General features: G+C 43.1%; 1 protein-coding gene across 1 annotated transcript; it reads right to left on the minus strand.

Annotated features, from left to right (window-relative positions):
* Nucleotides 1–1,989: 1,989 nt before the first annotated feature.
* LOC124545523 (putative fatty acyl-CoA reductase CG5065) lies at nucleotides 1,990–102,811 on the minus strand. Its single transcript, XM_047124471.1, has 7 exons — nucleotides 102,586–102,811; nucleotides 91,412–91,689; nucleotides 69,982–70,091; nucleotides 54,486–54,678; nucleotides 38,398–38,637; nucleotides 14,489–14,746; nucleotides 1,990–2,985 (listed from the first exon to the last, which is right to left on the minus strand). The coding sequence occupies exons 1-7, from the start codon at nucleotides 102,805–102,807 to the stop codon at nucleotides 2,832–2,834; spliced, it is 1,455 nt and encodes a 484-aa protein (XP_046980427.1). The 5' UTR covers nucleotides 102,808–102,811; the 3' UTR covers nucleotides 1,990–2,831.
* Between the last annotated feature and the right edge of the window lie 41,368 nt (nucleotides 102,812–144,179).

Consider the following 144,179-nt stretch of genomic DNA (forward strand, 5'->3'; position numbering starts at 1 on the left):
GGAACAGAATTATGTTATGGGCGACATTTACCTTGACTTGCACAAGATCTGTAGCAGTAATCGAAGGCAACATGATAGCTGTGGACCATATCAACGTTATTGCTGACCACATGCTTCCTTTCATGTTTGATTTCTTCTCCAACAGCGGTGGCATCTTCCAGGAGGATAACTGTCTTTGCTCCGAAGGAACAGGCACTGCGGCGATTAGAGCCGCCACCAAGTACACGAAATGTATTCTCACTTGCGAAGTTGGACAACCAGCACATGTATAATAGCATGACGACAGTGAAAATTGGTGCCCGACTGGGATTCGAACCGAGATTTCCCGCTTATTGCTAGCGGTCGCCTTACCATCAGGCTATTGGATCACGTTCCACAACCACACCCAGACTTCCATATGTCGTCAGCCATGTGTCTACAGGAGGAACTCATAAATTCATTATGTATATTCCCATAAAGAGGAGACATTTCAACTGAAAGTCCTCTGACCAATGTGAGCTACTAAATACGGTGCTGCAGTGTGTGTGTTGTCTGGAAGTACGACGCTGTGTTAGTTCGGACATGCAGGAACTTCCGAAGGAACATGACATCTTACTCATTAACATCACAGGCATTGTGATATCGTATTTATCCGCCGATACCAGGATACCTATGTGCGTTGAAATTTTATCTTTGAAATATTGAGAAGATTAATTTTCGAGGCATGTAAAATGTGTGTATGTGTATATGTTTTCCTCATATCGCTGCAAGAATGTTTCGTGCGACTTGATGTGGCGAACCCCAGATCCAAAACGATGATGATGTCAGTACTATAAGGTCCCTCATCATTGGAAATTGTTGTACCCAGTATTTCAAGCAGCGTCAGTTTCTCAAAATCTTCCAGTTTCTTATGTGATCTTAAAGAGTGCTATGCGCTGTTCTAGGTGATTTTGGTATGTATTAAGAGCCACACTCTGTTGGATTCCAGCCGGTCAGGGGAGGGGCTAGTGGAAAAAGTTCCCCTCGTGCCCCTTTGTGACCCTCCTGCCCTCACTCCCTACCCCTGTCGTCCTTGCAGACACCCTTTCGTTCATTGGGGAGAGTTTGTCTTGGTGATTAAACAAAATTTTGCCTATTGTCTCTGTGGCAATGTAGGTCGCTGAATATTTAATTTTCTTCAGAACATTGGGTCACCACAGAAGATGGAAGCTGAAGGAAATTTACTCCACCTTTGTGCAGCATTGTCTGGAAGCCAGGTACAGTTACGTAGCAGACGTAGACATACTGCACTCTGTGCACAATGGACAGCTTGAAATAGTGGGCATCAAGAAAGACTACAAGAACAATCCTGAAAACTACAGTATGAGCAGAGTTTATTTACTCTACACTTCTTGATGCCGTTAAACCTGACTGGTTACCTGTTAAAGTTTTGTTAAATTGTGTTCGTCTACAAATGGATGCACAGGGTATTTTGCCTCATGATAATGAATTTATTGGTTCTGTATTTAGTATTAACACTAAATGTCTTTAATGGTTGTAAATTCTTTGCTGTTGACGTTAGTCCCTTTAGCACAAAAACATCTTTTCCACTATTGCAATACGTGGGCTAATAACACGAAATCTAGATTTTTTTCACAATCTACTGTTTCATTCTACTGAATAAATCAGTTTGACTTTACTTAAATTACAAAAATAATGGATGTGTTACAATTTCTTAATTTTAAGCCCGCCAGCGAATGTTGTATTATAGAGATAATATTCTATATAATTATTAAATAACTTTAGAAATGAACAGCACTTAGGATATTACAATCTCAGCTGTTTTGTGCATAGGTATTACGTAGTTTTATTTTTCTGTGATGTTCCGCAACCCCAAGGGTCTCCCCATCACGGATTACGGATGTTTTGATGTAATCAGAATACGTAAGTGCTTTCACAATATCACCAATTACCACACACATATGTAAAGCAGAACACATGTCTCTAAGTACAACAAAATGGTGAGATACACAACAGATTAAACAAACAGTGTAAGTACATTTTCTGTCAGAACTGAAGACCTTTTTGCATTGAAAGAAAGTAAGAAAAAACCTGATGTGGATCAGTAAATTTATTCAGAAGTTTCGACAGTGTTTTTATGTAAAATAAAATTGAATACTAATGTGTAGAAACAAATTTTTCATGTAAGTGTAATATGAGCAGATAATTTTTTCTTCTGTTCTACTTATTAAAAGATGCCTTCGATGAGAAAGTGATAGTCTGTAGCACAATGCACTTTAATAGTTTATAGTGGCCATATAAAAGGAAACACCACTGAGTGATTTACAAGTGTTTACATAAAGGTGGATATACCAGAAAGCTGTAGAAACTCATAAAATCATCCTCTTAGGTGTGACCATATAAAAAAACCACAGTTGAGAGTGGGAAATTACTTTGCCAGACTGCGTCGTGTGCAAGGTAAATAAAATAAATTAAAATGGTAACCGAGCTAATGTTCTGTGATATTATAAATGAACAAAATTTCTCTCCACTCTAATAGTTCCACATTCTAATTTATACATACTGCATCTGACGAGAATGGGCTTTTGTCAGCTGTTAAATATCCTCAGAACAAGTATGTTCTGGGAATCTCTAGGTATTTGATAATTTTGATTTATGGGTATGGATTATTAGAAGTAAGTGGTATAACTGTATAAACAAAAAATTGATGGAAAGGAGTATGAAGATGTGTGTAATGCACATGTAGCTGAGACTTCTTCTCGATTGCTGGTGTTCTCATGACTAGCGGCGTGGACCCTTCACCGACACTGGCGGTCTTCCGCGGTGACAGCGGGATGGACGCGGGCGTGCCCTTACAATGACGTGGCGCCTGTTGACAGGGATCTGAAGCCAGGACCCCCGGAGACGACGGCAGCCGCCCGCAGCAGCGGCCCGGACCACGAGTATAGCAACCAGAGGACACAGGCGTAGAACACGGCCTGAGCCGCGCAGTGCAGCCAGTACATCCTGGAACAAGCCGAGCAGATGTTTCCAGTCGCGTGTCGACTCCGTCAGAATCGTACAGGCGTTGCAAAAATTATACCATCTTCCGAACGACTGCGTGCCCTATTGCCGAACACTGTGCTTCTGAGAGGGCAATAAGCTTTTATGGCAGCAGGTATAAGTCCATCTAAAACGGTACTGCGAGCGCCTAAAAAAATGCTGACAACTATACTAAGTTTACGCGACTGTAACAAAAAATTTCAACTCTTAGTAGACTGAAAATTATAGAAAAATAGCATTTTTCTTGACGAACTCATTAGTATGCGATTAACGACATTAATTATCATACTGGCTTTACTACGTTTTTTCTGAAGATCCGTAATTTAGATTCTTTATTTGCTGGTCCGTACTTGGAATCTACGCACTATTTTACTTCTATGCTTGAAGCCTTAACTACATATTAACAACATGAACAAGTGTAAAGCCTAGAGTACAGGTGCACTACTGGCCATTAAACTTGCTACACCACGAAGACGACGTGCTACAGACGCGAAATTTAACCGACAGGAAGAAGATGCTGTGATATGCAAATGATTAGCTTTTTAGAGCATTCACACAAGGGTGGCGCCAGTGGCGACGCCTACAACGTGCTGGCATGAGGAAAGTTTCCAACTGACTTCTCATATACAAACAGCAGTTGACAGGCGTTGCCTGGTGAAACGCTGTTGTGATGCCTCGTGTAAGGAGGAGAAATGCGTACCATCACGTTTCCGACTTTGATAAAGGTCGGATTGTAGCCTATCGAGATTGCGGTTTATCGTATCGCGACATTGCTGCTCGCGTTGGTCGAGATCCAATAACTGTTAGCAGAATATGGAATCGGTGGGTTCAGGAGGTTAATACGGAACGCCGTGCTGGATCCCAGCGGCCACGTATCACTAGCAGTGGAGATGATAGGCATCTTATCTGCATGGCTGTAACGGATCGTGCAGCCACGTCTCGATCCGTGAGTCAACAGATGGGGACGTTTGCAAGACAACAACCATTTGCACGAACAGTTCGACGACGTTTGCAGCAGCATGGACTATCAGCTTCGAGACCATGGCTGCAGTTACCCTTGACGCTGCATCACAGACAGGAGCGCCTGCGATGGTGTACTCAACGACGAAGTTGGGTGCACAAATGGCGAAACGTCATTTTTTTGGATGAATCCAGGTTCTGTTTATAGCATCGTGATGGTCGCATCCGTGTTTGGCGACATCGCGGTGAACGCACATTAAAAGCGTGTATTCGTGCTGGCCGCGGTGGTCTAGCGGTTCTAGGCGCGCAGTCCGGAACCGCGCGACTGCTACGGTCGCAGGTTCGAATCCTGCCTCGGGCATGGATGTGCGTGATGTCCTTAGGTTAGTTAGGTTTAAGTAGTTCTAAGTTCTAGGGGACTGATGACCACAGTAGTTAAGTCCCATAGTGCTCAGAGCCATTTGAACCATTTTTTTCGTGTATTCGTCGTCGCCATACTGGTTACACGTCTCGATCACCTCTTGTTCGCATTGACGGCATTTTGAACAGTGGACGTTACATTTCAGATCTGTTACGATCCGCGGCTGTACCTTTCATTCGATCCCTGAGAAGCCCTACATTTCAGCAAGATAATGCACGACTGCAGTTTGCAGGTCTTGTACGGGCCTTTCTGGATAAAGAAAATGTTCGACTGCTGCCCTGGCCAGCACATGCTAAAGATCTCTCACCAATTGAAAACGTCTGGTCAATGACGGCCGAGCAACTGGCTCGTCACAATACGCCAATACTCTTGATGAACTGTGGTATCGTGTTGAAGGTGCATGGGCAGCTGTACACGCCATCCAAGCTCTGTTTGACTCAATGCCCAGGCGTATCAAGGCCGTTATTACAGCCAGAGGTGGTTGTTCTGGGTACTGATTCCTCAGGATCTATGTACTCAAATTGCGTGAAAATGTAATCACATGGCAGTTCTAGTATAATATATTTGTCCAATGAATACCTGTTTATAATCTGCATTCCTTCTTGGTGTAGCAATTTTAATGGCCAATAGTATATATCATTTCACTGAGAAGTTTTTATTCTATAAATGTTTATATCTGATAATCAAAATTTAGGTAACTTTTTGGTAATCAATCGGTACGTATTTTTCTTCCTGTTGATAGTGCGTTAGTCTCTGTTGTCTACATTCCTTAAAACAGTATGCTGCAACATCTCAAAACATTTCAGACTCTAGACTTTTTCTGTGTAAAATAAAAAAAAGTCAGAAAATTTCCTTCTCAGGAAATTCAGTTCAGGGATATGTTTGTTCTTTGCGAATGAAAATACACAAAACACTGGTGTATTTCTTTCACAAACAGGTTTTCGGATGTTACGCTATCGTGAGGTACAAAGATAAGTATGCGGACAGTGAAATTTAGTCAGATCAAAGATTTTAAACTGCAGTGTATCCCCATTTCCAGAGATGGGACTTGTTAACGTTAGATTTAGGAACAAAACATGAAGGATTATCTCATTGTAAACGCTATGTAAGACTATTTAACTAATGACCTATTTAACTAATGACCTATTTCCAATTACAAAACTTGTTCATTGCAGAAACTACATTGCAAAATTAACACAGGTAACGTGTTCCAAACGTGTCCTAAAGTACGAACAGATAATATAAACTAGTGCGATTAAGCATGTAAGTGAAGCGGCTGTGATTATACAAAGTAATTTTTTTTAACCCTTAACTCGCGAGGTGACTTTTCTGTAAAGAGTACTACTAGGTGGGGTCTCTGGGACCCCTCTGTTTAAACCGAGATTTAAGGCAAAAATCATTTGAAATTTTTAATTTATGCTATATGACACTTATTTTTACAATTATTCAAGTGTTGTTTAAATGCTTCTAGTTTATTTTATTACACTCAAGAAAGCCTACAGCATTTTACTATTTATCACACAGAAGTACAAAATTCTGTGTGGTTCTTTTAAATAGTACACATGAATAGACGTGAGAGAACTGAAATTTACATTCTGAAAAATTATACAATCTTTGTAGCAGATAAATTTCCAAATCAAACTGAGTTCCAGGGATTAAATTTGCGCATAAAAATTCCACCCGATAGGTACAAAAAGAAAGTATGTCAAATTGATATTCATTGCTGGGATCAACGTTTTTATTAGCACTTCTCTTGAACAAATTCGATTTTAACACGCACTTTAAGTATTTCATTGAAGAGACAGACAGATCACCATTACAACTTTCCTGACGTTCTTTCTCTGAATGATACTGTTGTTCGATAGCAGTGCTGTGATCACTGCATAATGTAAAATCGTCGTCTTTCTCGTTTATCTCTTGACAGATTCCTTCATAGACTAACAGTTTCATCAAACTCGGGAAAGTCATTAAAAATAACGCTTTCGTACCTACACATTTTAAGCGATACGGTACTGTACTGAAAAAAAAAACAGGTACGCAGTTCACGAGGCGCCGTCTTGGAGAGTCCAACACCTGTCAGTAACACATCTAAACAATAAACACAGAAGGCGATAACGCAACCGACAACGAAACATCGTAGGCTTGGCAATTTAAGGAGAGTAGGGGGAGTATAGAAGCATTCCACCATTTCGTGCGGTCTGAGAGACCACGCCTTGTGAGTTAACGGTTAACATAACAAGAGATCTTATACTAACTGAAACAAAGGAAAATGAGGCATGTTGAGTAAGAGAGATAGTTTACCACATGGCCCGGATGGAATTATACGTCGTATTTAGTTAGAAGCGGCGAGTAAGGAAACTGTGTCTGCTCATTCAGTACCAAGCTTGGGGTGATGGACATACGTTTATTAATTGCTATTATGTGAAGACAGTCACCTCCCTTCCTTTATGGATCTAATTTATGATGCACCTCTACTGCTTCTAATATACTCTACGACAAAAAAAAGATGCATCACGAAGGAGCTATGCAAATTGGTCACACACAGCTATTCATACAAGTATCGACGGAAAATACAAAACTGTAAACTTCGGCGGGCGATGGATGAATGTGTGACGCTACGGCGCAATGTTACCGCGAATTGTATAACGTCCTTACGAATTGCATTCCGTGTACTCATTTGGACAGTAACTATGCCCCATATAACAAGCGCGTGAATGATATACGCAGATGTCAGTATTTGAGAGACGACTGTAGTTGGGCTCAAAGAAACTGGTTAGAGTAATCAGCGAATCGCTTGACATTTGAATAGGAGCGATGCATCTGTTGGACGGTGTTGGCAGGAATGAGTGAACCACGGCCGAACACAGAGTCGAGAAGGAAGCGGACGACCTAGAGAGACGACGGAACTTGAGTAGCGAGCAGTCGTTAGAAGAGCACTCAGAGCACCTGGTTTACCGTTGTCATCGATCCGATGTGCAACTGGTGCTGCAGTAATCACAAGCATCACAGAAAGGGAGCCGAGCTGACAGCGCTCGTCGTGCCGACTACATTGATCTCTGTACTCCAATAAGCTCGTCTGGAGTGGTGTCTTCAGTGATGAGTGCCACTTGGTTCAAATGGCTCTGAGCACTATGGGACTCAACTGCTGTGGTCATTAGTCCCCTAGAACTTAGAACCACTTAAACCTAACTAACCTAAGGACGTCACACACGTCCATGCCCGAGGCAGGATTCGAACCTGCGACCGTAGCGGTCGCACGGTTCCGGACTGCGCGCCTAGAACCGCGAGACCACCGCGGCCGGCAGTGCCACTTGGAACTCAGCCCCGACCATCAGTGAAGACGCGTCTGCAGACACTATGGAGAACGGTGGCATACCAAACTGACTGTTGACCGTCATACAGTCCAACTACCACGAGTGGTGGTCTGGAATGCCACTTCACTTCCCAGCAAGGTCCCCTTGGTTGTTAACTGCGGCAGGCCCAGAGCACAGTGGTGCCTCGACGATATTCTACGCCCCGTTTTGTTCCACTCCATGGCAAGTCATAATAGAGTCGCGGCTTGTCGGCCTATTCCATAGTGAGACGTCTGCGACCACCCACGGATTAGCCAGCACTGAACTTTTCCTTTCATGTACTTTATTAGTTTTCGCAAACGTGTTTCCAGCATTTTTTGCTTTTCAATTTTTACAGTATTCTCATACGGTATACTTTACAACACATTTACAAATCCTTTCGAGTCTCCATATCCAGGGAACTTCACATAACTTACACCCCAATTCTCTTTTGACCTTAGAAAGCTTCTGAGAACTACCTCAGGTTCCATTCCAACATTGTAGCCATAAAAATTCAGAAGACAAACATGATCCTGGTTGCTTCATTTGCAACCATGGCAATATTTTGTCAAACTTTGGATGCCCATCAGCGTTCTCTTTTCTATGGATGTTGCTGTGTCAGTGACGTGATCCCGGTTCTGCCCCGTCCCCTCAAAATTCGCACTTGTGTTAGTGCCACCTTCGGTCCCTTTCTGCGCTGTTTCTTTTTGTATCATATATTTCGAATACTATAAATAGGTTTAATAACGTTACGTCAAGCAAGACCTGTGCTCCAACGATAATGTATGTAAACAGCTGAAGAGACAGGAGCTCTTTGCGTTGCGACGGCATTATTCGGCAAACTTATCATAATACGAAAAGAACAAAGGGTAAAAAGCTCTTGTTCGGGACATGGGGGAGAACGGTTGGGAGTAATTTTTATCCAGCAACTAGCATTGTTGTAGTCGCCAGTAAATGTAAAACCTATGTGGACCAGATTTCAGTAGCAACTGACGTCAAGGGACAGGGAAAGCGTAGAAATACAGGGTGTCCTAAAGTCTGGGAACACTTTCAATTATTTATTGCACAAGAACTAAACATTGTGCAGATGTCGTACATATTGCATTTTCAAGAGAAACTCTGAAAGTTTTTTTTTTTTACAAACATTCGATATGCGAACCATGAGTGACCCGGCAGACGTCAATAAGGTAATCGATTTCTTCCTATAAGCGTTCCAGCATGGCATCGTCGACTGTGGTAGTCGCTTCCCGTATTCTCTCCCAGAGATCTGCTACATCACGTGCTAGAGGTCCTTACACCAGATCTTTAATGTATCCCCACAGAAAAAAGTCACGCGGAGTGAGATCTGGCGATCGGGGAGGCCATTCCATGAAACAGGTCCCCCTCTGTAGCACTGCCGATCCATCGATGAAACAACTGCGTGTTCAGGTACCCAGGAACTTCACGATGAAAATGGGGTGGAGCCCCTTCCTGCTGAAATATGAACGGAGAATCCGATTGCATTTGAGGCATCAGCCGTTGCTGCAACATGTTTAAGTCTCTCGTGCGCGCTCCACATTCACTTCACTCATACTGGGACGTCCGCTTCTCTTTGCCGGGCACAAGCTACCCGTCGTAACAAATTTGTTGTGCCAGTGGTAAATGGCCTTCCTTGTTGGTGGCTTTTTACTGTACTTGGTTCTAAACATCCGTTGAACAGCTGTAGCACACTTGTTTTTGTCGAACTCCAACACACCGAAAGCTCGCTCCACACATAAACTTGCCATGTTTGCGACTAGCGCTGACTATCGGCAAATTATCAAAGTACACTGTGGTGGTATACATGAAAAAAAATTTTTTTTTCAGGGTTCCACTTCAAAATAACATATGTATGATATCCGTACAATATTTGGTTCTTGTGCAATAAATAATTGAAAGTGTTCCCGGACTTTATGTACACCCTGTATTATTGGAGAATATAATTATAATTTCAAGGTATGAGAGTGAGCATCATTCTAGTAATTTTTCTCTTCATGTCACCATGTATTATTATCGGCAGTTTGTGGACCGTAGTGATAGGTGTAGGATGGATGAGTAGCACGAACCCGCGTCACGGCCATTGCTTTATTTGAGGAAATTATTATTTCACTGATATTAGATTTTCCCACAATACGGCAGCTAATCTCCACCTTCCACTTAACGCGATGGGGGCTCCTGTTGTCCAAATATGTGGGAACGATGCGAAAACAAATTTTCTAGGTCAAAGAAATAATATTGTCTAAATCATTTCAGACACCTCGTCGGTAACAGACTGGAGTTCAGTAATAGCTACGCCAAGGAGAGGTACTGCATTATTTTCCTCTTACGCAAAGACGTGGTCTTGATTTTGGTGTGCAAATATTTTAAATAAGAGTATCAATATTAAATAGATACTTCCAATTGCACACCAAGTGTCTTCCGATGGTTACTTCATAGAAGTGGTACTTACTAGACTATGGCCTTCAAGTGGTAACGGTGTTTCTCATGTCTTGGAGGTGGTGGTCAATCTACGATAGCACAAAATGCTTGAGCTGCTGTTTTAACCTTCTCCTTCCATAAGCTAGTCTAATATTTGAGTTATAAGCTCTTCCTTTGCACAGTCCTGGAGAATAACCAGTTTTAGTTACTCTACATAAATCACAAAACATCTTAAGCATACTGGCCGCACATTTGCTGCCGTCAGGATCTTTTCCAATTTCAGTGCCACCTTTTCCACAGAGCGCACAGACAGCAACATCCTTTAGAAACCAACACAAAGCACTCAGTTCAGCAATTGCGGAACTACATTCGGCTATAATGTCTTCATCAGTTTTCTTAGAAGTGTCACTCTGGGTCTCCAAACTTTTGAGCTTCTCTCTCGAGGCACTTGATGACGTCGACCTATCTCTAGTCGGTTTCTAGATGTACTTGCACAGTCCCTACTCTCTAGCGAAATAACCCGATTACCAAAAAACTTGTTTTTTCCAGTACCAAAATACTTTTTTTGGGACATAATAACTTTCTAGAATGTCAAAACAGCAACAAATGAAAAAACGAAAAATTTTGCAGTGAGGTGACAAGCGTCATGGGATACATCGGAGTGTCGTGTCGGACCCTCCTTCACCCTGTCGTAGTGCACCAGCTCGACGTGACATGGACTCCACTAGTCGTTGGAAGTCCCACGCAAAAATGCAGAGTGTTGCAGGTGCAGGATTTTGCGCACAAACTGACCTCTTGATTACGTCCCACGGTGGGCGATCTGGGTGACCAAATCATTGTCCAGAATGTTCTTCAAACCAGTCGCTAACAATTGTGGTATGGTGACAGGGCACACTGTCATCCCTAAAAATTTCATCGGTTTTTGGCGAACATGAAGGCCATGAATGACTACAAATGGTCTCCAGGTAGCCGAACACAACCATTTCCAGTTAATGATCGGTTCAATTGGACCGGAGGACCCAGTGCATTCCATCTAAACACAGCCATACTATCACAGAGCCACCACAAGCTTGTACAGTGCCCTGTTAACAGGTTGTCAACCTGGGTCCATGGCTTCATGGGGTCTGTGCCATACTCAAACCCTCCCGTCATTTCTTACCAACTGAAACTGGGACTCATCTGGCGAGACCATGGTTTTCCAGCCGTCTGTGGTCGAAGCCATAAGGTCACGTGCCCAGGAGAGGCGCTGCAGGCAATGTCGTGCTGTTAGCAATGCCACACGCGTCGGACGTCTGCTGCCATTGTTTCATTAACGCCAAATTTCACCGCTCTGTCCTAACGGCTAGGTTCGTCGTACGTTCCATATTGGTTTTTGCGGTTATTTCAAGCAGTGTTGCGTGTATGTTAACACTGACAACACTACGCAAACACCGCTGCGCTGCTCGTTACATGAAGGCCATCGGCCAATGCGTTGTCTATGGTGAGAGGTAATACGCGAATTTCGGTTTCCGAAATGCAATGTCCCATGCGTCTAGCTCCAATTACCAATCCCCGTTCAAACTGTGTTAATTCCCGTCGTACGGTCACAATCGCGTCGGAAACCTTTTCGCATGAATCACCTGAGTACATGCGGCATCTCCACCAATGCACTCCCCTTTATACCTTGTGTACCCGATACCACTGCCATCTGTGTAAGTGCATATCACTGTTCAAAATGGTCCAAATGGCTCTGAGCACTATGGGACTTAACTTCTGAGGTCATCAGTCCCCTAGAACTACTTAAACCTAACTAACCTAAGGACACCACACATATCCATGCTCGAGGCAGGAGTCGAACCTGCGATCGTAGCGGTCGCGCGGTTCCAGACTGAAGGGCCTAGAACCGCTCGGTCACACCGGCCGGCCATATCACTGTCCCATGACGTTTGTCACCTCAGTGCACAAGCAAACCAACGCTCTAAACTCAACAGAAAACATAAGAGCAGAGAAAAGCGTATCTTCTGACATGGCTTCCAAATCGAAAAACAATGGTATAGCGTACGAGGTGTGTCTAAAAAGTTCTGTGAATCGTGCCATATCTGAACGGCAACTTGGATCATGTGTGCATGGGCATGGGTCTACAGAGACTTGAGGAAATCCGAAACACGGCATGCACTGCAAGTGACAGGCTGTGTAAACAGACTGCGACCAGTTGAACGTAATCAGTGAGGAAGTGTCCAGCGGAATGGAGCAACGTGTAAACATCGAGCTCTGTTACAAATTTGGAAAGACTGCAACGGAGACACATGGAATGTTGGTGCAGGTGTACGGGAGGGGTGCCATGAGCAGAAAAGGTGTTTACGAATGGGTTAACCGATTTCGTGAAGGAAAGGAAACAACTGAATATGAACCACGTTCAGGTCGGGCATTGACAAGCAGAACACCAGAAAAGATCGAGAAAGTGCGACAAATGCTGGCACAAGATCGACGACGAGCTCTTTGATTGCGGGAGAATCGGGAATTAGCGGAAGATCTGCCCCCGATTTGTGCCGCACAAGCTCACAGACGGGAGTAGAAAGCAAAGCGGATGGAAACTACTGGTGATTTCATTTCCTTGTGTGACCAGGATCCAGTGCTTCTCAACACCATCATCACGGAAGATGAGAACTGGCGCTACCAGTTCGATTCGGAATCAAAACGGCAATCGATGTCACGCTTTTGACCGTCTACCCCGCGACCAAAAAAGAAGCCGTCTGCAAACATCCAAGGTGAAAACACTGTTGATCGCCTTCTTCGACAAGAACGGCATCATCCACTAGGAATTTGTTCCTTCAGGTCAAGCCATTAACACTGCATTTTACCAGTCGGTTTTGAACAGATTGCCACAGCGTATCGGGCGGGTTCGGCCAGAGTTGCACAGGACTGGGAAATGGATGCAGCTCCATGAGAATGCCCCTGCACACTGTGCGATCCGTGCGCCAGTTCCTGGCGCAGAAGGTGTAACTGTCCTCCAGCACCGTCCGTACTCCCTTGAGCTGGCAGCTGAGGACTTCTTCCTGTTTCCCCGTTTGAAGGGGGCCATGAAAGGTGAACGTGAGTGCCATCAAAGATTGTGTGACAACCGTTCTGCAATCGATTCTACAGGAGGCCTTTGCTGATAGCTTTCCAGAAGCTGTACGAACGCTGTCATAAGGTGTTGTAGCGGTTGGTGACTATTTCGAAGGGAAACAAAGAACACTTGTTTGTATCTTGCGTTCTGTTTGTTGTCTGATAGTATTCACCGAACTTTTTAGACACACACGTATTTCTCTAGAAAGGGAGACTAATGGCAACATCTGATGTTGAATTCAACGGAAACATGGGCGCGGCCGCACGTGGAGAGTTCTTTAGGTTGCATTTTATCGTTCCATACCTCAGTGGGTGAAAACGGAACCCTTACTGTATGGCTCTGTTGTCCGCCAGTTTGTCTGTCTATGTATCCCCTTTTCTCAGCAACGGGTAGACGTATCAATTTATGTCACATTGTATGGACTACGATCTTTTGGTGAGATAAGAAATGTAAGCTTCAACTCAATCCAATCAGAAGATACGGCTATTTAGTCACATATTTTGATATTCGCAGACTTACTCATTAAAACCCACACTGTACGTCCGTTGGGTATAAAGATGAAATTTGGCAAACACCAAGGTTTCACAGTACAAGTGAAGGAAAAAATTCGAAGATGGTTAATTTCAACTTATATCACACGAAAAGTCTCTTTTTCTTTTTAGTTATTTATTTGCCGACTTTCACTCTTTCCTTCTATTATGTTTGTTCTGTTTGCCAGGCACTAAATAAAAACCTATTAATTATTGATATAAATAATTAACAAGATTGAACATAATTAATTACAAATAATGAATGCTAACATTAATTATATTATTACTATTAATGTAATATTAACACCACTTATTAAATATTAATAATCAAAAATAACTAAAATTAACAACGGTTATTATATGACTAGTTTGTTTTGTGTATGGGTTCAGAGCATACGGTGGGTAATTCATAAGGTAACGAGGTATGTGGCCAGTCAGCTGTGGCTGCGGCCTGGTGCGAACAGTACATGGCTGGCACCTGTGGGTCGTTATAGGAAACGTTTTTCTAGCAACAGAAATTGCTGGTCAGACAGGCAATCCCTCCCACCCTCTCTCCTTCGACAACAGGGAGACTTTTCGAACAACCAGTGTAACCCTGTGAACATACCCTCACTGCATATTAAAAGACTATTTCTGCTGCATTTTCAGTGTATTTCATTAAATTTACGTTTCTAAAAGTAAATGGGAATAAAGTGCTTACCTGTTGAGTCGTTTGCGAGCTCCAGATATATTTGCCATATCCTCATGTAGCAAGTATGTTTTTGCTCCAATTACAGTGTTCCTCATGTAGTCGTACCTATCAATCTCCGAGGTATCAAAGTAAAACGTTTCCTGGTCCTGTGGTGACATGTATTCGAGTAGCGAAAAGAGCTTCTTATTGATAAAAAGCCACTCCTGGAACTTGTAGTAATTTAACATTAACTGGCCCGTTTGCAGGCGCTTCTGGATGTGCACCAAGCTAAATCAGTACAAAAGATTATATAAGTTTCGCATTGAACAGAAAATAAATAGTCCAACACAGAATTTCAGCTGATGACACAACAGAACTAACTGTATCGGAGTTTGACTGTACAAGGACACACAACATGATGAACAGAATAAACTCTTTGCTCAAGAGCCTATATCTACACTTACATCTACATATAAATCGAAATCCATAGTTGCACACCACAGTGAAGCGATTGGCGGAAGGTGCTTCTAACCATAATGTGTCCCATCAATACAATTATCAAACTTTCGAATGTTGTTTCCACCGTCATCTTCAGGAATACAACTGTGGACTTCTGGGAATAACACGGTGATCGGTTTCCATTCACGATGATCTGAAAAGCTGCATACAGCCGGGCACTTTGGTTGTGCACAGCTGTTAATAGCAGTGTAGGATAGTCCATGTGCGTGGAACCACCCTTCTCAAACAGAAACAGGAGAAGAAATACAAATATAGTCAAGAAGTGTGAGAAGGAAAGGGAGAGGAGGGGGGGACAGCATGTGAGGTTTTGTAGCCAACAAAGGGGCGGCCATTTTGGAGGCCTCTACCATGGATGCAACTCGTGATTTTCCAACGGTGTCATGTGACGTAGCCTACATATAGACAGCCACGAGAAAATAACAATTATATCTTTCATATGAGCATTGATTCGTTCAGTCATGAATTGTGATTCGTATTTCTTGTTTAGATGCCAAGTGAAAGCTTTATGTAAGGGATGGTCTGTCTCGATGACGTTGTAATGTTACAGCCTATTCAGTTTGTATCACATGCATCCTTTCAGTTTTTCTTGCATGTCTGTTTTTCTGCTGTTTATTATTGATGCTATATGGTTGTTGCTTAATTGGAAAAATCATGCACATGAAAGGTTCAATTTCAAAGGTAGGATAAACTGACAAGAGCCAATATTGATGTTACATTTTTTCCCTTTTTACGTCCGAGAACATAAGCAAACAGACGTCGGCGCATTCTTGGGGAGGTACAAGAAACCAACCAGTACGTTTTTATGACATCAAATGTCAGATGTGTCACGTAGACATAATACTGAAAAAGGCAAAATACCAGCAAAGCACAGCAAAATCTACGATTAATTAATTATCAATCTCTGTAGAGATATATCTGTGAGATGTGTATTAAAAGAGCAGACTTCTTGTAATTAAGTCTCTCTTGCTAGAGACGAAGGACGAAAAATACCACTTGTAATGACTGTAATGATTTATTGCACTAACTGAATTAACATACTGGTGTTAGTAAACATTTTTAAGAGAGAAGATAATTAAAATGGGTTTGTAATGAATAATAGAGTAGCAAGTGAAAAGAAGGAACTGTATTATAATTAAAAATTTTTTTGTTGTTGCTTCGGATGTAAAATCATTTACTTTTTAAATCATTAACACTGTAGCAATAAGTCTTTGGTAAATCGACTCTACCAAAGGGCAGTTCTGAGCTTTTTCATAAAAAAAACTGGTGTGGCCGATGTGACGAAAGCCTGTTCTGCAGGAATTTTCCATTGACTTTATTAACATTTCATCAAAAACTAAACTGGCGGAATATCACAGGAAGTAAGCTGAGATTTTCTTTTAACTCTCTTACCATTATGATCTACAAACTTCTTCCCAAGACACAGCAAGATCGGTTGGAATGAGCTACACACATTAGGCGCTTACCTGTTATTAGTACATCATTTTTAGGCAATTCCAAATATCTTCGTCACAATGCATTAACACTTAATAAGTTAGTCGCAATGGCAAATACTATCAACAGAGATATTTGTCTTAATCGCTTTATCAAATCTGACGCACCACCTTGAGACCACAAGCTATTTATTGAGGATTGAATTTTCTGTGACAACACAGGTTCTCATCTCTCCTGATACCGGTAGATCTCAAGCAGACAAGGAACAAAGAACTCTGAAACAAAGGAGAGTGCAAAGTATTCTTTTCTATTGATGGGATACCAGATGTCTATGATTCCGATCCTTGCATTATGACAAAATGAAGCAAAATTAATAGGAAGTCAAGACAAGGTTATTGTAATTAACATCTTTATATCGTTTTACAAGGATGAAAATCTACGAAAATTGTTTAGTTGCAGGATAGAAACAGTTAAATAACACCTCCGGGAGAAACCGTGATGTGCAGCTTGCTCATTATTTCAAAACAATTTATGTTTAGCAGATTTTTTTAAATCTCATAACGCCTGAGTCATTTATTCAATGGTCAACACCTGCAAATAGCTGTAATTTATACCTTCATTTGATTACAGCTAGTTTGCACAAGGTGCAGTGCAATTGTGTATATACACACATTATCAAGAAGACAGGTGTAATGTAACGTTTGCTAATTTGGCTGGCAAGTGTAAGTCAAAATTGAAAGTGTTCTCTAGAGCACTATTGTTTAGTAGAAATGGAAATTGTGTAAATAACTGTGTTCTTTGTAAAATTGCTAATTTTCTGTGATCCACCAACACTCACCCTGGAATTTATAATTATGTGTAACAATGGTGATGTATGGGGTAATTTTTGCTGTTACATAGCGATGTATTGTTAGAATTTCGTTTGTCAATAGCAATGCGCAACCCAATTTTTTTAGAATATTGCTGTTTAATGGGGGCTAAGTTTTACAAATTTGCTGTAACATGTCAATGTGTGCTGTAATTTGTTACAATTTTTGTTGCAACATAGCGATATAGAGGGATAATTTGTTAGAATTTTTGCTATAACCGGAGTACTTCATTACAATTTCATGTAACACTGGCGGTGTATGTGACAATTTCTTTGATGCTTATCTGTAACTGATTAAGCAACTAACACCCCTACTATCTGGCATCCCCAGCAGCTGATTCACCACCAACAGCTGGCATTCCCATATACCTGACACCCAACCAAGTTACGGCACATATGCTGACAGCTTCTTGTGGTAGAATAATATGCTTATCTGTCTGTGTCTGATTAGTATTGTAGTTTCCACTATGTGATAGCATTATTAGGCATTATCAGCACAAAATGGCAAACATTTTTGTATTGCAAGTTCATATACCACCATGGAGTCACTATAATGCTTGGCTGATTTTGAAAGTTGGTGGGTGAAAGCGTACTACATTTCTCGCATATACAGATGTTTGTTATTACTGTTCAGTATGCTGTTTTACCGGAATGTCATGTAGTTACTACTGTGTGACAGTGTAAGTCAGCATTATAAGAAGAATATCAAAATCCTAGCCTTCGGATTACTTTAATGTTTTGGGCAACTTTGATATCAGTTTTAGTCGAACTAACTAAAGAGTTTTTGACAAATTTGGATGTGGTAATAACAGTGTTTACGTTGGCGCGAAGATCAAACTCTTATCGTCGATAACTGCACATTAAGCTGTAAGCTGGATCAGCAGTAGTGTGTTTTGTGATGTTGTAGAATGAATATATGTGGATCTTGGTTTCTGTAATACATGGTGCGAAGTTGGAACTATAGTCATTGACTAATTTGTTAGTTGTATCATTAATGCCAACATGTGAGGCATATGTATCTTGATAAATATTATAAAGAAAAAGAAAGAAAGATTATGATTTAATGTTCTGTTAACAACAAGGCCATTAGAGATGTGGCATAAGCTCAGAAATTTTTTTTTAAGGATGGTGAGGCGCCACTACTGTTTTTAGGGTACATCTGTGGGAGTATAGTGGTAAGGCATTGCAGCAGCCGTTGGCAGCTGGTAAGCTTGAGATGTTGGCATTCAAATTACAATAACAAGGCTGTTTATCAGTTTCAAGATGGACTAAGCTTGGCTTTGCAAAACCTGCCAGCATTGTGGGAAGATACGGTTCTTGCAGCACAGGCAACGGGGGAGGGGGGGTGGGGGTTCTTCTCCTGCAGGCTTCACTGGTGTTGTTAAGAATGTAACAAGAAGCAACACATTAGAATGACAGGTGCGTTGCTGATCATTGCAAATAATGTCATTTTGTAGCAGAATTATTTACTCCCCATCAGTACTAATAGGGCACAGACACTGCACCAGACTAGGGGGACATATGTGGACATCAGTAGCAGTGAAAAGTTTGGTTCTGTCTCTCTCCATACCTGCCTCCTTCACTAAGTCCACCTTCCAGACTTGGTGCCATGGTATGATAAGTCTATCTCAGGTCCACTCCATCAGCAATCCTGACTCCTGACGAAGGTTGCACGAGTCCAAGTCACAGTACCCACTGTCTCCAGTGGGCACCACCACGCATCCCACCATCACCTGCTGTGTTGCAGCCATCCAATCAGGAGTTGGCTACTACTGCAATAATTCCGGCTGTACCCAAGCGCTGCTGACACTGTGTACTTTTAGTGTGAATCACATAACTGGGTCACATGCCTCATACCAGGCACTGGCAGCAGTTCTGGGCAGGTGTGTTGCAGCCAGCTAGCAGGGCAGTTGCTTTCACATCACTGGTCATATGACCCACACCAGTTACTGAGATGGGCTTGATCACTCTCCCTCACAGACGGAGTGCAAATGCCTGAGTAAAATAAAGTGAGAGTTGAGCTTCCCTGTGCCAATACCGATGTGCAAACCCACCACAGTTCACCATCTACCATCCTGAACTGAAGCCAACCCACTACCTACCACCCAACCACCCCCTCCTTTGGCTTTAGTCGGGGTCAGAAGTGTGGGATCTTCGAAGCCCTCACAACATCACTTGGTGACAGCAGGAGGAGCATCATAGCCTATAATCGCTACCTGTGGATGAAGAAGATGACTAGACTTCTGTGGGATGCAGTTTCGTCTACATACGGTGCAGTGAGTGCAGCCTGTCTGTTTTGTTTTAGTTTGACTGTGAGTATCATGGCAAGCGATTGGTTCTTATGTAATAGTATTAATGTGCTCAGTATGTGGCAGGAAAACACAGACAAGGTTGTGTAGATATTAATTTTAATTTAAAAAACCAACAGCCTCATTTGCAAAGTTTACTTAGATTTACCTAGGTTTCAGTCGGGATAACCCAACCTTCTTCAGACTAAAAGTTATTACCGTTTGCCCGTAGTGGACATCGTCAAGCTAAAACTAAAAATCCGTAAATTATCGTCAGACTGTAAAAACGTATCTGAAACAGCCTAGGTCCCATTTCGCGAGCGCGATGCGGCAGCCACGAGTGCTGTACTGGAACTGACCGAGGCGTCATGAGGCCCGCCTAGGAAGACGCAATATCTTGCGCCTGCGTATAAACTTTGTGATGGGTACTTGTTGGGACAAGACGCGAACCTAATTCCTGACCTTGAATTTACTAGTAAAGTGAAATAAAAAAAATTGGACCCATCTATGAAGGTGTCTATTAGTTATATAGGAATACTCAGTTACCTAATCAATATTTCACTATTATATAGGGTATCAGCGTAAATCCCGACTGAAACCTTTGTAAATGGAGATAAACTTTGCAACTGAGGCTGTTGGTTTTTAAAATTAAAATTAATATTTATACAGTTGCCGACAGGGCCGCGACATGTTGAAAACTGTGTGGATATGGTAATGAGAAAGTTGGTTCTGCAGTGGATATTATGAGAAGCAAGAGATGTGCCTCACTACTCACTTACTAATATATAAGGTGTAACTATGGTTAGTTATTGTTATGGTGAGTAAATAATAAATATGAACAGCCACTCAATTATAATAGGAAATAATGTAATAGTGTTCTCGTAAATTGATTTCGTTTTAATGTTTTGTTCTATTTACTGAATGGAGTTCTCATGATGTCAGAATCTGAGAATCATAGGGAACGGATTGTAATGTGTACCGTTTGCAGTCGGCAGTAGTTTATAACAAGGAATGTGGCTCGGTATGTAAGCAGCTGAAGTAGTGAGAAATACGAAATAGTAGTTCGTTTAGGCGTCCTTGTCGTTTGTGTGTGTAATTGATAAAAATTATTCATGTTGTCATTATCATTGGAAATGAATTTTTCGATAACTCAGAGGGTTATCAGAGAGGAGTTTTTAAAAATTGTAGGGGATAAGTTACAAGTGGACAATTCAGAGCTGTATATGAGACCAGAAGGCCTTCGGAACAACGAGAATGAATTTGTTTGTCATAAAACTCTGGAGTATGCAGATGACAGGCAGAGAATATTTGACGACCATTGGATCAAAAACGGGACTTGGGACATGAGAATAGAAATATTTTTGAGATGGTGGAAATAGGGGATGAGAGGAAACAGAGAGGAGGGAGAAGAAGAAAATGGAAAGTGAGAGTAAGAAGCCGACAGATAGTTTGCCTGTTCCCCCAATACATACCTGTCAATCTGGTAAGGGGTACAACAGAATTTGACGACTGCCAGAATATGTTGTTCAGTTGGAATATGAAGATAATTAGCGTGGTGATGCTATGCGAATTCCTGAAAGTGTTTATAATAATAACGTTTTTAAACTCATGGAGAGCAACACAGAAGTACGAGCTCCAATATTATGTGGAAATGTGCAGTCCAGGATAGCAGGAATGAGTGTGTGGGTGTGTGGATAACAACATGGGTGCTGCAAGGGCAGCAGCATCTGCCGCGTTGGGGGATAGTGAGAGGTTTAGAGGCCGTGGCGCCTCGGCCAGGTGCACAGGGAAGTACATGTGCCAATGATTTGCGCGGGTGCGGAGTTGAACTGCTGACGATGTTATTATTTTCGATACTACGCGAAAGGCGCAAGAAGGTATTGATAGTTATGATGTGACCGATATGGAAGTGGTGCACCTATCTCCTCAGAATTAGGCAGAATAGAGGAAAAGGAACAACAGAAGAGTCTGTAAAGCTAGTGGTGAAGCAGACAAGGTGGAAACCGCTGGTTTGCCAGAGAAGTGGAAGGAAATGATAACACAAGTAGTAACTCACAGCCTTGCAGAGCAAGCTGCTAACATGTACTGCAAGCTGTTTACAACGAAGCTACATTCAGATATGCACGGCGACTTTAATGCAGGTGGAGGATGCGAGATAAATATGAGAGCAGATTTTCTGACTGAACACCATTCCTGAATCAATCTTCAGAGCTGGTAGACTGTTGCAAGTGAGCAGCTGTCGCGATGTGCGTTTGTCACATGGGACAAACCAGTTAAACTGCGTATGAACACGCAAAGGCTTAATTCGTTTGATGTAATGCCACTAGGCACCAGGATGTTGCTTTGGATAAGCAGAAGTACCAGGAAGCCTAGTATTTTGGATGGAAGACAGTCTGCGATGAGACCTACAGAAGGAGAAATAAGTGGCACTACTAAGTATAGTGAGCAGTGGTATCATATGTCATTCATGTATGGGGATAGATTTAGGAAGATGGTTTCTAGGAAAGCATAAGGGCAACTATTGTCACAGGGACTAGTTCCGAATGATGTTCCAAGGCAAAGGGTTAAAAACCTCCGGATAGACAAACGATGTGCCAAACACAAGAGTTTAATGGAACCAGACCATGTATTGCTAAGGTTAATTTAGTGAGAGAGAAAGAATTCTCCAGTGTTTTTTTAGTTTGTGAGTACGGGATGGATAGCTAGAAGATGTTTGTACATATACATGGCAAGTTGCCTAGTAATGAAACATGTTTAACAAAATGAGCACAGAGCGTGGTGCCCTTGAGAGATGTTGTAAGAGATGGACTCCAGGGCGATGACAGAAATAGTGAGTGTGTGTGTGACATTGTAGTGTGAGTAGAGAAACGTATTCCATACAGTTTAGGAGGATACGAAGCCTCGGATCGCAGTGTGAGGACATGGAGAGTGAGTATCCAAGGCCACATCACTAGCACGATAAAAAATAAAGATACAACGTCATACGTTTCTCAAGATAAATAATAGGCTATTAAGTGGAGTGGTAAATTAGCAGCCTAGCAGTGTAAGAAGAAGTCTAGTGAATGACCTTAGTAGGTTAAATGCAGTCTCAGAGCCGTAAGATTTAAGCTGCAAGACACTATCGTTGTGGAAGCGTGTTCTGTGAAATGTGGTACGATATTCACTGACATTGGAAACCTCTGATGTAGACTGGCGCTATGTGCGGGCATTGAGGGGCTGGAGGAGAGGGACAAGGTCTTCGTAGAAAGTGATAGTGACCTGTCACTACTATTTTGTGGGCAAATATGTGGCAGTACAGTGGTAAAGCATTGCAGCAGCCGCTTGCATCTAGGAACTATGAGGTGTTGGCATTCCCCCAACAGTAACAGGGCTGTTTATCCATTGCGAGATGGACCAGGCCCAACTCTGCAAAACCTGCTAGAACAGTGGAGAGACACAGTTCTTGCAATACATGCAAGGCTGCCTACCGACTGGCTTCAGTGGTGCTGTCAACAACGTGACTGGGGGCGGCGCATTGGCATAACAGACGCGCTGCTGTCTGATAAAAGCAGCTATCATTTTGTAGCAGAATCATTCACAGTCCAGCAGTATGACTAGGACGTGAACGAATGAGGGGTTGACACGAGCCTCCACTGCCATGCCTCACGCACTACCTTGAGACTTGATGCCATAGCGCAAAAGGGATATCTCAGCCCCACTTCATCAGTAAGCGTGACTGCTACCCAGGGGAACAGTAGATCGAATCCCAGACATAGCAGCTACCTTCTGCCACCACCAGAGCAGGCGGTGGCATGCCTCCATCATCACCTGCCAGTACACAGCCAACCAACAACATGATGGTTACTACACGATTTTTGACTGTCCCCTAGTGCTGCTGACGCCGTGTGTTTGTTGCAGGACTCCTATATCCAGGTCACGCGCCACATACTTGGAAAAGGCTGTGTCCTGACACGTAATGGAGGGAGGGCTGTGGCATCTACTCCGTTGTGCGAGAAGGCAGATGCTGTGCCTTTGACTCGACCTACTGACCCCTGTGGCAGGAGTCAAGCTTGGTGATGTTGTGGACAAGGATGCCCCTGCCGCACCGTGGCACAAGTTCTGGGGGGTGGTGGTAGAGTGATGGTGATACCTCGTGGCTGCATCTGGTACCTCCTTGTAGTCACGTCATCTGGCAAAGCCCCCATGTTCTTCTAGCAGCACTGCTGGGTCGCGAATGATTATGCGCAAAAGGACAGCTTTTTTATAGCGAGTAGCGGCAACCCTGTTATGCTGATAAGCCGATTTTAAATGGTTCAAATGGCTCTGAGCACTATGCGACTTAACTTCTGAGGTCATCAGTCACCCAGAACTTAGAACTAATTAAACCTAACTAACCTAAGGACATCACACACATCCATACCCGAGGCAGGATTCGAACCTGCGACCGTAGCGGTAGCTCGGCTCCAGACTGTAGCGACTAGAACCGCACGGCCACTCCGGCCGGCAGACGATTTTAACCATGTTATTAATAACACCATTGAAACCCATCGGTGCAGAAATCCTCTTGCCTGTACTGCAAGAAATGTGTCTCACCATTGTACTGACAAGTTTTGCAGAGCCAAATCTGGCCATTCCCAAAATTATAAACTGTGCTGTTGCTCTAATTGTAACGGAGCACCTGATGCTTGCCAGCTGCCAGCTACTGCTGCAACGCTTTACCTCTATTGTCCCACAGATTTGCCACAAAATAGATGTGGCGCTTCAGGGAGAAGAACATCAGTCACACTTTCAAATTAACCACCCTGGAATTTTCCCGAAGCGATTTAGCAAAATCGTGGAACACAGATGTGGATAGTCAGATACAGATTCGAATTGTTGTTCCTCTGAATGTGAGTCACTGTACCACCTTGCTCAGTGATACGTACGTAATACAGGCAATTTGGAGGTGCAAATATTTACTCCGAGAGCCCACTGAGAATTGTTAAGCGCGGTACAGTAATGGAACTTTGATCGTTGCCAGTGTCCTTTAGTCTGCCAGTTTTATCAGTTGTGGAGGTCAGGTGTATTTTTTATGTTACAGAACAATGAAAATAAAACTGCAGTGTCACGTGTGTTTTGTACTCATAATACTAGGTATTTTCAGAAATATAACGATTTTATTTGGTATAAAGTTCAAATTTTCTTCTAAAAACACAGATCTGTAACCATAGTTAGGTTTTACATGAGCAACCTGTTTGTGGTTTGTCCTCAAAAACGTTTTCAAATAATTTTACTTTGGTCCAAGGTTGAATGTTCGCTGGTGAACAGAAATCTGTGGTGGAAAGATGGTATTTCTGAGTTACCAAAATTTCACCTTTGTATGTGGAATCTTGTCCACCATAGTCTTTGGTCATGTGAAAATTCGTATTCCACGAAATATGAAGGTCCCCTTGCTTATTATGAATATCAGCAGTTACAGTGATACAACATAATAAAGATCTCATCAAAACGCCTTCTTCCCCTCCTAAAATGGTGATTAGCCATTTCGTTTGTCTTTGGCTATGTTGTCTTGTTCATATTTCGTATTTTGAAGCATTTCGATTAGAAGCTGGTGTTATTTAGTAATTGGTTGTGGAAATATAGTATGTAAGCGATTGGAGGGTCGGGTATTTTGACTGGTAGCTGGCAGATGTCTCAGTCTTCCTTGAAACTTGATTTTTGTACATCGCCCGGTTTACACCTAAAAACAAGTTTTAACTGCGTACATAGCATATTATTTTAACAGAATACATGCGTTTTACAACTTGTCATACTTAGACATGGAAATAGCATGATGGCACTTAATGTAAGAGTTCATCATACATGTGTGTGTGTGTGTGTGTGTGTGTGTGTGTGTGTGTGTGTGTGAGTGTGTGCCATGTTTTGCAGAGCCAAGTCTGACCATTCCCACAATGGTAAACAGTCCTATTGCTCTAATTGGAATGGAGCACCTTATGCTTGTGTGTTGTAAATATCTTTTTGACACTTGTTATTTTTTTCTGGGCAATGAGAATGTGTTTTATAGAACAACTCAGATGTAGGAATGTTTAATTTTGGGGGTCCATTTTCCCTTACACCCTCTACAGTTAAGAGAAATAACTATGGAAGGTCACGAGTGGTGGCATCTGTTGGAGATTACAAGCAACAGTAGCATAACACAACAGTTGTTTTTATTTCTTATTTTGAAGATTGGTAATTGAAGTAAACCTGATCTTTGGCAACAACGAATGTCTAATTCATTAATTACAGGGCATGAACCAATGTTCGTTGTTAACTATTTATGGTGAGTAAGTATAATGCTCATTCTCATATTCCTTAGGAATGCTATACGATTTTCAATAAAATTTTCAGAGGTGGGATGGAATTTACTGATGATAGAGTACAGTATGTGGTACAAACAATTTTTTTGGTGAAATATGAATACGAAGAGAGAGAGAGAGAGAGAGAGAGAGAGAGAGAGAGAGAGAGAGAGAGATGGACAGCTTGATCCTCTTCAATATGACCAAAATTTACACTGTTTACGTGCTTATCTGCTTTCATAATTAATATAAGTCGTTTGGATACTTGTGTGTGACTGTGTGTGTTACTGAACGAAAGATACGTATTTTAGACACGGAAATACTGCAGCATTTTCAATGTCTTTACATACTGTTGATAAATAATTAACATTTTTGAGATTAAAAAGCGGCTGTCAGGCTACATTGTAATTGGTTGTTACATAACGTGCTACTGACTAAAAGGCTGTTTCATTTTAGACAAAAATACTGCACTGTGATTGGCTGTTTCATTTTAATAGATGCTAAACAATTTTCTTAAATTTTCCATCAGTATTATTTTATATTTTTAAAAAATTTCCCACCATTGCCATCTTGCCTATTTTTAAATCTCCCGTCTGCACCCTGCTGCACTTTGCAATTCCCAGCCACCGTCAACTTAATGATGTTCTGGTCTCTGGCATTCAGGCAGCCTGAACTAGCATTCGCACTTTTCAGCATCATGTAAGTGTAAAGTTAGCTGGATAGTTGGTAGCCATCCTGCTAATATCCTTTCAGACTGCGCTTTCATCCTGTTCCTGAATGTTTCTCCTATTTCTGTCATTATTTCTTCGGTATATAATGGAATAGCACAGGCGACAGATTACATCCTTGTCTTGCGAGAAGGTCTTTCTGATCTGAGCACTTCGATCTTGGTCTTGCATTCTTTTTTCCCCCTCTTGGTCCTAGTCTGTACTACCCGCTTCAACTACACCTCAAACCTATTTCCCTGAGAATGTCGAGCGTCTTGCACCACTTTACGTGGCCGAATTCTGTTTGCAGGTCGACAGATCGTATACAAGTGTCTTTTGTGAGTCCTGGTTCCATTATCAAGCGCAAAGTCAGATTTGCCTTTCTGGTGACTTTACCCCTACTAAAGCCAAATAGATCGACATCTGCACATTCTCTATTTCCTTTTCCAATTCGCTGTATATTATTTTTGTCTGTAACTTGGATGCTCGAGCTGTTTACCTGATAGTGCTGCAGTTCTCTCACTTATCTGCTATCGCTGTTTTCGGTATTGCGTGGACGATAGTTGTCCGAAAGTGTAATAGTATGTTCCCAGACTGAATGGTACAAAACCTAGTGATAACTGCTGAACATTCTTCGGGAAGAATGGAAACGAACGCTGCATACACTGTCACAATTCACAACAGAATCTCGACGACTGTTCTGCCCTCTTCGATTATCTTCATACTCACAGAATTTGTTGGTACGTAACGAAACGTCAGTTTCCTAAACCTGTGCGACACGTTTGTAAAAGAGAACAAATCTCGGAAAGAAATCACCTTTGAAGATTAGAATTTTTCTGAGCAGATTTAAGGATAAAAATTATCGAAAGTTAAGAGCTTCGCTAGTAACTGAATATGCAGCGTGTGAGTCGTACACTTAAGCACCAAAGAAACTGATATAGGCATGCGTATTCAAATACAGAGATATGGAAACAGGCAGAATACGGCGCTGCGGTCGACAATGCCTATATAAGACAAGTGTCTGGCACAGTCGGCTACTGCTGCTACAATGGGAGGTTAACAAGAATTAGTGAGTTTCAACGTGGTGTGGTTGTCGGCGCACGAGCGATCGGACTCAGCATCTCCAAGGTAGTGATGAAGTGGGGAGTTTCCAGTACTAGAATTTCACGAGTGTACTGCGAATATCAGGAATCCGGTAAAACAGCAAATCCCCGACATCGCTGCGGTCGGATAAAGATCCTGCAATAACGTTACCAACGACGACTGAAGAGAATCGTTCAGCGCGATAGACGTGCCTCCCTTCCGCAAATTGCTGCAGATTTCACTGCTGTGCCGTCAACAAGTGTCAGCCTGTGAATCATTCAACGAAACATAATCGATATGGCCTTTTGGAGCCGAAACCCCTCTCATGTACCCTTGACGATTGCACGACGTAAAGCTTTATGCTTCGCCTGGGCCTGTTAACACCGAAATTGGACTGTAGATAACTGTAAACATGTTGCCTGGACGGACGTCTCGTTTCAAATTGTATCGAGCGGATAGACGTTTACGGGTATGGAGATAACCTCATGAATCCATGGACCCTTCATGTCAGCAGGGGACTGTTGAAGCTGATGGAGGCTCTTCAATGGTGCGGGGCATGTGCAGTTGGAGTGATGCGGGACTCCTGACACGTGTAGATACGACTCTGAACGGTGACACATACGTAAGCATCCTGTCTGATCACCTGCATCCATTCATGTCCGTTGTGCATTCCGACGGACATTGGCAGTTCCAACAGGACAATGTGGCACGCCACACGTCCAGAATTTCTACGGAGTGGCTCCAGGAATGTTGCTCTTCTATCTGCAGACTGGCATATGCTTACAAAGCAATGGGAAGAAAGCTCATCCTAAACCTTCGAGCGATTCCAGCCACATCTGGTACACATATTAGTTATGGTTTGTAAAGAAGTACTGTGGGGTAAGAACCACTAGTTTCCTGTCCGGGTGAGCATAATAACGTGGAGAGAGAAGAGGGGGAGGAGGAAATGGACAGATAGTAAGTGGGAAGGAGCAGATGGGCAAAGATAGGGAAACCATGGGATGGACACAGAGAGAAGGTTTGGGGATGTGGGCAGAGAGAAAGTGGAAGAGGAAAATTGACAGAAAGAGGGGAGAGGAGAAGATGGACAGGGTCACGGACCGAGACAGAGTGAGGAAGAAATGGGCGGAGAGAGTGGGGAAGCAGGAGACGACAGAGAAAGAGAGGGAGGAGGGAATGGACAGAGAAAGGGAAGAGTGGGACATGAAGGAGAGAGAGAGTTGGGACAGAAGAAGTTGGACAGAGAAAGGAAGAAGAGGAGGTGGACAGAGTGGGTGGAGGAAATCGACAAAGAATGGGTGAAGGAGATCAATGCCAGGTGTTCAGCTAGTTAAAAATTAAAATCTATTGTACTTTTTAAAATATTATTCAATACCTGTTATTTAACATATCTATTTGGTAAAAAAATGTAGAATTTAAATTAAAGTTAAATGAATACCTCAAAGCGAGAACAGAACCGAGGACCTTGTATTAATTAGGTCCAAACTCTACGCACTCAACTGCTTAAAATGTTTTGTACCTCACACTGCTCTGAAACCATCTAATCTTCAAAGGTGATGTTACGAGTTTTTGTGGTGATTGCTTCGTATTGCTTTAGAAAGTTGATGCGCAGGCACAGACTTTCAAATTTTATGAGTAAGGAAATATTTAAAGAGAGCAAAGCACTCCATGTGGTCATCTTTTTACTGGAGAGCCTTCACAGAAGACTCAAAGCTGTAATAACGGCTGCCTGAGCTGCTATATGTTGCTTGTTCCTGGTTGACATTTCGGGAGTATGTGAGAAGTCATTTGGCCACGCAGTCACTGGTAAATAACATATGCCGTACACACTCTTGACGTATACCTATTCATAGATAATTTGTGGCATTTAAAGCTAAAGCGAAAAATACTTGTTTCCGGAAAAGCTGTAAAATCTAAATCCATATAATAATGACCTACAGTAAGATGCGTGGTGGAAGCAGTAATCACGTATCATTCTGCTGACTGCACAACGTACTCGACCACTGAGTGGATGACGAGACATGTGGGTGAGCAATGACAAGTCTCTCCGGGCGGCGAGCGTGACGCGTGTTTTTAAATTTTACCATCTGCCTGTGTGTGTGTGTGTGTGTGTGTGTTTGTAGGGCTGTATTTAGGATCTGTTCACCTCTCCACTGAACTTGAGCTGTCGTGCCCACCTACGGAAACATTTTTGTAACTAATCTGCAAAAATATTGTTTTACAACAATGATACGATCAAAGATTTATGTCAATTGTTTGATTCTATAAAATTTACTACACAATTTACGCTTTAATGAATTTATGAGATTAAGAAATGGAAAGAACACGAATCATAAAGGTATTCAACTTCACTTAGTAATACTGCTACAAAAAATTATAGATTGAAGTAAAACATCAAAAAGTTGATATTCATATCCAAGAAGAATCAATATTCAAGATAACGCAAGGAATGTAACGAATCAATTTTTTTAACTTTATTTCAACTATAAAGCTTTCCCAGTCAATCAGACTTCAAATGAATTTATCTCATTTCCTATTAACTTGTGCCTAGACATAATAATGAAACTACGTATAATATCTTCAGAAATTACTCGTCTTAAAAGACAGCTTTTGAAAGTGAGTGAAACCAGGAATGTTAACTGTTATCATTTCACGTTGCTATAACGTCTTGAGTTAATAACCAATCTCTCAGACACAGTTCATCTTCATAAATCTTTTCGATTCCTACGGTGTCCCTTTAATGAATAAAGTTTTCTAAACATTGGAAGAAATCGCCTTTTTGCGAAATCTAACTCATCTGCAACTTCCAGAATTATATCACATATTCATTTAAAATGTTTGTGGTTTTGCCGGCTCATGTGCCAAACATTTGACTGCGTACTTCAGGGATTTTGAAGCGATGGGTTGCTGCGTTTGAGAGGTGAGTAAATTCGTATCATCTGACCATCGAACTTTTCAGCCGAATAAGGCTGTACAAAACAATTACATCTACGTCGATTACACCAATCAGCCAAAACGTTGTGACCACCTATCTAATAGTCAGTATGTCCACCTTTGGCACAGATAACACTGACGATTCGTCGTGGCAAGGAAGCAATGAGGCCTTGGTAGATCGATGGAGGGCATTGGCACCACATTTGCACAAATATGTCACCTAATTCCAGCAAATGCCGGAGAGGGAGTGATGAGCTCTGATGCCACATTCAGTCACATCCCGTATGTGTTCGACTGGGTTCAGATCTGGCTAGTTGGGAGGCCAGAACATTAGTTGGAACTGCCCACTGTGTTTCTCGAACGTCACCATCACACTCCCGGCGTTGTGACACGGCGCATTTTCTTGTTGAAAAATGCCACTACCGTTGGGAAACATTATCGTCATGGAAGGGTGTACGTGGTCTGCAACCAGTGGTCGATGCTCCCTGGCAATTATAGTGCGTTTCACGAGCTCCACTGGGCCCATGTACGCCCACGCAAACGTTTCCCAGAGCACAATGGAACCATCAGCAGCTCGTTTCAGTTCTGCAGTACATGTGTCAGGGAGCCGTACCACTGGAAGACAATGGATTCGCGCCCTTCCACGATGAAGAAGGTTTCAGGTTTTATCGGATCATGAAACGCTCTGCCACTGGGCCAATGTTGTGTGACGTTGGTCACGTGCCCATTTCAGTCGTAGTTGCCGATGTCGTGGCGTTAACATTGGCACATACATGGGCTGTGCGGAGGCACGTCTTTAGAAATGTTTGGTGCACTGCGTATTGAGACAAACTTGTACGCTGCCCAGCACTAGAGTCTGATGTCTCCTAGTTCCCCCACAGTTCGCCACCAGTCCGCCCAGCCTACGACGTCCGACATCTACAATGAGGGATCGCCACCCAACCCCACGACATCTGGATGTGGTTTCACCACAGTTTCGATATGTGTTGAAGACAGTCATCACAGCACTACTAGAGCACCCGACGATTCGTGCAGTTTCCAAAACGCTCGTGCCGAATCATCACAATCTAACACTGGTCAAACTCAGACAGACCGCACGCCTTCCCCATTCTACACACGGATAGTACGCTCACTAGTACCACATGCACCGTGTGTGTGTCTGACTAGCATTCATTCCTCTGCAGGAGAAGCTGCTATCACATGGACTGGTTTATATCGCTAGTAAGTCGGTTGAGCCGTGGTAAAATTTGCTGCTTTGAAGAGCGCGCCGCAGCGCGTAGTGTAAAGCAGTCGCCTTCCGTTTCTGGCGGTGGCGCCGCTGTGGCAATCGCAGCTTTGGTGTCTCCCTCTGTTGGGAAAGGGGAAAAGTTGCCTGTTCACGTGCATTTAAGGGGCGCTATGAGCTCGGCAGGGAGGCACTCTGTCAGTTTCGGCGAGTCTGATCAGTTGGTCAGCCGGGTAAGTGTGGGGCAGTCAGTGTCTGTCTGCCGTCGGGAGTGCTAGTATGTGTTAGGCTGCCTGTCTGCTCGAGTTTGCTCAGGCAACGGTCATTGGCGGTTGGATCGATCGGTTGGTCGGTAGCGCACTGAGACACCAGATGACTTGTCCGCCTTGAGCGTCGGCGCATGTGAGGTCGCCACGTGAGTCCAGTGGGCCGCGTCGTATAGCGACGGGTAGTGGCTTCGCGGTCGACACGAGAGCAACAGGAGTCAACCCACGACGTCGGTCTGGCCGTTACGAGCTGTGACGCCGTGAGACGGGAGATCGGCGCACCTTCCTGCGTCCGTTGAAGCGGCTGGCAGCGGACGGTTCGGGAGAGCGTTTTGGGGGTGCTGCGCCAGGTCTTCGCCAGACATCGCAGTTTGTTAGAAGTTAAGTCATTCGTGATATGTTGTTTCATTTACTTGTTAAATTCTACTGATTTTCATCGTCAGTCTCTCGTCCCCAGCTTGCTCGTCTGTCACTCGTCCGCATTTATTAGGCAGTTAGTGTCTGTCTGTCGGTCTGCCGTACGTCAATATCTGTCTGTGTCATGTTTGTCGGATCCGGTGTTAACGAATTTATTGCTTAAGGTGCAAAGGCCGAATTCCTGAAATATGTTTTTATCTTGCCTATCATCTTGAGAGGCGGTATATGTGTAATGTAGAGCATGTTTGTATATTTTACGCAAGACTGCATTTCATGGGTTTTTATTTAAATGGTCATTTTAGTATATAAAGTTGCCACCCTTCCACCGTAAGAGTTTTCTTTTAAAAACAAAAAAACAAGTTGCACTTTCGGTGGCAAGTAATTTTTTTTTTAAATGTGAGTGTTTTGTACAATTTTCATCCCTCGTATGGGGTGTACAGTTCATGTGTTTGTATGAGTTAAGATTTTTAGTTTAAAGTAATCTGGTGTGTTGCAGTTTTGCACCAGTGGAGTCTTTCAGAGGTTGTTGTGAGCGGTCGTGACAACGGCCACGTTAAAAGGGAGCGGCAAGCTTCTCAGCCCGAAAGCTCATTCAGCCAAAAAATAAAAAAATAAAAAATAAAAAAAATTGTTATTTCTGCCTCTGAATAAATTGTAGCTTGATATTTAGTGGGTGCTTTCTGATTGTAATTTTTAAATCTGTTTCTTTTTTTTTTTTTTTAAAAAAAAGAAAGTGTTTTTAGGAATAAAATTTCCGTTTGTTGAAAGAAATTTGTTTTCATCAGTTACCCTCTGGCAACAGTTCCACGATCACATAGTGTGATTAAATGTGTTTATGTTCTTGATAAATCACTAGTAAATAAAGTAAATTCTTTAAGAAAAGATTTTGGAAGTAAATCCAATGTTCATCGGTGTTCATAATGTTCTGGCTGATCAGTGTACGAGAAGTCCCATACTACAATTTTCTTTTAAAACGAAAACATTTTTTTTATTTTAAATTTTCGTGGTGTGGATTATTTTGTGGTGCAGGCTCCTATACCAGATGTCGTGGGGTAGGGTGCCGATCCCTCATTGCAGATGTCGGACTCGTAGGCTGGGAAGGAGAAGGTATGTGACAGAAGCAGTACACTTGGTGCGGCTGCTTACCGCGTCTACCTGAACCATCGCATAACGCAAATTTTGTACGTGCCCCTATGGTCAAGCCTCAGCGTAGTCGCAGCTCTGTAGAGGACTGTTGTTTTCGCCTGCAGTATTTGCGGTTTTCAGGTGAGTTCTGGCAACAGCGCGGCCACTTGTCAAGGATCTTCTTTCGCTGACTCCCCTGTAGAATCCAGGCTAGACACCCTGCTCGTAAATGCGTCCTTGTGTGTATCTCCTAAACGGTAAGTAATACGACTGTTAGAACGGGTAATGAACGTCTGTGATGTGTTGATGATATCAAAAGAACTTTAACTAAAGTTCCTTGGAGCCCACTTAAAACAGTACATTTTTTTACGATGGTGAAATATGTTCAAAAAGTGGAAGTTCACAGCAAAACCAGTTCCAAGAGTCGCGATCTTTGCAGTATATTCTAATTGTAATCTCTGTTTGACACAATCCATGGTAGGGGTGATATAGTAGTCCTTTGTCAATGGGGCCATTAGAATGCACCTACTCTTCTAGACCACATCATAACATAGTGTAAGTATCTAAATCCACAGTCTGATTAAAATTCTATAAGCAGTGGAAAAATATGGATTGTATGCTTGTAACTTCACTTAGATTCTTTTTTCAATGAATGTTTCACTGCACAAAGTAAGACACTGTTCACTACTACTGTATCACCCCTACCACGGATTGTGTCAAACAGAGATTACAATTAGAATATGCTGTAAAGATCGCGACTCTTGGAACTGGTTTTGCTGTGAACTTCCACTTTTTGAACATATTTCACCATCTTACGCATAGCTATCTTGGATTTGTGCAAACAAACGTAAACATTCACACACATCTTGTCTATCCTACCATCTTATCAGCATATACGGTCCTCATATCTATCCTCAACCTTAATACTATTGTCTGAACAACACAGCACGAACACACGCTCTCATTGGAGCAAAATGCTTTCTGTCCCACTATATCGTCCAGCCTCATTCTCCAAGTCCTTTTCAGTAGGAGAAACCCAGCTGTGGAATGACCTCCCTTACTCTACCAGAGAACTGCGTAACATATCCAGCTTCGAAAGACAGTTGACTATGTATCTATTAAGACAACAATAACGACTGACCTCGTTCCTGTACACACCCGTTACTCTGTCACAATAAGTAACATTCTTTCCAACCAGATATCGATTGAAGCGTCTTAGCAGATTAAAAATGTGTGCTGGACTGAAACTCGAACTCGGGATCTTTGCCTCTTTCGGGCTATTTCTCTACCATCTTAGCCACCCAAGCGCGACCCACGACCGGTCCTCACAGCTTCAATTCCGGCAGTCCCTCGTCTCCTACCTTCCAAACTTCACAGAAGAACTCCTGCAGACCTTGCAGAAGTAACACAGCCTGGGCGATGCTTCCAAAATGTAATTTTCCCTCTGCTGCGGAGTGTGCCCTGATATGAAACTTCCTGGCAAATTAAAAGTGTGTGCCGGACCGAGACTCGAACTCAGGATCTTGGTCTTTCGCGAGCAAGTGCTCTCGGTCCGGCACACAGCTTTAATCTGCCAGGAAGTTTCATATCAGCGCACACTCCGCTACAGAGTGAAAATTTCATTCTGATAGATCTTCATTTCAAAAGTCCACAACTATTAATACGCTTTCTAAATCTCTCTCCTTCAGAATACATTGCACTTGCTATCACCACCATTGTTATTGCTATTATTATGATTATTCTTCCTGCTATTATTTTTAATAGTAAACTGTGCAAACGAGATCACCGTGCTTGACATCGTATTTTATCACTGGCCTGATAATTCCTAAGCGTCTAGAACTGTGTGATGTGCAAACTTCAGTTAAGCTACTTTTTGAAATCGGCAGACGTATACGTGTAAGTCGCTATAGTTCGATTTTCAATTTCTCGTATTTGCAGATGTTTCTCACCGTTTCTGCCATCACCGGATACGGCGATGTCAGTTATCACACCTTTTTTCTCCATAGTCGTGTTATCTGGTGTATTGTGTTCCAGAATTCGATGTGTCTGTAGTTGTACGTCCCACGGTAATTTGGCACATTCGTTTTCGACAGTTTTTTGGGGTTTGTGTTGCCACTAGTTTCTTGTCACTGGCAGATGGTAATTGTGGCACAAATTTCAATGGATGATTTGTGAGCCTGCCGGTGTGGCCGAGCGGTTCTAGGCGCATCAGAGGTTCTAATCCTGCCTCGGGCATGGATGTGTGTGATGTCTTTAGGTTAGTTAAGTTTAAGTAGTTTTAAGTTCTAGGGGACTGATGACCTTAGAAGTTAAGTCCCATAGTGCTCAGAGCCATTTGAACCATTTTTTTCTCATACCTGTACACGTCCATCGGCTCGATACAATTTGAAACGAGACTCATCCGACCAGGCAACATGTTTTCAGTCATCTACAGTCCAATATTGATGCTGACATACCCAGGCGAAGCATAAAGCTTTATGTCGTGCATTCATCAAGGGTACACGAGAGGGCCTTCAGCTCCAAAAGGCCATATCGATGAATGTTTCACAGGCTGACACTTGTTGACAGTGCAGCATTGAAATCTGCAGCAATTTGCGGAACGGTTGCACTTTTATCGCGCTGAACGATTCTCTTCAGTCGTCGTTAGTAACGTTATTGCAGGATCTTTATCCGGCCGCAGCGATGTCGGTGATTTGATGTTTCACCGGGTTCCTGATATTCGCGGTACACTCGTGAAACGGTCGTACGGGAAAAACCCCACTTCATCACCACGTCGGAAAATCCGTGTCCCTTCACTTGTACGCCGACTATAATATCACGTTCAAACCCACTTAAATCTTGATAACGTGCCATTGTAGCCGCACTAATCGATCTAACAACTGCTCCGGACACTTGTTGTCTGGCATAGGCGTTGCCAACCGGAGCGCCACATTCTGGCAGTTTACATATCTCTGGATTTGAATACGCACGCCTATACGTTTCTCTGGCGCTTCAGTGTATTAGGCAGATAGAAATCTTAGGAAGCTACATGCTCAGCCGCTCCTTTGAGGCGCCGATAGGTCAGAGCCAAAACTTCCTTTCTTTAGCTGTAGGCCTCTGGGCGCTAAAATGCGCAAATTTCATTGGTCAACCAGGTCTGACGTAGCAGTTTTGGAAAATTATTGAGAAGTGGAAAGACGCTCCAGGACAATGGCACTTGTCATTGGATGACTGCTCGTGAGGGACTAGGACTGGCTCTCAAAGAAGAAACGAATGTTACGGGGAAAGACAGGAGGCGCCAAGGCGACACTTCGTCCGCTGCTAGTGAGAGAATTACTTAGAGTTCTGCTGTCAGGATTCAGAGTGAGAAGCAGTCATTTCTCTTTGTAGCTCCAACTGGAGCACGATGCAGGGTTTGCGGTAGGTAGCTTTTCGGGATTCATAGCCGTCTCCTGACACAGCGGCCGTCGACAGCAGCTCTGACGGACAACAAAACGACGCTGTTAAGAAAAATGGTAAGATCCGCAATCGATCTCGGCGTGTACAGGTCTCAATGTACGTTAGAGTGTTAATGAGCAGGAGGAAGACGCCCTTCTGACATGAATAATATTACGAACTCAGATTTTTGGCAATCACTGTCGTTAGATCGCGGAACCGATCAGTGTGCTGCACATGTAGTAACCTACCTATCGGCTCCTTGTCTTGAATCTCAGCCATCGTTAGTTGCTTGCAACTGTTTCATGTTCTTGTAATAGTTTTTAAGTGAACAGGATGTTATTAAACGTGTTCGTGTTATACTTCAGTGCAACTACTGCATTTGTTTTGTGTTAGGATTTATAATAGACAATAGAACTTACGGTATCTTTCACCTTTATTATATACGTATCTCACCTGATTAGAAAATTAAATTACAGTGTCTGCCATCCCATAAAGTCTGTAGGGCCATAATTTTGGGTTAATAAAAAATTCTTCCGCAACAAATGATAGTTTGCAGTCTTCTTGGGCATCTACGTACGTACCGTAATAAGTTACCTAAGGGCACAGGAGGTGGGTTAGTACAATTCAAGAAGCTTTCTGTTTTTGACTTACATCTTAGCCGATTCTTGGCCTTCATTTACATAGCCTGTGAATGCATTCTTTTGGTGTTCCACTGTCTGCCTCACTATCAAGAGTGCTCTATAGCCTCCTTTTGTGGGCAAGGACAGCCTGTCGATGTCACAGCGAGGGTGGAATCTGTGGTGAATTGGCACCTTTTCTGTTGTTTTCCGTCCAGATTATGCGGCTCTGGCTGTGGCCAGTTCACAACGCCGTGCAGTGTATCTGACGACAGGTATGGCCTAGGTGTTGACTGCCTTGATGACACTGCAGCCATCCAGTTTTCTTTGTAAATTTTTTTCGTCCCTCTGGGTGTAGTCTTTGTTGACCAGACACTTTACGTATCCAAGCTTGAAACTGTCCAACTGCGAAATGCCTAGGTTTATGTAGACTTCTGGTTGATGGCACTTCATGACTTGTCCAGTTGGCTTGTATTCACTGTCTACTTCTCATTATTGCTATTAGCAGTTGCAGTTGCAGTAGTACTGGTTGTATTAATGTTATTAGTTCTTAAGCAATACTGTTATCCACTCTGTTATTGGACATATTCAATTCGCGTGTAATTCTATTAATACTATTATAATACTATTCATCATATTAAAGAGCAGTTATTTCTTCTATATAATTATTAGGTAAAAATACTATATGTGTAAAGTCTTGGTTAAATACACAAAGAAAAGATCTATAAATAAATGTCCATACGTACAAAGGTCTCCTCCCAGAAAGCATGATTAAGAAGTCAAGCAAGCAGGCAGGTAATAGCTCTAAGAAAATGTGGATCAGCTTGTGCAGCACAACGCTCTTGGTGAAGTGCCCTGCAGGGTACCAGACGCCTGGCTCCAGTGGAACTTCGTTCAGTGTATTCTTGTAATCCTCCAGGACTTGGCCCCAGGTGACGCGATGCCTCTCCCCGCTGGCCACATTGCAGACGTAGGGGCTCTGTGGTCTGTGGGAAAAAAATTCAATTCAGAGCGAAGTAGGAACACTTTTCAAAAGAATTAGGGGAGTACGCGTATCGACGTCTTGTATGTTAAATCCATTCTGAGTCTGTGGTCTTACTGCAAGACTTGAGATCTTCACTTTTAATGTAGGCCACAATTATTATCATTCGCCGACTATTGCCTGTGTTACGCATTACAGAGTCAGATCATCTCTCAGAAGGAAATGAGTACCGGAGTTCGAAAGTTTTATAGTGACGTACACAAATGGCAGTTGTCATTTGTGGGCCATGAATTCAACCAAGTTCATGCAATGTGACATCAAAATGCAGTGTAAGACGCAGGGACGATCTGTTTGATCCAAAAAGGATGGTCTTTCGGTCGTGTTACTGCGGATTCCAATGCCTCTCCATGTGTCATCCATAGACTGTGGGCACGCTGCAAGGAGACCAGTACACTAGGCGAGTTGGGAAGGTCACCGACGCATTACAGCCCCACGTGATGATCGAGATAAGCGACTTTGACAAAGAGCAGATTATTATTACAGTGAGCCTGTGAATAAGTATCTCGCAAAGGGTGATGCTGATCGAATGTTCATATGCTACGGGAAGAGGTAGGACAGTGAAACTACCACTATTCGTTAAATGATTGGACGTCCGTAACTCTTCGCCGAACAAGGGGTTTGGAGGCTTGTCTGTTCTGTAAAGCAAGATAAATGGTGATCTGTGACATCTCTGCCGAAAGAGCACAATGCTGGTGCTTGCGCAAATGTTTTGGAGCACATCTTTCATCATTCATTGTTGAAGATAGAGACCACATGTTGACCAAACGATATCGTCAGTTACGATTGCACTGGTTCCGGGACCATCGGGATTCTGCTGTCTATCAATGGAAACGTATCGGCTTTTTGTGTGAATTACAGTTTTGCAACACTAGGTCGATGGACGTTTCCACAAGGTGAGCTCGAGACGGGCAAGCTGGAGGGAGCAGTATTATGCTATGGGGGATATTCTCCTGCCTTTGTGTGGGACCTGCGGTAGTAATCGAAGACACGCTGACAGCTGCGAACCACCTGTATCCCTTCATGATTGGCGTCTTCCCCGACGGCGATGTCATTTTTCAGCGGTATCACTGTTCACGTCTCAGAGCCAGTAACGGGCTAAAGTGGTTTGAGGAACGCTGTAGCGAACTCACATCGATGTCTCGGCAACCAAATTCGCCTATGGAACACATCGGGGGCCATCACCGCGTACGCAAACCAGCGGCCCGTGATTTACGCGAATTACGTGACCTGTGTGTAGACATCTAATGCCACATACATAATGGTTGAGAACCATGCACTCAACAACATTACATGAATTTTACTTCATTTGCAGACTAATTATTATAATTATTAAGAGTAGTACGAGGGGAAATGGAAACCACAGTGAAAATCACAACTGGTTTTCCTGCAACTGTTAGCTACAACTTCCAGCTACTTCTCTACATAGTCGCCGTATGACTTAAACATCTGTCGTAGCTTTGTACCGACTTTCCAATACCCTCGTCATAGAAGGCAGCTTTCTGTGCTTTTCGACAATTTTCTGTGTTGTGTCTAGACAAGACAGCCTAGACACAATGAGAGGAAGCCGGAAGGCACGCGCTAATTGACGTGAGGTCTGAAACAGGGTACGTAATAAATGCTATAAAGAAAAGTACGTAGCTTCTGGAATACTTAACTTTAATCCATCCTTTTGGTACATCTGGAGATTGTGGCGATACAAGTGAGACTCTTTAGATACATGCAATGTTACGAATGGCGCCTGGCTAGGTCGTAGCCATTGACTTAGCTGAAGGCTATTCTAACTATTGGCTCGGCTAATGAGCGATGCTTCGTCCGTGTAGTCGCTAGCAAAGTCGTCCGTACAACTGGGGCGAGTGCTAGTCCGTATCTCGAGACCTGCCTTGTGGTGGCGCTCGGTCTGCGATCCCTGACAGTGGCGACACGCGGGTCCGACATGTACTAATGGACCGCGGCCGATTTAAAGCTACCACCTAGCAAGTGTGGTGTCTGGCGGTGACACCACATTCTGTAGTGCAGCTCATTGTCTGTGTCAAAACGTTGTCTTCACAGCCAGAGTTTCATTTAAACACTTCCCATCGAAAATGCTGTACGTGCGTCCTCAATGACCAGGCGGTGTGCGGCTGAGAACTGTCGTGCAGAAGGAATCGAATGACAGCTACGTTATGTGTGGTTGCACGAAGTCAGGCAAAATCTCTCGGCAGGCATCCATACTTGGCGTTAGACACTGTTCTAGGCATGTTAATGTGCTTCCTTTGCGTTCAGATTTGAGAAGAGCGACGTGACGCCATCTAAGGTCATACTAGAGATGCTGCCGAACACATCCAAGCAAAGCTTTTAGCTGTGGTTTCCATTTCGCGAACGATCGTTCCTTAATTTCCGAATAGCACTCGTATGTTGCTAGACTGGTTAGTACCTCCAACTACCTCTGCTAAGAGCAAGCCATTAATGCTCATTTTCCCGCAGGCAGCAGGTCAGGTGGTGAACAGTGGACATATTGACGCAGAACTATTAGTCCTTTCTGAAAGGTGTTATCCAGTTACTGGCTCGTTTACGATCGTGCAAGAAACATCATGTAGTACATTATGTGACGAGTTTATGGGAAGAATGTTAGACGCAGAGAATGAACAGCTAACAAATTGGAGCAGAGGCGCGCGTAGTGGCCGCGCGGTTTGAGGCGCCATGTCACGGATTGCGCGGTCCCTCCCGCCTGAGGTTCGAGTCCCCCTTGGGCATGGGTGTGTATGTTGTTCTTAGCATAATTTAGTTTAAGTAGCGTGTAAGTCTTGGGATCGATGACCTCAGCAGTTTGGTCCCTTAGGGATTCATACACGTTTGAACATTTCTGAACTGGAGCGGCTGCGTATTGAGGTAACAATAATCAAAATATCGGCATTTATACCTCCAACCCTCTGCATTTTCTGGTGCTGCAGTGGTCTGAGGGGCATGAGAGTGAACTCGCCTGGATGTCTTGCCCACCACATGCGTCTGATCTGAATCTTATGGAGCGCGTTTGGGACCTTATCACGCACCAGCCCTGGGCCCACAGACCACCGTCCCCTAACTGCCTGATTTATGCGTAGGCATCTGGTGACGCATACTCTTGAAGACCACCAAGAATTGTCAGATCCATGCTAAGTAGTATCGCTGCTGTAATGCATTCCACAGGTGGACGAACACGGTGTTAGCGTTCTGGATCCTAAATCTACATCTACACATACATGGAAAGTCTGCAAATCACACTTAAGTGCCTGGCAGACGGTTCATCGAACGACCTTCACAATAGTTCATTGCTATTCCACTCTCGAACAGTCTGCAGCGAAAACGAACACCTATCTTTTTCTGTGCGAGCTCTGATTTCCCTTATTTTATTATCATGATTGTTTCTCCCTATGTAGGTCGGTGCCAACAAAATATTTTCGCATTCAGAGGAGAAAGTCGGAGATTGAAACTTCGTGAGAAGCTCCCACTGCAACGAAAAGCGCCTTTAATTGTGCCCATCCCAAACCTGTATCATGTTCATAACACTCTCTTCCCTATTTCTCAATAATACAAAATGTGCTGTCCTTCTTTGACCTTTATCGACGTACTCTGTTAATCCTTTGTGGTAAGGATCCCACACCACGCACCAGTACTCCAGGAGTGGGTGGACAAGCGTAATCCCGGCAGTCTCTTTCATAGATCTGTTGCATCTACATCTACGTCTTCGTACAGTAGATACTCCGCAAGCGACCGTACGGTGCGTGGCACAGGATACCCTGTACCACTACTTGTCATTTCCTTTCCTGTTCCACTCACAGATAGGGCGAGGGAAAAACGACTCTCTGTACGCCTCTGCATGAGCCTTTATTTATCGTATTTTATCGTTGTGGTCCTTACGCGCAATATTTGTTGGCGGCAATAGAATCGTTCGGCACTCAGCTTCAAATGCCGGTCTCTAAATTATCTCAATAGTGTTTTTCGAAGAGAACGTCGCCTTCCCTCCACCGATTCCGCTTCGATGACTGCCTTCAATTCGATCTGGTACGGATACCAAACTGTGGAGCATTACTCAAGAACAGGTCGCACCAGCGTCCTGCATGCGGTCTCTTTTACAGGGGAACCACTCTTACCTAAAAATCTCCCAATACGCCGAAGTCGACCACTAGCCTTCCCTGTCACAGTTCTCATATGCTCGTTCCGTTTCATATTGCTTTGCAACGTTACGCCCAACGGTAAGATTTAACTGTGTCAAGCAGGACATACTGTATCCGAACATTACTGATTTGATCTTCCTACTCATCAGCATTAACTCATATTTTGCCACATTTACGGCTAGCTCACCCCAACTGGAAATTTTTTCTAGGTCGTGATGTACGACGGTAAGTCAATTATTATCCGCAAAGTAGTTATAAAATTTTATTGTGATCAAATAGGAAGCTTACATGAACATCATTTTTCGACATAGTCTCCTTGCGTTTCAACGCACTTCGTCCATCGTTGTACGAGTACAAGCTTCTTGATGTCCTCATAAAATAAGGTTGAGCTGCGAGCCAGGAATGGACCACTTCTTTCACTGCTTCGTCCGACGAAAATCGACGGCCCCCTTAAGGCCTGTTTGAGTGGACCAAACAAGTGATAGTCAGAAGGGGCAAGATCGGGACTATATGGAGGACGATACACTACTTCAAATTTGAGTTTCTGGAGTGTTTCAGCAGTGTGGACAGCAGTATGTGGACGGGCATTGTCGTGCAACAACACAACACCTTTTGACAGCAATCTTCGGCGTTTGCTTTGAATTGCAGGCTTTAGCCTGGCAGTAAGCATCTCGCTGTAACGTACACTGTTTATTGCTGTGCCCCTTTCCCCATAATGTTCCAGTACTGGACCTTGTGCGTCCCAAAAAACTGCAAGCATTAGTTTTCCTGCGGACGGTTAGGTCTTGAACTTTTTCTTGCACGGCTGTTTACTCTCCGGCTCGTAATGATGGATCCATGTTTCGTTACCAGTACTGATCCTGTCTACGAAGCGATCCTGTCTTACCATAGCGATCCAAATGTTATTTGCAGATGCCCAAGCGCGTTTGATTATGCAATTGTGTGAGTTGTTTTGGGACCCATCATGTACAAACTTTATGAAACCCAACTCTGTTGTGGATGATTTCGTAGGCAGAACCGTGACTAATTTGCAGACGATGTGCCACTTCGTCAATAGTTAATCGTCTGTCTAAGAAGATCATTTCACGAGAACGCTCAATGGTTTCCTCACTTGTGGCAGTAAACGGTCGTCTGGCTGCTTAATCGTGCGTAATACTTGTGTGACCATTTCGGAATTTTTAAATCCATTCGTAGACACTCCGTTGTGGCAAAACACTGTTCCCGTACTGTACCAAAAGTCTTCGATGAATTTCTGCCCCTGATACGCCTTCCGATCACAAAAAACGGACCACTGAAAATTGCTCTTCTTCGGTGTAAATAGACTGCGGAACAGCCATGACTACAGCACGGCAGCGATAACGAAAATAACCTAGCAGCTTGAAAATTTCAAAGATATAACAACAAATAAACAGAGTATGCGTCATCAACGTAAAACGACAGTACCATCAAAATAAATAAAAAATAACTAAATTGCGGATAATAATTGACTTACCCTCGTATATTCCTAGAGTCACTCAACTTCGACACCTAACCATACTCCACGGCAGCATCAGAAACAACCGCAGATTGCTGCCAACCCTGTCCGCCAAATCATTTATGTATACAGAGAACAACAGCGGTGCTACCACACTTCCCTGTGACACTCCTTACGATAGCTCTGTCTGTGTTGAACATTCGCCGTCGAGGATCACATATTGGGTTCAATTGCTTACGAAGTCTTCGAGCCAGTCACACACATATTTTATTCCATACGCTCGTACCTTCATTGACAGCCTGCAACCTCAATGCACGAGCCATGTTGGTATCACCCTAAACCTGATATGCGCCGCCTCCGCTGTTCACTTTGTGGTATGGGTAACGAGCAGAGAGACCAGTACTGGTAGTTGCCGATCTCCAGGAAGACAGATGTGTATCGTCTGTTGACATAAGTGATGAACTGCTCGTCTTTGTATCATCTCGCCTTCCGTCAAGTTGTGCCCTATAGTTCTTTTCCCCTTGGCTTTAATTCCATTTCCTCTTATAAATGTTAGTGAATTTTCTTCAATGTACAGACTAAATAACAAGGGAGTTATGTAACAACACTATCTGTTTCCCTACCACGTCTTTCAGCTTTCGTAATGGCAACATGGTTTCTGAACAAGCTATAGATAATATATCGCTCCCTACATTTTATCCCTGTTACCTTCTGAATTTCAAAGACAGTCTACCGTTGTATAATACAAGCACTCTTGAATACTGACTGAAACTTCCTGAGAGATTGAGAAATTAAATCTGTGTACAAGACAGGGACTGAAATCCGGAGCCTTGGTGTTGGAAGTCACAGCTGTTACTGACTGAGCTAGCCAGGTATGGCTGGCTAAACCCTCTCTTTCACCCCTCCCACCGCTCCCATCCTCCCCCCCCTCCCTCTGCCCCCCCCCCCCCCCCGCAAATCCCACACAGTTGTAGTTCCGCCATCACGTATATTCTTGCTTCCACTTTGGACTGGACTTCTCCTGTACACCTTGTGCGACCACCAGCGCTGCTGGAAGAAAGGGGGACATGACTTAGCCATAGCCTGAGAGACTACTTCCGAAATGAATGTTTCACGCTGTAGTGGAGTGTGCACTGTTGTGAAACTTCCTAGCAGACTAAAACTACGATGCGGACAGGGACTCGAACCCGGTAGGTGCCAGGAAGTTTTATATCAGAGTAGCCCATTTGTAGACTGGAATTATCATTCTAGAAACTACCGCGTAGGACTGCACTAATAGGGGAATAATACACTCCAATGGGTCACCAATTTTGCTCATCTTTCGCACGACCACAGTACATACTTACGTGTAATGAAAGCTCACCTAGTAAGTAGCGCCTCTCAAGCGTTTTCGAGATACTGAGATTCAAAGTTTTATGAGGCTATTGAATACTATAATAGAGCGCCAAATCTGGAGAAGCAGCGGTAGCGTAACTGGCTAAGACTGGAAGTGTCCGTACTGCGCCCCAGTCTTGTCATTCGTTTTTCCTAATCTGCCACTAACCACTTGTACAGTTAGAACGAATTATGTTTCTTCGAAAAGAAACAGTCATGGTGATGATAATCATCGTGGTACATTCGTTGCAAGCTGTAGTAACAAGAAGTCGTAGTACAGTTATCATTTGGTCTGTGGATAAATTGCATGCACGCACCTATCGGAGTCATATAGGGCTACATCTGGTTTGAAGAATACACACTGTATCTGCGATGCAGACATGATTGTATCGTTATGTAAATGCTCAGATGTTCAAATGTGTGTGAAATCTTATGGGACTTAACTGCTAAGGTCGTCAGTCCCTAAGCTTACACACTACTTAACCTAAATTATCCTAAGGACAAATACACACACCCATGCCCGAGGGAGGACTCGAACCTTCACCGGGATAAACCGCTCAGTCCACGACTGCAGCGCCTGAGACCGCTCGGCTAATCCCGCGCGGCTGTAAATGCTCACTTTATCGCTGTTGCTTATTATATGTCGCATGAATATACCACAATGATTGTCGGTATTGTTATTGTTCCTGTCTGAAGACATATCATTGCTTCTAGTGACAGATATGTATCACATTCGTAAAGCCCGATTATACCTTCATTTTCAGACAGCAATGTAGCTTGGTGTGTATTCACCAAGGAAGTAAAATAAAAATACATTTCACGAGAGTTGCACACAGATGTGATTTGTGTTAGGTAGTGCCAATTTACCAGTGGTACAGTAATTCTGGCTTGAAGTGTGACGTGGGAAATGCCAACAACATTCTTAAAAAAATAGATATGTGTTTTTTCTGCAATCTGCAAACTGCACTTCTTAACTTCGAAGCGGCCATTAATATTTTGAAAGCAAATGAAAATTTCTTGTGAAAAGAAGTAGTTAACTTTACTGCTATTATCTTTAAGAACAACTTGCTTTTCGATATAGTCTTTGTCCAAGTATCCTGACGAACGAATTTTTACTTGCTTTTGGTTACAGTCCTTGGCCCACTGTCCTGATGACCGAATTTTAAATATTTACTACATAACTACTTTTTTCATCTAACGGGCAATCCTACAGAATTTATGTGACTGTGGGCCCACTATTAACATTTCGTTTCGAAAACGACTGTGAGAGACTGTTGCTGCGCTCCTCTCTTTAAAAAGATATGAAGGTGTAATAGCTATATTTCTAGTTGTGACTGAGAGCGGTGTACAGAACAACATTAAACAGTATTTACTTGATTTGCACGCTAATAATTGTAGCTGTTAGAGTAGCACGTTTTTAGGTCGGTTGGGACATCCAAGTACGTGTGGCAAGAGCAAGCTATTAACGCTTATTTTCCCCTGGGCAGCATGTCAGGTGTTGAAGTGTGAGTACATGGACACATAACTGTTAGCCTATACTGACAGGGGTAGCCCGCATTGTGGTGCAATGAAGACTGTATAGCAAACACCAGGTAGTAAATTACGTGAAATGTTTATTGGAAGACTGTTCAATGCAGAGAAAAAAACAGTGATGTATGTACATTTTAAAGTACCACATATAAAAATATCTGCATTTATACCCATTACAACCTGTATACTGATTAACAGGTTATTGCGACGCGGAGGAATGAATGGGTAGCATATAATGAAACTTTTTGTGTGAAATAATGAATTTAAATTGTTCTCCCCTCGAGTATGGAATTTAATCAGTCCGTTAAATATAAAAATATTAAACTGCCTCAAGAGCTAATCACCTTACTAAATTGTTCTACACTTTTTTTCCAACTGAGTGCGACATCAGTGGCACATTTCAACTATGAAGTTGGGAATAAGGGGATGACAGATACTCGAAACGTTTGAATGAGAGAGAAAGGTCGCCAACTTTGAACATTAGCTGTATGTATACCATGTTGCCCTGCAGGCTAGCGCCAAGATTACAGCACACAGGGTGCATCCGCTTGCCAATGTGAGGAGGATTTTGCCCTTGGCCTGGCCAGGGTAACAGTCAGGGTTGGTTCTTTCAGGTCATCCCCACTTGAGTTGGTATTGTGAGCCAAGTCGTGGGACAGCTGTTCGACGGACAAATTTTAATGGCCAAGTTAAAAGGCACCAGCACCTCATTGTCTGTCTCGATCGACGCCATTGTGGCAAGAAGTGAGGTTTTTCCATGTGGCGATCCCATCACTTTCCCCTGCCACACACTCTGTCCTTTGCACTCTGTTTATGCCGTTGATTCACTGAAATTGACAATGGCCAGGAGAGTGGTGTGCTGACCACATGCCTCTCCATATCCGCATCCAGTGACGCCGACGGTTGAGGATAACACGTTGGTCGGTCAGTACCGTTAGGTCTTCTGAGGCCTGTTTGGACGGAGTTTGCTTTGAGTTCTATTCCTTCATAAAGTACATCTTGGTGTGCTGTTTATATAAAACGATCAGTCAGCATTAAGTTTGACAGTTTATTTACAGGGCGTCAATTATTGAACTGCATCAAAAAAAAACAACGTAAATTAGATATAAACAGTGGTGTGCACCACTTTATTCAACATGTAAAAGTCACCACAGATATTCGCATTTATGTTATGACACGTTCGATATGCCTGCCATCATTGGCGATGATGTGGTGCAGACGAATAGCAAAATTCTGCATCACCCGCTGAAGTGTCGGAACATCGATGCAGTCGATGACATCCCGAATTGCTGTTTTCAGCTCAGCAATGGTTTTGAGGCTAATGATGTACACCTTGTCTCTAATATGCCCCACATAAAAGGAGTCGCATGTGTTCAGATCCGGAGAATATGGCGGCCAATCGAGACCCATGCCAGTGGCCTATGGGTAAAGTGGACTTTGTCGCTAAACCAAACCATTCAAGCGTATACTAATTCTCATCATATCCCGCGGCAGTTTCAACTTCCTAACGAAAACCGTTCAGATCCTAAGAATATGGCGGTCAATCGAGGTCCATGCCAGTGGCATCTGGGTAGCCCAGAGCCAGAATGCGGTCCCCAAAGTGCTCCTCCAGGACATAAAACACTCTCCCACTCCGAAGTGGTCGAGTTTCGTCTTGCACGAAGTACACCTTGCCGAAATCAGAGTCACTTTGGATAATGAGGATGAAACCATTTTCCAAAATGTTCACGTAACGTCCGATAGTCACCGTGCCATCAAGGAATATCTCACCGATTATTCTGTGACTGGGCATCGCAAACCACACAGTCAGCCGTTGAGCGTGACCAGACTTCTCTGCGCTGAAATGCGCCAGTTTTGCTTAATGACGAACCCATCCAAATGAAAGTGGACTTTGTCGCTAAACCAAACCATTCATGCGTATACTAATTCTCATCATATCCCGCGGCAGTTTGAAATTCCTAATGCAAACTGTTCAGAAGTTATGACCATTTTATTCAATAATTGTCATCCTGTCTATACTTCGACACATTTACTTACTTTGACACGCATAAACAACAAATAAGTGCACAAAATATAAAGTTAACACAAAACAGTTTTCCATGCAACGTAAGTTCACTAAACAGTACTTTACATAAAAATGCACAAAATTTTTAGGCTACCCCATGGTACACTAAAAATAGAGACTACAAACATAGTTTGGTGACCTCAGAAACCTTGTGATGTCCCCACAACACTTTCCATGTGTTCACTGCGTTAGATGAAAACTACAGGGTGTCCATAATGTTCCTGTTTCAGAACGCTGTACAAAGAGAACAACTCCTCAGAATTATGTCAAATTTTAACAGCATATTATTGAAGCAGGGGGAGCGTCATGGAACAAAAAAAAAATTAACGAAAATATTACCAATTTGTGTTCTAATGTAAGTGAGGGGTTACAGATGACAGATGAGCCGTAATACGACGACTGTGGTTTGAGTCTCACATTACGTAATCTGCAATGTTCAATGTGTACGTCTGCACAAGTTTAGCAGTCAGTTGTTGTATCACTGGTAGTTAGGTGAGCCCATACATCACTGCAAAATGTTACCACATCGGATGGGAAAAATGGATTTTTAATTCTCCTAACGCCAAATACCGCACAAAGAACACAATGACACCAGTTTCCTCTTTGGGCCAAAAACAGGATAAAAAGCAAAATGACATTGATTTTTAAATGTCCTCTTGCCAAAAACAGTATAAAAAGGAATATGACATCGGTTACTAACTGTCGCAAGACTAGCGCAGAACATATTCAGTAGGTGAAATTTAAAATTTTCCCGGCGAACTAAATATTTAAAAATATTTCGGGCTTGCAGCCGGTCGTCGTTAGCTTCCATCCACGATATTTCGACTGAGTCTTCGATGGCTCACCTGAGGATGGCTAGCAGTTGTCCAGTCGAAATATCGTGGATGGAAGCTAACGACGACCGGCTGCAAGCCCGAAATCTTTTTGAATATATTCAGTATGCTGTCCATTGATTTCTGTGGCAAGTTGAAATCGGAAAACAGCATGTTCCACTACAGTTCAGAGTGTCTCGGGGGTCACGTTAAGAATGCATTGCACAATGCTTGCCTTCAATTCAGCTACATTCGTAACTGAAGGACTGAACACCACATCTTTCCGATAACCCAAGAGCCAGTTACACGAGTTAAGATCGTGTTACCTGGACGGCCAGGCTGTAGGGAAATGAAGGCTGATAATTCTAGCATATCCGAAATGCCCCTGCAGCAGCCGCTTCACTGCCAGAGCAATGTGCAGAGGAGCGCCATCTGTCATAACAATGATCCTCCCCACATATACAAACTATTGGAGGGTTTAAACGATGTCGGTGTGCAAAATACACTCGTAGCCATTACCAGTGAAGGTACAGGCAACAGGACCCGCAGAACTTTCCCCAAGAAAAATACGGCCCTACAATAAACGACACCATCAACCAAAATCACACAATTATTTTTGGTGTGTGTGTGCGGATTTTTCAACCCCCATATTCTGCAATTCTTCTCATTCACATGTTCTTGGAGATGGAAATGGGCTTCGTCTGTCCGTAGAATGTTCCATGGTCATTCGTTGTTCATTTCCACACGAGTAAGAAATTTTCGAGTGATCGTTTGTCTTGTTGGTAGATCAGCACTAAATAACACCTGAAAGTGGGTGATGCTGTACAGATAGCAATGTAGAATTTTTTGTAGGATTTTATGAGCTGTGCTTGCAGGCATGTTCAACGTTCAGGCATGTTTGCATGTTTGCACACCACCGCTCAACACTTCCTGCAATGCTGTGGCCACATCTTCAACAGATGTCGGACCAACTACTTTCCTCCCTCGACTGCACTTGAAAAGAATCTGTCTTTTCGAATTTTGTAATTATTTTCTACAGACACTTGTCAGACATCGGACCAATGCCTTTTCTCATACTCTCAATTGTCCGGAACTTCTGCAGGACTACTGGCGTACAGTCACTATTCTAGCTTCACTAACAGCGCGATCCTTGATGGAGAGAGCCATGTTCAGCGTCTCGGATGCAAACTGAGGAACAGCCGCGCACTGCGCGTCTGTTGGTTTCCACCTTCTGACGCATACAGTGCCATCAATGAGTAAAATTTTCGTTAATTTGTTTCCCCTGTGCCAGTAATCCGCTATTCAAATTTGACGTCGTTCTTAGCAGTGGTTCTCTTTTTACAGCGTTTTGAAATTGGAACTTCACTTATGGACACCCTGTAAATTTATGTCTCGGACATTATATTACTTGCATATGTTACATGCATATGTATGGTAACATCTGACGTATACATCTCGCTAACGGATAATGATATCGAAAAAACTTTCAACTGAGGCCATCATCTAATGTGCATACATAAAAAATTCTTACAGTTTGTCCTGAATGGGAATTATAGAAATGGCCGTAACCACAATTGGTACTTTTGGTACCCAAAAGTGATGTCTTTTTGCGGTTTTATCAGGAATTGCTCATAAGTAAATTATATGTTTCTTAGCCATTTGAAGTCCACGCTAGACCGCACCTAATGCAAATAAACAACTGAGCTGCTCAGTTTCCGCAGGCTGAAGGAAGTGTGTAATATTTAAGATTTGGCCCTGCACTGTAGGACAGCAACAGAATGCACGTTCTTCCAATAGTTCTATCTGGAACACTGGACTCTTTGACTCTATGATCGAAAGAGCCTGAGATATATCCAGAAAAATCTCATTTTTGTGTGCGGCTTTTTGGAACTTATTTGTACCGTGCACTGTTGTGCACAGTCTGATTATCATTCTCGCTGCATGTGAATTAATTTCATAGGGACGGCAACATGTATTCCTCGGCCCAGCTACCACCATCTGGTAACCTCCTTATCATCACACACGTGTGTGAAGACTAGAAACCAGGGGATGTGGTATCACGTACCGACACTACCCAACAGGCATCATCGTTTGCAGCAGAATTGCAAGTTTCCATCAGATGTCTGTAGCAGTGATGCAGGACCCAGCAGAGCCAATGGAGCACCACTGATAAGCCAGAGACTCTGTACCATGAGTGCCCTCTGCTGCCACAACACAGGACAGCCAGTGGCAGCCACACAGTCCCACTCATGTCCAGACCCACTTCACTATGTGATGCTATGTAGACCCCGGCTATTTGTAGCTCCAACACCATCGATAGCGCTTCAGTACAGTAAGCCCCATCCTTGATGATATTATGATAGCTGCACTCAATTTCTTCCTATACTATTTACAACACTTGGAGATATATAAGTAAATCTTCTGTTTGTTAAATCGTTCGCCGATCATTTCTGCTCCTCTTAAGCTTTCCTAAGACGACAGCTGCCGCACCTCTTTGTAGCCCACATCTACCTACAGTTGTGTATGACTTCGTACACAACACAGCAGGGGAGAGGAACTAGCAGAAATAAAGTTGTGGGGGCTGGTTGTAAGTCACAACTGGATAGCTCAGTTAGCAAGGTCATTGCCTACATAAGGCACTGGATCACGGGGTCCTGGGTTCGATTCCCGGCCGGGTTGGGTATTTTCTCTGCCTGGGGGCTGGATGTTGGTGTTGTTGTCATCATTTCATCATCATCATTCGTGACAAATGCTATATGGGATTGAGTTAAAAATTGGACCATGTAAAAATTGGGACTTTGTACGGGCGCTGATGACCGCACAGTTGAGCGCCCCCCCCCCCCCAAACTAAACATCATGATCATCATCATACAAAAGGCACGATTCTGAGTTCGAGTTCCACCCAGCACACAGTGTTAGTCTGCCAGGAACAGTGCACTTAGTTTTCGAAAACAGACACAAGTCGCACTTTGTATTTTCCGTTATGACCGGTTTCGCTCTTCAAATGAACAAGAGCGTCATCAAAATATACAATTTAAAGTTGGCTGACAGCGTTAAAGATTGCCTTTACAGTTGTCTGACAGATAGAAAGATTAATTTGGCTGTACTATAGTACATAAACTTACGTTTAAAGTACGTTGAAACTACTATAGTAAATGATGACATTGACAATGACAGCGCTGTCAATGTCATCATTTACTACTGTACTTTAAATGTAAGTTTAAGTGCTATAATATAGCCAAATTAATCTTTAGAGCTGTCAGCTCTAACAACCCTACCACAACAAAGATCAAAATTTTAATAACGATTGTGGTGTTTCTCACGCTGCTAAATACTGCATTTTCGGGCAACATCAGTCATATTATGTGGCAGGTGTCATTAGAGCACAGTTAATAGTCATTTTATGTAATAATGAAAAAACTAGGCACTCATCTTTTTGTGTTTCCAACGCTGGTCTCGTATTATCATGGCTCAATCGTTGAAAATCTAGGTGATTATGATACCAAGCTCGGATGCAAAGAGGCCTAGGTTTTATTCTGCTATATTCAAAAGTTTTGTATATGCGCTTCTCAAACCATTCTTGAAGATTAAACCTTTCAAAGTTAGCACAAAAGTGATGGAAAAAAAAAATCAGCACTGCGAATTTAAGTTACACTTCCTTTTAATTGCTTTATTGCAATATCACGTAGCACACAAAACATCACTTCACAATAGAAAACATACTTGAAAACATCTTCCTCACAGTCACTGTTAAAGTTCACATTTTATAAGCTGACGACAATATTCGTCTTTCCAACATGACGTCTACAACTTGACTTTTTCAAGGTCCGACTCTCTAACAAGTTAACAACTAACTAATAATCGCTTACGCGCCCAAAAATCAGAGTTACGTCAAAGATCATACGGACAAAAGAAAGAATACACATAAGAATAATATCATTGCAATATAAACATATCGATGTATCAAAAGTGAAATCAAATCTGAATGTTGTCTCAGAAATATGTTAAGTAGTTAACAGAAATACAGTAGAATATTACTGGTATCGAGAGGTTCAGGTGAGGTACCATAATGGTTACGTAATTCAAGTACCATTACACAGCCAACTCTATAATCAATCTTGAATGCTGTCAGACAACTTTAAACTGTATATTTTGATGATGCTCTTGCTCATTTGAAGAGCGAAACTGGTCTTAATAAAAATATGCAAAGTACGACTTGTGGCTGTTTTAGAAAACTTATATTTAACAGTCGCTGCCCCTGCAGACAATGTCTGCTCTTGGTGAAGAGTGCACATTTTGCTGCAGAATGAAAGAATGATTTTAGCATGTGGTGAATGGCTGAGTGGCTGTTAATGTTATGCCAGATAGGCTACAAGCAAATTAAAAATATGTTGTAATACTTACTTGGTTTGGGCGAAATGCCAGACGAGGGCGATGATGGCATTAGCAGTGTAGTCGACTGGGATGAGGTCACCGTTGGCGTCTGGGTCGCCGATGGCGCTGTGCAGCAAGCCCTTGCCGGCGGCCAGCAGCATTCCGACGGGGCCGTTCGTGTTGTCCACCCAGCCCGGCATCGGCTCCTTGTACGTCGGAATCACTGCAGAACCAATGATGTCAGTTACACAGCTGGTATTGGAATATGTCAACAGTTCACTAAACTGCAGTAGTGAAAACTCTCTTATCACGCACGAACATGAACTTAAGTTTTGAACTGGACACGAGTACGGAGGTCACACAGACGCCGCAATCACTGCAGCCTGCGCTATGCACCACTCACGAGACACAGTGACCAGCTCTAGTTGGTGTTCACAAGATAACATGGTCAGCAAATGTGGTGCTCATAGCCGGCCGCGGTGGCCGTGCGGTTCTAGGCACTTCAGTCTGGAACCGCGTGACCGCTACGGTCGCAGGTTCGAGTCCTGCCTCGGGCATGGATGTGTGTGATTTCCTTTGGTTAGTGATGCCCTTAGGTTAGTTCTAAGTTCTAGGGGACTGATGACCTCAGATGTTGAGTCCCATAGTGCTCAGAGCCATTTGAACCATTTTTTCTGTGGTGCTCATAAACTGCATCCAGCAGTAGATAGCGTCAATAAGACACCGTGGGAAGCTGTAGGCAGCACTCAAAAGAAGCTGTGGACAGCCCCAGGTCGTGTTCACAACACACTACAGCCAGTGCTGCGCAGTGCTCAAAAGATGACAAGGCCAGCAATAACCTGCACTTGAAAGATATCAGTGGCCAGCGCGAAGAGGTACACAGAAGAAATTGTGGCCAACATAGGCAGTGCTCACAGATACCCACAAGACACTGGGAAGCACTCACGAGACACCATGGCCATCATGATGAGGCTCTCAGAAGACACTGTGGTCAGTGGTGGGCATCTCATATTCCACTATGACCAGAGCTAGGAGGTGGTAACAAGACACTGTGGTTATTAGCACTAGGCAGCACTCAGAAGACATCATGGCGACCACGAAGAAGCACTCACAAGACACTGTGGTCAGTGGTGGGCATCTCTCATAAGGCACTATGACCAGAGCTAGGTGTTCACAGGACACTGCGGCTAGTAGCACTACGTAGCAGTCACAAGACGTTGCGGCCACCATGATGAGGGACTCACAAGACACAGTGTTAGGCAGCTCTCATATCCCACTATGACCAGAGCTAGGAGGTGTTCACAAGACACCGTGGCTAGTAGCGCTAGGCAGCACTCAGAAGACATCATGGTCATGATTATGAGACACTCAGAAGACACTATGGTCAGGGTTAGGAAGCTCTCACATGACCAGAGCTAGGAGGTGTTAACAAGACACTGTGGTTATTGGCACTAGGCAGCACTCAGAAGACATTATGGCCACCACGAAGAAGCACTCACAAGACACTGTGGTCAGTATTGGGCAGCTCTCATATCCCACTATGACCAGAGCTAGGAGGTGTTCACAAGACACTATGGCTATTTGCGCTAGGCAGCACTCAGAAGATATCATGGCCATGATTATGAGACACTCAGAAGAAACTATGTTCAGGGCTAGGAAGTTCTCATAAGGGGCTATGACCAGAGCTAGGAGGTGTTAACAAGACACTGTGGTTATTAGCACTAGGTGGCACTCAGAAGACATCATGGCTACCATGATGTGGCACTCACAAGATGCTATGGCTAGTGCTAGGCAGCTCTCACAAAACACCATGACAAGAGCTATAAGGGACTCACAAGACACTTGGCTAGCAGTAGATCTCGCTCATTAAAACGCCACTGTCAGTGCTGTGCAGCGCACAGCATTATGCACCACTCACAGTACACTAAGTAAGTGGCTCTGAGAAGGTGCCATAGTCAGTGCAAGGTGGTGTTCACAAGACACCAGTGCAGAGCTGGGATGTGCTCACAAGACTCTGCCATCAGAACTACACGGCTCCCACGATAAACAAGGTGTAAAGATCTGACCAGAAAAAGGATCGCCCTGTTTTCCTTCACTATTTGCCACATCCTGCCATTCGTGATAGGCTGCTAATGTGATTTTTTTTCCAACGTACTGGATATTTCAGACGTATACATCAGTCCTGAAAATTGTGTTTCTTTCCTTCATTACTTTACTTTTCCTATTACTTTTACTGTTCCTTGGCATGGGGTGGTGGTTGTATTCAAACGCCCATGGCCACTGTTCATATATTGGCCTTTTATTTTGAATGTACCCCACAACCATTCTTTTAAAACGATGAGAGATTACCTAAAATGAAGTTACACGGAATGAATCACAATTTATACCCTGATGAGCCAAAACATTATGACCCCGGCGCACCGCAACATTGAATGCTGCCTGATGCCCTTGCGGGCATGTAACTTTGTAGAAGTATGTATACGGAGCATACGTGGACGGGCGATCACTCTAGCGAAGATGTGGGCTGCAAATAGAGAAATCCAATTAGATAAGCGACTTTGACAAAGGGCAGATTATTATTACGCTAGCCTATGAACGAGTATGTCGAAAATAGCGCATCTGGTTGAATGGTCGCGTGCTACTGTCGTGAGCATCTACGTAAAGCGATACAAGGACAGTGGAATTACTAGTATTTGCTAAATGGATCGACATACACGACTCTTCACAGAACGTCGCGTTCGGAGGCGGTGATCTGTGGCATCTCTGCCGAAAGACCACAATGCTGGCGCACGTACAATTGTTTTCCAGCACAGCACTCATCATACATTGTTGAGCATGGAGCTCCGCAGCAGACCACCCCTATGTGTTCACGTGTTGACCCAACGACATCATCAATTACGACTGCAGTAGACACGGGACAATCGGGATTCGACCGTCGATCAATGGAAATGTGTCGGCTATTCGGGTGAATTACATTTCTCCTACATTACGTCGATTGTCGTCTCCACAAACGCTAACATCGAGGTGAACGGTGGCTCGAAACGTGCAGCGTGCCACGGACGCAGGCTGGTGGGACCAGTATTATGCTGTGGGAGACATTCTTTTGCTCTTGAATAGGACCTGTGGTAGTGATCTAAGACACGCTGACAGCTGCGAACCACCTGCATCCCTTCGTGCCTAGTGTCTTGCCCGACGGCGATGTCATCTTTCAGCAGTGTCATTGCCCATGTCACGGAGCCAGCAGCTTGCAACAGTGTGTTAAGGAACACTATAGTGAACTCACGTTGATGTCTCGGCTGATGTTACTCATGTGGAACCCATCCGGGTCGCTATCGGGCGCCATCACCTTGTACGCAAATCAGCGGCCCGTTACTTACGCAAAGTACACGAGCCGTGCATAGACATCTAACGCCACATAACTCCGCAATCCTACCAGAAAACTGTCAGGTCCCTGATACGCAGAATCAGTTATGTATTTCGTTCCAAAGACGGACAAACGGGCTATTAAACAGGTGGTCGTAATGTTTTGGCTCATCAGTTTATTGTATCTCATTTGTTCCGAAATCGCTGTCGTTGAAAAGTTCTTAGTTCCTGGATGATGGGTCGTAAAACATTCGCCGGCCGCGGTGGCCGAGCGGTTCTAGGCGCCTCAGTCCGGAACCGCGCGACTGCTACGGTCGCACGTTCGAATCCTGCCTCGGGCATGGATGTGTGATGTCCTTAGGTTAGTTAGGCTTAAGTAGTTCTAAGTTCTAGGGGACTGATGACCTCAGAAGTTGAGTCCCATAGTGCTCAGAGCCATTTGAACCATTTTTTTGAAAGGCCGGAATAGATTTAAGTGCGAAAAATTTTGATGAAAACTGATGTCGAAATTTCTGTGGTTAAATTCTTGTCGTATTGATGTTTTAAACTTTAGACAATCGTTAGAAACATTTAGAAAATATGACGTATAACTGTGTCAAAAAACAAATTCTCGTTCCGATTTGAATTTAATGTAATATACCGGAAGCATGCATTTCCTATTCGTGTCCATGACTGGAGTGTATCATTACAGGAAATAGTACCGTGAACAATATAAGCATAACAGCCAGGCAAATGTCAGCGGAAAAGAATACCCGACTTTTAAAGATTACTCCGTGTTTTATAGCTGTTTCTGCATTACAGTAAGGAATCCGAAACGCATATACTACGTACAATCCGAGCATAAAACGTTGCCATACATGAAACGTAACGAAAATTAAATTTCAAAGAATGAATATTAATTAAGAGATGTTAGTTTTTTAAATTTCTGTTAAACTGTCACGAAAACTGCTTTAGAGTTCCAGTGTTTGTTCTGTGGTTTTGTATGTTCCTTCTAAAAACGATGTCTTGCACCCTAATATTGGTTAACCTTTTCCGTTTCTGAGGATTCTAGATGATCAGTTGAAAGCTACAGATACTTAAGGCAACACTGCTACTGTAGTAGAAACTGCGGAATGTCTCGCCGTTCCTGTTAATGAATGTATGACGAACGCTGAAATTTGACCTACTTATAAAATGTATTTTTTTGACAGATTACGTTTCCATTTGTTGGTGGTGAAAATTGGAGAGGCTCTGTTCGAAGCTTGCGCTCTACCTTGGCAGTGCATGAGACACCTGAATTCGCGTCTTTAATAAAAAAAGAAAGTAAAAGCACTTCGAGCAGCAGCATCTTCGGCCCAATACGCCCGCCGCTGATAAACTACCCTACAAATAGCTTTCGTCCTGTATAAAGCTCATCATAGGTGCCGTACGACCATCTTGCGATTTCGAATTGCAATTTACATTTCTGCACATACATTGACAGTAACCATGGTGCCTCGCTAAGACGGCCCTACACACGTAACAAATAATAAAGGAGTTGGAAGTCTAGTAAGTTGTTATCGAACGCGTCTCTTTGTTATGATTTATAAACAGGCGTTTGAGAGACACCCCCTAGTCACAAAATCTTTGTTAACTCGGAGATACAAACAGCGAGAATGAATCCCATGCCCACAAAGGACCCTATAGAAACAGGCCGTGATGCGGGAGAGATACCCTCATAGAAGGCTGTGAGCCATCAGCTGGAGTGTTTCGCGAAAATCAGATTTACACGTATTAAACATAATTCTGAAACATTACTACACGCCTTAATAATTCTGCTGGTTTGTAGAACCTACATAATATTATCGGGGCGTATACGAACCAGCAAACTAAATATAACCTGGAAAACATTAGTATTATTATGTTGTAACTTTATGTGCGATATTTTACGTCTTCAATTGTCACGAGTAAGTTTGTTCTGGTTTGTGTACCTTTTTTACAATACTGCCATGTTGATAATATCACTCTGCAAACAAGAATTTAACTTCGAAAATCCTAGGTCCAAATAAAAGGATGGACACATGTGTTCCACCACAATGAGTTTCAGTATCGAGAGGCTTAAATTTTGTTCTGGTAGCGAAATTCTATTACTGGTCATAATCCAAGACAGCAGATAAATTTTATTTTCCAAATATATGTATCATAAGTTGTAACATAAATTTTAACTAGGAAAGGGTTAATAGCGTGGCATCGATAGGTAGGAGTCGAGAATAATTCTGTGGGGACATTACGTTCTTACGCCGTAAAATATGGATGGGATTACGTGTTTCGTGCCCGTCACTAATTTCTCTCCTGTGAGAGAAATTCTTCATCTCAGAGTAGCGCTTGCAACTCACATGCTCAATTATTATCTGGGGGCTCAAGAATACACGCTGGTCTTAAACCATTTTTATTATGAGTCCGTAGTTCTTGGTCCTCCAATCTTGGCTCTTGCAAATATTGTGTATTATTCATTTCTCCCTATAGCTCACCCCTATTTTTCTCATAATTTCGAACATCTTATACCATCTGACATTGGTGAACGCTTTTTCCAGGTTGACAAATCCTATAAACGGGTCTTGATTTTTCTTTAGTCTTGTTTCCGTTATCAGCCGAAACGTAAGAACTGCCTCTTTGGTCCTCTACATTATCAAAAGACAAACTGGCCGTCATTTAACATATCTTCAATTTTCTTTCCCATTAATCTGTATATTATTCTTGTCAGCAAGCTGGATGCATGAGCTGTTGAACTGATCGGACAATAATTCTCGCACTTGTCGGTTCTTGCAATTTTCGAAATTTTGTGGATGATGATTTCCCGTTGCATTCTAGATGGTATATCGGCAGTCTCACAAATTATACACACCAACATGAGTAGTTGTTTTGCTGCCACTCACCCAATGATTTTGGAAATTCTGGTTGAATGTTATCTATCACTTCTGCTTTATTCGATCTTAAGTATTCCAAAGCTTTTCTAAGTTCTAAACCTGTAATTAATTATGGATCTAACTTATGATTTTATTGTAGTGTCGTACACTTTCGACACCACGCAAGGCAGTCAACATCAAGAAGTCGGCAGTAAATCGTGCGACTGCCCCGCCAATCCACGGCCGGTTAGGACGCCCTCAGCAGCACACGAGGCCAGTTCACAACTTAAGAAGCGACCGCACCGACGCCAAGAGTCTGATAGTGAGGTTAACTCTGCGCATTCGAAGCCTACTAGCTAGCCTCACCTCTCTGTTGATATTGTCTAACGCGAACTTGCTTGAATCAAGGAATTATTGCAATACAGATGGACTTGGCTGAACTGAAGTTAAATAAACCAGAGTGAAAAACATACCCTAACGTAAAAAAATCGTAGCACCAAAAAGGATCTGGGCAATATAAACGAAAGTTTGTATATCTGAAAGATGATGTCTAATAAAATGTCACGGCTGTCGAATAAGGGTGGTGCTAGTAGAGTCACTATCAGGATGCAAATCACGTTTGTTTAAATACAAGCTGTAACGGTCGTGAGCGTTAGTTACCTTTGAGACTTCACGCGATGAGTTGGCGTTAGTCAAGAACGCCTTTATGGCGACAAAGACGCCATTTTCAACATCTCACTAAGTTTGAACGAGGTGGTGTAAAAGGGCTACGAGAAGTTGGATGTTCCTTCTGTACTACTGCAGACATAACTGGCAGGAATGTAGCAAATGTACATGACTGCAGGCAGCGGTGGCTACGAGGATGTACGGTCGCTCTACATAAAGGGCTACTATCACGTGGGGAGACCGTCGGGTTCAGCGTATGGCTCTGGCGCATCATACTGCATATGCAGTAGCAGTATGACCAGCAGATGGCACCACAGTGACACAACGAACTGTTACAAATCGGTTACTTCAAGGACAGCTCCGAGCCAAACGCCCTGTAACGTACATTCAACTGACCTCAAACTATCGCCGTTTGCGACTTCAGTGGCGTAAAGCCAGATGTCATTGGAGGTAAGGATTGCCGTCTGCTGCGTTTTCTGATGAAAGCTGGTTCTGCCTCGGTGCCAATGATGGCCGTATGTCGGTTAGGAGGAGGCCAATTGAGAAGCCTGCAACAAATGTGCCCGCGTGCTAGGCACTTTGGACCTACACCAGAGGTTACGGTCTGCGATGCTATTTCGTATGTCAGCTGTAGCAGTTGGTGGTTATCCCACGCACTGTGATGGCAAATTTGTACGTCAATCTGGTGATTCGACCTGTTGTGTTGCCATTTATGAACAGTATTCTACGAGGTGTCTTCCAAAGGGATGAAATTCGCCCAAACACCGCTGTTGCAACCCGACGTGCTCTACAGAGTGTCGACATGTGGCCTTGGTCTGCTCTATCTCCAATCGACCACTAATGGGCAACAACTCGACCGTCATCCATAACCACATTAACCGTCCCTTTACTGAGCGACCAAGTTGTGCAATAGGCACGGACCTCCATGCCACAAATTGACATCCGGCACCCGTCCAACACAATGCACGCACATTTGCATCCTTGCATAAAACATTCTAGCGATTATACCGATTATAATTGTACCAGCATTTCACATTTGAAATGGCTTATCTCGTGCTTACATTAACCTGTGACCTTGCAATGTTAATCACTTAAACATGTTACCTAACCAAATGCATTCCCGAAATTTCATTACTTTTTTAAAAGTTTTCGTGCTGCGATCTCTTTTCCGTCAGTGAATTACGTGGGCTTCTCATTATTTTACTCTCTGTCTCAGCCCCTAATATTTCTAAATTTATAAAATTGGTGTTCCTATTCATCCTTCAGAGAGAGATGAATAGAAACGGCGCTGTTAATCTTTTTATCGTTTCTTTTTATTTATCCTTTGGATGAATAGGGAATGTCAAAATCTTTTTTGTTTCCAGGAGAATAAAATACAAAATGTTCATATGTGTGTGAAATCTTATGGGACTCAACTGCTAAGGTCATCAGTCCCTAAGCTTACACACTACTTAACATAAATTATCCTAAGGACAAACACACACACACCCATGCCCGAGGGAGGACTCGAACCTCCGTCTGGACCAGCCGCACAGTCCATGACTGAAGCGCCAAGACCGCTCGGCTAATCCCGTGCGGTTAAGAAACAATAATTATCTGGTTTAAAAGAAGTTTTATTCCGTGAAAACCAAGAATATGGCACAAACTGTGTTTTTTTATTCTTGTTTCCAAAAAGAGAGTGTTACACCTTAAAATATTGTTGTAAGGTGGCTATAATTTCGCACCTTACAAGCACTCATCTACATACTTTGCCCTGATTTACAACCGGAATTAGATATCATTTGATAGGTTGTACATCGTATATACGAATATTTAAAGAAGACTGACATTGTCACGTACACCTTGTAAGTAGTTGTTAACGCTTATTGCATGAAAGGTGATGGAGTGTCTTTATTATCAAACCGACGTAATCAATGACTGCCTATACTAGTGGAGGTTGGAACGCCAGTGGAAATGAAACGGTAGGGGTAACTCAGGCCCTGGGTGGAAAAGCCCGCACTGGTCTGTTGTTCCTGCTTAACAGAGGAAGTTGCCCTAGCCGGACGGTCGGGGCACCTGAGCGCTGAAGCACAATAGAGTGGCGGCTGGCTGGTATTGTAGCTAGGCCTGAAGGATAGCCGGAAACTCTGAAAATCTTGGAGGCAGCAGAGAGGAACAAGGAAGCGTTACCTTGGAAATCACGCAGGCTGGGTTATTTCCGAGGATTTTTACTCCGAGAAGCGTACCGTTATATGAATTCCTAATTAACGGGGGTAGATATTTCCTCGCAGACTTTCCGCGCTGAACGACAAAAGACTAAAATACGGTTGTCCAGCGTTCGGAAGAATCTGTAGAGAGGGAGAATATTCCGTGGTCTCGAGAATATGCTTCACCTTGTGCAGTTATGAGGGAGGGTAGCAGAGCTTTGGTGGGAAGCCAGCGGTTGTGAGAAAGAGGTCTTCCGTTTTGAGTGCCCGTGTCTGATGGTCGCTCAGTATCAACTTTGTTGCTACAGACGAACTTTCTTTGTTCTCAGGAGAGTTTATAGTTAGAACGGTTAGGCACTGTACTGTTACGAACTTATACGATTCTTGACTTCGCCTCTGGGTAGGAAGTCGTCGTTGAGTGCGCAGTGTTCAGTGATTGAGAGCACTCCTTCTGCCTATACTCACGTTGAGACTTTGCCTGAACTCTGCCCTTGTGGCTGGGAAGTTCGCGTTTCTCGTCTGTAGAACACAGAGAGGAAACGAGGTTTTTTTATACACTCCTGGAAATTGAAATAAGAACACCGTGAATTCATTGTCCCAGGAAGGGGAAACTTTATTGACACGTTCCTGGGGTCAGATACATCACATGATCATACTGACAGAACCACAGGCACATGGACACAGGCAACAGAGCATGCACAATGTCAGCACTAGTACAGTGTATATCCACCTTTCGCAGCAATGCAGGCTGCTATTCTCCCATGGAGACGATCGTAGAGATGCTGGATGTAGTCCTGTGGAACGGCTTGCCATGCCATTTCCACCTGGCGCCTCAGTTGGACCAGCGTTCGTGCTGGACGTGCAGACCGCGTGAGACGACGCTTCATCCAGTCCCAAACATGCTCAATGGGGGACAGATCCGGAGATCTTGCTGGCCAGGGTAGTTGACTTACACCTTCTAGAGCACGTTGGGAGGCACGGGATACATGCGGACGTGCATTGTCCTGTTGGAACAGCAAGTTCCGTTGCCGGTCTAGGAATGGTAGAACGATGGGTTCGATGACGGTTTGGATGTACCGTGCACTATTCAGTGTCCCCTCGACGATCACTAGTGGTGTACGGCCAGTGTAGGAGATCGCTCCCCACACCATGATGCCGGGTGTTGGCCCTGTGAGCCTCGGTCGTATGCAGTCCTGATTGTGGCGCTCACCTGCACGGCGACAAACACGCATACGACCATCACTGGCACCAAGGCAGAAGCGACTATCATCGCTCAAGACGACACGTCTCCATTCGTCCCTCCATTCACGCCTGTCGCGACACCACTGGAGGCGGGCTGCACGATGTTGGGGCGTGAGCGGAAGACGGCCTAACGGTGTGCGGGACCGTAGCCCAGCTTCATGGAGACGGTTGCGAATGGTCCTCGCCGATACCCCAGGAGCAACAGTGTCCCTAATTTGCTGGGAAGTGGCGGTGCGGTCCCCTACGGCACTGCGTAGGATCCTACGGTCTTGGCGTGCATCCGTGCGTCACTGCGGTCCGGTCCCAGGTCGACGGGCACATGAACCTTCCGCCGACCACTGGCGACAACATCGATGTACTGTGGAGACCTCACGCCCCACGTGTTGAGCAATTCGGCGGTACGTCCACCCGGCCTCCCGCATCCCCACTATACGTCCTCGCTCAAAGTCCGTCAACTGCACGTACGGTTCACGTCCACGCTGTCGCGGCATGCTACCAGTGTTAAAGACTGCGATGGAGCTCCGTAGGCCACGGCAAACTGGCTGACACTGACGGCGGCGGTGCACAAATGCTGCGCAGCTAGCGCCATTCGACGGCCATCACCGCGGTTCCTGGTGTGTCCACTGTGCCGTGCGTGTGATCATTGCTTGTACAGCCCTCTCGCAGTGTCAGGAGCAAGTATGGTGGGTCTGACACACCGGTGTCAATGTGTTCTTTTTTCCATTTCCAGGAGTGTATATTTTGTGGCTGGAGTTCTTCCATCGTCACAGACGTGTACGAGAACCATCACTCTGACAAACTGGATGCAGTAGATACGGTGACATTGCTAATTGCTTCGACTTATTAGGACTATAAAGCTAAACAACCGTGATCAAGTAAATTTTATTTCCACTGAGGTTGCACACCACTGTAGATCATCTTTGAAAGTAGTGTCTCCTAGTGTTTGGTACGTAGGTGATGTCAGTCATCTCACGATATTTACTGACTAAGAAATGACTCTTCATCTGTTAAAATAGACCTGTTTAATTCGCCTTGAATCATTCCAAAAGAGCATAACAAAAACGTTTCCTTCTACATAACAAAATTTACATGCGTACAGTCTAAACGACCGCTCACTTTTTCGATATATTTGAATCCCAGCGTTGTCTCCTGGTTTGAGAAGAGTGCCATGCCGTTCTTCATTTCCGTCAAATTCTTAGCCTTCTTCTGAGCAGATACTGTTGGTTAATGGTTCTGTTCACCCTACAAATTTCGCAAAGTAGCCACATGTTTTCAGACAGCTGAAGCGAAAGTCGAATTAAAGTATACATTAAAACTGGACTTTTGGTTAACGAAAGGGAATTGCAAATTTGCTTTCCATATACTTAACCACAAGTGTTTACCTGGAGGTCCAGAAATAGGAACTAGTTAAGCCACTACGTAAAAGGACGTTGTCACGCCACCCTCTGATTACCAACGTATTGTCCAAAGCCTTTGAATGTATAGCCCACGACGAGGTAACGAACTACCTAACGACAAACAACCTACCAGACTAATACTAATCAAGTTACGGAAAAACATCGCAGCACAACTTCTGCCTTACTAAAGGTAACAGATAATCTGAAGCTTGCCATGGTTGCACAAGATGCGATTATCATGTGCTTCTTTGACTTCAGCAAAGCCATTCACACTGTCGAATTCGACATTTTACTTGCCGAATTTAGCAGCCTAAATTTCTCGCCAAGTGCACTGCAATGCCATCGCTCGTACCTGACGTCTCGCCAGTATTGCTTCATTTGCAGCACCACAAAGTCGCAATGCAGGAAGGTGCTATCAGCGTCCCCCCAGGGTTCGGTATTGGGTCCTATACTGTTCCCATACTATGTGAACTACGTGTCATCACTTTTGTCCTACTGCAAATACCACATGTAAGATGATGACCTCCAGTTGTATCCAAGTGTAAAACTAATAAACATCAAGACAGCTATCTAGAATCTCAATACCGATGTGTGTCCTCTGTCAAAAGGTCGAAAGGGGTGCAGCAGATAGGGTGAAAGTTCAAATCTTCCAAAACCCAAGCGGTAATGGTTGGTCATTGCAGGCACATTAGCTCGAATTATCGGGTATCTCCGGCATAGTTAACCCTAAATGAGATTTATATCAACATCCCTCCTACAGCAAAGTCTATGAGTAATAAAAGACGGAAATATAAAGTGGACTGACAATTTAATGTGCAAGAAGGCATCATCATCTCATTATGCCCTACAAAAACATAAAAAGCTTTTCCATCTTCACCTGAAAAATAAACTTGTACAGACACTTACACTTCCGCTTACTGATAATAGCGATGTTATCCTGATACTTCCAGTTATTGATTACAGCGATGTTATCACGCAAGGCCTTTCTTAGGAAAGCTCACTGCACCTGGAACTGGTTGTGGTTGCCTGTGTTCGTCATATCTATGATGTTCGACACCTTGATCATGTTTCACAATCATATGCACAATTAATTATCCTGGCTGCGTTCAGAGTAGAGCAAGACTATCCATATCCTCTGTCTTGCCTATTGTCCTATCAACAAACACCGTTCGTCATATCTCTCGTCGCCCTTACAGCTCTTGTCTGAACAATATGGCTGAAACACCTGTTCCCATGAGAACAAAAACTTTTTGTTCCACTCCATCGTTCAGCCAATTTCTCGAAGTCCTTATCAGTAGCAGAAACGCGACTCTGAAACAACTACCAGCATTATGTTAGAGAACTGAATAACATCTTCAGCTTCAGAGGACATTTATTGACATATCTACTGTAGCAACAATAAGGATTACCACTCTCTCTGTACGAACTCGTTACCCTTGTACACCCATCTTTCCGACCAGATCTTGGTCCTTTCCTAGTTTCCTTAGCTAGTGCTGTCTCTTTGAATTTCCTTTCCTCAGAACTCACTATATCAGAAAAAATCTATTTTCTACACTTAAAAATTATTTTTTATCTGCCACTATCATTATTGTTATTATTGTCATTCTTCTTTGTTTCTGCGTTTGGATCATCTAAGGACCACGCACCAATTTCAATTCTTCCTTCTTTGTTTTTCTTTCTTCTTCCTCCAGTATTCTTTCATCTTTTCACTACGTATCCTTTTTCTTTCCTCGAACCATTTTGATCCTGTCTTCTTCTCCCTCCTGCCTTGGAATCCTTCCATTTTTAACACTTTCCTCTCGAAAATCTTTCTTTCTGTTGCATCTTATTGTCTTATTATTATTCCAATGGCCACTATTAGTGGCAGCAGGAGCAGTAGTACAATTACTCTCAGTGTTAACTTTAGTAATTCGCAGTCGGTATCATATTGTCACTATAGACACCCAAATCGTTTTAATGACATTTTTCACATTAAAATTGCTGTTTATTAGGTAACCATGATGTAAAAAAAGTACAGTATCTGCGAAACCCTGATCCGACGTAAGAGAGGGTCTGATGACTCTAACCAGATCAGGTTAAATAAAGAAATCAATTAAAACAACACAATTTTGACTGCATTTTGTAGATAAAATTCGAAGTAAGCAGAGTCAGCACCACACCCGATGTTTGCACTAGAGTAAACATCAGCAGACTGTGTTTGAAGTTCGTAATTTCCATGTAAGATTGGTTCACTATCAACTTAGACAAACAAGTCTTTGAATGATATTCCCATCTGTTGTCCCATACAATAGCATAAAACTTCTTTGGAAATTCGTTTCTATTCACTCTATTATTTCTATTCATTCCATTTCACGGTATCTAATTTCATTGCTATTAACGTGATATTTCCACGTTTTACATGTGCCGCGTTAGTTAGTAATGGCGTTCACCTTTGCAGTTAAACTTTCTCTCTATTGTTTAACCTGGTGGGTACCGAACTGTGTAAACACTAAACAGAAAATACAAATATTTGTTTGGCGGTCTGATTCATTAGCGCTTCATCCCCAGCACAGAACCCCACTAAACTGTCCTATATTTCAGATGTTACGATTTTCACACACTCGCCAGAAGGCACATAGTGACAAACAGCGCATTGATTTTCAATCAGTTCGTTGTAAGAACAGCTTTACAGAAACTTTTTGCAGAATCCCTCCTTTGATAACCTATGCTGAGATGAATTTTCTGTGAAGCGCTTCGCATATGTAACCCTGTACGGAAATATGACTTGGGATGTGTCATTACAAGAGGGGGAGTGAGAATTCACTTTTGCAGTCGAGGCTGTTGCTGTGTCAGTTAGCTACATTTGGTTCCACACTTGATAAAGGAATGAGCAGCTTGTAGATTAAAACGCAAAGTTGGGTGCACGTCATGCGCAGAATGCAAAGACAGGGTATAACGAAAAGGAATGGCCAAACTTCCGGGCAACATTCCTCAAAAATGAAGAAATACAATATTTTATGTGGACATCTGCCCTTAAACACTTTATTTCCATGTCAGTACTCATGTTATACTTCTTTTCATAATCACATTAATCATGGGAAAGACACAGAAACAGAAAGTACCAGCCCATACGTGAAATGTTTTCTTACATGAAGTGTTCAAAATATCGTCTTATCTACGAACTGGTTAGAATGTACAGTCAGTTGTAATTCTTAGGTTCAGCGTCAGTATTTGTGGGTCTGTAGGAACGAAGGTAATGTTGACAAGTGATTCACGTCATTGTTCATTTTGACACGCTCTACCAGCATCAAGCCCATATCATCCACCAACGTAGCTTCACGTACACTGCAATGGAAGTGTACTTACACACAGAGCTGCCAGATATTCATTCGCTGTACAGATTAACGGATGGTAAAATCTGTGGCGCTCAACATTGGCATGTGCAGAGATTTCCATAACGACGGTGGCCCTATAGAAAGCTGTTTGAAGCAACTCATCGTCGCCTTAAGGAAGATGGGACCTTTGAACCCACTACTGGTGACTGGGAAAGGGTTAAAAGGGCGAGGGTGCCTCAGCTGAGGAGGAACTTCTTCTTATTTTCAGGACAACCCTGGCGTCAGCGTAAGACAAATGGCTGCAGCAAGTAATGTCCACCACATGACTGAGGAGTGCTATGCGAGACCCTGATGTACGCGCACCGTGAATAGAATGTGGAAGCACTGTCAGTGGCTGATTCTTTTGCACGGATACACTTCTGCGAATGATTGATGCATATCTTTTTTAATATGCTGTATATTAAACAGGCCTAGCAATGCGAGCGTATACTTACCAATGGACGGTCTGGAAATAATAATTGGTAGTCTGGAGGCGTAATCGGCTACAAGTTTCTCAGCAAGGTTCTTGGATAACACGTACGTGTTAGGCAAGTTTCCCAGTAATCTGTTGGCAGAACCAAAACACATAAGTCAAAAGAGAAATCTTAAGGAAATGAGAGAGTGTTTAGGGGAGACATTTCTTTGCGTAACGAAACTAGGTGCACCGTTTCGCCACATGTGTTCGCTGACTGTTTTGACGCTACTGACATTCAGAGACGGTATTCAAACTGCCGTGTGATGAACGTTGTTTCAAAGATGTTGCTGAAAATGTCGTCTGTTTATATTAATGCACAGCTGGTATCTGCGCACTAATGTTTGTCTAACACACTCAAAACAATCAGGTGCTTCACTAATATTGGCTGAAGCTTTAGACTAGCAAACCAGACCCTCTGGAGTGTCAGTGCAGTCAGGCAAGGATTACGGTTCCAGACCGACGAGACCCTGGACGTCAGAGAGCATTTGGAGATTGTTGTTGGATTTGGAGGGGACCACCACTACTGTGACCATCGGTTTCTTCTGACATTACTCTTAATGTGGCCGGGAGATGAAGCGTTTGGTGTTAGAAACATCGATAGACACTCTAGAAGGGCTGGTTGCCCGAATTCTGTCGTTCTGTGAATGGGTTTACAAGAGGTGGCTGCTTGAGGAAATACATATCACAACAAATTAGCATCTTTCAAATGGAGCCCGTTTGCAGATGATATTTTTGAAGTTACTGTGTAAATTTTACTTCGGAACGCTTTGGCGCGATCGGAGAGTACGTGATTGGAAACTTTGCTTTTCCATTGCACATCGCCTTCATAACTGCTTTGTATGCTAGATTGAAAATTTATTCTGATGTTGTTTCGTAAATCTTTTCTCTTGCCGTTTCTCTCTGAGTTTTACATAGTACATTGAATTTTGGCAATCTCAGTTCGATTGCCAGTTACCGAGAGCACCATCAGTGTCCGCGTCAGTAATACCTTGCGTAGATATACCTATATGAGCAAATTACTTTTTGTCTCATAAGCGAATTTTCCAGAAACACAATAGCAGATCTTCATTTCCATAACCGCACCCCCATGCCATTTTTATAAAAGCTCTCAGCTACAACCTCCCACAGCACCAAATCTATTTTTGTTGCTTTTTTTATAATTTACCATTTCTTAGACGTAAGTTAATGTTGCTGTGACTGTGTGCAGTTCGAACTTTTATATGTGAGCTGGGAGTGGATTTCGGTCAGTCCTGTGCAGGCAGCCAAAAATGTGTCAAACATTCAAGATTTTTCCACTCGTAGATAGACGAGTGGAGGCGCGTTATCCAAGTTCGATGCCTGTGGACATTTTTCAATTACTCAGTAACTACAGAGAGCAAAAACATTCTTTTTTCACAAGTTATCCTTACAAGAAATTACCTTTTCCGCGTTAAAGGTACAATTATGCGCTATTTGCTTCCAGAGCTTAGCCATTTAAATTAATTATTTTACTCAATCTACATTCTGACTACTACGACGCCAGATCAGATATCAAAACAAGCTAACAGCAATTAAATTTCTCTATATTTACAACACTTTTCTAGCAGTGCTTTGAGAATCTATACAAAAGAGAAAAAACTTCAGAAGTTACAGCTCTCCAGAACATTCTATTGACTCAGAATCTGCCACATAAAAAAATGAAATGTTTGAGTTTCTCTTTAAGGTTGTGACGCAAACATTCATAAAGAGTTAATGTGATTTTTGCCTTAGGACATTATGTATATTCTCCTTTCATAGCTAAACTTGGCGTTCACTGTGCAACACTGCGTTTCTGGTCCATGGACATGTTTTTTTTAGTAATTATCCACCTTTGTAACATGGTCCTTTGCCAGCCAAAGGTCACCAAATTCGGAGTATTCTTTGTTATAAATTTTAATCTCTTTTGCTACAGAAACAAATAATGAAAATGATCGGCAGCTGAAAGGTATAAAATTTTGATGGTGCACAGTAGCAACCAGTCACCATTTGGTTTTAGTTTACTTTAGTAAAAGGACACCAAGTGTTTTGATTTGCAAAGCGATTTATTTCCATGTGCTATAAGATGGTCAGAACACATACTGAACCAAAATATTCTGCGTGTCGTCCAACAAAGTTGAATAAAAATCGAGGTCGGAGTGAGTGTATTTGTGAACATTATGAACAACGCAAGTATCATCCGTTCGAGAGAGACGATAAGAACAAATGTCTCTAGTAGTCATTTCTCGGCATCTCAGTTTTGCTCCTACGTCCACACGTTTGGAAAACACGGAAACCGTCTGAAGATGAATTTATAAATTCTAAACGGGTAACGGTGCTTATTTAATATGTAAAAAAACACAAACTGTGCCTGATTCCTGCTATGTAACATCAACAATCTGTACAACTTAACCACCGCGATTCTCGTATGCAAGCAATGTTGTTGTTGGACAAAACAGCAAACACGCACAAAATCGAGGAAAACAAATTCCTGACAACAACATGTTGCTGACAGTTTGTTTATTATCGAAGCTTGGGAATATAATTTCACCATGTGAAAGTAGCGGCTAACTCAGATGAATTTCATTCAAAAGTTGTTGCCAACTGAAAAGTATGAGGAACAACCATTTACATGCTGTTATATTTCTATAATCTACTGCTTCCCACAACGGAAGGAAAAAATAACAGAAGCGCCAGGAAAATACAAAACTATCGACAAAAAATATTGAGAATATCGCTGTCGAACTCCGTAGCTAACGCTCGACCGTGTAGTCACCATTGACCTGAGATTCATGTCGGAACTGATAATGCCAGTGGTGGTAGATTTTTTTGTTACCAATATGTGAAATATTAAATTGCGAATTCAATTAAGTATTTACACATTAAACTGCGGTTAGTCGCCCACAGAGAAGTGTAAAAACTAATGATACTACGTTACTATATCCAGAATGATATCAGCGCACACTCCGCTGCCGAGTGAAAATCTCATTCTGGAAACATCCCCCAGGCTGTGGCTAAGCCATGTCTCCGCAATATCCTTTCTTTCAGGAGTGCTTGTTGTGCTAGTCTCGCAGGAGAGCTTCTGTAAAGTTAGGAAGGTAGGAGACGAGATACTGGCTGAAGTAAAGCTGTGAGGAACGGGCGTGAGTCGTGCTTCGGTAGCTCAGATGGTAGAGCACTTGCCCGCGAAAGGCAACGGTCCCGAGTTCGAGACTCTGTCGGGCACACAGTTTTAATCTACCAGGAAGTTTCTTTACGTTACTATATGTTACCCGTAACAAGGACCACACACGAAGCTTACGATAATTTAACACTCTAAGCGCCAAGCCCGTAAAATTTACGGGCCTGGGATCGCGCGAAAATCACCAAGCCCGTAAAATTTACGGGCCGCTACATTTAATTTCATTCAAAACACTGCAACGTTATTTCTACGGGTTTGGCCAGCGCTATACGTTTTTCAGATGTTTATTAACAAAATGCGTCCATAGATGTCACGGCAGCGCTGTAATTCATGTTAAAACTTATCTTTGCGTTCTCAGTCTGTATATCATTCAGTTGTTTGTCATCATGTTTCGGCGCGGTTTATCAGACGCAGAAATTGCGGATTTGATCAATCATAGCGACACTCTGGATAATGTAGAGAGTGATTCAGACGATTCTGAATGCAATGGTGTGTTTGAAGGTACGTATTTCCGAATTTTCCACGTAATTGTGCAGTACGCACATATCTGTTGAACATGTGTAAACGATGTATGTAGTTACACATAATGTGATATCCTTTTTAGAAGACGAGATTGATGACAGTTTGTCTTCAGATGAAGACGAGAATGATGTTGAAGGTGTTGCTTCAAATCCAGCAGCTGTGCCGTATCCGAAAGACAGTGAGTGGACTGCAGTTGACACCTACCGACCTCTGCCTGTCAACACGACACCCAGGCAGATACTAGTGGATATTGATGAGTCGAGTTCTGTACTGGATTGCAGTAAAGTGTTCCTTACTGACAGTGACGTAAATGAACTCAAGAGACAGACAAATTTGTATGCATCACAGACAATACAGAAGAAAAGAAGAGGAAATAATCTGAAGCCCCATTCAGTTTTGAGTTCGTGGAAGCCAGTGACTATAAGTGAGATGAGGCGTTTCTTGGGTATTATTTTCCACATGTGTGTTTCGAAAAAGCCCAAAATTGCGGACCATTGGAGCACTAATCCTGTTCTTAGTTGTAACTTTTGTCCCCATGTCATGAGCCGTTTGCGTTTCACTCAGATACTGTCATGCTTGCATCTTGTTGACAATTCAAATCAGAAAAAACCAGGCGAAGATGGATTTCATCCACTTTACAAAGTTTTGCCATATTATAATAATTTGAAGGAGCGATGTATCCAGGCATATCGTCCCTCAGAAAAAGTGACAATTGATGAAGGAATTTGCCCATTTCGAGGTCGTGTGAGTTTCCGTGTTTACATGCAAAATAAGCCTCATAAGTATGGACTGAAAGTATATGCTGTTGCTGAAGCCAGTAGTGGCTATGTTGTAAATTTTGAAGTTTATGCTGGTAAGCATATTGTTGACAATTCTTCGTCTGCGGTTATTTTGCGATTGTTGTCTGACAGCAGCTTGCTGAACAAAGGCCACACTGTGTATTTAGATCGATTTTATTCCAGTCCAGAGCTATTTCAGCAACTGGCAGAGAAAGGCACTGGAGCTGTTGGTACTGTGAACAAATCCAGGAAAGGATTGCCTAAAGATTTAGTATCTGCTAAGCTGAAAAAGGGCGAAATGTCTTTTCGGCGTAAAGATAATGTATTGGCAATGAAGTGGAAAGATAAGAGAGATGTGTATACATTGTCTACAAGGCATCAAGCAACATTTGGTACGCATACTAAGAGAAATGGGTCTGTAGTATTGAAACCACTTCAGGTACTTGATTACAACCTCAATAAAATTGGAGTGGATATTGGAGACCAACGCCTGCAGTACAATCCGTTCCAGCACAGAACTGTGAAATGGTGGCGAAAATTATATTTCCATTTGCTGCTTATGGGAGTATCAAATGCATTTTGGCTGTACAATGCAGTGCACAGGAAGAAAATTACAATAACAGACTTTATAACAGTGCTTGCAGTTCAGCTTGTTGAAGACGACACACTTGAATTCATTCCAAGAAATGAAGGAACTGTAGGTCGGCTAACAAAGAGACATTTTTTGCAGCACATACCTGCAACTACTAAGAAGTATGCTGCTCGTGTGTGTCACGTGTGCAGTTCCAGGAGCAAGAAACAGAGTGGCAAGGCTTCTCGCAAAGAGACACGATACGAATGTGAACAGTGTGGCGTTGCACTCTGCCTGGAACCTTGCTTTAAAATTTTCCACACTAAAAAACAATATGATTCTGTGTGAAATTTATATGTAATACTGTATACTATCAGAAACATGTAATGTAGTGCCACAATTTTGGTTAAAAATAAATCACAATTGTATTCCCTTATTCGTATGACTTTTTCTAAATTCTTAAAACATCTAAGTGATTTCTATAACTGTACCTTAAAGCTGTGCATTGTAAAGTAGTTTCTTTCACTCAGAATTAAAGTAGAAATGTGCAGCTTCAAGATGGTACCAAATTTGCCACAATCCAAACAGTAGATTTGATGCAGTAATTTTTTTAATATTGGTAAAATTGCCCGGTTTCTAGGGACGGGTGCATAAAATAGGCCTGGTACAGAGAGTGTTAAACGGACGGATCGTGGCGAAAGATCTATTAGAAAGTTCTTGGAAGTTCTGCCTACACGTAAAATCAGTTAAAGAGTCATAGTATTACTTTAAATCTCTTCTGGACGAGGTTTGGTGTCGAAACTGAAGACAGCAGACAGAAAGCAGAAATAATTAAAATCCGCATACAGGAAAGTGCGGGTAGGACCAGCGCTCTGACGGTTCCGCACAAACGTAACTACGAGTATAGGTAGGTCAGCTAGAAATTTTGATGAGTGGATCTGCGAGTATCAAAATATGTGACATAAATGGTTATGTGTTTTGACTGCACTGACGTACAACCTTCAATTTCTTACATCGCCAGGGGATCACAGACTGTAGTATTTTATATAAATGTCAACTTCAAACATCTATCTGCTCATAAGGAAAAGGGTCTTAAAACACTGACAGACAGACAGACAACAAACTGATGCTATTACGGTTCCGCATCTCATATGAAAAATATAGCGATTGCTTATCAATATTTAGTACCTTATACATAAAACTATAGCAAATATTACTACCAGTTAGTTAAAAGTTGTGAGTGTGGGGTTATTCTGCGCAACAGATTAATCTGAGATGTACCCTTTACCCTGTGGCTCCTGCAAGATGCAATTTGCACCCCTACACTACTACAGGAGTCAGACAGATGCTCCTAACGTTCTAAAGAGAAATGCCTGAAAAACTTTCAGCTATAAATATCTTCTGGAGTCGTCCGCTGTAAGAAAATGACACAAAAATTCACAAAATTTCTTACATAACTAGTGGGATACTTGGGTACTGGAGTAGTGCTAGTTAGTGTAAGAAAAACATGAAACTAACGAAAGTTATAATTTATTATGCAAAAATTCTGAGAAATCACAATGGCACTTTTAGTTGTGAATTGAATAAGTTGTATCCTGGTTCTTTTCGGAATGTGAAGTTACCTCTCAAGGATAGGATTCGCTAATGAAATTTCTATACAAAGTTTAAGATCGTTGTTGACTTGGCAGAATGGCTGAGAGGCGCGCGTACTCAACTTGAATAATTATCCTTTAGAATGTTACTAGGTATGATCGCGTTTGAAATGCAGTGAAGTGTACTGTTTTGGAGGAAATATGGAGCTCGCAATAGCTGTAGCGCACAATACCGTAAGCTGCGATGACTGCTGTCTGCGCCGCTCGCTGCTGACAAATAAGATAACTCTCATTCTATCTGGATTGACCTTCGCCAATCAAACTCTCCCTATGCCTTGATGAAGTCAAGGATTCCTATTCGCCCCTAGTCTAACTATTGGCGTGCTACACCAGTCAGATAACCAGTCCACCGCGACGCCACTCAAACATTCGCTCGCAGACGTTTAACTATAACTCTCTCCATTCACACCGCATAATAAGTGTGACGGCCAACACAGTGAACAACGCTCAATCGCAAGGACTCAATATAGAGAGTTGCACTTCGATTCGCTCTCGACAAGAGGTGCTCTCCCAGTGAAGTACTGAGGAGAGACTTGTTCCTCACTCCAAGAGCGACAACAGAATGGCGCCTCTCCACGCCAGATGCGAAGGGGTATATCTTTCGGTCTCTTCCATTACTCCTTTAGCTCAAGGCATCAGAAATATCGTCTGCCAATCAGCATTGCTCTTCTAAAATGGGAGAATCATGTTTCGTTTAAGGCGACCAATCTGGAAATCTATAGTATCGGCGTTTGGAGTTAGCTGTCTCCCTGTGAAAATCTCTGAAACTGCAAGCTATGTGTAAAGAATGCGTAGGCTGGCCGCTCCCACACAATGTAGCGGAATTTGCCTTTAAGCCAAACATGGGGTCAGTCCTTCTTTCCCTCGGGCGAACACAGTCCACTCCACGGGCGGCCACCGTCCGACGTAGATGGGTTGCGACTGGCCTCCTAGCGTGCGGTTGCCTCTCTTGAACTAAAAGCTCTTGTGACCATCTTGTCTGGAATGTATGTGTGTACGCCAGCCTCGAGTATTTCAACCACGGTGCGCACTTGCGATTTATTAGTTATTTGCATATCGTTTACATGAATTCATACAACATTGACTTTATCTTATCGAGTTTGGGTTCGAATGAAGCGTCGTGATGTGCGGAATATGATTGTGATGGCGAAATATGTAAGCAATGAAGGTCAGGAGACCACGATGTCTTACAAAGTCCAACAACGTACTCCCAACTACTTAATGATACCTGGTGCTAATGAAGCACATAAGCATTTATGATGCCGTCTTGTCGACAGTTTCTTGTCTGTATTAAAAAATAAACAAAGTTTAACCTTGTGTTGGAATGGTATAATGCCGTTTTTAGGAGCACGACACATACATACGCTGATCATCCAGAACATTATAACCAATGACCTAGTAGCCACTATGTCCACCTTCGGCATGGATAACAGCGGCCACGCGTCGTGACATGGATGCAATGAGTCCTTGGTAGGTGGTGGGGGGAGTTGGCACCACATATGCACACACAACGCACCTAATCCCCGTAAATTCTGGGCAGGAGGGTGATAAGCTCTGGCCCCATGTTCAACACAGCCCAGATGTGATGCATTAGGTTCAGATCTGGCGAGTTAGTGGTCCAGAATATCAATTCCAACTCGTCACTGAGTCCCTTGAACCACTCCATCCCTCCTGGCCTTGTCACATGGCGCATTATCTAGCTGAAAAACGCCACTCCCTCTGGTAAACATGATCATCATTAAGGGGCCTGCAACCAGTGTACGATACTCCTTGGCCGTCATGGTGCCATGCACGAGCTCAACTCTACCCATGGATGCCCACGTGAATGGTCCCCAGAGCATAATGGAGCCGCCGTCAGCTTGTATCCGTCCCGCAGTATAGGTGCCAAGGAGCTGTTCCCTGGAAGACGACGGCTTCGCGCCCTCCCATCAGCATGATGAAAAAGGTATCGGGATTCGTCAGACGACGCAACGCTCTGCCACTGCGCCAACGTCCAGTGCCGACGGTCGCGTGCCTATTCCAGGCTCAGTTGCCGATGTCGTGATGTTGACATTGGGACATGCATGGGTCGTCTGCTGCGGAGGCCCATAGTTAGGATTGCTCTGTGCATGGTGTGTTCAAACACACTTGTACTGAGCCCAGCATTAAAATATGATGTTATTCCCCCCCACAATTCGCTGCCTGTCCTGTTTTACCACCACAGCCTACGACATTCGACATTTCTAATAGGGTTTGGAAACGCAACCCCCCCCCCCCCCCCCACGTTTGCACGTGGTTTTGCCATGTGTTGAAGACTCTCACCAGAGCACTCCTTGAACACCCAACAAGTAGGCTGCTTCCGTAATGCTCGTGCCGAACCTCAGGACAATCACAATCTGCCCTCGCTCATATTCAGATATTCAGATAAATCGCGCGACTTCCCCATTCTGCACACGGACAGTATGCTCAACGATACTACACGCACCGTGTTTGTGTCGGTCTAGCAGTCATTCCTTGCCACACTGCTATCGCCTGGACAGGTTTATATCGGTACCAGGTCGGTGGTCATAATGTTCTGGTTGATCAGTATATTTCCTCATACACGTATGCAAGTCACGAGCACTTGGTTCCCATTTTTTTTACGGAGTACTGGTTTTCTTTAAGATTAACTATCCACAAATGTTCGAAGCTTCGACAACTGTTAGGATATATTTTAGCCACCAGTGAACAAAATAGTGTCTATTATTGTGACTCCGTCCAAGTTCCAGTCCAAGTGAGGCAGAGCTCTTTCGTTGGTAGGTTAATGAAGACTTCAGGTTTTGAAAAAAACTTCCAATTTCGCAGAGGGTACTACATTTCGTAGTCACCCTAACTGTGCTCATTTGAGCAGTTCTGAGCGGGTTACATAACTGCACCAGGTCGCACTGACTTCTTCTAACAGTCAGGTCCGCCTCTTTGGTGTATTCATGCTCGAAGGACCGCTGAAACATAGTACAAAGGTATCCCTCAGAACGAAAACGCCATCTTTGTGAAAAATACCAGTTTCAGAACTAATTGCAATTAGGAGAGGCAAAAATTACGAACAATATTTATACATCGTGGAATTACTACTGTCTGTTCCGAATCTTTCGTTCGCCCTCGAGACACACATAAATCACAATCCCGTACAACGTTTTGTCCCAATGGACGATTTTGCAGTTTTCCTCCTCCAGTACTTCAACAGCAACTTCTCAGTGGCAACTTACAGCGCAGAGGATATATGAATGGGCGGCAATCACGTGTTTTACATTTTCTGCAGAGGAGTGTGTGTTCGTTCTAATCGTTCTCATCGCATTTTTAATTTATGTGAATTGCATATTTGGAACACCACTCTCCCTTTTAAAGACGCTGTGCGGTTTTTGTCTATAATTTTTGACTCCAAACCATCTTGGTTACCATACATGAAGGACCTGAACGCAAGATTCAGCAAGACACTGAAAATTTTGATGTGTCTTGGGGAGGTCTTGGGGAGCGGACAGGTAGCATCTGCTCCAGTTTCACTGGGCTTTCGTGCGATCACGGTTGGTCTATGGGTGCACAGAGTACGGGTCAGCGAGGCCTTCATACATGAAGATCATTGACGCCGTACACCATGCAGGCTGGCTACGGGCACTTTTACAAGGCCTGCTTTCAGGAGTTGGGCTGCTTCACGGTATGTTTATTCCCTCATGAAGTTCGTGGTAAAGAATCCACCACCGTTCAAAAGGAACAATGATGTACATAATTACAATAGCAGAGGAAAAAATGATATTCATTACTCTACCTTAAGTTTGTCTTTAGCGTGAAAACGGGGTACAAAACACTGCAACAAAAATATTTAATCACTTACCCAGTGATATAAAACTTCTAACAGACAGCAAAGTAAAAGTTGAAAACAAACTGAACAGTTTTACAGACTTCGATCTTATTGCATCGACGTAATACTTCAGCTGATGATATGTATGAGAAAAACTACCATCACAGCTGTATTTTTAGAACGTCTTTATTGTATCACACGATTAGTTTCAGCGGCACATTAGCACTATCCTCAGGCTCCATCTCTGCCGAACGAGTATTTGATTCCCTTTGCGCATTTACGGTGGGATCCTTGTCACGTGGGCTGGCTTTCGTCAGGATTATACAGTAGAGTGACTCACGACACACCCTCACAGCTTTAGTTAAGCTATTATCAAGTGATATAGGTGCCACCATGTTGTAATCTATCCGATTATTTAGCTGTGTATATCGTGACCCGTTGGTTGAACTGTTTAGCATTGCTCCAAGATCTATAGGTCCGATCTCCAGTGATTTACAGGAAAGCGAAGCTCACAATAAGATGAGGCAAATTTAAGAACATTGTAGCACAATAGATAACGTCTTATTGGAAGAAAACTACTAGAAGTGACCCAATTCAACACCACTCACCACTCAGATATATCATCACACATCAAACATGTGAATTTCCTATTGAACTAAGCATGAAACATTTAATGAGTCGACAAAATACTGTAATTACGAAATATAACCTTGGCCCAGACACACATCAAAGCACAACATGAAACTATGCCAGTGACTGTGAAAACGATAAGTTGTTTAAGGAAAGAATCCGGGAAAGTAAGTGCGAACACCAGGAGATTCGTAAAGTGCATGATGATAGCAGTTAGCTGGACGCAATTGTTAAAACTGTGTAATTACACCCAGATGTAAGTCAATCGCCTCATGTACCCCTCAGCTCAGGGAATGAATCACCATCTCATGGTTACTACTCTTAAACAGTGTAAGTGTGGAAGACAGCAACAGCAACGGCTGGAAATTCCAAGTCCACCTCAAGTACTGTATTCTGCTCTAAGTTGGAGTCGTCCCTCTCTGCATTTCTCTGCAATTACCTGAAGGAAGTGTTTTCTTCTTGGCAGCATTTGTGGTCTGACTTTACTTTTCTAAAGAGTGGCTGGCTCTGCCAGCGTAGGAACCTCACCAATCAATTTCAACAAGCATGAGTCCTGACTAATAATAATTTCGTAAGTAAGTTTAACAAATTTCTTCTCTCGCGGATGGTCTGATGTGGAAAGCATGACAGAAAATTTCTCCCACTACATGTCAGGTTTCTAACCCCGGTCAACCAAAGTGCTTGCAGGTAGACACAGTGGATAGCGTGCCTTCTGCTGAAATAATTATTGTGAGCTAATCAGTCTCTGTTACTCGGATTTAAGCGAACATTTCTTGTGTCATAGCCGTGGATAACGGCCACTCCCGCTTCTGGCTTTTCAGATTTTTTCTCTCTGAAAAGGATTCTTCCTAGCGTGTCACACAGTGCTGTTTTTATGAAATGCAGGCCGTCCCAACACGCTTGCTGCGTGGAGATGGGACACAGCAAATTCCTTGTCCTCTAACTGCTCGGGAGGAAGGAACGAAGATTGGGTTTAACATCCCGTCTACATCGAGATAATTAGAAACGGAGCACAAGCTCAGATTGTGTCAAGGATGGGGAAGGAAGTCGGCCGTGCCTTTTCAAAGGAACAATCCAGGCATTAGCCTGGAGTGATTTAGGGAAATCGTGGAAAACCTAAATCTGGAAGGCCAGACGCGAGTTTGAACAGTCGTTCTCCCGAGTGCGGTCCAGTCGTGTTAATCACGGCGCCACTTCGCTCGGTTAAATAACTGCTCGGGGGCTGTCTTCAATGCCGAACAAGCTTAGGACTCTCTTATCCGTCTAGGCTAAGTTCCAAGTCATGAACCAGCTAAGAAAGCTCCCAATCTGTTGAAAATAGCAGGTAGCCTTCACTGTGGTAAAAGGAATGGGAGAAGAAGTAATTGGCAGTAGTGAATGTTGTCCTCATGCACCAAAACACCGAGATGGTCTATCGACACATCTGAAGTAGGAAAGTCTTTCGGCCCAGGCCATGCATGATTCACACTCCTGGTTTCCTCGTATGAAGGTGTTTAGCGAACGCGATTTTACCGAAAATACACGTGATTTTTTCATATGAACATGCACACACTCATTCTTCTGGTGGCCAACATTGAGAGGACAGCTGTTCTAAGTATGTTAGAGGGGAATTAGTGCTAGCTGTGAAGTTGCTAGAAGAAACATTCATTACTTATTAAATACGTTGCGAATGGTCTACAGTATACCTCTCGTTTAATTTTAGGATGCAAGCATTGCATCTTATTGTGAGACAAACAGAATTCACCAACTGTTTAGTGTAGTTAGTAAGAGGGCAACCTACTCTTCAGACAAAAACTGACTTTCGGGTTCTCTACAAGAGGGACAGGGCTGTGGCAAAGAGAGTAGCAACAGCAGGTTATTTCATCAGCATACACAAAATCTACAAAACTTCTTCAGTACACATACATACATACACACACTCTCTCTCTCTCTCTCTCTCTCTCTCTCTCTCTCTCTCACACACACACACACACACACACACACACACACACACACACACAAATATATATATTTCGCTCACTCACAAGACAGCAGAGAATTGTACTTCCCTTAAAACCTATCAGCCAATTATTATGTATTCCAAAGCTGTCCTGTCTCTGTGTGCCACTTGCAATTCAGAAAAGACTGCTGTTGTGTCTTTGTACCCACTTGGTGCTAGATGCAATGGACCTTCAAACAGAATGTCAAAACATTATACCCAGGCGCAAATAGTCTGTACTGTTGTTCTATAAAAGTACAGATCACATGTGGCTCACTTGCTTGCGATACTGATCTAACGGGTTTAAGGAACACATAGTGATCACTGGCGTTCGATTATTTTACGAAAGGAAAATGGAAATTCCGGTATAACATGGGGAAGAGTTGGCATTTTACACCCACGATAATGTAGAATGTCGTAACAATATTACTATATGGAAAATAATACTCAAAATTAAAATTACCGAATGTTCTTGGGTAGAAGCAGTGTCCAACATTGTACAGACTCCAGTTCCGTGGTATACTGATCACCACATATGCCGGCCCTGATCATCTGACGCATTCGGGAGGACGACGGTTCAATCCCGTCTCCGGACATCCAGATTTAGGTTTTCCGTGATTTCCCTAAATCGCTCCAGGCAAATGCCGGGATGGTTCCTTTGAAAGGGCACGGCCGATTTCCTTCCACATCCTTCCCTCACCTGAGCTTGCGCTCCGTCTCTAATGACCTCGTTGTCGACGGGACGTTAAACACTCAGCTCCTCTTCCTCCTGATCATCTGGCTCTGGCAGGTACTGTGTTGGTGTTAGCCAAACTAAGCCGATTCTTTGATAAAAAATGCAGCCAATTTACGTATGTGAAATAACATTGTGGCACTTAATTTAAAGGTCCATTGTGCCATGCATCAAGTGGGAACAATGATTGAACGGCAGTTGAGTTTTGTCTTCATACACGATAAGTGAGCCACACATGGTCTGTACTGTTCTAGAACAAATCTTCACGTATTTTGGCAAATAATGCAGACGAATTTCTATTTCTTTAAAGGACGCTTTTTACGTCTGCACACATATCAAATTACAGACAGTGCCAAGTGTGACTTAATCTGTTAGTTACATCTGTAGTGGCATTAAGTGAGCCACATGTGTTCTGTACAGTTGTAGAACAATACTGCAGTCCATTTGGTCTCATCTCGAGAGGCCTTGGAGTGCTCAACGGTACCGACCGACCGCCGTGTCGGCCTCAGCCGATTGCTTTAACTGGATGCAGATGTGGAGAAGCATGTGGTCAGCACACAGCTCTCCTGGACTTAGTCAGTTTTTGTGACTGCAGCCATCACTCCTCATGTAGCTCCTCAGTTGGTCTTAGATGGGTTAAGTGCACCCCACTTGCCAACAGCGCTTAGCAGACTTGGATGGTCCCAAGGACTAGCCAGCCACTGCAGATGTTAACTTCGGTAATCTCACGGGAACCAGTGTTACCATTGTGGGAAGGCTGTTGCCTAAGTACAGACAATTTAGAGCTGGAAATAATGTGATTTTTAATGTGCGGGCCAGAGGTGTCTTGTACCAAGTGTGAACAAAGACTGAACCAGTGTTTTTATGCCAAGTGGGGGACTGGGAACAGAGAAGTTTGCAATGCATATTGATCGTTTCGTTTCTAATGGCGGTAAATATTGGACTGTTAATGAAGAACAAAATGTGTGTGTGTGTGTGTGTGTGTGTGTGTGTGTGTGTGTGTGTGTGTGTGTGTGTGTCTTGTGTGGGTGTCTGATTGTGTGGGTGTGCACATGTGCATGTGCTGCTGATGAAGCTTCTTGCGTTTTGTGAATGCTAACTATTAAAACAAGATAGCAGCCCAAGAGGACATATTAACTAGAATTTCATTTTTTATGGTGGTAAAATGCTGGTTGGTGATTGGAAGAGGAAAAGGTGGTTGTGCGTGAAATAGTGTGTGTATGTGGTGATGAAGCTGTGAGGTTTCTGACAAAAGTATCCCAACACCACCACTCTTGCTCCCACAGAGCTGCCTGTGAATGTAGGGAACCCAAAGGTCAAAGGTCGGCTAGTGTCCAAAGAGCTGTATACCGAAATATTACAGCTGTTTCATGGCAAATACATGGGCTGTATTCTCGAACTAGTAAATGTATCGTGTATTCACTATCTTTTGTATTGGCAACTTTTTTTGTGTTAATTAACGACCACAACTAAAGCCACGATTTGTTCATATTATAGATGTGGAACTGGGATTAGCTGGTGTCTGTGAGTTCTGTAATTAAATCATAATCTAGTTAGCAGCTGACTAGTAATTCAACAGTTTTCAGGCCTACATGGATGTCCTTGGTTCTTGTGTTCTTTCTTTATAATATACTTTCTCTCCCTTGGTGCTTTTCTAACTATGACTGATGTATAGCCTGGTGTGACTGGTACCTCAGAAACACAGTGTGTGTGCCTTCAGCTGTCGGCCTTGTGTACATCTGCAGTTGTAGCCCCCATTGATTTTGATTATTTATGTTTACAGTACAGTGTACATAAGAGTATTTAGCAGTTTCTCGACCTAAGCCAATAATATACTACATCTTCTGTTCAATGGTCCCAAAAACTCGTAATTGCATAATTTGCTACAATTAATGCTATGCATACTGCGAACATTAGTATTTTCTTTCAGCATGTAAGGTAAATTCGTCGCTCCAAGAGTCGATGAGACGTGGAACACTTTCACAGAGCAGCTGTTGTGCATAGTTATACGTCCAAGTTAGAAGGTCACAATTTGAGCCAAAATTCTCAGTAAATATTTATGCAATAAAGCTATAGTTTAGTCTTTATTATCAAATCAACTCAGTGCATTAAGAGAATGTCTAGTTCGAGTCAGATTAGTTTCTAATTTACAAGTATTCCCTTACGATTCAATTTCAAGCATAAAGTTTTTAGTGTGTATTTTATATTGTTTAGGCACAGAACTGTCATATCCCTCTCAGAAAGTTATAATATTTTGGGTAACTGGTCCTATGTTGTTATCTGATAAATCTCAGAAATTATGTTAGTTTACTGGCAGACAGTTATTTGTGCCAGAGAATGCAGTATATCGAAACTGTAACATTGTGCAATATGGTATAAAGTCAGTGGGGCAGAACGTACTGCACTGTGCTCATGCACTGGATGCATAGCTGATCACACGAAGCGACTGAGAAATACATTCTGTCGTCTACCACTGGCTGTCTGGAGCTTATCATTGTAAGAATTTGTTGTCTTTGCTGACCTCTGACTGACTAACATTTGAGGACAGAGAAGATAATATCTGAGGGTGGACGCGGAGGGAGAAAGGTGTATGTGGAATGAGAGTGTGGCTTACTCTATTTCAGTTATGTCATTATTTTCATATTGCTTGTGATTAAGTGTGGTACGCAGTTCACAATAGCAGTTAATGAAAAATATTTTGGAAGCTCTAAAATCTCATAACTGTTCAAATCGTAGTGATCCTCATTATAGCAAGGGTGACTCTTATCAACAGAGCTATGACCATGTGATAGGGGAACCATACCAAAGAGTGCGCAGTTAAGGAATAACCGTAAATATCTGGGTTATTATCAACAGAAAAACAAAATTATTTTAGGTTTATATTTATTAACACAAAATCCTGTGTTCAGAAAACTATAGCAACGGAGAGCTAATAACTTTTAGTTTTTCAAAAATACAAAAAACTGGAAATGCGCACTCTTTCATTCACCTGCGGTTAAGAGTGTTCAAAACATGCCCAAAGAGTAAGCATTTAGCAGGTGTCACAAATGAACTCAATATCACTCTCAAATGAAGAACACTGTTCGTACCACAATCTGGATGCACTGGATCCAGTCATCTGGATACGCCAAAATTTATGTTCGCTATTCACAGCTTTCAGTTTTTTTCCTTAAAGCAGACTGCTTCGCACCAAGAGCAGCGGCAACCTTTGTTTGCTTTCTCCATTTTCAATTCATTGTCTGGCCTCACTGAGCAGCTCATCAGTTTAATGAGCTCTCTGTCCGATTTAATTTTAAGTCAGTCAGAAACAAAACCTATCCTTGAAACTCCAGAGCACACTCATGAGGTACAAATTTGTTTTTACCCTAAAGAGAGATCGAGCGAGGTTGCGCATTGGTTAGCACACTGGACTTTGGGAGGACGACGGTTTAACCCGCATGCAGCCATCGTGATGTAGGTTTTCTGTGATTTTCCTAAATCGCTTCAGGCAAATGCCGGGATGATCCCTTTGAAAGGGAATGGTCGACTTCCTTCCCTATCCTTCCCTAATCCGATGGGACCGATGACCTCGGTGTTTGGTCCCGTCTTCCATATCAACCGACCAACCAACCATAAAAGGAACAAACGCACTCTTTGGGGACATTATACGCACGCTCATTCATACAGAAACAATGATTCCAAGCGGAGTCAACAGATGGCAGAATACGCCACATTTGCAAAACATGTGGATGCAGCATGATGGATTGCGAGCCAGCGTTTCAAAATGCAGTTAAGAATTAAAGCCTATTGCTCGTGTGTACTGCATACAGTGTTGTAACAAAGTGTTGTGTACATATTTCCGCGTAGTCAGCGCGTACACAACTTTCCCACTAGAGCGCGCCCCGCTAAGCACAACAGCGCAGGCGCAGCGCTCGTCCATCTCCGCACTACGAGATGGCGCTGTCTTGGAGACGGACCAAATTCTACTACCGCCGATCCGCGTATTAATATGTAACGCCGCCAATGAGATTGCTGCCAAAGTAGAACCTTTTCTCCTCGCGGATCACACTCGCGCAGTGATACCTGAATGCTCGAGGTATTATAACGAGTGTACAGACTTATGATTAGTCAGTCTGCATCAGTCTGCATTAGTCTATAGTCAAGTTTCAGTCTGCAACTAATAAGATTATCATATTCCTGTACATAGCCATGAAGAGAAATGTATAGACACTTTGTCAAGTATCAGAGATATGTGAGAATAAGATTAACGTACCAAGACCAAAGGATCTTCAGATTATCAATTGTAAACAGCATCCAGAATCAAGTTACATAATAACTACGCTTTTCATTATTTTAAATAATGTGTGTGAAAATTAATCAAGTTCTGTTTGAAGTTGGTCATCGTCAATCTGCTACTCTAAGCGTGCAAGTGGCATTTCTATCGTCTGACCTAACGGCAGAAGATAAAAACGCCACAATAAGACCATGAGACATATTGCTAACACTCGCCTACTTCATTGGAGCTACAAGTCAAATAATCTGATGGTGTGTGTACCGAAGGTCTTACAGTACGCACACCACACAAAGTACCAGAAATACATCGAGAAAGCTGAAACATGATTCTTACCTGTTTCACTTTGGAAACACAGGATTTCTTCACACAACTTCGACTAGGTGTTTCTGATACCACTCTGAACACAACTACGTCAGTGGCTAGTTGATCAGTTTAGTCAACAGTCAGGAACACAAGCTGCGCTCTCTTTGGAACTGTGCATTCTTTTGTACATTTAGCCTAAGTGCTGTGTAAGGGACACATCCACCCACACCGTCCCACTCTCCCTCCGCGGGCTGTCCTCCTCCTCCGTGAATCCCGCCGCCTCTATCGCTCCTTCCTCCGCACTCGTGACAGGGATACACTCCAACGCCACCGGCAAATACAGCGACACGTACGGAACCTTATTACAGCAACGAAACGCCGGGACTGGCGCCAGACCTGCACACGACTCAATGCCACCCTCCCTATCAACTCCTCCAAGTACTGGTCTGCCTTCCATCGTCTTACTGGTTCCCTTTCCGCTCCCCACTACCCCCTTCTCCATGATGATCGCCCCCTTCCAGACAACCTCAGTAAGGCCAACTACTTCGCTTCCCACCTTTCCGAGGTCTTCTCCATCCCCGATGATCCCCACTTTGATTATTCTCTTTTCCCCACCGTCATGGAACGTGCTGATACCTCAGTCGCTCCACTTGCTCCTAGTCTCCAGTACTTGGGGCAGTTGCCCCCCTCCGACATCAACACTCCCATCACAGCACAAGACATTAAGCTTCTCCTCCAGTCCAAACGCAACACGGCCCCTGGTCACGACTGTGTCACCTACCGTCACCTTCGAGAAAGCCCCTATTCCTTCCTAACTGTCCTCGCCCATCTCTATAATGTCATCCTCTCTACTGGCTTCTACCCTGACCTGTGGAAGACCTCCCGCGTCCTCCTCTTCCTCAAACCCAACAAACCCCCTTCTGCCGCCTCTTCCTATCGTCCCATCTGCCTCACCTCCGTCTTCAGTAAGGTCCTTGAATCCATCCTCTCCCACCGTATCCATCGGCACCTTGCTCAACACCACCTCCTCCCCCTTACCCAGTGTGGCTTCCGACCCTCCTTCTCTGCTGACGACCAACTCCTCAACCTTGTTCACCTTCTGTCCCTCCAGCTCAACTCCCGTCGCTCCGCCATTTTTGTTTCCCTTGACCTCCAAAATGCCTATGACCGTGTATGGCATCCCGGTCTCCTCTTTAAACTCCAAACCTACGCCCTGCCTATCAATTTTGTCCGTCTGGTCGCTTCCTTCCTCTCGCACCGTCCTTCCTATGTCACCCTCCACAACACCAACTCCCGTCTCTTTTATCCCATGGCTGGCGTCCCCCAGGGTTCTGTCCTCTCCCCTCTCCTTTATCTCTTGTATACAGCTGATATGCCCAAGCCACCCCCACCAGTTCACCTTCTCCAATATGCTGATGACACCGCCTTCCTGGCTCTCTATCCTACCCTTCAACGGTCTCAACGTACCCTCCAAACCCACCTTAACCAGTTCACCACTTGGTGTAACCAGTGGCTCCTCCGTCTGAACCCCTCCAAAACCCAGGCAATCATCATAGGCCGTACCACTCGCTCGTTTCGCCTCCAAGATTTCTACCTCACCCTTTATGGTCGTCCTATCCAACTCACCCCCACCCTGAAATACCTTGGCCTCACCCTTGACCGACTCCTCACCTGGACCCCTCATCTCCTGACCATCCAGCAGAAAGCCCATTCCCGCCTCCGCCTGCTGAAACTCCTGTCCGGCCGGACATGGGGATTGCATCCTTCTACCATCCTCCACACCTACAAATCCCTCATCCGTCCTATCCTCTGTTATGCCAGCGTCGCCTGGATCTCCGCCCCCACCCGCTTTTACAAGGCTCTCCAAATCCTTGAACGCCATGCGCTCCGCCTTGCCTTCCGTATCCGCCTTCCTTCCCCCACACGGCTCCTGTATGAACTGATCCCCTTCCCCCACCTCCTCTTGTTCCTCCAACATCTCCGCATCCTTTACATTGTTCGCAGGGTTGATCCCCCCCCACCCTCTGGTTTCCTCCTTCCTCTCCACCCCTCGCCCGTTGCCGCGCCTCTATCGCTGTATCCCTCCCTCTCTCCACCTCCACACCCTCCTTCTCCTTCATCAAGGCAATTTCCAACGCCTCCCCCTCCCGGATGACGAACTTCGCCGTGACATATACCCTTCCTTCCAACTATAACCCGGCCTTGTCCCCCCCCCCCCCTCCCCAGGGCCCCCTTCTCCTCTTTCCTCCTTCCCCCAGAGCGGATTCTCCTCCATCCCCCCCTCCCCTGAGACCCTGCACCCCATACTTGCCTCTCTCCTTCCCACATCCCTCCCTACCTGGCCCTCTTCCGAGCGACCCCCATTCCCCTCCCCCATCTCTTCCCCTCCCTCCCTTCTTCAGGTCTCCCTCATCTCCTTGAACCTGGCAGATCCTCTGTATTGATCATCATCAGTGTGCCACGTCAGTGTTGTGTTTCGTGCTATTTCTCGTGTGCGTCCAGAGGTGTGATTTTAATTGTGTACTGCCTTGAGGTTCGCCGTCAGTGTGCTATGCCATCCGTCAACACCTTCATGCTCCAGTCATACTGTGCCTTGTGTTCTTTTAATCGTCGCAGAGTGTGGCTTTTTGTGTGTGCTACTTTGAAACAGTTTTTTTTATCTCCATTTTACATTCACCCCGTTTTTTTTGTATATTGCCTTCCATGATGTTCTCCCTTTTGTATATCTATGTTCGCCTTCTTCTCTCCTTTGCTGTTTTTAAATGTCTTCTATTGTTTTGTTCTATGTCTTTCGGCTGAAGAGCAGCGCATATGCTGCTGCCAGCCCGCCCCGATGGGGAATTGAATTACAATAAAGGAAAAAAAAAAAAAAAAAGTGTAAGGGACACAAGTATAGAAGATATTAGGGGACTGACAAGAACATTTGCGACGTTCAGCTGCAACGGCAACCTTAAATGTCTGGCTTCTATGACCAGCCAACATCATCTCATCTGGTGACTGGTGACACACCTGGAGGTTGGGCAGCTGCTCGGCCAGCTGCAGCATGTGCTTGGTGCCCACCACGTTGGTGGTGACGGCCTGGCGCAGGGTCTCGTCGAAGCGGACGCTGGCGGCGTTGTGGAAGACGACGCTGACGTCACGCCGCAGGGCTGCCATGTCCTTCTCCGCCAGCCAGAAGTCCGGCGCGCTGAGGTCGCCGGCCACCACCGACAGCTGGCGCGCGAAGTCGGGCCGCTCCTCCCGCAGCTTCGAGAACACCTGTGGAACGCCGACGGTACTCTGCACTGACTGCTGGTGCGCATGGCAAAAACATGCTGAAAACCGTGCTGGGGCAGGGCATGTTGACTGCTGGCACCCACCAGCAGCGCAGCCATGTAATTCTCAGAGACAATGGCACTGCAGATTTATAGTACATTCCAATATTTGTTTAGTTGAGTTATGTTTTTATTCATTAATAAGTCACAGCTGCAAAATACTAACGCGAATTCTTTACAGACGAATGGAAAAACTGGTAGAAGCCGACCTCGGGGAAAGTCAGGTTGGCTCCCGCGGAAATGTTGCAACACGTGAGGCAATACTGACCCTACGACTTATCTTAGAAGAAATATTAAGGAAAGGCAAACCTACGTTACTAGCATCTGTAGACTTAGAGAAAGCTTTTACAATGTTGACTGGAATACTCTCTTTCAAATTCTGAAGGTGGCAGGGGTAAAATACGGGGAGCGAAAGGGTATTTACACTTTGTATGGTAACCAAATGGCAGTTATAAGAGTTGAGGGGTATGAAAGGGAAGCAGTGGTTGGGAAGGGAGTGAGACAGGGTTGTTGCCTCTCCCCGATGTTATTCAATCTGTATATTGAGCAAGCAGTGATGGAAACAAAAGAAAAATTCGGTGTAGGTATTAAAATCCATGGAGAAGAAATAAAAACTTTGAGGTTCGCCGATGACATTGTAATTCTGTCAGAGACAGCAAAGGACTTGGAAGGTCAGTTGAAAGGAATGGACAGTGTCATGAAAGGAGGGTATAAGATGAACATCAACAAAAGCAAAACGAGGATAATGGAATGTAGAAGAATTAAGTCGAGTGATGCTGAGGGAATTAGATTAGGAAATGAGACACTTAAAGCAGTAAAGGAGTTTTGCTGTTTGGGGAGCAAAATAACTGATGATGGTCGAAGTAGAGAGGATACAAAATGTAGACTGGCAATGGCAAGGAAAGCGTTTCTGAAGAAGAGAAATTTGTTAACATCAAGTATAGATTTAAGTGTCAGGAAGTCATTTCTGAAAGTATTTGTATGGAGTATAGCCCTGTATGGAAGTGAAACATGGACAATAAATAGTTTGGACAAGAAGAGAATAGAAGCTTTTGAGATGTGGTGCTACAGAAGAATGCTGAAGATTAGATCGGTAGATCACATAACTAATGAGGAAGTATTGAATAGGATTGGGGAGAAGAGAAGTTTGTGGCAAAACTTAACTAGAAGAAGGGATCGGTTGGTAGGACATGTTCTGAGGCATCAAGGATGTAGGCTGCATTAGGTACTGGGAGATGAAGAAGCTTGCACAGCATAGAGTAGCATGGAGAGCTGCATCAAACCAGTCTCAGGACTGAAGATCACAACAACAACATTTATTCATTAGGCATGATTGGGGGTTATAGACCCTTTCTTATATCTAACCTGACATGTGTAGTAAGTTAACATTACAACGTATGGGATGAATTGGGAGAAAAGGTATATTCTTTGGGAGGTCATAGTGTTAGTGATTCTGAACAACAAACTGCAAATGAACGTACGCCCTCTTCTTAACCGTATCCAACCTATAGCTGTCTGAATAGGCGTCAGTTTCATGCCCTTTACCAGCACTCACATGTGAATACAATCGAAGTGTCATTAACCTACACAGTGTTGTCTTCAATGATCATTTTTACCGACTATTTCAATGCACACTTCGGGCTCTTATCTTAAGTGTGTGTTCTCAAGTAAACGACTATACAAATGAGCTGAGATCAATAACACAACAGCTGTCTACAAGAGCTGCAAAATTCTCTGTAGTCGATGGCGAACTTTTCCAACATCCTTTCTGAGAAATGTACACAACTGAACGAAACGTTAGATCACAATGTTAAATTTGCTGTCAGCTGCACTTGTTTCGTTCCCCCTTGTTTTTATTGGTTTTCTCATATCCTGGCAAGAACAGGACAAATGTTCATATGACGTTTTTGTTCTGAACCACTAATATTATGACCGCTCAGAGCAAGTACCTTTCCTCCTGACTGTCGTTGTACACGACGTGTAGTGGGTATAAGTGTAGATATTTTTATATGTGGTACCTTTAACAGGTACGCACATCTGTGGTGAACAGTCATCCCACAAACGTGTTGTATTTTGCTACTTGATGGTTTCCTGCATGGTCGTTACAGAACCACTAAGTGGACTACGCCTGCCAGTATAGACCGACCGTTTGGTGTGCACGTGTCCACACTACGGCACCTGACCTGCTGTCCAGGAAAAATGAGCCTTAATGGCTTGCTCTTGTCACACGTATTTGGAGGTATAACCAATCTTTAACGTTGTTCAGTACACCGTTCTAAGTGACTAATAGAAAAGTCAGCACATATACCCATCACACTCTGAATAAATTACCGTGCAAACTAGTATGACCAAACAGATGTAAATAACAGATTTAAATAACTATCGAAAAATCTCATTTCCGCAAGTTACAGACAAAACTGTCAACACGCATCCTCAAAAAAGCTCAGGAGCAGCTCGCTCACAAAACAGGCGAATACCAAGCCGGCTTAAACCGATCGGAATTTTAGAAAACAAGCATTCAATTTAGAACAACATTAAAATACAAAGCCATCACGAATACCCCAATCATACACTACTTTGTGGACTTCAGAAGGCGTATGATTCAGTCGATTGGCAGCCCTTTTTTATCGTTCCCGAAGAACTAGGACTCGAGCTGAGAACCCCAAATCTCATCAAAGAAAAACGTCATCAATGCAATCTAGAAAGCGTAGTCCATGAGTGGGATATCAGAACCATTAGCGACCAGACCGGTGTTTGATATGGCGGCGGTGTGTGTCTTATTCCCCTTAATCTGGTTTTGGCCAAGCCATCTGTGAGTGGGAAAAAGAACTCAAAAACCTAAAGTATTGGAAACCCGTCTGACTTGAAGGACCTAAAAGTCAAATCCAAGTTTCTTGGCTGGCTTTTTCACACGATATTTCAATAGTAGCAGACAACGAAACGTCAGGAATTAAACAGAAACTCTCATTGAATCTACTTGAAGAGGTAGCCTCGAAATATCCTTCCAAAAAATATAAGTACGCCTGCTCGAAACATTCTACTCAAAACGTGATCACAGAATATGGAAAAATCTAGAATGTTCGATACTTCAAGTATTTAGATGAAATACAGAGGGAATTCTAAAGGTGGCAGGGGTAAAATACAGGGAGCGAAAGGCTATTTACAATTTATACAGAAGCCAGATGGCAGTTATAAGAGTCGAGGGACATGAAAGGGAAGCAGTTGTTGGGAAGGGAGTATGACAAGGTTGTAGCGTCTCCCCGATGTTATTCAATCTGTATATTGAGCAAGCAGTAAAGGAAACAAAAGAAAAATTCGGAGTAGGTATTAAAATCCATGGAGAAGAAATAAAAACTTTAAGGTTCGCCGATGACATTGTAATTCTGTCAGAGGCAGCAAAGGACTTGGAAGAGCAGTTGAATGGAGTGGATAGCGTCTTGAAAGGGGGATATAAGATGAACATCAACAAAAGCAAAACGAGGATAATGGAATGTAGTCGAATTAAGTCGAGTGATGCTGAGGGAATTAGATTAGGAAATGAGACACATAAAGTAGTTAAGGAGTTTTGCTATTTGGGGAGCAAAATAACTGATGATGGTCGAAGTAGAGAGGATATAAAATGTAGACTGGCAATGGCAAGGAAAGCGTTTCTGAAGAAGAGAAATTTGTTAACATCGAGTATAGATTTAAGTGTCAGGAAATCATTTATGAAAGTATTTGTATGGAGTGTAGCCATGTATGGAAGTGAAACATGGACGATAAATAGCTTGGACAAGAAGAGGATAGAAGCTTTCGAAATGTGGTGCTACAGAAGAATGCTGAAGATTAGATGGGTAGATCACATAACTAATGAGGAAGTATTGAATAGGATTGGGGAGAAGAGAAGTTTGTGGCAAAACTTGACTAGAAGAAGGGATCGGTTGGTAGGACATGTTCTGAGGCATCAAGGGATCACCAATTTAGTATTGGAGGGCAGCGTGGAGGGTAAAAATCGTAGAGGGAGACCAAGAGATGAATACACTAAGCAGATTCAGAAGGATGTAGGTTGCAGTAGGTACTGGGAGATGAAGAAGCTTGCACAGGGTAGAGTAGCATGGAGAGCTGCACCAAACCAGTCTCAGGACTGAAGACCACAACAACAACAGCAACAGAGGGAGAAAAAATGGCACAGAAAATTCGGACGGAGAAACTTATGCGAGTTATGGTAAAATGTGCAACATCTACAACAAAAGACGAATTTTCATAAGCCCGAAAATAATAGCCTGTAACACAGTTATCAGTCCTGTAGGCTTGTGCACTAACAAAACGGTTACACTCCCCAGCAGACATGATGTGGATGATATCCTAAAAGAAGGACGCGGAATTCTAACAAAGACGTTCGGCCAGAAAGGAGCAGAAGAACAGAGGACGGTCTCTAAAAACAACATAAAAACTAGCGAATCTCATGGCAGATGTAAGTAAAACATGACTGAAATATTATTAGCACATTAGCATACGTACAGACTCCCCCCCCCCTCCCCCACCAAACAAACGCAGTCTCGAAAGTGCGACTTGCACACAACTTAAAGCCATATCTTAGATCCAGGAGGTCAAAATAGATTTAGAAAAGTCTCACTTAAATTCACTAGATATCTTCAACAGAAACTTATACAGACTAAAACATAGCAATTGTGGAGTGCTGTCAGAGAATTAAGTCACCACCAGACCAGGGGCAAAGTGGCCTGAAAATGGAAAAAGAAACTATGGAGAAAAAATGAGAGCTAATTGGAAACTCTGAAGATTGAAACATAACAGCCTTAAGTTATGCGATAGAGTCCATATGCACCTAAAATAATAATAATAACACATAGATCCAGTCATAAAGATTTAATCGTTACGGTACATAAATAACTACCAATTTATTATCCAAAATATTTATTGGCGAGTTGTCAGCGACTAGCTTCATATAGGGTGATGGATAAGTAGCTGGGGGTTTCGGAAGATTCTGCTTCCCGGTGGAGCACATTTACACTCGCCAGACATTTAGTCCTCATTGCAGATGCTTCACACTATGGCACTGGCACAATGCTGCCTAGCAATTACTCAAATGACATTCAACAACCAATTCTACAAAAGACTAAAACTCGCAACAGCTGCTCAGATGAATTATCGTTCAATAGAAAAGGAGACACCGTCTGTTATTACTTATTTTTATATCAAAAACTTCATTGTTTTCTCATGTGAAAAAATGTTATGAGGAGGCTTAAAAAGTAAGCTGCACGGTATTATTAAACGCTGCACTACAATTCAAAGTGATGCAGATACATCTGCTATTTTTCAACATAGTCTCCAAGTCCCTGTAAATAACGGTTGGAGCTTGTAAGGGGTCTGTAGGCCCTTACTATAACTCTGCACCCGGCACAGGTCGATAGAGCGAACAATCGATTGTGACTTTTTGCGAGAGCGAGTGTCAAGATGCGCCAGAGTGGTTGGTGGGAATGGTGTGTGTGTGGAGGCCATTATTGGAATACAGGTTTTTAACCGAGAAGGGTGTCACCATCGCTGTGGTTAGACCCCTAAATAATTAATAAATACCGGGAAAGTGATGAAGTATCTTTATAAAAGTGATCAGTGACGTTACTAGTGCCGATATTTAGTTCCGCGTCTACCGCGCCGGTCTAACCTTGGATTGCAGTGTTGGATGCAGTGATGGATTAGCGTGTGACGACAATAGAAAATGAAGAAAGCCTGTGCTGAGATTAGCCGTAATTAGGTACGTATGACGAATGCAGTGGCTGTCTCCTTTTTGTGTTTTGAGAAGAATATAACTTCGTAGCTAGTAAAACTGTGTTGGTGTTCCTTATTACCATACATTCAGTATTATAGTATTGAACAGGACGAACTCGAAAGTAACAACTTCTGTAGCAGTCAATTCCGATTACCAGCCCCATTAGGTTCACGGTCATGTTAATAATAAATATTGGGCTGCTATTCGATCAGATCAGGTCGGGATAAGAACGGAGGTGTTACAAGCTTTCTACTAATTGTTCAATTTCTAGTGACAGAAATCCGCTCATTGGTCACAGAGTCATTTGAAAATTCCTGTGTGATCGCCCTCATCGTCAAAAAATCTGTGATTTCTGTGAGTGGGCTACAGATTAGCTGGCTGTTTCACAAGGAGTTCCTTGCGGGGTGGGGGAGTGGCTCTGTACGTAAAAAACAGTATTTCATTTGAGTCCATAGACGTATCACGACACTGCACTGAACAGATATTTGAGAGTTGTGCAGCATTAGTTGAATTTAGTGAAACTAAACTTCTAATTGCTGTTGTTTATAGGTCCCCTAACTCTGACTTCAGAGCATTTTTGCTTAAGCTAGAGAGGGTTCTTGATTCGCTTTGTAGGAAGTACCAGAAAGTAGTTCTATGTGGTGACTTCAATATTAATTTTGAACATGATTGTGCAAGAAAAAGGATGTTGGTAGATCTCCTAAATTCATATGATCTGATGCAAACTGTGTTTTTTCCAACTACGGTGCAGGGGAACAGTAGCACAGTCATAGACAATATTTTTATTCATTCTTCATTACTAGATGGGCATTCTGTTAGTAAAAGGGTGAATGGCCTTTCAGACCATGATGCACAAATTTTAACACTAAAAGGTTTTTGTACTCTAACCAATGTCGTATTTAATTACAAACTACGTAGGAAAGTTAATCCAACAGCAATAGAGAGTTTTTCAAAACTTGTCAAGGAACAAGAGTGGCAAGATGTCTATAGTGCTGATAATATAGATGATAAATACAATGCTTTCCATAACACATTTCTCATGCTCTTTGAGAGTTTCTTTCCATTAGAACATTCTGAACAGGGTACTAGTAGTAATGGACAGCCCAGTTGGCTGACTAGTGGGATCAAGAACGAAGCGGGAATTATATCAAAATGTTAGAAGTAGTCACAATCAAGCTACAGTAGCCCATTACAAACAGTATTGTAAGGTGCTTAAAAATGTTATTATCAAGGAAAAAATATGTGGTATGCAAATAGAATAGCTAATTCACAGGATAAAATTAAAGCCAAATGGTCAGTTGTGAAGGAAGTGTCTGGTCAGCAGCACAAGGTTGACGATATAAAGTCAGTTTGCAGTAATAATATTTCTGTTACTGATAAATCAGATATATGTACAGTATTTAACAACCATTTTCTGAGCATTGCTGGTGAATTAAATAAAAATTTAGTATCTACAGGAAATCATACAAATTTCTTAGCAAATGCCTTTACGAGATTGACGTCTGAAATACTCCTCTGTGATACAGACAAGAGGGAGATTGAGACAGTAATCAAATCACTGCAGACTAAGGACTCTCATTGTTATGATGGTCTAGTAGAATATTACATTTCTGTGCTGCATATGTTAGCCCTGTATTTAGCCATATTTGTAATTTTTCCTTTAGGAATGGTCAGTTTCCTGAGCGATTAAAGTACTCAGTAGTAAAGCAGCTTTATAAAAAGGTTCAAATGGTTCAAATGGCTCTGAGCACTATGGGACTCAACTGCTGAGGTCATTAGTCCCCTAGAACTTAGAACTAGTTAAACCTAACTAACCTAAGGACATCACAAACATCCATGCCCGAGACAGGATTCGAACCTGCGACCATAGCGGTCTTGCGGTTCCAGACTGCAGCGCCTTTAACCGCACGGCCACTTCGGCCGGCCTTTATAAAAAGGGAGAAAGGGATAATGTAGACAATTTTAGACCTATTTCTATGCCGTCAGTGTTTGCAAAAGTTATCGACAAGGCTGTGTATGTAAGGTTAATTGATCATTTTACATCACACGATTTGCTATCAAATGTACAGTTCGGCTTTAGAAGTCGTTTGACAACTGAAAATGCTATATCCTCTTTTCTATGTGAGGTACTGGATGGGCTAAACAAAAAGTTTCAAACGCTTGGCGTATTTTTTGATTTAACAAAGGCATTTGACTGTGTTGATCACACAATATTACTCCAGAAGTTGGACCATTACGGAATAAGGGGAGTAGCTCACAATTGGCTCACCTCTTACTTTAGCAACAGGTCATTATTCTCAATGTTGATAATGGCAGTGATGTGGGATCTGAGTGGGGTACTGTCAAGTGGGGGATGCCCCAGGGATCAGTGTTGGTGCTGCTCCTGTTCCTTATTTATATAAATGATATGCCCTCTAAAATATTTCTGTTTGCTGAAGACACTAGCTTGGTAGTAAAGGATGTTGTGTGCAACATTGACTCGGTTTCAAGTAGAGCGGTACGTGACCTCAGTTCATGGCTTACAGAAAATAAACTAACGTTAAATCACAGTAAGACTAGCGCATCATGCTTGCGTCATCTGTTCAGAGCCCCAACCCCAAACTCCAAAACCGGCATGTTACCTGTTAACATAACTCAGAAGCTAATTTTTATGGTCACAGAAGAAACAGTATGAAGGAGTGATGTTCAAAAGAAAATGTAGGAAACAGCACTGTGGTTATAAGTGAAGTCTTTATTAAAAATAATCACCAGGGACCTGAGCACAACTGTTCCATTGTTTCACGAGCTGGCGGATTACCTGCTCCCAGAATTCCTTTGGTTATGGCAGGAGCGACTCTTCCACTGTGTCCTTCGGTTCGTTATCTCAGTTGAAGCCCTTCCCTCTGAGATTCTTTTTTAGGTGGTGTAGCTGCTCCTGCTTGAACTTGGCCACTACACTGTGTGTGACATTGGAGATACGTGGACGCGCGTTATCGTGCAGCAGAATCGCTCCCTCATTGAGCAGCTGAGGTCTTTTGCTATCGATGGACTTCAGTAGGCTATGGATTGTCTCACAGTACACGTCACTGTTAATGGTTATTCCGTGCTCGAGGAATTTGATGGGTATTGGACCTCAGACGTCGAAAAAAGTGGCGAACTTCACCTTGCCTGCTGATGGCATAGCTTTGAATCTTTCAGGGGGGACGGGGACGGGGGCGGGGACGGGGGCGGGGGGGGGCGGGGGTGATACAGACGTACAACCAAGCCAGATCTTGCATTCACGCCCCTAGATGTCTCACTACATTATCGCAAAGTAACATATCTGAATTTCAACCAGTTTGGTTGTTACGACGTTTCCTACCTTGTTTCCTACCTTTTCATTTGAAGGCTCTTTATACTTTGACTACACTGAAGTCTCAGATCCTCGCATTCAGGGGGATATCAAGAAGAAAGGCATTGTCAAGGTGTGATGTGTATCATTTCGACTGTGTATCAAAGTTGAAAGCATGGTAGGAGGCCAGAACATTCAAATGAAACTGAAGGTGATAATTTCAACCTCTGAGGAACCTCACTTTTATAGATCCACCCCTGTACACGACCATACCCTGACCAAAATACCGCATGGTCGCAGGCTGTGTGCAATTTCCAATCTTTTGCACCAGCCCATACTACCTACTGCATGGGCCCTGTAACCTGGAATCATAGATATGGACAAACACCAGAGTTGACCTGTGGTCATCACTGGTCCTAGCAGGAATCAAATGTTTGAAATAGCAACTGGGCACCTTGTGGTGCATCAAAATCAGCTGTGGCTGTGATTGGGAAATGACAGCCGTGATGTATTTATGTGATACTACATTGTTTGGCCTCAAGTGCCCATCTGAGGCTGTCAATATTACTGACGGTGTTCTCGGGAGTCCCAGGTTGGGACCACTACCCTCCATATGTCAACACATTACCCATTGAAGCTCCTCACGTGACTGCGACTACCTCTCACAGAATATGTCCACCACATTCTATGGGCTATGAAACAACTATGGAGTTGAAACTGCTACCATCAGCTGTAAACTATGATTCGCCTTTGAAGGTCATACTGTTGCCACCAGCTGTGGAAGCCGCATTCCCATCTGGGGACCAAGTCACTGGTAACATGTCCACAACAACAATCGTCACAGAGCAGTTGACAGTGACAACCATCTCCTCTGCCCCATACTTGACTGGTCCTGATTCCCCTGCAGACACTAGTGGCCCTTCGGGCTAGTTAGAGTGAGGAAGAATGAAATATCCACAGCACAGGCGATATGAAGGCTGACTCAGAGAAGGGGGCTGATTGTACGGTTTCTTGTTCTGACTCCAACTGCTGAAACCAGAAGCATCATGGTAAGAATGTCACTTGGAGATGAGTAGTAACCCTCGAATGTGAATAAATACAATAGTTGGTAGATATACTAGATTGTAATTTGATATTAAAGTGATAGATATGCGGATTACCGAATATAGCTAATACCTCGTTTTCTGAACTTTGACTATGATTCTGGAACGCCTTTGGATGTCTGGTTTTCATATAAGACGATTCTGTATTTTCTGCATTATAATGATTTAGGCTCACATTATATGTAGACCTAAGGTTCACTTTCTCTTCAATTCCATCTATCGACCTAGTATCGATCTCATTTTCCATGTTCAATATAGTTCACAGTACTTACTTCCCTAGCTTAGTGTCAAGCTACGACAAATGAGAACTGGAATTATTGGCTACGCCAAATAAGCACTGAAATTATTAACACCTGCGTAAACAGACCATGCTAAGTCCGTACCTCCAACATCGATGGGTTAGCAAAGCATGCCAAGACAGTGACCTCTTTGTTGCCCAAATACGCTGCATGTCTCATCAGCAAAATTTCTTTTCAAAAAATGCAACACTAAATGACGTAATTGGCTTAGTAGAGAAATTGTTCCAGAGACTTAGCTGTTGCTGACGCATCTTTTGATGTGAAACGCCTCTGCTCCCAGGGCGCTAACATCCTCGACTTACAGACAAATGTCGCAACACAATGTTGGCTTGAACTAGCCTGGCCCATCTGCATGACTTACAACGTCTGAGGTGTAGGCCTCGAGCCTCGCGTGCGGGTCCTGTCCGCGCTTGGGCCGCACCAGCAGGTAGAGGGTGCCGACGTCTGGGCAAGACCGCAGCAGCTTCTCCACGATGGCCTTGCCCAGGAAGCCGGTGGCCCCGGTCACCAGCACCGACCTGCCGGCGAACCACTGGGCCACCTGGGAACCTGAGTCGGTGCCCTCTCCTTCCACTGTACGCATTTCTGACACCTGCCACAAAGAAAATTCTCATCACTTGCAGTCGGAAGCGAGAATTTTCAAACAGTGTGTTTCAGATAGGTATTTTTCTCACTAAGCTACAAAATAATAAGTGAATGCAATATTTATTAATATAGTTAAACAGTATAGCTATGTCAGTTTTGGATCATCTTAGTCACATTGTTAACATTACATAACCTAGGTCACTGACCTTCACAGACAGTCATTGACCTATCAACGATGTCATCAACGCACGTCTCATTTTTGATGACGCAGTGAGTTTGAGGTCATATGGCACACTAATATTTTCGATGAACCCATCGAGAGATGAATGTAGAATATTGGAAATATTGGTAGGACATTTAAAAAATATATTAGAGTTGATAGTGGGCAGTAAATTTAAAGACAAACACACACACACACACACACACACACACACACACACACACACACACACACACAATCAGAAATTTACTGTATTTCCACATCTGTAATAGTTTCCAAAATTACACAAGCATCTAAACTATTATCTCGTAAGTAAGTTTCTCTCTATCATGCTTTGTGCTAAATACGTTACTGCCCCATCAGTAAATTTCTTATCTCTGTATCGTACTGTAGTAAAATGTGTGTATGAAATTTCACTTATCCCTACCTCTCTGTAATCGTTACTTGAACGAGGCATCAACATTAATTTACAAAGGGAAATAGGAAAACACAACAAAAACACCCTAGGCGTAAATTTTATTTGAATTTTCAAACAATAAATCATATTATCGCTGACACACTAAATCATAGTTAACGTGTCAGCACATGTTTTCAGTCGGAGTACAGAAAAACTTTTATTATACAAAAACGTTAATTTTCTTCCATATTCAAAAAGAAGGCCCAATGCTCTCACTGAAGTCGTCTGCAAAATCTCGCAGATGGCAGTCGTGCGACCACTGTTCCAAGAACTTCACATTTAACTCAGGAGTTACTGGCTCATATTTGTCGACACATATTTTGATTAGAGTGCAGGAAGTGAGGGAAGCCCTTCTCAACATGATGCACGTTATATTTTGGCAACAGGTCTAGTCTTTAATACACTTCACTTCCTCGAAGCCCTTCACGATGACACATGACTCATGTGGAATAACTGAGTGTATACAATTCACCATCACTTACAAAGATACACTAGCTGACCCCATCCTCTGAAGGGGGTGATTTTTCCATCAACCATTTTGCTGAAGTTATATCCAACTCATAGTACGGCTTTGTGCACTGTAGAATACGACTACCAGAGACTACTTCGTGAACCTTCCCACGTCCGAAATGAAATTTTCTTCATAATATATCGATTGTCTGTGGTGCAGAATCTTTGACATTCAGAAACCATTCAGGAATTTCACACTACAGGAAAACGGCTTTTTCCTTGAATTGTTACAAGTAATTGACAGTGAACCCTGACATTGTCAAGGAGGACACGGCGGTCTTAATGCGGTTTATTAAATAAAGAGTTTTTTAAAGCGAAAAGCTTTTAGCGCCTAGGCGAACATTTCCCTATCATAATGAAAGTCGACAACTGTTTCGGTTGCTATCTGCAATCCAATTGAGACTGGTAATATTTGGACGAAACGGAGCCTAAGAAAAATACGTACAATCAAGCAGAATACAAGACACTGCACAAAATCTGAGCAAAAGTAATGCAGAGCCAATTCTAAAAGTCAAAGCGAACATTTGATAAATCCACTTAACAGTGTAGTGCAAAATATGTTAATGCTTATAAGATATCATATCGATCAGAATGTGAAAAAACGGTGAATACCTATTGGAAAACATCATTAGCTGTGGTCATGCAATAACATGCATTTGTAACTACCAAAATATGACCGTGAGCAAGCCAAGTTGTAAGCGTGTCGAAAGAATTGAAGACCAGGATCTCAAAAACCTTAACTCCACATTCAAATGAATTGAAAAATTATAAAGATAACAATGGCGTAATGTCGTCTCATCTGGACGAATATTTTACCTTTCATTGCGTTGTGGTCTTCAATCCAGAGACTGGTTTGATGCAGCTCTTCATGCTACCCTATCCTGTGCAAGCTTCTTCATCTCCGAGTAACTACTGCAATTTACGTCCTACACCTGCTTAGTGTATTCATGCCTTGATCTCCCTCTACGATTTTTATCCTACACTCTTCCCTCCAATACTAAGCTGGTGATCCCTTGATGCATCACAACGTGCCCTACCAACCAATCCCTTCTTCTAATGAGGTTGTGCCACAAATTACTTTTCTCCCCAATTCTATTCAATACCTCCTCATTAGTTTCGTGATCTAAAAATCTAATCTTCAGCATTCTTCTGTAGCACCACATTTCAAAAGCTTCTATTCTCTTCTTGTCTAAACTATTTATCGCCCATTTTTCACTTCCATACATTGCTACACTCCATACAAATACTTTCAGAAACGACTTCCTGACACTTAAATCTTTACTCGATGTTACCAGATTCCTCTTCTTCAGAAACGCATTCTTGCCATTGCAGTCTACATTTCCTATCCTCTCTACTTTGACCATCATCAGTTATTTTACTCCCCGAATAACAAAACTAATTACCTCAGCATCACCAGATTTAATTCGACTACATTCAATTTTCCTGGTTTCCTTTTGTTGATGTTCATCTTATATCCTCCTTTCTAGACACTGTCCATTCCGTTCAACTGCTCTTCCAGGTCCTTTGCCGTCTCTGCCAGAATTACAATGTCATCGGCAAATCGCAAAGGTTTTATTTCTTCTTCATGGAATTTAATCCCTTCTCCAAATATTTCTTTTGTTTCCTTTATTTGGTTAATATACAGATTCTATGACATTGGGGATAGGCCACAACCCAGTCCCACTCCCTTCCCAACCACTCCTTCCCTTTCATTCCCCTGGACTCTTATAACTGCCCTCTGGTATTAGTACAAATTTTAAATAGCCTTTCGGTCCCTGTATATTAACTCCTGCCACCTTAAGAATTTGAAAGAGAGTTTTCCAGTCAACATTGTCAAAAGCTTTCTCTAAGTTTGCAAATGCTAGAAACGTTGGTTTGCCTTTCCCTAATCTATCTTCTAAGATAAGACGTAGCGTCAGTATTGCGTCGCCTATTGCAACATCTCTACGGAATCCAAACTGATCTTCCCCGAGGTCGGCTTCTACTAGTTTTTCCATTCGTCTTCAAGGAATTCGCGTTAGTATTTTGCAGCCGTGACTTATTAAACTGATTTCACATGTCTCAACACCTGGTTTCTTTGGGATTGGAATTATTATATTCTTCTTGAAGTCTGAGGGTATTTCGTCTGTCTCATACATCTTTCTCACCAGATGGTAGAGTTTTGTCAGGACTGGCTCTCCCAACGCTGTCAGTAGTTCTAATGGAATGTTATCTACTATCGGGGCCTTGTTTCGACTCAGGTCTTTCAGTGGTCTGTCAAACTATTCACGCAGTATATTACCTCCGATTTCATCTTCATCTACATCCTCTTCCATTTCCATAATATTGTCCTCAAGTACATCGTCCTTGTATAGTCCCTGACCACTGGACCTGACGGGATAACAATTCGATTCTACACAGAGTACGCGAAAGAACTTGCCCCCCTTCTAACAGCCGTGTACCGCAAGTCTCTAGAGGAACGGAAGGTTCCAAATGATTGGAAAAGAGCACAGGTAGTCCCAGTGTTCAAGAAGGGTCGTCGAGCAGATGCGCAAAACTATAGACCTATATCTCTGACGTCGATCTGTTGCAGAATTTTAGAACATGTTTTTTGTTCGAGTATCATGTCGTGTTTGGAAACCCAGAATCTACTATGTAAGAATCAACATGAATTCCGGAAACAGCGATCGTGTGAGACCCAACTCGCTTTATTTGTTCATGAGACCTAGAAAATATTAGATACCGGCTCCCAGGTAGATGCTATTTTTCTTGACTTTCGGAGGGCGTTCGATACAGTTCCGCACTGTCGCCTTATAAACAAAGTAAGAGCCTACAGAATATCAGACCAGCTGTGTGGCTGGATTGAAGAGTTTTTAGCAAACAGAAAAACAGCATGTTGTTCTCAATGGAGAGACGTCTACAGACGTTAAAGTAACCTCTGGCGTGCCACAGGGGAGTGTTATGGGACCATTGCTTTTCACAATATATATAAATGACCTAGTAGATAGTGTCGGAAGTTCCATGCGGCGTTTCGCGGATGATGCTGTAGTATACAGAGAAGTTGCAGCATTAGAAAATTGTAGCGAAATGCAGGAAGATCTGCAGCGGATAGGCACTTGGTGCAGGGAGTGGCAACTGTCCCTTAACATAGACAAATGTAATGTATTTCGAATACATAGAAGGCTCCTTTATTGTATGATTATATGATAGCGGAACAAACACTGGCAGCAGTTACTTCTGTAAAATATCTGGGAGTATGCGTGCCGAACGATTTGAAGTGGAATGATCATATAAAATTAATTGTTGGTAAGGCGGGTGCCAGGTTGAGATTCATTGGGAGAGTGCTTAGAAAATGTAGTCCATCAACAAAGGAGGTGGCTTACAAAATACTCGTTCGACCTATGCTTGAGTATTACTCATCAGTGTGGGATCCGTACCAGATCGATCTGACGGAGGAGATAGAGAAGATCCAAAGAAGAGCGGCGCGTTTCGTCACAGGGTTATTTGGTAACCGTGATAGCGTTACGGAGATGTTTAATAAACTCAAGTGGCAGACTCTGCAAGAGAGGCGCTCTGCATCGCGGCGTAGCTTGCTCGCTAGGTTTCGAGAGGGTGCATTTCTGGATGAGGTATCGAATATATTGCTTCCCCCTACTTATGCCTCCCGAGGAGATGACGAATGTAAAATTAGAGAGATTAGAGCGCGCACGGAGGCCCATCAGACAGTCGTTCTTCCCGCGAACCATACGCGACTGGAACAGGAAAGGGAGGTAATGACAGTGGCACGTAAAGTGCCCTCCGCCACACACCGTTGGGTGGCTTGTGGAGGATAAATGTAGATGTAGATGTAGATGTATACTCCTTCCACCTTTCTGCTTTCCTTTCTTTGCTTAGAACTGGGTTTCCATCTGAGCTCTTGATATTCATACAAGTGGTTTTCTTTTCTCCAAAGGTTTCTTTAAAATTCCTGTAGGCAGTATCTATCTTACCCCTAGTGAGATAAGCCTCTAGATCCTTACATTTGGGCCGGCCGGAGTGGCCGCGCGGTTAAAGGCGCTTCAGTCTGGAACCGCGCGACCGTTACGGTCGCAGGTTCGAATCCTGCCTCGGGCATGGATGTGTGTGATGTCCTGAGGTAAGTTAGGTTTAAGTAGTTCTAGGGGACTTATGACCACAGCAGTTGAGTCCCATAGTGCTCAGAGCCATTCTTTACATTTGTCCTCTAGCCGTCCCTGCTTAGCCATTTTGCACTTCCTGTCGATCTCATTTTTGAGACGTTTGTATTCCTTTTTGCCTGCTTCACTTACTGCATTTTCACTATCTGAATAATTTCTTTTATTTCATCATAAATTTCTTCAATTTCTTCGTCATCTGAAGAGCTAGTTGGCATATAAACTTGTGCTACTGTAGTGGGCGTGGGCTTCGTGTCTATCTTGGCCACATAATGCGTTCACTATGCTGTTTGTAGTAGCTTACCCGCATTCCTATTTTTTATTCATTATTAAACCTACTCCTGCATTACCCCTGTTTGACTTTGTATTTGTAACCTTGTATTCGCCTGACCAAAAGTCTTGTTCCTCCTGGCACCGAAGTTCTCTAATTCCTACTATATCTAACTTTAACCTATCCATTTCCCTTTTTAAATTTTCTAACCTACCTGCCCTATTAAGGGATCTGAGATTCCACGCTTCGATCCGTAGAATGCCAGTTTTGTTTCTCCTGATAACGACGTCCTCTTGAGTAGTCCCCACCCAGAGATCCGAATGTGGGACTATTTTACCTCCGGAATATTTTACCCAAGAGAACGCCATCATCATTATCCATACCGTAAAGCTGCATGCCCTCGGGAAAAATTACGGCTGTAGTTTCCCCTTGCTTTCAACCGTTCGCAGTACCAGCACAGCAAGGCCGTTTTGGTTAGTGTTACAAGGCCAGATCAGTCAATCATCCAGACTGTTGCCCCTGCAACTACTGGAAAGGCTGCTGCCCCTCTTCAGGAACCACACGTTTGTCTGGCCTCTCGATAGATACCCCTCCATTGTGGTTGCACCGACGGTATGGCTATCTGTATCGTTGATGCAAGCCTACCCACCAACGGCAAGGTCCATAGTTCATGGGGGGAAGTAGACATCCCTGCTTAGCCATTTGCACTTCCTATCGATATCATTTTTGAGTCGTTTGCATTCCTTTTCGCTTGCTCCATTTACTGCATTTTTAGATTTCCTCCTTTCATCAATTAAACTCAGTACCCCTTCTGTTACCTATGGATTTCTACTAGCCTTCGTCTTTTTACCGATTTGACCCTCTGCTGCCTTCACTGCTACCCATTCTTCTTTGCTGTATTTATTTCCCCCGTTCTTGTCAATCGTCTCCTAATGCTCTCTCTAAAACCCTCTACAACCCACAGGTTCTTTCAGTTTATCCAGGTCCCAGCTCCTTAAATCCTCACCTTTTGCAGTTTATTCAGTTTTAGTCGACAGTTCATAACCAATAAATTGTGGTCAGAGAAACGTTTTACGTTTGAAACCTAGTTCCTAAATCTCTGTCTTACCATTGTATAATCTACTTGAAACCTTCCAGTGTCTCCAGGGGTCTTCCATATATACAACTTCTTTCATGATGCTTAAACCAAGTGTTGCCTATGATGAAGCACTTTTCAGGACGAGTAAGGTAACATATTACTCCCTCCCCCCCCCCCCCCCCCCCACACACACACACACACACATCTCTCACATTGACCAGAGAAATTAGAGAAATTAACCAGAGAAACTAGAGCAAATACAGAGGGTTACCGTTGCTGCATCTGTTCCTGGAGGTCTTCACGTTGTTCGCTTGCCAGTAAATCATCGCCAGCATATAGGAAACACCAAGAGTGAGGGACTGTGAGTCGTATTCACAGTCTCCATACAGGGGATAAACAGTAGAGGTGCTCATGGGAAGATTGTCGCAATTTTAGAAGTTTACGGACAGCAGTCTGTTGTCCAAGTATTGTAGGAGTGCGATTTCCGAGGCACCGCACCCACATTCCACAGCCGTACCATCGTCCACTGGAGACCGCAGCCACAGCAGCAAGTAGTATGGTGAGATCGCTCCTGCTTCGGCCTGCGTTAGGAGCAGCGTTAAACAACTGGATCACGTGCAATTGCTGTTTCCACTGAGGTTTCGCGATGCTTTGGGGTGTAGTGATTCTTCTTATTTTTCGTTTTGTGTCGATGCCAGTCGGTCAGCCAGTTTATGAGAGACCGCGTTTTGTACCGATTGTGACACAATTCACTGCCAATACCAGCTAGGAGGGTAATTTGTAAATGGTTCATTTGTTTTTTTTGTTCAGCATCGGCCTGAAGCTGATAATATATTTATTGATTCAGTAGAGCTTTTACTTTCAGTAGTTTGATCCTGAATTAAACCTTTGCTTTATTTTATTTCCGTGTAACTGTCTGATATCATTGAACCCCCTAAGTGTTCGTTATGGTTCATGTTTGGAATTGAAAACAGGTGTGATTTATCGTCAAAACTACCACTGCAGATTAATTAGGGGTGACTGGGCGACATTGAAATCTAACATTATCGAGCACACGCAAAATCCGGACAAGCAACAGGTGGTGTGTTACAATATTACCCTATACTCAGGGGTGACCCAAACCCTTATCTTTTTTTCCACTTAACTTCCCTGATCCCAACTATATCTAGACTGTGTCTTAGTACTTCGCTTTTCAGATTTTCTAGCTTCCCTACTATGTTCAAACTTCTGACATTCCACACACTGAGTCATAGGTTGTTGTCCTCTCGCTGGCTACTCAATCTTTTTCTCTTTGTCACCTCCCTGGTGCTCGTCTCCTCCGAGAGTTCTGAATGGGGGACTAGTTCAGAATCTTTTGCCAATGGAGATATTGTTATGGTACTTTTTTGTTTCAGCTCACATGTCCTGTTTATACATATTATTTGTCTTTAATGCAGGGTGTAGTGGGACGCGAAATTGAAGCGTCACCCATCCACCAGTGTCAGCCCAGTTTGCAGGTGAATATAAGTTTAATTTAGTTTTTTGTTTATGTATTTTTGTAATATTTGTAATGGTTGTGAATTGTCTAAAGTTTTGTATTTATTTTTTATGTTTCATGTACGGAGAGGGCGGCGCAACGAACGGAGACAGCATCTTCGCTGCCGGGGCCAGAGAGAAAATTGCTGGCCACTATACGTCGCGGGTCGACAGCCAAAGAGCAACAGAAGATCCTGAAACCGAGTTGTGTCGTGCTTCTAAAAATTGAAAATTATGAATTTGTAATGTTTCTACAACAATGACGTCATAGAAAGTTTAATCATGTTGTAAATGTTCAGTTCTATCTTGTCAAGGCTCAGGTTCACGTTTATATGTAGGAAGATAATAAACTAGTGGATCCTACAAAAGTTTAAATACGTGTTCCGCGAATTTATTTATGAAGAATTATGTTAAGTAATTTATTTGACAAGATTATTAATTTTTGACAGCGTTCATCGCGAGTTTGATTCTTGAAAGTTTATTCACTGTGGTTGTAATATTTATTAAATCAGATCACTTGCATTAATATAATTTCTGAGAAGAAACAAACGACATCTAAATTGAAAAAGTTTGCGCAAACCAATTGGACTGAGTGACGTAATTCTGCGCATACGACTCAAATGATGATGTTTTAATTACAGTTTCGGTCAAGAACCATTCAGAGACAATTTAAAAAGAGTTTAAATAATTTTGAAGTGTGTTGTAACTGACGTAGGTGACAAAGTCTGCACATGGTCATATTGCAAAAGAAAATCATTCATACAAAACTTATGTCGTTACACTACAAGGGGTTTCCATTTCCTTCTGCATCCTCATTCCATTGATCAGCTACATCAACTAAAACCATTATATAAATTATATATAAACCATATATAAAACCATTAAATAATACAATATAGATTTTGTTTCACTTTCATTTCTTTAGAAAGTTTGTAAGTAGGCTGTTTAGGTTTTCTTCATTGGTAACGCAATGTAGCGCTCTGTATGAAAATCACTGGCTGTGCTGTGTGCAGTCAGTGGCTGGTTTGTATTGTTGTCTGCCATTGTAGTGTTGGGCAGTTGGATGTTAACAGCGCGTAGAGTTGTGCAGTTGGAGGTGAGCCGCCAGCAGTGGTGGATGTGGGGAGAGAGATGGCGGAGTTTCGAAATTTGTAAGACTGGATGTCATGAACTGCTATATATATTATGACTATTAAGGTAAATACAATGTTTGTTCTCTATTAAAATCTTTCATTTGCTAACTGTGCCTATCAGTAGTTAGTGCCTTCCGTAGTTTGAATCTTTTATTTAGCTGGCAGTAGTGGCGCTCGCTGTATTGCAGTAACGAAGATTTTTGGTGAGGTAAGTGATTTGTGAACGGTATAGGTTAATGTTAGTCAGGGCCATTCTTTTGTAGGGATTTTTGAAAGTCAGATTGCGTTGCGCTAAAAATATTGTGTGTCAGTCTAAGCACAGTCATGTATAATTGTTCTAAGGGGACGTTTCATATGTCGACCCTTAGCCGAGGATACCTCACTGGAATCTTCTGATTTTTTCTTGTAGTTTGTGTAATTAGTGTAGCTTTTGTTTATTGCTAGCACGTAATTATAGAGAGAATTTCCTTTGTTGTTGTAGTTTTTCATTGTTGTACACAGTTGTGGCATGCATGTAGATTTGCACCAAGTATTTCGCAGCTGCGCTTGCAATTAACTAGATACTATTTTCAATGCTATGTTAATGTGTTTTGTTATTTTGCTCTTCAAATTGTGCTTTTCTGTGTTGTCGTGTGAAATATTGTGACAATAATGGCGTGTGAAAAACGTAATACTAGGCTCTAAAGTAAACAGAGAAATGACAGTGAAGACGAAAGCAGTGTGTTAGCGCCACCGTGTAGTGAATTAACTAATGTTCAACATAGTAATTTGGTAATTGTGCGTAGGGAAATGGAGCGGGCTGCAAACAATGGCGTAGACAGTGAAACAAATAGTGAACAGGGAAGCAATATCGATCGCTCGGTCGGCAACAGCTCGCCTCAGGAATCCGAAATGAAAGGACACGATCTTGCAAATACTGCACATTCGGGTTTTGCGTCCTCACCAATTTCTCAAATAAGTCAAGACACATTTTCTGCTCTTCAAAATGCGAATGTTGCCGCTGAAAATGCACTGCCAAAAAGCATAGAGAAACACATTCCAGATGCTAATACATTACTATTGCAATTAATACAACAAATGGAACAAAATCAGAGACAAACACAGCAAAAGCTTCAAAAGTTAGACATCACACTTGAACAAACACGTGAACATTTAACTACTGAGTTACATAACATTGAATCGAAATGACAAAAAGCCTGTAATGACGTAAAAACACAAATTTGTGAGCATTTTCAACCTATTTTTTCGCGGCATGAAAATGCATTACAGAATCGCAAAGCAGCCATAAAAGAACTGCAAATTATTGTTCATAAAAATCATGAGACCTTGCAAGTTAAGATTGACTCAGTTGCATCTACCGATTCGGTTATGCAACTTGCAAAAACTCAGGAAAACTTAAAGGACACAGTAAATATGATTTCAACACAAATGGACGCTCTGAAGCTTGGTTCAGAAAAACACACAGAGGAAATAATTTCACTATCGGATAAAGTAGCCGAACTTTCAGATCAATTCACTAACTTATCTACAAAGGTAGATGATGATCTGAATGACACAAGACCTGTAGCTTTCACTGACACTGAAGAGTATGAACAAATTAGAAAATTCAAACAAAATCAAAATCAAATCAATACACAGTACAAAAGAGAAATCTGGGAAGTACAAGATCAGTTGGCACAAATAATACAAGAATTACATATTTCAGAGGACACTCGCACTCCAGTACGGGAAGAGGGACATAGAAATACGGAACAGCCACAAAATAATAACACTGCGCATTTCGGAAGTTACGAAAGAAATTGGCAAGGTGCACCGAATTTTGAAATCGAACCGCCGAAACGACGTAACAATGACCGAGATGCGACTCGCCGACATGATGATTTTGACTATAAGCTGTTCATTACTACATGTAAATTTAAAACATTTAAGAATTCTGTCAACGACATTCATACACAAGCCTGGCTCCATCAATTCTCTCATTATTTTCCTCCCAACTGGTCATTAGAGCACAGATTAGAAATTATGTGTGGCTATTTAGAGAATGAACCAGCTGTAAGAATGCGATCGGTCATTCACGATTGTCACAGTGAAGGAGAATTTTATCATGCCTTCCTCTCAGCATATTGGTCTCAAGCTACACAAGACCGAGTAAAACATAGCATCATAATGATGAAACATTTCGAACAATCTGAATTCTCCAGTCTTGTGAAATATTTTGAAGACATGTTGCACAAGAATCAGTACCTGTCAAACCCATACAGCCCCTCAGAACTCATCCGCATTTGCTTAATCAAATTTCCTGAACATTTACAACTTATTATTTTGGCAGGACGTTGCAAAGACGACATTGAAGCTTTTCAGGGACTCTTACAAGAATTAGAAATTGACAATGACAGTCGCGGAACGCGAAAACAGGAACACAACAATTACAGGCCACATCCGTCACAATTCCGCAATGACAGAAATAATAAATGGACAGGACAAGGCTATTCTTACAACGTAAATCGTGACCAAAACAGACACCACCCATATGACAACCACTGGCAGAGTAATAGTTACAAAGGAAGATCGCATTTCCGTAGTAATGAATATGACAGAAACAATCATAGAAACAGACAATATGGCAACCAGAACAATTATTATCAAGGGAGACAGAATAACTTCAGACGCAACAGTTCAGCGTGCAGTTACGAGGTCACCTAATCCCAATAACGACGCGCGCCAACAAAGAGACAGACAATGACTGGCACCGCAGGCAGCCACGTGCGCCGGATGGCTCAGAGAAAAATAACATAGACGCTAACCTGGAGAAAAATTCCAGTATTCTTTACCGACGTATACGACATAATGATTGCATTGAAGTTGAAATTCTGCGTACTAGAAAGGGTAAATAATTGCACCACATTTCACATGTAAAACCGTTTCTTGAGAGATAATCTGTTTTTTAACTTAGTCTTTGCCATAAGACTTTTCACTTCACGCTACTAGTACAATTTGTCACACTGAGAAACTGTTAACATGCAACAATGTTTTGAAGTTAACTATCCAGTCTAGAACCTAGGGAACATTTTTAAACAGAAATTACGAATACATTGTTATAGTGAACAGACGACACAGTGCTGTTATTTGTACATTCCTGCTTGTTAGTTGCACGATCACATAACGACTATAAGGCTCACATACTTAGAACATATACCGGCACTGCTAATGAGATTTTCATGCAACATTTTGGTTTACTTGAAAAGACATTCTTTATTTGAAGTACTTTCTGTGGGATTAAAGATGACTTAGCATTTGGTTTCTTTGACATATTTCACTGAACACAAATTACACAGCTATCTGATCATTTAACTGAGAGATAAACATTTTTTTTACTACATCAGTGACACATATTTACGCAATTACACAGTTGGGTAACTTCACCCTTATGAAATTGTATTTTGTCTGTACCTTGTGAACTGTTCATATTTTTCGGAACCATTGTGATACTATGAGAGCTTTGAATTATGTACTTGGTAAGGGAGCATGATTTTAAAGTACGTTGGAGGTAGATGACACTACTGAAATGAGCAGAGAATTTTTTTTAGGTTTTGAAATTATTGCAGAAAGCTATGACGATTTTGAGATTTGGGTGAGGTTTTATGATGTTATAGTTGCGACGACCATGTGTATTTTGCTGTTCAGGTATGTTTATGATCAATAAGCTGATGCTATATGAGGAATTTGATTATGCTATGTATTTATTATGATGAAATATTGAAGTGTTGTCGCAAGATTGACGTCTCGACGAATATATATATATATATATATATATATATATATATATATATATATATATGTAATAAGGTAAGGAGTAATGAATAGTGGTTAGGGACTCTGACTTGTGAAAAAGGATGTTGGAAACCAAGAATCGTACTTTAAGAGTTATGAAATGTGTGTAAATGCGTGAATATATCACAATGCCGGCGAAAATTTTTTGGACACTGTTATATTCATAAGATTTTGTTTCTACACATTTGCAACGCGAATTCTCGACCCATGAAATTTTTTATATGAGACTGCCACTGTAGCGGAAACTGCTGTCGTAAATATTTTGGTAAGAAAGGCAAGTGACCTTGATGTAATACGTTTTGGGCGCCCAGCTGAGAGATAGTCATCTGACAAAAGAAAGCCACTAAGTGGAGGGAAAAAAAAGAGGCCATTATCCTCGCTATTGACATTTCTTTGTCGAAAGCATCGCAAATGCGACACCCTCAAACTTGAAAACATATGATTACACTGTGGAGGTCTTAATTTATGATATTTACTAAAATGCCTAATGAAATGATGAGAAACATTTTACATCTATTGTCTTTCTAGTTGAGAGTTTGCTCATTTTGTTTAATATCTAGTTTCTAGCTGCACTGCGGCATTGGTTAAAATAAAATTTAATAGATGTACTAATTTAGATATTCTATGCCTACAGATCCAGTAAATAACCATTTTATAATCTACTTCAAAAAATATGAGGGATCACAAAAATACATGTTCCTTCACAGGAATTGCATACATAATATTTGCCAATGACTGGGTCACATATTTAGTAGTGTAAGTTAAGGTGACGCATCACCCTAGTGTTAAGATGTGACATATGTATTAAACATGGCCATTTTTACTGTAATATTTTTCTGCTTGAGCTTTGTCATGTTTAGATATAAGTTACTGCATTTGCTGCTGCTATTTGCCAGGCATAGTGCTACTAAATTTCACTTTGTATTACTCTGTTAAGCCAGTTTTACTACCGATTTATTTTTCTTGTTGCTGCACATTGGCTCATATTAGTTGTAATGTTGCATTTGCTTGGTAATTTAAATTTACTGTAGCTTGCTTTGCCAATTTGCATTTTTTGTCATTGCTGTTTGTGTTAATTGTTTTGTGCTGCTGCATTGCATCGTCCCTTAGTTTAGCATCTGAGCTCAGTAGATTTAAGTTAGCTTAAGATGGGGTAGACTATGTAAGGAACTAACTGTGATGAATTGGAAGAAATGCATTGAGAAGCTGTAAGAAAATGGTTTGGCCAAAAAAGTATTTTGAAAGAGGATATGAACAAAAAAGTAGGGTTTATGGACAACAGGTTTAGGTAGGATTTTCTTGGAAATAAATGATGTAAGATAATGGTGTAAGATAATCGAAAATAAATAATGAGGTAAGAAATATGTGAACATATAAATACAGAAAGCATGCTTGGATAGGTTTTTTTGGTGGAAACAATTGTTGAAATAAGAGAGAAGATCTATGGAATGAAGTTTTGGCTTGGACTGCAGAACCAAATGTTACACTGAAAACGAACCCTGTCTTTCCTTTTGTATTATTCCGCTATGTGTTATTACACTATGTGAATTTGTGTTTTTCCTGTCTTAATGTGTTTAGCTAATAAGAGTTATGTTGTAGAATTTTTCTGATAATATGTTATTTTATTTGTAAAGATGTTTAGACATTATTTATTCTGTTCTGTTTTAATGCTCAAGTGTGAAGTTGATGTTTCGAAAGCTATTCTGATCTTTTATGTATGCACTCATGTCATAATTCCTGTAACACTAATGTATATATTATTTCGAGTCTTTTGTAAAGCCTGTACTACAAATGTTATCTGTATTGTTATGTTCTTTAATGATGTATTTTGTACCTTTGTTATTGTATTCTTATGTTATAAAATTGTAATTGACACCAGTTCATCAAATTAAATAACTTGTAAGTTACATTTCACTGCACGCGTTTCTGTTGGTCATAGTATATGGACAATATGTGAGAAGTAGGGACTGTTAGTGTTTGCACATGTGTTGATAATTCAGCAAGGGACTGGATAACAGCATTGCTGGTTCTAAGGACAATTCCAAAAAGTTTTGTAAGTACACAAGTGGTGGTTTATGGACTCTTCGATGGTGATTGTGCACCTGCACAGTCGCTATATTGTCTGCAAGACTCTTCGATGATGATTGTGCACCTGCACAGTCGCAACAGATGGTTGCTGGCCGTCTCTACGAGGACTACAGTGGGTCTGCACCTTTGATGGCCCACCAATACCATTATTTCTACAAGGACTGCAGTGGGTCTGCACCTCTGGTGGCCCACCAATACCATAATCTCTACTAGGACTACAGTGGGTCTGCTCTGTGATGACCTACCTATCAACATTCTTCAAAACTTCGACTGACTCTGCTGCGGGTTTGCTGTGTTGTGGCGCATTACCTGTCTGCATGTCAAGAGTCAGCACTGTTTTTCCGTTGGAAGAACAACACTACTTCTTCAAGACTGCATGGAAATCCACTACTTCTGTGTGCATTCTCTTTTACTGCTCAGACTTTGAGAAAAAAAAACCACTGCAATTTTACTGTGATGAATGATCAGGACTGTCTTTATGGACTGTGAGAAAATTTTAACTTTTTACCAACATTGTATTAATAAGTGTGTGCATTTGATATCTTTGTTATTGTAATTATGAAAAATTTTATCAAATCATTATTGGCCACTGCCCAAAACAATTTGTACAATTTTTTGTGGGGAGCATGGGGGCTATGTAAGTAGGCTGTTTAGGTTTTCTTCATTGGTAACGCCATGTAGCGCTCTGTATGAAAATCACTGGCTGTGCTGTGTGCAGTCAGTGGCTGGTTTGCATTGTTGTCTGCCATTGTAGTGTTGGGCAGCTGGATGTTAACAGCACGTAGCGTTGTGCAGTTGGAGGTGAGCCGCCAGCAGTGGTGGATGTGTGGAGAGGTGGTGGTGGTGGTCAGTGTTTAACGTCCCGTTGACAACGAGGGCATTAGAGACGGAGCGCAAGCTCGGGTTAGGGAAGGATTGGGAAGGAAAGCGGCCGTGCCCTTTCAAAGGAACCATCCCGGCATTTGCCTGAAACGATTTAGGAAAGTCACGGAAAACCTAAATCAGGATGGCCGGCGACGGGATTGAACCGTCGTCCTCCCGAATGCGAGTCCAGTGTGCTAACCACTGCGCCACCTCGCTCGGTGATGTGGGGAGAGAGATGGCGGAGTTTTGAAATTTGTAAGACTGGATGTTATGAACGGCTATATATATTATGACTATTAAGGTAAATACACTCCTGGAAATTGAAATAAGAACACCGTGAATTCATTGTCCCAGGAAGGGGAAACTTTATTGACACATTCCTGGGGTCAGATACATCACATGATCACACTGACAGAACCACAGGCACATAGACACAGGCAACAGAGCATCCACAATGTCGGCACTAGTACAGTGTATATCCACCTTTAGCAGCAATGCAGGCTGCTATTCTCCCATAGAGACGATCGTAGAGATGCTGGATGTAGTCCTGTGGAATGGCTTGCCATGCCATTTCCACCTGGCGCCTCAGTTGGACCAGCGTTCGTGCTGGACGTGCAGACCGCGTGAGACGACGCTTCATCCAGTCCCAAACATGCTCAAGGGGGGACAGATCCGGAGATCTTGCTGGCCAGGGTAGTTGACTTACACCTTCTAGAGCACGTTGGGTGGCACGGGATACATGCGGACGTGCATTGTCCTGTTGGAACAGCAAGTTTCCTTGCCGGTCTAGGAATGGTAGAACGATGGGTTCGATGACGGTTTGGATGTACCGTGCACTATTCAGTGTCCCCTCGACGATCACCAGTGGTGTACGGCCAGTGTAGGAGATCGCTCCCCACACCATGATGCCGGGTGTTGGCCCTGTGTGCCTCGGTCGTATGCAGTCCTGATTGTGGCGCTCACCTGCACGGCGCCAAACACGCATACGACCATCATTGGCACCAAGGCAGAAGCGACTCTCATCGCTGAAGACGACACGTCTCCATTCGTCCCTCCATTCACGCCTGTCGCGACACCACTGGAGGCGGGCTGCACGATGTTGGGGCGTGAGCGGAAGACGGCCTAACGGTGTGCAGGACCGTAGCCCAGCTTCATGGAGACGGTTGCGAATGGTCCTCGCCGATACCCCAGGAGCAACAGTGTCCCTAATTTGCTGGGAAGTGGCGGTGCGGTCCTCTATGGCACTGCGTAGGATCCTACGGTCTTGGCGTGCATCCGTGCGTCGCTGCGGTCCGGTCCCAGGTCGACGGGCACGTGCACCTTCCGCCGACCACTGGAGACAACATCGATGTACTGTGGAGACCTCACGCCCCACGTGTTGAGCAATTCGGCGGTACGTCCACCCGACCTCCCGCATGCCCACTATACGCCCTCGCTCAAAGTCCGTCAACTGCACATACGGTTCACGTCCACGCTGTCGCGGCATGCTACCAGTGTTAAAGACTGCGATGGAGCTCCGTATGCCACGGCAAACTGGCTGACACTGACGGCGGCGGTGCACAAATGCTGCGCAGCTAGCGCCATTCGACGGCCAACACCGCGGTTCCTGGTGTGTCCGCTGTGCCGTGCGTGTGATCATTGCTTGTACAGCCCTCTCGCAGTGTCCGGAGCAAGTATGGTGGGTCTGACACACCGGTGTCAATGTGTTCTTTTTTCCATTTCCAGGAGTGTACATTGTTTGTTCTCTATTAAAATCTTTCATTTGCTAACTATGCCTATCAGTAGTTAGTGCCTTCCGTAGTTTGAATCTTTTATTTAGCCGGCAGTAGTGGCGCTCACTGTATTGTTGTAGTTCGAGTAACGAAGATTTTTGGTGAGGTAAGTGATTTGTGAAAGGTATAGGTTAATGTTAGGGCCATTCTTTTGTAGGGATTTTTGAAAGTCAGATTGCGTTGCGCCAAAAATATTGTGTGTCAGTTTAAGCACAGTCATGTATAATTGTTCTAAGGGGACGTCTCAAGTTCATATATTTTGTGATTTATTTACTAAACTTACAATGACACATTTAAATTTTTGAACGCAATATTTTTCATAGACATTGTTCATTTAAGAAATATTTGTCATTAATGCATCGATTTTATTAAACCTACGAGGGCTCTTCATTGAACAACGATCATAATTTTTTATGGTCATAATTTTTCCCAGTAGAATTTAATCTTACCATATTCTGTTAGCTTAATATGCTGAACTATAGTTTGCGTCATGTAGGATGGAGGTCCTTTTTTCAGCCTTTCTGCGCATCAACCACCATTAACTGCTAGCAGCCAATAAGATTCATTCTCTTACCGAGTGGACAGCCATGAGTTACAAACTAGACTGCGAGAATCTCTCTCCCACATGCTACACTGTTGCCATGCATCGCGACGATGCAGTTTCATTCGCAGAGCCGCCGAATTATTCATTCAGATGTAGATGTAGCAGTATAGCTCTGAGTATGTATCTGTAAACGATTCAGTGTGACTTCCAAATGCATATGTTAGGTGATGGCAATACACGTGAAGTTCCTCGCAAGCAACTTTAATCAAATTGCGTGCCTATGGAGCATCTTCTTAGTTGAGGAACTGGATTCGAGATTTCCTGCAGGAATCGACGTAAAATCATTGAAACAGGAGTGAGACCTGGCGTTTGCAAGGAAGTGTTATAGACGCTCCTCTGTTCGTGATCTAATAAACGGTTCATGAGACACTCTGAGCAGCCCTCTTAGATTGTTTGCAGATGATACTGTGATTTACCTTCTTATAATGTCATCCGATGATTAAAACAAGTTACAGAACGACTTAGACAAGATATTTGTACCGTAAGAAAAACGGCAATTGACTCTAAATAACTAAATGTCTGAAGCCATCCACATGAGTGCTAAAAATAATCCGCCAAATTTCGGTTTACGAGATAAAATATACAAATTTAAAGGTTGTAAATTACACTACATACTTACAGATTAATAATAACGGAAATTGCAACGGTCACATGGATAACATTGTGTGGGAAACAAACCAAACATTTCTGTTTATTGGTAGAACACTTAGAAACTGCAACAGCTGTGCTAAAGATCCTACTTACACAACGCTTTTCCACCCTCTTCTGGAGAACTGCAGATAGGATTGATCGAAAGAGTTCAAAGAAAGGCAGCTCGTTTTGTGTTATCGCGAAATAGGGAAGAGACTGGCACGGGTACGATACGCAAACTGGGGTGGCTGTCATCGTAACAAAGGCGTTTTTGGTTGTGGCAGGATCTTCTCATGAAATTTCAGTCTCTAACTTTCTCCTCAGACTGGGAAAATACTCTGTTGTCGACCTCCTACACAAGGAGGAATAATCATCACAAGAAAATAAGAGAAATTAGAGCTCACACAGAAAGATTAAAGTGTTCGTGTTTCCCGCGCGGTATTCGAGGTTGGAACGGTAGAGAAATAGCTTGAAGGCGGTTCGATAAATGCTCTGGCAAGCACTTAATTGTGAACTGCTGAGTCATTATGTAGATGTAGGTGCTTCACAAGCAGTCGAGGAGGTTTACGTCCCGTATTTATAACTCTTTCAAATGTGAATCTGAAAGCGATACTTTCTTTTTTGACATTTTGGAAACTCAAGAATGAACTGCAGAAGCATGTATTGGCAAGAGAAATGTACAGAGAATAGGAAACAATCTGTAGAAACCCCAGGAAAATTTTTTTCGTGTCGCTTGGAAAACATCGAGATCGCAAGAAACCTGAAACACAAATAGATGGTTTTTACAAGGATTTTTTTAAAGCGATTCGTGTTTGAAATGTATATACGTCACAATAACTTGTTACAATTACGCCTAAACAAATTGGTTTCAAAGATAGCACTTCGTCAATGCAAAGAATTTTAAAAGACACTGATTTCAGATATGTTCAGAAGAGAGTTTTTAATCGAAAGAAGTGACATAGAAGCAGCACTAACCACGTTCCTTATAAAGACGCACGATACAAGAGGAGGGGGTAGTCCTACAGAGTATTATCTTGATGAAACATGGGCGAATCAGAGTCATTCCGTGAATACCCGTTGGAAACTGATTGATGGTACTGGCGGTTTTAAAGTTCCCATAGGGAAAGGTTCTCGGATACTTATTCTGCACCCTGTCTCTTCTTCTGATTTGGTTCCTGAGAATAAACTCGTATTTAGGAGCAAGGAAATCAGTAGTGACTACTATTCGAAACGCTGTCACTTTCAAGAAGTGGTTCAGTGAACAAATCGTGCCATACCTTGCTTCGAATTCTGTCTTTGTAATTACCATGCTACTTGTTCAGCTGTCGCAGGGAAATGACCAAGTACGATCACCAGGAAAGGGAATATTGTGCTGTGGCTGAATAAATAAAAATATTCCGGACAATATAAGCCAGATTCGTGATGAACTCCTGCAGCTCATTCATTTATAAAAGTCACGCGACGGAATGTACAAACTTGACTTCCTTGCATGTGAATATGGTCACACAGTTTTGCTTTTACCCACATATCATTGTCAGTATAACCCGAGAGAATTAATTTGCTCATAGATTATAAGCTATGTAAAAAAAAAAAAAAAACTGAACACTGAAGATAACAGACACTGAAACGCTTGCGTATGAAGCAATAGACAGCATCTCTTCACCACGGGCACACTGTATGCAGCACGCTAGAAAGTTTCAGAAGTAAGACTTTGATAGGGAGGTGAAGACATATAAAAGCCTTGAACCTGTCATTCTAAATTGACAGTTAGATGGTCTGGACATTAACCCAGATAACAGATGGTATTACGATGTGCACTTTGAAACAAAGTAAAGATTTTCCTTGATTTTATAGCCTCTTTGTATAAAGATGTTTCTGTAAACATGTGAATTACATACATAGCACATGAGAAGATCCTAGCTTTATTCATTAGGAATACGTCATCATCATAAGTCGTTGTGCTCACTGCTGAGCGTCGTGACCCCATGAACCAGACGTCTGCATCCCGGAGCCTGCTGAAGAGGTAGAACGGAGATCTTCTTGATTTGATCCAGCCATCTGCTCGCTGCTCTTCTCTTGGTCTCTTTCCTTGCAAGATTATTTTCTCTAGGTTTTCTCCATCTCTTCTCACAATATGGCCAAAGAAATGAAGAATTTTTTCGGTGACTCGAAAAGACAGTCGTCTCGAGATATCGAGTTGTTCAATAATGGACACATTTGTTCATTTTCGGTCCATGTTATGCGTATCATCCTACGCCAGCACCAAAGCTCAAACACATCAATGCGCTATTTGTCTCTGGCCTTGCGTGTCCATGTTTCGCAACTATAAAAGAAGGCAGAAAACACGAGTGTTTCAACTAGCTGGGTCTTTGTGCTATTTGTTATTGCTCTGCTCTGCCAGATCTTGGTGAGCTTCTTCATACCTACTCGCGCCAGCGTCATCCGTCTTCTTATCTCATCTTCACAACTTCCGTGTTGCAGATGGTTGACCCAAGACAGATGAAGGAATGCATGACTTCCAGGCCCTTTAATCGTCCTGTAAGCTGGATGTGCTCTTCTCGATCAATTACCGTAGCCTGTGAAATATTCAGACTATAATGTTCAACACATTGCCCAAGGAATAAAGTTTTTCGCAGTGTGTTGTATGCTCTGATTATTCCCGAGAATGGGGCCGCAGAAATTCGTCAAAACCTTCAATATTTCGAGATATTAATCCCTGTCATTTTCAAGGCACGAATTTTTTAAACTGAAAGGAAGGGTTACGACAGAAGACGGTTAATTGTTAGTTTGTTCAATGAACCGTAAATGCGTTCTCCCACTGTAATGTCGAGCAAATTAGTTTAAACTCATAACGTCTGTTGACACCGAAAAATATGATAACCTACTGACAATTTCTACTATAATCTTTTGCATTAGTCTTTGCTACCAGTAATTCCTTTTTACGCATAGTGATTTACATTGAGCTGCAGAGAAGCACAGATATATATACGCGCAATGTACACATCTAAAAGAGTTTTATGGAATAAAAGGAGTTGTCAAAAAATGATTTCGGTTTGAATCTGAAGTTTATTTTGTTGTGTATTACATTTTTACTTATAATATGTTTCAAATCACAATAAATGACAATTATTGCAACCATTTCCGATGATCTTGTCTTTAGACAATACTCGTTTAAAAAAAACTGTCCTTGACGTCTTCATAAAATTGCATTACCTGTTTTCACCTTCCAGTGTTACACAGGCAATTGCTGTGGAGCAGTGGACACAACCTCAAGACATAAAGTAAGATTTCTTTCATGTAGACGATTGATCGAAATTGGTTTTAGAATGTATTATTCCCTCTTAGATTTGAACGTATGATGCAGTGTACCGAAGGCAAATGAAATTGATTGTTGTCTGCAGCAACACATTTCGGCAAAACGGACTTCGTTTGGCCGCTCTCTACCACCACGCGTGCGCAAACCTTATACCCTCCACGCTTCCCTATCCCTCCGCCTCTATGGGTGGAAGGGCCGTCCTACGTGACGCGGGCTATAATTTTGCCATAGGCACTCCGGATTCCCACCTGTGAAACGTGGGGCAGTTGAGGCGTGTTGAATATCACTACAATGGAGCTGACGCGCGATGTTAGAGGAAGATCCGGAGCTTCTTTAAAAGGTACCCATTCCTGATGAAACTTGGCTGCGTCATTTTGATCCTGAAAGCAAACAGCAAAGCCCAGTGTCCATATATTCTTCATCACGAACCCAAAAAAATCCGAAGTGGTTGCAGCCTAGTGTGGAAATCTCCTTGATCACCAACCCCCAAAAAAGCAAAAGTGGTTGCATCTGCTGGGAAACTTTAGTCAGTATCGGAACGATAAAAGTAACTAGACTTTGCAGGAGCTGTATCTAGGGCATTGTTCCCAAAACCACAAGCAGATTGGCTATAACTGGAGTTAATGGGCTCCCCATCGCGACGCCATGCGTCTGGTTAAAATATTCTGCAACATACAAAAAAATGCAGTGACGTCATAGAGTGCAAAGCCTAGTTGTTTTTATCGTTACATCGACGACACGTTCGTTGTCTGTTCTCATGTTCGTGAAAGACTGGGAGAATTCGTGAACCACATCAACAATATCCATGACAACGTCGAATTCACCATAAAGGTGGAGACACATGGCGTCTTACCGTTTATTGACGTCCTCGTCCTTCATAAAGCAAATGAGTGTCTCAGCCACAGTGTTTACCGGAAATCCACCCACAAGGACTGAAATCTGAACGCTAGCAGCTATCGCTATTCTTCGCAGAAACGTTGTGTTCTGAGGACCTTGGTGCGTCGAGCGGAAGAACCTCCCGGAGGAATTGAACCCATTGCGGGAAGTGTTCAGGGACAATGGTTACAACAACCGCCAGATTTCTCAAGCTATCTTTCCGAAAACACGTAAGCAGAATGATACCGAGGAAGTAGGTGGCTCAGTAACAGAGAAAATTAGCCGGCGCCTAAAGAGGCATAAAATCGATTTAGTCTTCAGGGTTCCAACAAAAATTCGACCGCTCACGAGGCCTGTGAAAGACGATGTACGCCTCAGAACACTATGCTTGTGTAAAATACTTTGTGGGCGTGGGGCACTCCTGACTGTACCCTCGTCTCTGGTGAACTCTCGCAGTCGAGGACAACATACTGCGTTCTGTAAGTTAAGAAGTCTTCGAGCCACTCACATATCTGTCAACTTATTCCATATTTTCGTACCTTCGTTAACAGTCTGCGATGGGGCACCGACTCAAATGCTTTCCGGAAACCTAGAAATGTGGAATCTGATGTCCTCCGTTCATACTGCGTAATATAGCATGTGATAAAAGGGCAAGTTGAGTTTCATATGAGCTATGCTTTCTAAAACCATGATGATTCGTGTATATAAGCGTGTTCGACTCAAGACAGACATACGTTGGAACTGAGAGTATGTACGAGCATTCTCTAGCAAACCGAAGTTAGGGATATTGGTCTGTAATTTTGCAGTCCGTTTTTTTGCACTTCTTATATACTATAGGCACCTGCGCTTTTTTCCAGTCAATTGGGACTTCTGTCCTGAATGTGACATTTAAAACTTCTGCTTTCGTTTTGCTATCTTCAACTGTCACACCAGACTGGTCGACAAGGGACCCGCTTAGCGATTTTACATAGGATACTTCCCCAAATCCTACTTTGTTCTCTGCCTGTAATAATATCCTCGTCGACGAATATTAAGCGTCAGTCTTCATTTAGAATTATATTATAAGGGACGGACAACATCTTTCCGTTTTGGAAGTTGCTGTAGCAAACATGTACGCAGCGTTACTCCGATGCAAGCATATAAGCACCTGCATGTATGGAAGGAGTTATTATTGCATCCATGCTTCCGATGTGCGTGCGCTAAATACGGAAACGTGACCCATGGCGACGTTGTTACAAAGTACGCCCAAATGGGACCAACTTGCTGTTATTCTTTTCTTGCCTGCCGGAGGACAAACACTGGGAGAAAGTGAAGACTGTTTACGGGGCAGCATGTCTGCCAAATCACCGTTGTGGAATGGTGCGCCAAGGTTGCTGCTTCATGACAGAGCACCACCCCATATCGCAAATGTTGTAACACAATGTTACGCCAACTCAAATGTGGGACGCTCGATCAACCTCCCAACAGTTCTCATCACTCCCGATGCGATTATTATGCGTTCGCCTTGGAGGGTCCACGATTTCTGTCGGACAAGGATGTGCAGCAGGCAGTTAAGGACTTCTTCACGGTGTTTGACCAAACGGGTATCTTCAACTTGGTGCGCCGGTGGGATGATTGCCTCAATGCTCACCAAGATTTTGTCTGATCAAAATACCGATTCTGGACTGTACGACCTTCGAACGGAAACTTTTTAATAGCTCCTTATAAATATGCCCCTGATGAAACTACATAATAACAAAAAAGAAAAAAAAAATCTCAGTAGCCAATGTGCCTCACACAATAGGCATGGTAGAGGCTTCCTTAAGGTTAATTTTCATTTTTCCATTTTTTTAAAATGAAACTTTCAACTGGTAACCCTGTGCGAACAGACAAGAACACGCTATCTCGTCAAACTAAAGCCAAATAATAATAACAATAATAATAATAAAATGTAATAAATGAGTTAAGTACAAGCATTCTGGGAACTTGTAGAAGAAGAAATATCAAAAATTCCAAACTCAAATGTTGTTATACTAATGGGGGATTTTAATGCGCAAATGGGGAGGGAAAAATCGTTTCGAAAACTAGTACGATACTATCCAGCCCATAAAATAAGAAAGAAGAATGGCATAAGACTAATCAGTCTTTGTAGAATATTTCAGTTGAAGGTAGTGTCAGCCTTCTTCAAAAAATTACCAAGAATGGCAAAAACATGGATCTCTCCGAATCCATTGCTAAGGTAGTTCAAGTTAGATCACGTGGCTATATCTAAATGCAATTTTAAAGAAATCATGAATCTAAAAGTAGCAAGATACATGGAATTTGATTCTCATCATTACCTGACTAATTTTAGTCAGAGAACGAAATCAACAGGGCAGCGAAAAAGTGTTTGGAACAACGAAAATGAAGAAGATCTGGTGGAATGTAATCTGTGAAGAAGCAGTTACAGAAAGAACAAAACAGTCGAAGAAATTGAAATGTTCTGGGAAGTCCGAACACCTTGATGAATTTAGAATGCAAAGGAAAAAAACAGCAAGAATAATAAAGACAAGATCTTTTGAGAAACCACAGCTTCTTGACATAAAAACAGCTTTGTAAAAAATAACTCCCAGAATTTGCAACATATGTTTAAAAGTCATCTAAAGGGCAACGAAGCTCCAAGTACTTGCTTGACAGATGAAAATGGTAAACAACAGCCAGAACTGCAAAATACTAAGAAAGTACTATGAAAAATTATTGAACTGTGAAGAACCAAACTGTAAGATAGAATTTCCAGATCTCCATGAAAATACAGAAGCAGATCCACCACCTTCAGCTTAAGAAATTAAAAAATCAGTAAGTACCTGAAGACAACAAAGCCAGTGGAGAAGAGGCTGCTGTAGCTGAACGTATTAAATGGTCTCAACTAAAGATCATAACTAACCTTCAGCTCATGTTTGAAGAAATATGGTTCAAATGGCTCTGAGCACTATGGGACTTAACATCTGAGGTCATCAGTCCCCTAGAACTTAGAACTAATTACACCTAACTAACCTAAGGACATCACACACATCCATACCCGAGACAGGATTCGAACTTGCGACCTTAGCGGTCGTGCGGTTCCAGACTGAAGCGCCTAGAACCGCTCGGCCACTGCGGCCTGCCGAAGAAATATGGTAAACTAAAAAGACACTAGAAGACTCGAAAGTGTCTCTCATCCATTCCTTGCATAAGAACGGTGATAAGCAAAATGTAAATAACTACAGAAGTATATATTTATTGGCAGTGGGTTATAAAATATTTGCAACAATACTACTAAACAAGGTAGAAGCAACACTTGGTGGCCATTTGGGAGAATACCAGAGTGGATTTAGAAAGAGCAGATCTTGCTCAGAACAGATTTTCAACCTAAAGTCCATAATTCGTCACAGGTTTACAAAGATATGCTTGTAACATTTATAGATTTTGAAAAGGCATTTGACTTGGTTCATAGGGAAAGACTAGATAAAGCGATCAAAGAATTTGGCATCAAATCTAAATTAGCGAACTTTATTGGTGAAACGCTCACAGACACCAAATCAAAAGTAAAGTTTCGGGGTGAAATTTCGAAGGCATTCAACATAAAAACAAGTGAAAGGCAAGGTGATGGCCTGTCTCCATTCCTCTTTAACTGAATAATAGGGGAAAATAGTAAGAGAATGGAAACAAAAACTAATAGAACAGAAGCTATCACCAATCAGACTGGGAACTAAAAACAAATGGATTGAACTTCACTGTTTAGCATTTGCGGATGACTTTGCCATTCTTTCTGAAAGCATAACAAATGCTGGAATATAAATCAATCTCTTCGAAGAAATAGGCAACGAAGCAGGTTTAAGAATATCTGTAGAAAAAACAAAACTTTTGACAAATATGAAAAAAAGTTTCGGAATGCCTAGAAACAGATATTGGCCAGGTAAAAATCGTAAATAAATTTAAATATTTGGGAGAAATTGTTCAAGAAAAAGGCTTAGAAAAATTCGCTGTAAAAGAAAGAGTACATAAAATGGAGAGAGGTTATGGAGTAACTAGGAATGTATACAACAAAAGATGACTGTCTAAAAATTTGAAGATACAGCACTACAACACGGTAGTAAAAACAGAATGTCTTTATGCAAGTGAATGTTTAGTTCAGAGCTACAAATTATACAAACTAGAAGTGCTAAAAAGAAAAATCATTCGAAAAATACGGGGGCCACCAAAAATACAGAGGTATAGATATTAAGAAGCAATGAAGAAGTTTATCGCAACATAGAAAACATAAGAGGCGCAGTATTTTTTGGACACTTATACAGAATGAACAGCAACAGGTTAACCAAACAGACTTTTAAATATCTTTGGGACAAGAAGTCAACAATAGCCTGGATTTAAGAAGTTAGGGAAGATCTGGAAAGAAACAAATGCAACAGAAAGAGAGATTTTCAAGAGGGAAGGTGTTGTAAATGGAAGGATTCCAAGGCAGGAGGGAGAAGAAGACAGGGTCAAAATGGTTCAAGGAGAGAAAAAAGGATACATAGTGAAAAGATGAATCCTGGAGGAAAAGAAAGATCAACAAAGAAGGAAGCATTGAAATTGGTGCGTGATCCTTAGATGACCCAAACGAAGAAAGAGGAAGGAAGAAAATGAAATAAATATCTCTCAGTGATAAAGGGCATATCAGTAACTTTGGGTTCTGCACTTCAAATATGAATTATCCTAGGATTTTATCTAATATTTAACACTTTAGTTGCAATGAGGTACACAGCCAAACGAAACTGCCGTGCTGGCTGCCAGTAGTTGGATTAAAATACTCTTTCATTTTGCTTTCACCAACTCAACGGTTTTCAGCTGCATAGCCCTTTTCAACCTGTTGTACAAGAGAACCCGTGAAATGTACATAGTAGGAAAGGCAGTCGAAGAATCGCCAAGTGAGGGTAAAGAAACTATGTAGGGGTATGCCAGTCTTCACAATTACAGACGCAACAACAAGTGTTTTCTAAACAGTTGCAATGGAGCTTAACACGTAGAAGATTAATAATAAAATTCAGTTTTTAGTATTTCGGAAAACGTTACTGTAATTCTTAAAAAAAAGAACAGTACATGAAAGCTGTGAAGGTGTAATTTTCATCTTCATATACCTTCACAATCAAAAGAACAGGCAAATTATTGGAACATAAGCAAACATCAAACACATCAGGATTACTTCTAGTAAAGCTATGAGTACCTTGAGCCAACGGGAATGTTTGCTTAACTTCTCGTAAAGATAGAGTACGTTGAGCGAACGTCAATGATTGCCTTAGTTTTTTACAGATAATTTATCTAAGAGCTTACCGAGGTACGTTGCTCTTACCAGAAGGGTTGTTCTCGACCTGTGTCCTACTAACGGAGCTGCCTGCAGACAAGAGTGCGCGAGCTGTTTCTGCGCCGTGGGTCGGTCTGTAGGACTGACCAAACTGACTCGTCCGTCGCCACCCCCACCGGCGGCCGTTCACGTCCGGAGCTAACAGCTGCGGCCGGACGTAAATCACACGGAGCATATCATTAGCATTAAGTGGCGGGGCGCACGCGCAACGCGGTGACAGTCAGGCCCTGACGCGTGGACTGGTCTGGCTAGGCCGTGCCAATGTAAACGTTGCGGACGAGGTCAGTAGAGTGGCGGCAGAAAGTTAACTCGAGCAAGCCTGGCATCGGCCCTTCCCCGTTATTCCAGTCAAGGAACGAACATTAGGGGAAAAGTTCGCGTTGACGCAATTTTTTGTAAAGTAGTGGCGGAGACTGTCATTAACAGTCTATTAACATCATTATCAATGGGTTATGAGCTTGGCGGTGGTTGGTCGAGGTAGGAGAGGGCCGGGGAGCTTTAAAGGCGACTTTTTCATGTTTTTCTTGAAAACCGCTGCTTCTATCGAAAACGTTTACCGTAACAAAATTATACTGCACTGCAACATAATTAAATGATCACTTTTTCGAAATCCCATAACTGTCGGAAATTCCTGCACATAATTTTGCATTTGACTGAAAGTTGCCTACAACCATCCTGTGTAAAGATGCAAAAACGTAGGTCCATGCTACGTCACCCTCGGGCTCGGCGACAAACAGGAAGGTGTCGTCACAGGCGACAGAAGTTCATGCGAGCTGAAGGTGGGTTAATGAAGTCGTATTGGCATCAAATTTCACCAAACCGCTGCTCTGCGCCACCTTACATGTATCACATGATGGGAAGGTTGTTGTGACTTGGCCAGACAGCCAAGCCACTGTGAGGTAGCCGAAAGGCACGCTTAAAGCTCACGCAGGATGGCGTGAGGTCTGGACAAGGACAATGTCTTGAGAATAGCAAATAAAGTACGTAGCTTCTGGAACACTTAACTTTAATCCATAATTGGTGAACATCGGTCTGACGGTACATGCATCACAATATATATATATATAGCAATTGATAATGGCGCCTTGCTAGGTCGTAGCAAATGATGTAGCTGAAGGCTATGCTGAGCTATCGTCTCGGTAAATGAGAGCGTAATTTGTCAGTGAACCATCGCTAGCAAAGTCGACTGTACAACTGGGGCGAGTGCTAGGACGTCTCTCTAGACCTGCCGTGTGGCGCCGCTCGGTCTGCAATCACTGACAGTGGCGACACGCAGGTACGACGTATACTACCGGACCGCGGCCGATTTAATGGCTATCACCTAGCAAGTGTGGTGTCTGGCGGTGCCACTATATTCCTGCCCCGCAAATCGGCGTACGGTTGTGTTATAAGGCTTCTGCCCGCCGTGGGGAGGACCCCATGTTGACGCATGCGACGAGGTGGGGAGCCTAACAACAAGCGAGGCTGTGCCACCCGCACCCTGCCATTCGGTCCGAGGGGAGCAAGGAAACGCCTGAAAACCTAGTCCAGGGTCCACGCCAACATGTGGTGTATGCGCGTCGCCATGGGGCAAAATGGAAGGCAGCGTCGGTAACACCTGGGGCTGAGGCGAGCCAGTAGACGGGTCCCCAGGGCGCTGACCGGACGGCACCGTCGTTGAAAGCAGACGGGGAGCGGCAGAACCCGTGCGACGATAGAGGCGCAGCTGATTGAGACGCCGACGCACCTCACTAGAGGCCCCCAAAACCAGATACATAGCGCGGCCGAGGCAGCGAAGAATGCGCCCTGCGAGCCAACGCCGTGAAACTCGATAGTTGCGATAGTATACAACGTCGCCTGGAGCAAAAGCAGGTGGCTGCCGCTGCACAGGATCCCGATGTGGCGGATGTAGCAAAGACATCAAGGTTCGATGAGAACGACCGTGGAGCAACTCAGCCAGCGAGCGACCATCTCGGGGCTGAGAGCGATACGAGGACAAATAGAGTAATAACGCGTCCTCCCGAGAATGCGACTCTTGCAGCTTCAACATCTGGGACTTGAAAGTCCGGACAAATCGTTCAGCGGCACCGTTTGACTGAGGCGAAAACGGCGCGGACGTCAGATGTTGAATACCATTGGCCTTGCAGAATGACTGAAATTCTGCCGTCATAAATTGTGGGCCATTGTCGGAAATAATAGTCTGTGAAAGACCTTCAATGCAAAAGATAGCGGATAAGGCTTGGATGGTGGCAGATGACGTCTTGGAAGACATCCTGACAACAAAAGGAAAATTACTGAAGGAATCGACCAGAACCAACCATCGAGCATTCCAGAATGGACCAGCAAAATCGATGTGTAAGCGTTGCCAAGGGGAAGTGGCTTTTGGCCATGCAAAGAATTTCCGCGGTGGTGCGGATTGTTGTTCGGCACACGCCATGCAAGAAGAGCATATATTCGTAATCGCAGCATCGATTCCGAACCAAGCACAGTGCTTACGAGCAAGTTGTTTCGTTCGCACTATTCCCCAATGTCCTTGGTGGAGAAGCCGTAAGACAGAGGACTGTAACGAACGTGGGACCACGACCCTGGACTGATCATTATCGGAACGCAACAGCAAAACACCAGGTCGAACAAAAAGTCTCTCCTTGTGAGCAAAAAATCGGCGAACCAACGGATCCTCGATCCGTGACTTTGACAATGGCCATTGCGTAGCAACAAAACGCAAAACGGTAGCAAGGACAGGGTCAGCAGCTGTGGCAGTAACTACACGACGAAAATCAATCGGAAACGATTCTACCACGTCATCGGTTTCCGCATCAATGAACATGCAAGCAAGTTCGGAAGAATCGAATGCTCTATCCTCAGCAACAGGCAAACGGGACAACGCATCGGCGTTTCCGTGCTTAGCAGTGGACCGATACAAGGTATCGTAGCGGTACTGCGAGAGGAAAATAGACTACCGAATGAATTTCTGCGCTGTACGTGGAGGTACAGGCTTGTTCGGATGAAAAAGCGATGTCAAAGGTTTGTGGTCTGTGATGATGGTAAAGTGACGACCATACAAGAAATCATGAAACTTAGTAACACCAAAGACGAGAGCCAAAGCTTCTTTCTCGATCTGTGAATAATTTCTTTGCGCAGACGAGAGCAATTTGGACGCAAAGCCAATAGGGCGATCGTGCGATTCATCTTCGTGCGCAAGCACAGCACCGATCCCGAAATCCGATGCATCTACCATCAACAAAAGGGGTTTCTGGGGATCGAATGGCGTAAGGCAAGTATTGGAAAGCAACGCCGATTTCAACTGGCGAAAGTCGCGTTCGCATTCCGTCGTCCAGACGAACAGAACACCTTTACGGCGCAAGCGATGAAGCGGAGCTGAAATGGAAGAGGCGTGGCGCACATAGCGATGATAATAGTTGATTTTTCCCAGCACACTCTGTAGCTGCTTCAAATTCTGCGGCCAAGGCAAGTCTTGTATGGCACGGAGGTGCTCGGGACTGGGATGTATGCCGTGGGCATTGATTACATGTCCCAGGTAGGGTAAGTCACGAGCAAAAAACACGCATTTGTCCTTCCGCAAGTGAAGACCGTTTTGTCGCAAGACCTGAAATAATGTTCTGAGATTGGCTAAATGTTCTTCTTCCGTCTTTCTGGAGATCACAATATCGTCCAGATAATTTGCTGCAGTAGGGACCGAGGCACAAACAGTTTGCAGATATTGCTGAAACAATGCAGGGGCGGATGCACACCCGAATGGCAGTCGTGTGAATCGGTACAAACCAAGGTGCGTGTTAACCACCTGAACACGCTGAGATTCTTCGTCCACCGGTATTTGCAAGTACGCGTCTGCTAGGTCCAACTTCGAAAAATATTTACCCGGGCACAGTTTGTCTAAAAGATCTTCCGGGCGGGGTAAAGGAAAAGTTGCAGTCACTAGTTGGGGATTCTCTGTTGCCTTGAAGTCCACACAAAGTCTCAATTTTCCGGAAGGTTTTTGCAAAATTACTAAGGGTGATGCCCAGAGAGAAGCCAGCACACGTTCAATCACACTTTGTGATTCCAAATCGTGTAATGTTCTTGCGACCTCATCACGCAATGTGTGGGGAACATTGTGCGCTCTGAAAAATTTCGGTTGTGTGTTGACTTTCAGTTCCAATTGTGCTTTATAGTTCTTAGCGCAACCAAGGCCCAGTGCAAAAATGTCTGCAAACTCTTCACATAGACGAGAAACACTGGCCGAAGGCACAGTCTGGTTCACTGATAGGACCTGATTGACTATACACAAGTTAAACAACTGAAATAAATCTAAACCAAACAAGTTCACTGCAGCAGAAGAACGAAGGACATAAAATGACACAAGTTTTGTTTGTCCCTTGTATGTTGCAAGAAGGCTGCACTGTCCTAACACAGGGATCGCTTGTCCTGAATAATTACTGAGCTTAACATTTGTGGCACGCAACGGAGGTGTGCCCAGCTGTCTGTATGTGTCGTGATTGATCAGTGAAACTGCAGCTCCGGTATCGAGCTGGAATGGTATCACGTTGCCATTAATGTCCAAATCTACAAAAAGTTTATTGTCCTGTTGACGACCAGAGCGACTGTCTCGTGTAACGTGAACTGACACTGTTTCCTGCGCATGTACCCCGACATCAATATGGGATGTGATCACCATGCACACGACTCGTACACAGGCCACACAACGGCTTGGCATGCCCTGGATCAGGTGGTCGAGCAGCTGCTGGGGTATAGCCTCCCTTATCTTGCTCCAGTGTCTGTCGGAGCTCCTGAAGTAGCGTAGGGGTTTGAAACCGTGTAGCGATACGTCGACCGAGAGCATCCCAGACGTGCTCGATGGGGTTTAGGCCTGGAGAACAGGCAGGCCACTCCATTCGCCTGATATCTTCTGTTTAAAGGTACTCCTCCACGATGCCAGCTCGGTGGGGCCTTGCGTTATCATCCATCAGGAGGAATGTGGGACGCACTGCACCCCTGAAAAGGCGGACATACTGGTGCTAAATGACGTTCCGATACATTTGACCTGTTACAGTTTCTCTGTCAAAAGACATGCAGGGATGTGCGTGGACCAATCACAATCCCACCCCACACCATCAAACCACGACCTCCATACAAGTCCCTTTCAAGGATATTAAGGGGTTGGCATCTGGTTCCTGGGTCACGCAAGATGAAAATCTGATGAGAATCACTGTTCGGACTATACCTGGACTCGTCCGTGAACATATCGTAGGACCACTGTTCCAATGACCATGTACTGTGTTCTTGACACCAGGCTTTACGGGTTCTCCTGTGACCAGGGGTCAGTGGAATGCACATTGCAGGTCTCTGGGCGAATAAACCATGTTTGTTCAGTCGTCTGTAGACTGTGTCTCTGGTGACAACTGTTCCAGTGGCTGCGGTAAGGTCCCGAGCAAGGCTACCTGCAGTACTCTGTGGCTGTCTGCGGGTGTTGTACACTGTGGACGTCCCGTACTGTAGCGCCTGGACATCTTTCCTGACTGCTAGAATCATTGCCATAATCTTGAGACCACACTTTGTGGTACACGGAGGGTCCGTGCTACGACCTGCTGCGTTTGACCAGTTTCCAGTCGCCCTTGTATTCTACCCCTCACAACGTCATCAATATGTGTTCTTTGAGCCATTTTCAACACACAGCCACCATTAGCACGTCTGAAAACATCTGCATACTTACTCGCTGCACCGTACTCTGACATGCACCAACACACCTCTGCATATGTGAACTGCTGCCAGCGCCACCGTGCGACGACCGCAGGTCAAATGCACCGCATGGTCATTCCCCGAGGTGATTTAAACCCGCAAACCGCCCACCGGGGCGTTGTTTCACCATGTATCAGCATTATACTTAATTTATGAGCATGATTGTACTTAAACCTAACTAACCTAAGGACGTCACACACATCAGTGTCGGAGGCAGGATTCTAACCTGCGAGAGTAGCAGACGCACGGTTCGGGATTGAAGCGCCTAGATGCGCTCGGCCACAGTGACCGGCATTGTCTTTTAAGTCCTACTGTTTCGTGCCCCCTGTGCCGCGATCACTTGGGGATGCAACATTAACATATGAATAAACCGGCAATGGATACCTCTGACAGACTACTAGCACTGTTGGTGGGGGAAACTGTCTTTCCCTGAACAACTCTACACCTGCCGTAAATCAGTGGGTCCGTAGCATTGTAGAACAGTGCTCAGAGATTTACATGGTTTCTGCCCATATGTTTTCCTTCTGTTATGCTATTAGTAATATACACCTGCATTCCACATAGTGTTAACGCACATCTGCGCATGTCTGCACCGATTCTTAAGGCGAACTTTGGGCGGGCTGGCATTACTTCGTGAAACACCCTTGTGTAACGTAGTACGGTACAAAGAGGGAGGAATTGCCTGTTCGATCTTTAATTTGTGTACCCATGAGGGTCACTCCGAAAGAAATGCACACCATTTTTGTAAAAATATAGTTTTCATTCTGCATGTGTGAAAGTTTTGCAATGCGTAGGTACATCCTTCCCGCTTGTTTTCAAATTTAGTTCAACCTGTTCCCGTGAGTGGCGCCGTCACAGCGTCTTCAGGATAGCTGCTACACTTGACGATCGTCAGAAGCAACGTGCTGTCATAGAATTACTGTGCTGTGAAAACGAGACAGTGGAAACATCAACAAGAGGTTGAAAAAGGTATATGGAGATGCTGCTGTCGATCGCAGTAAAGTTAGTTAGTGGGCAAGCAGGTTACGTGATGAAAGTGGGCACGGCAATATTGAGGATTGTCCTTGCAGTGGCAGGTCTTGTACTGCACACACTCCACACAATGTGCAGAGAGTTAACGAATTGGTGACTGCTGACAGATGCATAACAGTGAACGAATTGTCACGATAGGGGAAGGAAGTGTTTGCAGAATACTGAAAGTGTTGGCGTTAAAAAAGGTTTGTGCCAGGTCGGTGCCCAGGATGTTGACAATGGCTCACAAAGAAAGAAGAAAAACGGTATGCAGCGAACTTTTGGAGCAGTACGAGAATGGTGGAGATGAATTCCTTGGAAGAATTGTGACAGGAGATGAAACATGGCTCCATCATTTTTTACCAGAGACAAAGAGGCAATCAGTGGAGTGGCATCATGCAAATTCACCCAAGAAAAAAAATTCAAAACCACACCTTCTGCTGGAAAAGTTATGGCTACAGTGTTTTTCGATTCCGAAGGACTCTTGCTTGTGGACATCATGCCAAGTGGAACCACCATAAATTCTGATGCATATGTGACGACACTGAAGAAACTTCAAGCTCGACTGAGTCGTGTTCGACCACATTGGCAAAAGCAGGATGTTTTGATGTTGCACGACAATGCATGGCCACATGTCAGTCAAAAAACCATGGAAGCGATCACAAAACTCGTATGGACAACACTGAAACACCCCCTCCTTACAGTCCTGACCTGGATCCATGTGACTATCATCTCTTTGGGAAACTGAAAGACTCTCTTCGTGGAACAAGGTTTGAAGATGATGACTTGTGCACACTGTCAAACAGTGGCTCCAGCAGGTTGGTCCAGAATTTTACCGTGCGGGTATACAGGCACTGGTTCCAAGATCGTGTAAAGCAGTTGAGAGGGATGGAAATTATGTGGAGAAATGAAAATATTGTTCCTAAAGGATGTATCTACACACTGTAAAACTTTCATACATCTAGAATAAAAGAAGGATTAAAAAAAGTGTGCATTTCTTTCGGAATGACCCTCGTATAAACAAGGTAAGTCCATGGCCACAATCCAGCGACCTCTCTGCCTCACACTTCTAATCTCCACTGCCTTCTCCCTTCCACTCTGTTACACCCCCGGACCACAGTTAAGCCCTTAATACGACTATACTGGGTTTAGACGTGGTACATACATTTAATGTTTGTTGAAGCTCTCCTTATTTAAGAATAAACGTTAATTTGATAAAACTAAAACACTGTTTTTAATAAGCTGCCATATTTCTGCCCGCAACGCAGAAACTGTTAGTCCTAGAGAGAAAATGAATGGGATATTTTTATAGAAAATTTACAGTACACCAATATTGTGTTGACAAATATTTTCGATAGAAGCCGTGGTTTTCGACATATCCAAAAATATGTAAATACACTCCTGGAAATGGAAAAAAGAACACATTGACACCGGTGTGTCAGACCCACCATACTTGCTCCGGACACTGCGAGAGGGCTGTACAAGCAATGATCACACGCACGGCACAGCGGACACACCAGGAACCGCGGTGTTGGCCGTCGAATGGCGCTAGCTGCGCAGCATTTGTGCACCGCCGCCGTCAGTGTCAGCCAGTTTGCCGTGGCATACGGAGCTCCATCGCAGTCTTTAACACTGGTAGCATGCCGCGACAGCGTGGACGTGAACCGTATGTGCAGTTGACGGACTTTGAGCGAGGGCGTATAGTGGGCATGCGGGAGGCCGGGTGGACGTACCACCGAATTGCTCAACACGTGGGGCGTGAGGTCTCCACAGTACATCGATGTTGTCGCCAGTGGTCGGCGGATGGTGCACGTGCCCGTCGACCTGGGACCGGACCGCAGCGACGCACGGATGCACGCCAAGACCGTAGGATCCTACGCAGTGCCGTAGGGGACCGCACCGCCACTTCCCAGCAAATTAGGGACACTGTTGCTCCTGGGGTATCGGCGAGGACCATTCGCAACCGTCTCCATGAAGCTGGGCTACGGTCCCGCACACCGTTAGGCCGTCTTCCGCTCACGCCCCAACATCGTGCAGCCCGCCTCCAGTGGTGTCGCGACAGGCGTGAATGGAGGGACGAATGGAGACGTGTCGTCTTCAGCGATGAGAGTCGCTTCTGCCTTGGTGCCAATGATGGTCGTATGCGTGTTTGGCGCCGTGCAGGTGAGCGCCACAATCAGGACTGCATACGACCGAGGCACACAGGGCCAACACCCGGCATCATGGTGTGGGGAGCGATCTCCTACACTGGCCGTACACCACTGGTGATCGTCGAGGGGACACTGAATAGTGCACGGTACATCCAAACCGTCATCGAACCCATCGTTCTACCATTCCTAGACCAGCAAGGGAACTTGCTGTTCCAACAGGACAATGCACGTCCGCATGTATCCCGTGCCACCCAACGTGCTCTAGAAGGTGTAAGTCAACTACCCTGGCCAGCAAGATCTCCGGATCTGTCCCCCATTGAGCATGTTTGGGACTGGATGAAGCGTCGTCTCACGCGGTCTGCACGTCCAGCACGAACGCTGGTCCAACTGAGGCGCCAGGTGGAAATGGCATGGCAAGCCGTTCTACAGGACTACATCCAGCATCTCTACGATCGTCTCCATGGGAGAACAGCAGCCTGCATTGCTGCGAAAGGTGGATATACACTGTACTAGTGCCGACATTGTGCATGGTCTGTTGCCTGTGTCTATGTGCCTGTGGTTCTGTCAGTGTGATCATGTGATGTATCTGACCCCAGGAATGTGGCAATAAAGTTTCCCCTTCCTGGGACAATGAATTCACGGTGTTCTTATTTCAATTTCCAGGAGTGTGTATATAAAAACGTGACCTTCAAACGCTCTACCTCAACTCCACCCTTACATCCCACTGAGCAGGATTTTCAGTCTGTTGTTCGCGACACTTCCCCATACCACTGAACGAAAGTCTGCGGCTACATGAATGTTCCACCAGTCGACCTTTTCCGATCTTCGTTGACTGTCCTACGATCGCAATATCATTTCCTCAGATCATGGCTACAGCAGCTCTCCCAGAATCCTGAGCCTGTCTCACTCGTTCTTCCAGCTTCCATTTACACGTCCCGCTTTTCAACCCAACATCATCCTCCCACTCCCAGACTTCCTTCTCCAATGAGGATTCGTGTTTACATCATTTGGCTTAAGAGCAATAATGTGGTTGTTTCGAGCTCACTCATGCTGGAGAATAGGAAAGATCAATAGAGAAAACATCAGTCACATAACCAGAGCTGCTGTTAACTGGAATTGAACACCTCATTGATTTATTCGGCATGGTCCTACTGCACATGGTATTTAGTTGCCTACTACCGAACTTTGAATTGGATTTCGAGGCGCAGTGTGATTTCGAATTTTCACAACAACAGATCACTGGCAGAGGTAGAGAAACGATAATACTCTAATATTGCTTCTTTCTTCAGTCTTCCTGTCCAACTTTTAACCCATACACTACTGTCCATTGCCAAATTAACTACTTTTTATCGCTTCAGAATGTCTCCCAGCAACCAAGGAGCTCCTACTTGTAGTTAGGCTGGACATTGCGTTTGTTTTCTTCTATAGTTTAGTCCAATATCTGTCCACTAGTAACGCATTAAAACTACATAAATCATGTGTGGGATATGTTCCTTCTGTAGCACCGCATATCAAAAGCCTCCATACTCGTTCCTGCCTGTACTTATTTTCCGCTTTTGACTTCCATATAAAGCTACAATCCAGACGAATGCTTTCAGAATAGTTTTTCTAAGACCCAGATTCGTATTGGCTGTTAAAGTATTTCCATTTTACAGAAAAGCAACACCTTTACATCCCCCTTACTTCCGTCATTTTTCGCTATTTTGCTGTCCAGATAGCATCAGCTCCTCTACCACTTTCAGTCTGCCATTTCCCGATCTGATCAACTGAGCATACTCATTCAATTAGGCTCCATTCCACGGCCATCCTTTTTCTTCTTTAATGTTCATCTAATCATTGTGCAGATATATAATGAGAAACTCTACATCTACATCCATACTCCGCAAGCCACCTGACGGTGTATACGTTTAGCAGCTCAAACCGTTTTATTCAACGCGACTCACAGCTAAAGGCACAAATGAGGAGATGCTTCATGCCAGTTTCTTGTCTTACTGTCATGCCTAGAACATAAACTTTTTTGCATAGTGAAAAAACGGGAAAATATATCCTGAACAAAATTTCGGAAGGGATTAACGTGTTTAATTGCCCGATATTTACTATAGAATAATGGGTACAACATGCGAGTAGAATCGTTCTGTAACAGAAACTTCGACGTAACAGAACAACAAAATACGTAACAGTCGGTATGGTTGCTAATAGTTACTACACATAGTGGTACGTTGTCCATGAGGTGCTTTGAGAAACCGCTGGCAGTGTGTAATACTCCTATGAATCAGCTAGGCACAGGTTTGGAACAACCCTCAGAGCTGTTTTGGTACCCTTGATGTTTTCGTTCCCATATGTACAGGTAAGCTGTTTTGTTGAATCCACCAGACACTTTTAGTAGGTTATGAGGGAAAGTTCTAGATGACCTTGTCCTTGAGAGATAAGATAAGGACTGTCAGGTTACACACTTGTGCTAGTTATATGCAAAGCCAGCCCCACTCCCGTCCTCTCAAGGAACCACCGGCGACTGACCATGGACTCGCCCATCCCTTCCCTTCTCTCTGACCCCTCCTCTAGTCCCCTACCATTCCCACACCTGTGGACCACTGAAAGTCTGGAACCAGAGGAACTGAGTCATTCCCTGCCCTGTGAAGTGACCACATGGCATTGATGGCCGTAGTGGCCCACCTGGGGAATTTTGACAGCCAACAGCTGAAGCCACATTGGGCGAATCGCGTGTCGACGATGATAAAATAATGAAGACAGCGCAACACTGGGTCCCTGAATATAGAAAATCTAAAACCCAGCTGGTGATCGAAACCGAGCCCACTGTGTGGCAGTCAGATGGTCTGACTACTCAGCTGAGTGGGAAGACCCCTTTACTATATTAGGAAGTCAGCTGCCGTTTGAAGCCTTTTCTTAATAGTGAATGGATGAAGTGCCAGCAGGGATCAGCACAACTAGCACCCCCAGGCATAATAACAAGAGAACTACTAGATTTGAAGGTAAGTATCTATTAATAATATCTTACAATTATCAGTAGTGTTATTCTATAAATATATTCGGCTATACCCAAGTTTTGTTATTTTTTTCCAGTAACACACTGTCCCCCTGATGGAACTGCTGGACGAGGAAACTCACGTACTCCTGGCCACACTGCCTCAACAACCCATGGGCAGTCTTCCTGATTTATTGGCATGATGTTTGTACTGCCACAGCTGCAGCAGCCACTGCTCTCGAAACTACCACAGCTCAGAGAGCTGCAGGCAAGTCGTACAGGGTATCACTGTCCGCCAACACTTATAACTTGATTCTAAATGGAGCTAAGCGCTCTAATGTAGGCCTAGCAATAAATAATGACTTTGGTGTGGTGCCTGAAGTTGAAAATGCGCAGTATTTCGCTACCAAGGTCAATTATTCAAGGTACGAGTGGGAATATCTGAGCAACATGATCCAGTATACAGGGTGAGTTACCTGAAACTTGCACCGAAAATACTGCGGAAATGGAAAGTGTTACTTATGTGCGGTTTCCACAGAATCGATTGATAGTGAGGGTATCGTGTTGTCAGCCACTAATCAATTTGTAATAATACTTAGAAACTGTATTTTTTGTCCAAACACATACTTTTTAAATTGAATAACGCCTATTGACATAAAGAAACTAAAAGTGGGGTAAATCAGAATCTCAGTGGTGATTGTTGAAGTATTTTAGTGCTAGTCGTTTACGAGATATCGTATTCTGAAAAGTTTCAGCACTAATATTTTTTGTGCCATTCAACACGCATAGCTGTTAGCTACGATATTATGTTTACTTTCAGTGTACTCTTGTGTTCCTTGAGAGCATTGTGACTTGTT

The sequence above is a fragment of the Schistocerca americana genome, chromosome 8 (genome assembly GCF_021461395.2).
Source record: "Schistocerca americana isolate TAMUIC-IGC-003095 chromosome 8, iqSchAmer2.1, whole genome shotgun sequence".
NCBI lineage: Eukaryota > Metazoa > Arthropoda > Insecta > Orthoptera > Acrididae > Schistocerca > Schistocerca americana.

What these genes read in the sequence shown, in the direction of transcription:
- LOC124545523 (XM_047124471.1), bottom strand. Translation starts at nt 102,807, where the DNA reads ATGCGTACAGTGGAAGGAGAGGGCACCGACTCAGGTTCCCAGGTGGCC. An exon ending in AGGCCTACACCTCAGACGTT is followed by an intron (nt 91,690 to 102,585) that starts GTAAGTCATGCA and finishes GGCGTTCCACAG; the next exon opens with GTGTTCTCGAAGCTGCGGGA. An exon ending in TATTTCCAGACCGTCCATTG is followed by an intron (nt 54,679 to 69,981) that starts GTAAGTATACGC and finishes TTGGTTCTGCAG; the next exon opens with TGATTCCGACGTACAAGGAG.